This window comes from Molothrus aeneus, chromosome 17 (assembly GCF_037042795.1).
Source record: "Molothrus aeneus isolate 106 chromosome 17, BPBGC_Maene_1.0, whole genome shotgun sequence".
NCBI classification, from domain to species: Eukaryota; Metazoa; Chordata; class Aves; order Passeriformes; family Icteridae; genus Molothrus; species Molothrus aeneus.
Window position 1 is genome coordinate 1,667,087 of NC_089662.1, and position 121,841 is coordinate 1,788,927.

At 46.7% G+C, this 121,841-nt stretch overlaps 3 protein-coding genes across 3 annotated transcripts; 2 read left to right on the forward strand and 1 right to left on the reverse strand.

Moving 5' to 3' along the window:
• Positions 1 to 12,886: 12,886 nt before the first annotated feature.
• LOC136563965 (centrosome-associated protein CEP250-like) lies at positions 12,887 to 43,291 on the reverse strand. The gene is made up of 31 exons (XM_066561678.1): positions 43,175 to 43,291; positions 42,527 to 42,583; positions 41,764 to 41,846; positions 41,031 to 41,196; positions 39,615 to 39,721; positions 37,586 to 37,813; positions 36,907 to 37,003; positions 36,326 to 36,424; positions 35,406 to 35,567; positions 34,922 to 35,100; positions 34,296 to 34,478; positions 34,023 to 34,167; positions 33,597 to 33,743; positions 33,188 to 33,418; positions 31,680 to 31,873; positions 31,194 to 31,321; positions 30,846 to 31,015; positions 29,908 to 30,087; positions 29,164 to 29,298; positions 28,744 to 28,887; positions 28,001 to 28,281; positions 24,780 to 24,939; positions 23,900 to 24,212; positions 23,347 to 23,474; positions 22,963 to 23,083; positions 22,191 to 22,345; positions 18,721 to 21,237; positions 16,933 to 17,088; positions 15,823 to 15,936; positions 15,611 to 15,661; positions 12,887 to 14,588 (listed from the first exon to the last, which is right to left on the reverse strand). Exons 1-31 carry the CDS (start codon positions 43,289 to 43,291, stop codon positions 14,298 to 14,300), a joined length of 7,239 nt encoding a protein of 2,412 aa, XP_066417775.1. The 3' UTR covers positions 12,887 to 14,297.
• A 4,179-nt stretch (positions 43,292 to 47,470) lies between these two features.
• GDF5 (growth differentiation factor 5) lies at positions 47,471 to 50,526 on the forward strand. The gene is made up of 2 exons (XM_066561677.1): positions 47,471 to 48,104; positions 49,658 to 50,526. Exons 1-2 carry the CDS (start codon positions 47,471 to 47,473, stop codon positions 50,524 to 50,526), a joined length of 1,503 nt encoding a protein of 500 aa, XP_066417774.1.
• A 17,476-nt stretch (positions 50,527 to 68,002) lies between these two features.
• UQCC1 (ubiquinol-cytochrome c reductase complex assembly factor 1) lies at positions 68,003 to 114,234 on the forward strand. Its single transcript, XM_066561415.1, has 10 exons — positions 68,003 to 68,066; positions 72,125 to 72,229; positions 73,549 to 73,653; positions 78,355 to 78,462; positions 80,763 to 80,835; positions 86,254 to 86,311; positions 92,140 to 92,248; positions 108,528 to 108,605; positions 109,979 to 110,092; positions 113,072 to 114,234. Exons 1-10 carry the CDS (start codon positions 68,043 to 68,045, stop codon positions 113,204 to 113,206), a joined length of 909 nt encoding a protein of 302 aa, XP_066417512.1. The 5' UTR covers positions 68,003 to 68,042; the 3' UTR covers positions 113,207 to 114,234.
• The last annotated feature ends 7,607 nt before the right edge of the window (positions 114,235 to 121,841 follow it).

Here is a 121,841-nt window from a genome sequence, read left to right on the forward strand (position 1 = left end):
ATCAGAGTTTTTAGATAATAAGGGATTGACACTCATGTCAGTTGTGAGTCCACCATCAGTTGGTGCCCCAAGGATGTGAGGCAGGAACTGAGCAGACCAAAATAATTGGCGTTAAAAGGGAAGGATTCCTTTTCCCTGTGGTGAACTAATTAAAAATTCTGGGAATATCTGGAAAGAGCATGGATTAATTTTCTCTAGAGGGAAGGAATTATTACATGAGCAGGTAGTCTTAGAAGTTCTGGAAGCTCTTGATTTGCCAGAGGAGATTGTTGTAGTTCATGTAATGGGGCATCAGAAAGAAGAGACTCTGGAAATAAGGGGAAATCAGTTGGCTAATGAACTAGCTAAGGAAGCCACCATGGAAAAAAACCAAAATGCTTGCTTTAATACCTAGCAGCAAAGTAAAAAAAAAAAAAAGGATCTAAAATTCCCATTGTTTACTAAGGTGGAAGAGGAATTCTTACAGAAGATGGGAGTTAAAGACTCAGGAAGTAACGTGGCTATTACCAGATGGGAGGCAAATATTGAATAAAACCATTACTAGAGAAATTAATTAAGCTATACCAAGGAACACACTGGAAAACTCAAGCAGTATGTGATCAGTTTTTAAGAACTTACTGCAGTGTGTGAGTTTACACGGTAGCCAAACATGTGACTGAAGAATACTTGATTTGTCAAAAGAAAGTGATGTGAAAAATGCATAGTGGGGGAAGGACCTTGGCTCTTAGACCTTTCAGAATATACAGGTAAATTGTACTGAACTCCCCAAGGAACAGCAATGGAGATACCTACTGCTAATGGTCAGTCATCTTACTGGGTAGAGGCTTTTCCCATTGCAACTGCTACCACCTATAAGGTGGCTAAAATTCTGTTAGAACTGATCATTCCTGGATATGGAGTAATCAGGAGGATATACCTCCAGTAAGGGCACTTCACCTCAGAAATCTCACAGACTCTGTGTGTGGCTTTAGATATAAATTGGAACTTCCACACTCCTTGGCATCCCCAAAGTTTGGGATGTGTTGAAAGGATGAATGCTGCAACTGAAACCCATATAAGTAAATTAATGATAGAAGCTAAACTACCATGGACCAAATGTTTACCTTTAGCATTACTAAGAATTAGAACCACTCCCAGGAAAGATATGGGAGTATCTCCTTAGGAAATACTATTTGAATTACCTTATCTGGGAAGGGAGGAAGGGTTGCCAACTCCTGAAACAAATGATGCTAGACAAAGAATAGAATCCAGAAGATTATGGTTCTAAGGAGGCAAGATCAAAAAGGAGAGTAACAAGAAGACCTACAGCTTATTCTACACACATTAGAGCAGAGCTATGGGCCTCGGCGTGAAATGCAAACTTAAAACTTTGGAATAAGCATAGCTCAGCACAAATAAGAGTTTGAAAAATACTAGGACTGGAGTGTAACTGTTACATTTGAATTAGATTTCACAAACAGGAACTGGCCTGCAGCGGCCAGACAGATAACCAAACCTAGGGCTTCAGCAAAAAGGTGATAAATAAAAAGGGGGTGGATTGTGAGGGATAAAATAATGTTTTTCTTCAGCCCTAAGAATGTACACTTATTTCACATAGGGAAAGATGTAGCTTATCACTAGGGAGAGAAAGGGGAGAGGAAAGGAGTTGTTTGAGCGCAGTAGGTGGTTGGAAAGAATGTGAGTTATTGAAAACCCAGCCAGTGGGGAAGGGGACAGGGACCCCCACTGGCTGGGGAAGGGTGTAAAAGTGTGTGCGTTTCAGGGGGAGGTGTGCCTCCTCAGCGAGACACACACAGCTCAGAGGACTCATTCATATTGATAAATGGTTTTACTTTGATGTCCTTGTTCAGTTTTATTGGTGACTGTGTATTTTTTATAGAACAAAACACATCAAATTGTCTGAAAGCCGCAAAGTTGCAACAAAACTGTGCAAACTTAGCAAGCGAGTATTTCTTGTACCTAATTTCGTTTGCTTGGCAGCATCTTCCCTGTAACCTACCTTCAGGGCAGGGCAGGCAGCCGCACACTGGCCTGACGGTGCCACAGCTCCGTAGGCTGGGATGAGGGGCTGATGATACCACTGGGCTCCTGCTCCCACAGAATCCCAGGACAGGTCAGGCTGGAAAGGACCACAGTGGCTCATCTGGTCCAACTTCCCTGCTCAACAGGGGTCATCCCAGAGTAGGTGGCACAGGATTGTGTCCAGACAGTTCTGGAATATCTCCGGTGAGGGAGACTCCACACCCTCTCTGGGCAGTCTGTTCCTGTGCTCAGTCTCCAAACAGGAAAGAATTTCTTCCTCATGTTCAGGTAGAACTTTCAGGTTAAGGTATTCTGCCTGTTGCCTCTTGTTCCATTGCTGGGCATTGCCAAGCGGGGCCTGGCTCCAGCCTCTGCCTCTTTAGATATTCGCACACGTTGATGAGGTAAATGCGGGACACGCGTGCCTTGAGGGACCCCGGGCTGCAGCCAGGGACGAGGCGAGGCAGCCTCGGCAGGAGCGGGACCTGTGCGAGGCCCTGCCCGGCCCCGAGCGGAGCAGCGCCCGCAGAGCCACCTCGGCCTCTCCGGTCTGGAGCTGTGGCACGGCCGGGGCTGCTGCGACTCCCCCGGGCCCTGCCCGCAGCCTGAGGCCGGAGATGGAACGAGCCCTGCCGGGCCAGACCGGGGCTGCTGGGCGGGCTCCAAGCCGTTCCTGCGGGGCAGGCCGAGCCCCAGCGGCAGGGGAGGCGGCGGGAGTCGCTGCCTTCCCCAGGTTCCCTGCTGTTCCTTATCTCATCCCCTGCGGAAAGGACAGGCCCTAGATGGCAGCTGTGCCCTGGCATCCCGGCTTCCAGCCCGTTTCACCCCGCTGCAGTGGCACCGTTCCACCAGCGATGCCAGAGCAGCCCTCACTCACAGACCACCACTGCTGAGCAGCTGCATTACACAACCCCACGGGGATGTGGGTTGGCCATTCCAATCCAGGACAGGGTGTGAAAAAAAGGACAAAACTCAGAACTAGCTTCGGGCCACCACCTTTTCCCTGCCTCCCTCCTTGGGGCAGGTGAGACCCGAAGGTGGCAGAGCAATCCCAGATGCAGCTGCTGCTGTTGATCCACAGTACAGCGACAGCAAGTGCTCGTGCAGAGCTTCTGGGGCAGCTTGGTCTTAGCAGAAAGGGCCCTACAAAAAGGATTGCAAGGCAAAGACATCATTGTCCTTCACACAAGGTGAAAGCCAGGCTGCCTCCAATGGGATGCATCCCTCCACGCACCTGACAGCAAAGCTTGCTGTACAAGACAAAAATGCTGGCTACTCCTTGCCTCCCGAGCTCAGTAGAATTGGCTTGCAGTGTGGCTGAGGCTGGAGAAGGGAAGAGGATGGGACAGGTTACAGCAGGGAAGATGAGCAGATGCACTTTGGCCTGGTTTGGAGGAAGCACAAGCAAGGCCTTAGGAGTAAACACTTTATTGACAGAACAAGGGTATCAAGTTTGCTGTCTAGAGGCCCTTCAGCTCTCCTGCCACATGACTCACTCACCTCAGGTGAACTTTATGTGCACTGATCTGCGCCGTGCTCTGGCCTGGGCAGGGGGCTTTGGACCCTCCGGTGGGGTGGGCTGTCGGGAAAACTGTGGATCCACAGAGGGGAGGCTGTCCTCAGCAGCACAGCTCTCCTCTCCGCCTTGGGATGTGGCTGGGCTTGGGACAGGTCCTTGAAAATTCTGTCTGGGGGTTGGTGCAGGCCCATGCTGACCAATCTGGTCCAACAGAGACTGAACAATCCGATTTGCAATGGTCCTTATGTCCAAAGTGTTGCCTGAAGTTGCTGGATTTGCTTCTCTCACCAAGCTCTCGTTCACCATTGCAGAATCCTCAGGCTCCATGGTTTTGGCATAGCTAGTCCCTTCTGCATGAAGCTGTGGTCCTAAGGGAGGCAGCTTTACTCCTGTGCTTTCTTCCTTGCTCTGTTCATCAGATGATCCAGAGATTGCTGGTTCCATCTGTCTGTTGGACACCTTACCCTTGGGAAGCTTCAGGATTTCGGTGTACTCACAGCTAGAGTCTCCTCCAAACTGAGAAACTATCATGGATTTCAAGAGGCAGCGAACATTCTTAACAACTTGTGTGGTGAGTTTGTCAAGGCAAGCGTGTAACCGTGCTCTGTCTGTTTCAGCTTCCTTGGATGTGTCTGCTTGGGCGGCTCCTCCATCAACAGGCTGCTCCTTCTGCCTGGCTGCCCTCCCTGGCTCAGAAGCTTTGGTCTCCAGACAGTCCCCCAAGATCTCCAATGCTGTTGCTATAAGCTCCTTGGCCACCAGTTCTATTTCCTGGTGGTGGTCTAGAGGTGTCTCTGTTCTCACACAGCTGCCAAAAACTATTCCTCTGATCCTCCGGGCAGCCCTCCTTAAAAAGTTGACATAGTGATCCCGAGGAACCCTGAGCCTCCCAAAGACTTCGTGCAAAACAGTCTCAACCAGCTCTTGGAGCTTCTGCACTTCTGCTGTGGTCAGCTGCTCAAAGACAGCTTTAAAGAGGCTGTCAGCAGTGTTGTCTGGCTTCTTGTGGGAGTCAGCAGCTCTGCTGGCATCTTCCTGACCCAGCTTAGCTGTGGAGTTGGTTTAGCCCTCATACAAAGGCATTTTCACTCTTCTGAATCTCCCTGATTTCCGAGCGGTCTCTTTGCTGATCTGTGGAGGTAGGCAGGAAGGTTTCTGAGGCTGCAGCTGCCACTCTGCCCAGCTGGAACTGTCAATGGTTCCCAGCAGTTTGGGGCCATCCTTTAATGTGGCCAAAAGTGGCAGAAACCCTTCTTGAAAGGTGACACCAGCTTGTGGGTCATGGTGTCTGGACAAGCACTCAGCCCCTGCGTGCTGAGGATTCCCGCAGGCCCAGGCCGGAACTCTGCTTCAGCCAGGCCACGAGGGCCATGAGGGCAGGGGAGAAGGGCTTCCCTCAGCACAGTGTGTGCCTGCACGTGGCCCTGCTGCCCGTGCCCAGCTCAGTGCCCTGTGCTGGCTCAGCTCCCAGCCGTGGAGTCCTTTCCCCGCCACAGCGCCCGGCCCAGCAGCACCGCCCTGCACAGTCCCATGCCCCTGAACACAACGCTTTGCCTACCTCTTCCCTCAACATCTGCTCTAACTCCATCTTAATCCTGGTCAGGTACTGCCTGTACTCGTTGAACTCCTTCACAGTGCAAATCACCTATGGAGGGACAAGGGCAGAATGCCCCAAAAACTGTCAAGCCATGCAGTCGGCCTTCCCCACAACAGCCCGAGCCCAGTGGGAGAGGAGCTGCCCCCAAGCCCTCCCTCCATACCCTGGTGTTGGGGCCACTGCTGTGCCCCCAGCCAGGGCTGAACAGGCAGCGTGGGGCAGGCTGAGAAGGGCAGGACTGGGGCTTGCCAGGGGGATGTTGGCGCTGCTTCTGCTCCCAGGGACACCAACGCACAGCCCTGTCCTCTGGCAGCAGCAGCTGCAGCAAGGGCTGTGGGAGCCCTGCTTGAAGAGGGCTGCTCTTGATCAGCCTGATGTCCAAACCTACCTTGTTTTCTCTGGTGACACAGCCCTGTTTCTTCAGCATCCGCAGGATGTCCTTGCGCTTGTGGTAGTCCTGAAGGTGGGGGTCATGCAGGCAGTTGTATTGCAGGTTCAGGTGGTGCATGTAGGGGTCGTCCAGATTGAAAGAAGGAGATAGCCCATGAAGCTGAAAGAGACATTTCCCAGAGTATGAAGGAGGCAGGAGAGCAGCAAAGAGGTGCTATGCGGTACTTGTGAGAAGAGCAAGGTACTTTGAAGACCAACACTCTTCTCTGTCCTTCTGAAGACACAGAGACCCTCACAGAAAGGCTGCAGGGCTGTGCTGGACCAGGCTGGGCTGTGATGGGATAGGCTGAGGGACAGAAGACAAACCCCAGCAGCAAATAGACACCTTAGGCCATCAGGAGGAACTGCTGACCCACCCACAACTGAAAAGGTCAGGCCCAGTGCTTCAAATGCAGCCAGTGGAGAGTGAATGAAACCAGTCTCCTCGGGTTAGGCAGGTTCAAGGGCTGTGTCAGCTGCCTCTGCCTTGGCCCCTGGCAAGTCTCTGCCTTGGGAAGGTGCAGTGCAAGCTGGCGGAGGAAGAGGAGGAGGAGGACAGTGTGTGCATTCTCCAACCAGGAAAACCCAAGCTCTTCAGAATAAGCAGGAGAAGGTGGAAGTGTCCCTCAAAGGGGCACCAGAGCCTGACTCGACATGGCAGGATCAGCTGGAGGGACTCATTGCCCTGGCACCAGGACAAACACAGGTGCCTACTGCAGGCAGGGGCCCAGCCACATACATGCACAGTGCCAGAAACCAGTGAGGAGACTGACAAGTGCTTCTTCTCTGTGTTCCAGGGAACCTGGAGCTTCCCTCTTCTGCCCAGCTCTGCCTGACTGTAGGGCTGCAGCCCTTGCCGTAGAGGAGGTGGCCACAAGAACTCTGTGCATGATGGGGACCCCATGAAAGAGGAGAGCTTTTCTGCACTCTTTTACTTCCTTTACCTTTTCCCCCAGCTTTCCCCTGCAGAAGACAAACTTGGACTTGGGCTTCACATAGATCTTGACTCCGAGTGGGAGGTCCAGCAGGTAATCCATCAGCCTGGTGGCTCAGTCTCCCAGGTCTGGAGTTCTGGAGCCAGTCTGCAAAGATACAGTAGCTCAAAAAGCCTCCTGCACAGCAGGTGCAAGAGAAGGAGCTGAGAGTCTTGAGGGTTCTGAGGCCCCAGAGCAGACCCCCAAGCCCCAGGCTCACCGGCTCTCTCTCTCAGCCCACTGCTCTCCTCCCCGTAATTGCCAGTGCACTCAGCAGTGCCTCTGCCTTTTGGCAGGACACCAGCAGTGAGATGGAGCTCCACAGCTCCTTCCAAGAGCTCTCGTGGTGCTGCAATCCCACGCTGACTCCTTGTGCTCCAGAGGTTTCCCAGCGATGGGGCATTGTTCCATCATGGTGATGTCACATCTCCGCATTGTCACATCACCGTGCTGACATTGTGTCACATGGAAGCTGCCCACCAAGCCTGGGGGGAGGGAGGGCCACCTGGAGGCTCCTTTGGACAGCCCTGTGGGCCACCCCCTTCGTGTGACCCAGCTGTGGGAGCTCCTGTCCACAGGCCCCTTCCCCCCTCCCCTGTTGTGTCATTCTGTCAGGCAGAGCCTCCTCACCAACAGGAAGGAACGGGAGGAATTGCCTCTCCAAAGATGCCCAGTTTGGGGGCTGCTTTCTCCTTTTTAGACCTTCTTCCTTGTCATGGCCAAGCAGCCACAACTGGGGAAATTGCAGCACACGGCATATTTGGCCCATCCCTGGCAACATGAGATTCCTTGGTCATGTTTTGAGAAACAGAAGAGAAGCATGGGCTGAGGGAAAGCCCTCTTCCCCCCCTTTCCTCAGGATCCCCTTCAGCCCAGACATCTCTCTGCCGCCTTCCCGATCTCCCCTGCCCTGGCTTCTGCTGCTCCTGTCTGCTCTTGTTATGAATGTTTTGATCAAATAGTCAGATAATATAAAAGGGTTAGCTAGGATTATAAGTAGACAATTGTGAAATATGAGGTATAGAAATATCAGGAGTCATGCTTACCAGTAACACTGCTTGGAAACCACTATCCTTCCCATCTTGATTTTAATATTAAGGATTCCCGTCAGTAGACCTCAGGAGAGATGACCAATGATTGTTTTAGAATAAGAATATTGAGGAAGTTATTAACTATTAGAACCAATGTAAAGGTTAAATTTAAGAGAGGGCATAGTATGCGTAATATGTAAAAGAACACACGTAATGATGATTCAGCAGAAAAAGTATATAAAATGGATGGGTTTTGTTGCTTCAGTGGAACACATTACCAGAGGAGTTATCCCTGTGTTCCCAGCACCTGAATAAAGAAGTGTCTGCTTATTCACATCAAATTGGTATTGGATAAGTTTCTTTTTTCCTGTTTGGTGACACTCTCACTTCCTACCCCTTCTTGGCTGGATTTGGTGAGATCTCTGGTGCCCGTTCCTCCAGCCTGTCTGGTTCCTTGGGGCAGCTTTTACACTGCAGAGCCCCACCAGCCTCGCTCTTTGCACAGAGGCAAGAGACAGGCAGAGCAATCTGTTGGAGGTGCAGTGATTGATCACCACGGGGCTCTTGGGAAACAGCGAGGGGCTCAGCTCAGGGACGGTGTTCCTGGGCTCCCAAAGCCCTTTCTGGCACACGCTCCAGCTGCAGCTCTTCTCCATCTTGGCCAGGGGAGCAGCAGCATCGGCTGTGCCCCAGCTTCCCTGTGCCCCAGGTCCTGCTCAGCCCCGGGGCCGTGAGCCCCCGGCGCGTTCACAGCACCCGCACCTGGGGCAGGGCTCAGGCAGCTCCGGCAGCTCCAGCGTGCGGTCCTGGAGGCCGAGCAGGAGGCCCTGTGTGCAGTTCAGTGCTGTGTGCAGTGCAGGTGCTGAGGAATACACCTGGTGCAGGTAGCTCAGGGTGCAGCTGCACTGCCAGCTCCAGCCTGAGCTCTGGCTGGCAGGAGCTCGAGGGAAGAGCCCATGACCTGCTGACCCTTGGCAGGACAAAGAGCCCGAGGACCTGTGGCACGGCCAGGTCAGCGGCCACTCAGAGACAGGGCAGATGCCAAGCCCTGGGAGGAAGAGCTGAGACTTTGCTGTGCTCAGACTGTCAAGGCATAACAGCCCAGGGGTTCAAAGTCCCTCCCTGGAGGCACCGGCTCGAGCTGTTTCTGTGTTCTTGAACCGCAAATGAATTGTTTTGTGGAATGAGACACGTGAGACTCTGCTGTGGGAAACCTGGTCTGACTGTGTGAGAGTGGGGCGAGTGCGGGGAGTCAGTGGGGGCCCCCCCTTCAGCTCACCTGAGCCACCCACTGCAAAGGGGATTTGGGTCCCCGCAGGAACAGTCTGGTAGTGGGAGTGTGACTGCCAGAGTGCCTTGGGGATGCTCAGACAGGGAAGTTTCCTTAACAACAGGGCTGCCTGAGAGCTGGAGCAGAGCCCAGGCCGTGCACCTGCTGGGCTCTGCCTGTAAGAAACCGGGCAAGGCGCAGCAGAGTGCCCTGGGCTGGGGAAGGCCGCTAGGCAGAAAAGGAAATGGAAGAAGTTAAACCACACCCCCAGTTTTGTCAGACCGCTCTGTCTGCGTGCTCATCGATGCTCTTGGACTTGACCTCAGCGTTTGAGTGGGTGCAGAGCATTGGGAAAGGGAGGGCAAGGTGTGAAACACAAAGCTGTGTTTCGTGTCAGGTACAAACAAGCGATGTGTGTATTTGTGAATGCGAAATGTGTGGACCCTGACAATGGTAGAGCTGTGAATTCTAATAATAACTGAGGAAAATAAAGCATGGAAAAAGGCCTTTGAACCTATCTTTTCTTTGCAATTAACTCTGGTTGATTTAGGAGCATTGGAATTAAGGTGTTAAGGATGTTGCTTTTTGCTTGCATTTAATCCATAAAGAGCTCTGCAATAATAACCTTTTGAAGTATAATTTTAGAATATTACTTCTATCCTTGAAACTATAGCTTTGGAATATATATAAAGGAAATATGCTTATCTCACACCTTATGGAAGCAGAGAAAAACAGCCTGAGAAAGGAAGATGAACATCACCTCAAGGATTTATGGTTTTGACCAAAGGGAAGCTGGACATCACTGTGTTAGATTTATAGTCTCTGCAATTAAAAGGTGGACCCACATCTGGGGAGCTGGACTCCATCAGGTGAGATTCATCTTTCTTCTTTCGGAAACTGGAGCGCCATCATCTGGGATACTCCTTTTGAGATACATCCTGAGAAACTAAGATCACAATAGTGTATAGAATTGTGATGTAATAATTTGGAATAAAAATTGCTGATGAGAAAAAAAAAATGGAAATAGAAACTGCTGAAAAATCTGATGAGTACCCCTATAAATACCTGTAACCTCAACTAACGGTGTGCAGTTGGAGGGAAAACTTCCCCCACTGTACCCAGCGCTGTATTGCTCATACTTTACCATATTAAATAATAAATTGGTTGCTGCTTGAATATTGGCCTAGTCAAGCTTCTATTCATAACAAAGGTAAGGCAAGGCAAAGGCAAGACCACGCTGGAAGATTGGTCTCATGGCTTGGCTGTCGCAGGAGAGAAGCCTGAGGGTGTAATTATTGGCAGTTCCCACTGGATGGCTCCCGAAGCCCAGCGGGGACGGCAATGCTGAGCAAGCCGGCAGCTTCGATTCAGCTCCAGCCGTCCTCTCGTACCACAGCCCCGTGTTACCAACCACAACAGAGTGATAACCTTAGCCCAGAGCCAGGGAGGATGAACATTCCCACGGGACCACACATACCAGGAAGGATTTTATAAAATGCACCTGTGAGCGCACGGGCAGGAACCACGAGAGCAAACTGTGACTCACAGCTATTAAATAAATATGAGAGATGCTTACAACTGTGTTTTACCACACTCTGCTCAGATCTCAGCTCTTTGTGCCCTAAAGAGAGGACTGTTGTGGTTTAACCCCAGCCAGCAACTCAGTCCCACACAGGCACTCGCTGCTCTGGTGAGATGGAGGAGAGAATCCAGAAAAGGTAAAACCCATTAGTGGAGATAAGTATAGTTAAATAACTGAAACAAGACTAAATAAATTGATATTACTGCTGCTACTACTATTAAGAATAGTAATGGGAAGGAGAGAGAACAGAGTAAAACGCAATAGAAACCAGCAGTGCCCAGTAGTTGCTCATCACCCACTGACCAATGCCCAGCCTCTTCCCCAGTAGCAATCGGTGGCTCCCAACCCCCTCCCAGTTTCTGCACTGGGCAGGAGGTTCTGTGGTCTGGAATATCCCCCTGGCCAGCTGGGGTTGGGTCTCCTGGCCATGCTCCCCCTTGCTGGCAGAGCATGGGACACTGAAAAGTCCTTGCCTTGGAGTGAGCTCGACAGGGCTCCCACTCAACGTGTTACCAGCGCTGTTCTCGCTTTGAATACCAAAAACAGCACTGGAGCAGCTTCTGGGGAGAAAATTCTCTCTCTCCCAGTCAAAACCAAGACATCCAGCAGCGCCTGAAAACCCCTCCCTGTGAGCCCTGACCGCTGCAGTCCCCACCTCCCTCAGTCACCCTTCAGTTCTCCCCAGCACCCCTTGAGCCCCCTGCCCCACCAACAGCCCCCTGTGACCCCCAGAACGCTCCAGCCATGCCCTGTGTCCCCCCACAAACCCCCAGTGATGCCCCCAGACCCACTCACGCCTTTGGCTGCTTGAGGGCCATGGTGGGCACTGCAGGGGACCCCTGCCCACTCCCGGAGCTGCTGCTGCTGCCCAGTGCCTGGCACCCAGTGCTCTGCTCTGCCCCCTGCACTGAAGCCCTGGCACCTCCTCTTGGCCCAACAGTTTCAATTCCCTGCTGCACAGACAGGAATGTGGCTTTTAATCTCAGAAATAGCAGCTGCAGAGGAGCAGGACGACATTCATGGGTGGTGAGAGGACCATGGCTATGGGGCAGGGACAAGGGGAAATGGTTACAGGCCCAGGGGCATCAGGCCATAGCCACAGGGATACAGCTGTGGGGACTACTTGGCAATAGGAGGAGTATGGCCGTAGTGATGCAGGTGAGGCATGGGCTGTTTCCCCCCTTACGGGGTCATGCACCCCAGGGGCACACCAGGATGTACACAGCCACTTGGCTTCCATGTCCACATGATGAGCAGGGTTCTTCCTCCTCTTCCCTGGCTTGGAAAGGTGGGGACCATCTTCACCTCTGCCTGAGCCGTTGGCGGCTTCACAGAGATCCTGGTGCTCCTGGCACCATGTCAAAGCCCTCTGCACCTTCTCATTCCCTCTCCTGTCCCCCCAGAGCTCCGTCTGCCCCGACCCAACCTCTCTGTCCTGCCTGGGCACGAGGTGGCTGCGGGAGCTGAGGTGATGTTCCTCTGCACCACCACACAGCCCAGCACCGGCTGTTACCTGTACCTGGAGGGCCAGATCCGAGCCCAGGTGTTCCCCAGGGAACAAGGGGACCACAACTTCTCCCTCGTGCAGAAAGGTGAGAGCGGCCGCTACAGCTGCCAGTGCTACACCTTGAATGCTTTGAGAGAATGGTCTGCTGTCAGCAACACCCTGGACCTGGTGGTGAGAGGTGAGACATCCCCCCAGCCACATCCTGCTCCACTCTTCCGCCCTGTGCAATCTGTCACATCCTGGGGGAACTAGAAAAGAGGATTTAGGGCAGGAAAGCAGCTGTATGAAGGGACCAAGGAGAGGGTTCCAGCTTCCTTCACCTGTGTTTGAGCCTGGCCAGCTCCTCAGAGACCCTATAGATGACCTAGAGACCCAGTAGATACAGGGTTGCTGGGCTGACAAGTAAGCTAAGAGGATAAGATAAGACTCTGACAGGATAAGAGTCAAGAGGACACCTCTCCCTGCACTGGCCCAGAAAGTACCCATGTCCTGGGCTGCATCCCAGCACTGTGGGCAGCATAGGAAGGAGATTCCGCCACTGTGGAGAGCAGCTCCCCCTGCCCAGTGAATCATGATTTTAAAGGGTTAAGATTTCAGCTGAGGGTTAGAACCAATTCATATTGAAGCTGGTACACCAACAATAGGTTAATGATTATTAGATGCTAAAGCTGATTGTTATATTATTAGCTATGGTAGAAAGGCAATCCCCTGGCAGGGAGCAATGTGCTCTGACTCCATTATTCAGAATGCTGAACAATTGCTTTATTAAGCTATATTATATTACACTAATACTATATTAAATTACATACCAGAAAGATACTATACTATACTATACCATACTATACTATACTATACTATTACTATACTACTAAAGAAAAACCCGTGACTGTCTGAGACAGCCAGGACACAGCTTTGAGTGATTGGCTAATCACTTAAAACAACTTTCACCAGTGTCCAATTAACAAAATCACTTTTGGTAAACAATCTCCATAACACATTCCACATGTGCAAAAACAACAGGAGCAGTGACTAGAGATAAGAATTGTTTTCTCTTCTTCTCTGAGGTTCTCACTGCCTTCCACAGGAAAAATCCTTGGGAAGTTGTGCCTGCTGCTCTCTGTGAAGAGAGCTGCGGCCACAGTGAACTCATTTGTAGAAGGAAGTGGAGCAAGGGAACCATTATAGGAACATATTGAAACCAGGAGGACAATGCCCATCACTTGGACTCTATGTCAATCCATCATGAAGCAGAGGGGCTTGGATCATGTCAGACGGTCCCAGAGACCTGACAAAGACTTTCCTGACTTAATCCCTGGGATCACTGACCCAGTTTGAGATCACCCACCCAATTCAAGGGAAGAATTGTGCAGGCATGAAGGACTAATAAACTCATTTTAATACAGAGCGGGGATTGGAGGTGCTGGGGGTATGCATATGTATTATTTTGGGAAATAATGGAAGGCAAAAATCCTTGTGTGGCACAATCACACATTTGGGGACGATCCCCACGGTGCCACCCGCCGGTGTAATAAACATAACACTTTCTAACTTTGACAAGTTAGAGAGTCTTTGTCCGTGATTTTTGCTTCTAACGATTCACCAGCACACCCTCCCCATGCATCTGTGGCCTCGGGCTGTGGCAGGGCTGAGCTGTCCCTTGTGCTGCTGTTGGGGCAAAGCCATCAGTGCTTTGGAGGGAAAAAGGGAAGAAAAGGGAGAAGGGAAGGGCAGCCCCATTTCTCACTGAACTTAGGTCCCTGCTGTGCACTCTTCACCCCTTTGTTGGATAATACCTCCAATTCTCGTTACTTGTTGCAGGGAACACCTCTGCCCTCAAGAAGGGAAGTTGTGTAAGAGCTTGCAGTAGCCTCACTGTGCCAGTGAAAATGAGTATAATTTTCTTCTGAAAAACATTTTATTAAAAAAAAATTAGAATACCTGTCCCTAGGAGGTGCTTGCAAATGCAAACACCACAAACTGTTGTTACTTTAATTGTTTGTAGTGCACTCTTTGTGTCCTTTTATTTTAAGTAAGCTGCCCTCAGACAGATGTCACCCACAAGTCTTACTGCTCAAGGATTATTTTTTTTGTTTGGGCTTCATTCTCCATACACCAATCCTTCTCCTGACCTATGTTGTTGTTCTCACATATTCACATTTTGATCCCAGAAATCATCTACTTCATGAAATGTTTCATAGATCCTAATCCTCAACATAAGGTGAGGTTTGACACCAGCCAAATGTGAGACCAACGGATGTTTAAGGGAGGGAGTAGCCCTGTCCTGAGGAGCTGATCCCATTTCTCACATCCATGAGCTCTTTGTCTTAGGAGAAATTGTTCCATTCAAATGGAGACCAGAGGTGCTGTTACCTCAGGTCATCATTGCTTCTGGCAGGTGTGGGTCTTGGATGCTCCAGCTGTTTCTCCAGAGACTGATGGCCCAGGGATGTCAGTGCCGAGTTAAGGTTCAGAGACTGATCCAGCTTCCGAGTCTCTTCTTCCAGAACAGCAGCTTTGGGCTCCTTGAGCACAGCTGCAAAGGAGCAGCACAGCTCCTGGTGAAGGTCTGACAGCTCCTGGCTGGTCCTTGCACAGCTCTCAATGTAGTTCTGACAGTGCTGTCGCTCTTGGGCCAGCTGTGACTGCAGCAGGGACACCTGAAAGAGGCACAAGGCCCGGCTCAGACAAGCCCACGCTGGCAGGAGCACCTGCAGCCCCACGGTACCGGCTCTCGGGGCAGACACAGCCTCCAACTCCAGCCCTCACCAACACTCTGCCCTTGGGCAAGGGCAAAGGAACAGGCTCCCAGACACAACAGAGCTCAGAGCATCAACAAGTCCACTTCAAGGCTGCCAAACCCTTCCCACGTACATCCCTCAGCCACCACAGGTCTATTACAGACACTTCCAATGGGATTTAGGAACCCAGCTCTGATTTCCAGAGCACACATTTGGGCCACCGACCCCTTTCTCCACAGGCTGTGCCTCAGCACGAGGGCTGCTGCTCCCCTGAGCTCCTGGAGGACTCTTCTACTTGAGCTGCTGGACAGGCAGCTGAGGGACAGGGAGCAAACTCTCCCTCTCCCAGCCTTCAGAGCATTCCACACAGGAGCAGAGCAGAATGTGGACAACTAAGCCCAGTGGAATAATAAACCTCTGGCATGGCCTCAGGTCCCTGGATTTCTGCTAAAATGCAAGCTCCACTGTTACAGAGTCAAGGGAAAATGGAAACAGGCAACAAAGGAGAACATCCTGGTCCAGACTGCCCAGGGAAGTAGTGGAATCACTGTCCCTAGAAGTGTTCACAAAACGTGCCTGTGGCACTTTGGGCCATGGTTTAGTGTTGGGACTGACAATCTGGTTTAATAGTTGGATTAGATTATCTGAGAGGGCTTTTCCAACCTTAACCATTTTATGATTCTATGATTCTGATATTTTCAGGTGACTTCCAATGTTCTGAATTTCATCCCATCTCTCTCCCCCACCGCCTGATCTTAGACAAGTCAGAAACAAGACCAAGGTAAAGGATGTTTGGTTGTTGCCAACAGGTGCACAATTGACAACACCTGCTGTACTCACTTCCTGAGAGCCAGACACAACTCAGGCTGTAGCAGCAGCCACAGCTGTGCCCATGAGTAGAGCCACAGCAGCCTTTGGAGGAAAGTTTTCCTACTCCTCACCTGGTTCTGTAACTCAGCTAAGCGCTGACTGCAGTGAGCATGAGACTCCTCCTGTTGAGAAAAGGAAAGGATGTTCTTTCAGTCTGTTTGGTCACAACCACAGGCAATATTTCACTTCTGTTAGATCTCTGGAGGGCTGCTGCCACTGGGATTTCTCATCATTCCTCTGTGTGACCAAAGTCTCCTTGTACCAAGGAAAATGTTGTTCTCACCTGTCTGGAAGCAGCCAACTTGCACTGGTCAGACTCAGAGAGAGAAAATCCAGAGGCATCTGGGAGTAACCGACCCCTAAAACATCTCTTCAGTCTCCTCCGTTCGTGTTCCACCTGCACATTGGATGGGAGAGAGGGTCACAGAAACCTGCCAGCAAACATGGAGCAAAAGGACCTCTGGACATCAAGGCAAGGAGATCCCTGCTCTGAGACCCTGAAGTGCACCAGACAACACTGGGGGCAAAAAGCTCTCGCTGGAGGCTGTGCAAGAGAGGCCAGTGTGTGTGTGCAGGGACACGGGGCCAGGGAGGGAGGCAGCGCAGTGAAGGTGCCCTTGTGAAAGCCATGGGCTGCCACAAGAGAGTGTTGCAGTGTGATGCAATATCCTGTTTTAGCTATCCCAGTCCTTTCCCAGGTGTGCCAATACCTTCTCCCTTCCCCTCCCCTTGCCTCCTGCTAAGTGCTGTCCATCAATCTTAACTTTCCAGCAAGGGCATCGTCTGATTGGCAAAAGTTCAAAAGATGCTTCTCAGCCCTGGGGTCATTGGGCTACCTAGGTGGCACTTCTCTCCTGAGCCTTCCCCCCTACTACCTGGCTGGTGGCATACCTACCCCTTCCCTCTCCCTGTCCCCGGGGCTTAAAAGGACACTGGGACCATGTGGTCGCTATTCTGTTGGAGTTGTTACAAGATTCAGAGACCTGTAACCCTGGAATAAAGCTCTGGATTAAACCCTCCGGCAGAATCCGTCTCCTTTTCTCCTTCACCATCGCCTAAAGCCTTTCCACCAGAGGTAAAACTGAGTTCCTGCTTGCCTGGACTTGTTCTAAGTGCCAGCTGCCACATCCAGCCAGCCAAAAGTGTCTCTGAGGTGAAATACCTCAGTTGCCACCTCTGGTCCAGCAGCAAGGATCAGACGAGCCCAGGCACGTTCCACCCGGTAATATTGGGATCTTATTCCAATAAGAGAGAACAAACAAAGGGGTGTGCCCACAGCAGGGACAGGGAGAGGCAAGGGAACAAGCAGAGGTCTCCAAAGCACTGCCAGGGCTAAGGTGCCAAGTTCCAGAGGAGCCTGAGGCTCTGCAGAGGCAACCAAAGCCCAATTTACCTGCTCAAGAGTCCTCCTGAGTTCAGTGTTTTGTTGCTTGAGCTCCACCTTTTCATCTTCCAGCTTTGCAACTGCTAGCTGCAGACATTCCAGGCTCTGCAACATGAGTCTCTTCTCTGACAGCAATGACAGCTGCTCCCCTTCAGCAACAGCCTGCTGGGCATTCAGAAAGGAGATGCCATGAGCTGGTGCCACATAAAGGTTAGAAGGGTGTCAGAATTGATACACTGGGGAGAGTGACCACAGCATGAATGGACAGTGCTAAGGGCCTTCTTCTTCCCCTTGTCCACAGGCCAAAACAACACACCCTCTCTCTAGGGACCCTCCTCCAAATCCTCTTGGAGAATTGAGTACTTTGTTCTGGATCTTCCAGATCTGCTTCCTGCTAGTTTTTTTCAGTGTTCCCCATTCTTGTTTTCAGACACTGAAAGCATTAATTTCCTATCCAGCCATTTCATGGTTTTACAAAGTTCTGTAGTGCCTCCACCTCTCTCTTTCTCTCAGCCATTTCTTCTCAGTTGTGAATACTTAAACATTTACTCCCCTTGGGGAAGTTAATTACCATCTCTGGTCATCTTTTTGATCATCACGGTAAATTCTCTTCCCTACAGTTCTGCTCTCTGTCCTTAGACAACCAAATGTGCAAGATGTGGGTGAAGCATGCATTTCTGCAGTGATAAAACAGTGCAGTTTTTTTCTCTATTCTCTTTACCTGTTACATCCTCATACAGAACTGCTCTTTGAAAATACCACGTTATCAATCAGGCCATAAGCATTGCTTGGAACTTAGTCAGGAACCACTTCCTCCTTCTCCTTTGTGCCTTTCTTCACGAACTGCTCCTTGGAGCACCTATAAATGCAGTCTTGGTATCAGCAGTAAACCATTCTGTGTGGATGCCACTGCATTACCTGACTGAATGTTCTTGCATACCTGACCTACATGGATGTAACTGAAATCTCATGCTCTTTTCACATTTCTTGTCCTTGTCACATCTTTACTTCCCATCAACAGATCTCAATACTTGTCAGCATCCTGGATCAGGCTGCAAGTAATATTTCTCAAGTCATAAGTAAATGTATAATGCATAAATAGTGTTTTCTTAGTAGCACTTTTTACATGCCAATATACTAATGGACACCAGAATATAGGCAAATTCTTGGCAAAGCTGCAGCACAGGCTATTGCAACTGTTCCACTAGCAGGAACTGAATAAGTCCACTTTGAAAAATTACACACAAGTTTGCCTCTGTCATTTTTGATTGCAGTACAAACATGTCCTGAACGCACAATTAAGCATTTAATCTGACTAGGCAATAAAATAAATCCCATTCTTTTAACACACAGGAAAAGCTGTCCCTCAGAAATCTCCATCTCAGGAAGCATCCTCAAAGCACCAGCAGTGCAGCTGCTGTTCAGCCCTCTCGGTACAAAACTCAGCTGGGTTTAGTTCATCACTCTGCTCAGCTGCTCCACCAAATCCAAACCCCCACGTGTTGCATCCCTTTGCATGGGCACAGGAGAAGCAGCTCCCCGTGCCCAGCTTTTGGTCTGGAGCTGGTTTGAACAGCAAGCTCCAGAGCTGGATCAGTCATTCCAGCATACCAGGAAACAATCTGGCAGTCAATGGTGTCTGGCTGGAGCCAGGCAGACAGACAAGGCTGCCTGCTGCAGCCCAGGCTGCTTTACCCAACAGGACTGACAGGGATAGAGACCCACCTCTTCATGGGAAACATCTCTGGAATAATTCAGGGACACTGGAGTGGACTGAAGATCAATCCCAGTGCCTACCTGTTGACGAAATCGGTCTGTGTCTCTCTCTGAAATCATTCTCTGCAGGATGCTTATTTCCTTCTTCAGATTCCCATTGGCCATTTCACTCTTGCTCAGTGCAGCACTCAGGACTTGAGCGTTCTCTCTCCATTCACGTTCTCTGCTTTCTCTCTGCTTCAAAGCAGCAGCCACACACCCCAACTCTTCACCTTTGGCTTCCCTCTCAGCTTCTAACTGTTGGGTCATTTCCTCCTGCCTTTGCAAGAGATAGTCTCTCTCCTGGAGAATTTTCCTCTTCTCTACTTCCTCTTCCTCCCATTTTTGGAGTTTTTGGATTTGTTTCTTTAGAGTCTCCCCTTCATCTTTCCATCGCAAAGCCAATGTTAATTCTTTCAGGAGTTCACTCTGCCTCCTAAGCTCTTGCTCTCTCTCTATCAGAGTCTTCTTTAAATACTTGACTTTGTCTGTCTGGTACTTGATCTCTTTATCCTTCTTTGTCAGAGTCTGCTGAACATGCTGGAGATCTTCCCGAAGAGCTCTTATTTCCACTTCTATCTGCTTTTGCTCAGTTTGAGCCTTGATCTCTCCTTCTCTCTCAGGAAAGGTTTCTTTCAGGAACTCTTGCTCTCCATCATGTCTAACCTCTTCATTCTTTTCAGTTAGCCTAAGCTGGAGATTCTGCAAAGTCTTCAGTTCTTCTTCTACATGCTGGAGTTTTTGCCTAAGAGTGTCATTGTCCTCATCTTTCTTCCTCACCACTTCCTCAAGTAGAGTCACTTGTTTCTGGCATGATGTCAGTGCTACTTTCATGCTTTCTTCACGAAGCTGGAATGTGTTCATTTGCTCTGTCTGCTTGAGGAACTCCAAATGGTTCTTCTTCAACATCTCGCTTGCTTTGTCTAGATCCTGCTCTAGACTTTTGGCCTGCTTGCCTGCCACCTCCTTCTGCTCTCGAAGGTCCTGGACATGCTCTTGCAAAGACACTATCTCTTGATGTCTAGCTTCAAGAGAAGATTCAGCATATTCTAGTTTTTGCAGTATGGCTTTAGCCTGCACCGCTGTCTCTTCCTTCTGCTGTTGAAGCTTTGTGATGGTGTCCTCCAGAACACAAATCTTGTCTTCTTTTTCTTTCAGAGTCAGTGTTGTTGCATGGAAATTTCTTTGCTCAGCTTCATGCTTTTCCTCCTTTTCCTTGCATGCCTCACATTGCTTTCTAAGGGACAAAATTTCCTGCTCTTTTTCCTTTAGTTCCACTTGAAGACAATGCAGAATTTGCTTCTGCTGTTCAGAGTCTTGCTTTTGTTTTTGGAAGGTCTCAATCAGTTCCTTCTGAGATTCAATCATTAAATCCTTTTCTTTCAATATTGTTCTAGAGTATTCTAAGTCTCTGTGCAAGACATTAATCTGTTCCTCTTTTTTTTCCTCATAACTCCTTGTTTGTTGCTTTTGGATGTCCATAAGTCTGTCTTTTTCTTTTAAGGTTGCTAAGGTCTGCTCCAGTTGGTCACGGACAGTTTTTAACTGCATTTCCATGACTTCTTCAACTCCCTGCATTTGCTTTTGCTGTGACTCAAGCTCTTGCTCTTTTTTAGATAAAGAAAGTGTCATGATTTCTACTTTATCAAGAAGCTCTTGCAGATGCCTGTCTTGCTGTTCCTTGTGCTGCTGCAAAAGCCTTAACTCTTCCCTTTGAGCATCACACTCATTCTCTCTGTCCTTAAGAACAGTTCTCAGGTGTTCAAGGCTAGCATTTAGAGATTTCACATCTTCTCTCTCCTTTTCCAGTTCTTGAATCTGCTGAGTCAGAGAAAGAAGCTCCAACCTTTTCTCCTTCAGGTTTCCTTTCATATCATCAAGATCCACAAGCAGATTTCTGACTTGTACTGCTCCATGCTGTTCTAGAATCATTATTTTCTCCTCCTGGAATTTGATCTCCAGGTGTCTCTCCTCCAGCTCTTTGCTCACCCTGCTGACAGCAGAGTTCTGCAATTCTAACTGCTTCTCCAGCTCCCTTATCATTTCTTGCTGGGATCTGATCTCTTGGTCCTTCTCTTCCAGCTCTTGGCTCATTTTGCTAAAAACAATCCTTTGCTTTTCTTGCTGCTTCTCCAGCTCCTGTATCTGTTCCTGTTGGGATTCTGTCTTCTGTTCTTTCTCTGTTATGTCCTTAATAACCTGATTAAGAGCAGTTTTATGCATTTCTTTCTGCTTTTCCAACATTCTCATCTGCTCTTGGTACAATTTCATTTCTCCCTCCCTCTCTGAGAGGATGGCAGTCACATGAGCGAGATGCTCCTGCAAAGCTTTGGTCTCTGCTGCCTCTTTCTGAAGAATCTCCATTTTCTTCCCCTGGTTTTGCACTTCCTCATTTTTAATTTTTAACATGGACAGGGCAGTTTGAAGTTCTTGTTCAAGGGAGTGATTCTTGTCTATTGCTGTATTTGCTCGGGTTTCAGAGGCTGTGACTGATTCCTCCAGAAGTTTTATCTCACACTCTAGTTTTTCTTTATCTGCCTGCAGCCTGTCCTGTTCATGCTGCCAAAACAGGGAGAAAAAGGGTCACTCATTCCCTCTCTCACTTTGCTTTTCATACCAGATCTGCACTCCTGCTGCAGGGGCAGGCACAGGCTGCCCCTCTCTGTCAGCCTTTCAGGATGCTGCAGAGCTTTGCTGGGCCCCCCTCCCCTTGATGCTGCATCTTTCCCAGCTCACTCAGCCCATCCCAGCTTCCCTTCTGCCCTTGCCTGACCTCCTGCAGCTCCACTCCAGGCCTCCTTTGGGGAGGAGCTGCCAGAACTGCAGCCAGGATTTCAAGTGCCCGCTAAGCAGGATTCAGGCAGTGCCACGAGGATGTGCTCTCCATCAGGGAGGAAGGGAAGAGCAAACAGCCGCAGCCTTTCATTCCCTGGGGCTGGGCTGACAGCAGTGCTTTTCCTCCTCTCCTGTGTAGAGTTCCCATGGCTCCATGCCCCAGAGCCCCACTGCCCTCTCTGGCAGCAGCAATGGCCAGATCAGTCTGTCATTCTCTGCTGCCACTCAGGACCAGTTCTCCCCTTGCAGGCACACGTCCTGCTGGGGATCAGACCTTGGCTTTCCTCTCCTCTCTCCCCACTGGCTGCTCTCCCATGGCCAAGGCCAAACACCTTTCTATTAACAGCAAACTTGGGACTCTCCCCTGTCCTTCCAGATCCAGATACTTAGAAATCTGAACATGGGATTGGACATCAGGAATTCCCCAAACCATGCAATGTCAGTAGGGACACTGAGGACATTGAGAACTAAAGGTTCTAGGGCACAGAAGCCCAGCATGGAGGAAAATCAGCAGCCTCAGCATTAACTGGCTTTGCCATGACTACAACATCTTCTCCTCCTTATTCAGAAGAATGCAATTAGAAAAGTTAAACTGGGAAAAGGTGCTCTTTAGAACTATGAACACAAGGTCCAAACATAGCTAGGAAATGGCCCTTTGTGGCATCTGCCAATCTCACCAGCACATCCTTCCTTTCCTTCTCCAGCTTTTCCAATTTCCTCTTCAGAGATGCCACCTCCTGACGAAGAGCCACAGCCTCTTCCTTCAGGGCAATGGTCTCTTCCTTCAAGGCACTTTCTAGAGAGGTCTTCTGGTGTTCTGCCCTCAACATTGCTGCAGCAGGGAAGGAGAAGAGGAAAAGAAAAGTCAAGTTAAACTGATGTGCATCCTGCAGAGACAAGAGCACTGTCTTCTCTACCTGCCTGTGTTTGCCAGGCCCTAAGCCCACAAAGGCTCCAAAGCTGACAGAAATGAAGGAAACTTCCAGGCACAGAAAAAGGCAGGAATGAAAGGGGCAAGGTTCAGAGGCATAGGAAAGTGTGTTTGCTCTTGGCCTTGTGCAGAGTGAGCAAGCCAAGAGAGACAAAGCACAGGGGATGCCTGTGCAGCCCCGCTCCAGAGAGGCCAATAGCCTCTGGCAGAGCCTGGAGGCACTGGCAGGGCCTGGAGTTTGGGGGAATGGAGCTGAGGCATCCAGCTACAGCTCCTCAGCACAGAGCCTGAGAGGCACCAGCTGTGCACGGGATCAGCCCTAGCACAGCCAGATGGCAATGCCAGCCACAGCACCTTTCTCAAGAGAAAGCTTTCACTGGTACTCGGATGGAGAAATCTCCTGCTGGTTGTTTTTCCTCTCTGCCATGTCTGGGCACTGCGTTTTTTCTCTGTGTGGCATCAAAGAACCCCACTGGAGAGACAGGATGGGGCAGTGGCTGGGAGAGTAGAAGCTGTACCTGCCCGACTTTCATCCAACTGTATCTGCAGATCCTGATTGCTGGCTCTGAGATTGTCCATCTGATCCTGCCCTGTGCCCAGCTCCAGCTCCAAGGCCTGTATCTTCTTCCTTGCATCATTCTGGAAAAGACAAAAGGAGCAGAATCACCTCTCATTGCCACTGCTGGCAGGAGACAAAGGACTACAAACACTAAAGAAGAAATAGCCATTGTGGGAGAGGGCAGCCAGACAGTACTGGTGGATGTGATTGTGATCCTCCTTCCTCCCCATGCCAGTGAGCCAACCCCCCTACAAGGACTGACACCCATCCTGGCCTTGGCACAGTGCTTGTCCAGCAGCCCAGCAGCAAGACAGGATTTCTGGGTGCACTGGGCACACATTACCAGATCTTTCTGGGAATGCTCCAGGTGCTGCTTCAGGTCTTGCAGAGTTGCTGCCACTCTGTCCACTGTGAGCTCTGTGGGGACATCCCCAGCCTGAGAAGCAGTTAGGCCCATGACATGACCCTCTTCTGAAAAGAGAAGATATCCTGTTTCAAGATTTAATCCAGTGGTCTCCAACAAACAAGGCCTCTCTACCTAGGAGGAGGGCCCTTTGTCATTGTCCTAAAGCTCACTTTGCAGCAGGATGTGTGTTCACAGGCTGACATTATTCTGATGACCACTAATGTCAACACTGCCCCAGAGACAACTGCATGGGCCCTGGGCTTGACATGGACTTGGGCCTTGCATGGGCTTGACAGGCCCAAGTCTCCCTTCTGGCTCTGATCATTTCTCTACATACAAACATGGACTTGTGTCTCTGCAGGGAAGTCAAGCTGTCAAGACTTCCCAAGGCCTGAGTCAGCCTAAACTGCCAGGGTGAGTGTGTGATAGATACCAGGGTGACCAAGAACACCCCCTCACTCCACCTGCTCACCCAGGCTCCCACACTTGCCTGAGCTCCAAGTGACCAAGTCTCTGCTGTCCCTGATCATGTGGCGGAGAGCTAAGAGCAGTTTGTCCAGCTGGGATTGAGTTTCCTGGTGGGCACCACTGGCCTGTTGACACTGTGTGGCCAAGGCCTCTGCTCTGTCATCAGAGCTCTGGAGCTTCACACGCAGCTCAGACACCTCAGCCTGCAGCACGTGCACAGAGTCCCTCAAAGAGCGTTCTCCTGCTCGAGACTCCTCCAGCTCCTTCAGCAGCTGCTTCTGTTGAGTTGCCTGGGAAGCCTCCATCTGCAGCACTGCATCCTGCAGGGCCTGGATCTGGAAGATGGATGCACAGAGCCTCAGGGACAGGGCTGCTCCTGAGGCAGCAGAGTGGGCGCAGGGAGCGCAACGAAGGAGAAATGACTTCAAGCCAAAACCAGAAGGCACAGAGGCAAAGATTGCAATGGAGGCAAATGGAGAGAAAACAGGGAAAGGGAGGCAATGGGCATCCTTGGGCTGCAGCTCTGAACAGCGGCTGAACTGGCTGTGCTGGAAGTGCCCTGCCCAGCCTGCCACAGCCACCTCTGTGTCCCCACATTGCTCCGTGCCTGGCACAGGCACCAACTCTGTCTGGGACAACACTGCCAACAGAGGGACAGAGAAGCTCCAGAGGAGTCTGCTGCTGCTTCTCCTCCCACATTTCCTGCTGGGACCCGGGAGAAAATGGGGGGGGAAGACTTCTGCAGCAGACACCAGATCCAGGCTCAGCCTCAGGGTGCAGCAGCAGCCCTGGGCAGAACACGGCAGCTGTGGATGCTGCTGGCAGGGGAAAGAGGCTGGGGCCTCCAAGGCAAAGGTGCTGTTGTGTGTCCCTGGAGAAGAGGATGCCACTGCACAGCTTACCTGTGTGTTGAGCTCCTGCACTTCTCTTCTGTGCTCTGAGTGGAGCTCCTCGGCCTGGGTAAGGGCAGAACGAAGCTGAGTCACCTGATTGATCTGGGCCAGGTTGTTTTCTTCCAGGGTTCTGAGGCTCAGATCCTTTTCTTCCAGAGACAGAGTCAGCCTGTAGAACAAGGTAACAGATGGCCATGAGAGACATTCATATCCTTGGGTGCCTCAGAGGGGGTGGTGGAGTTGACCACTATGTGAGGCAATACTTGGAATGTGTCAAGCTTTGTCTGGGGTAGATGATGAGTGTGTCCAGAGCTTATGGGTCAGAATAAAAGGACAGATAAGTAAGGGTGACATTGCTGTGGGTGTTTGCTAGAGGCCACCTGAACAGGAGAAGTAGATGAGGCTTTCTACAGGCAACATAAAGCAATCTCAAAGTCACAGCCCTGGTTCTTGTGGGAGACTTTAGCTTCCCTGCCATCAGCTGGAGAAGCCACATAGTGCAGATGTTCCTGGAAAGCACTGATGACAACTTGCTGTCACAGGCAGTGGAGGATCCCACAAAGAACAGCATGGTGCTCAACCTTACCCTAACCATCAGGGCAGGCCTTGTTGGAGATGTGAAGCCTGAGGTCAGCCTTGGCTGCACTGCCTATGAATGAGACTGTGAAGTTCAGCTGGGGGTGAGGAAAAAGCAGGGCAGCAAGCAAGATTACAACCACAGATCTCATGAGAGCTAACTTTAGCCTCTTCAGGGACCTTCTTGAAAGAAGCAGATGGGAACAGGTCCTGCAGGGTAAAGGGGTCCAACTGATATTCAAGGATCACTTCCTCCAGGCTCAACACAATGCATCCTAGTGAGCAAGAAACTAGGCAAAGGGGGCAAGAGACCTGAGTGGATAAGCAAAGAACTTCTGTTATTCCTCAAGTGCAAGCAGGAAATACACAGGAGATGGAAGCAGGCTCAGGCCACTTAGAATGAATATAGAGACAGTGTTGGACTAAGTAGAAATGAAACAAGGAAGACCAAGGACCACCTTGGAATTAAATCTGGGCAAGGACATCAAAAAGGACTTTTTAAAATACATCAGCAACAAAAGGAAAACCAAGGATGATGTGTCTCTGTCTGTTCCTAAATGGAGGGGAGACCCTGGTAACAGAGGATACAGAGAAGGCAGAGTTCCTGAGTGCCTTTATTTGCATTGGTCTGTATTGGACAAGACCAGCCCTCAGGGATCTCTGGCCCAGGAGACCAGGCTGAAGGAATGTTGGAAGGAAGACTATCCCTTAGCAAGATTTTCCTTTCAAGGAGAACTGGGTTACTGAATGCCTGGGCAAACTCAACATCCACAAGTCCTCAGGCCCTGACAGGATGTGACTATGAGTGCTGAGGGAGCTCGTGGACACCAGAGTGTTATCTTGGAAAGGTCATGGAGATCAGGAGAGGTGTCTGGGGGCTGGAAGAAAGCAAATATCATTCTGGTCTTCAGAAAGGGCATGGAGGAGGACCCAGGGAACTATGGGCCTGTCAGAATCATCTCAATCCCTGGAAAGGTGATGGAGTACCTCATGCTGGAGGTGCCCTCTTCCCCACATGGAAGGACAAGAAGATGATCAGGAATGGTCAGCATTGGATTCACTAAAGATAAATCATGCCTGACCAACCTGATTGCCTTCTACAATGAAACATCTACCTGGGTGGACAAAGGGAGAGCAGTGGATATTGTTTACCTTGATGTCAGCAAGGCTTTTGACACAGTCATTCTCAACATCCTCCTTGGGAAACTCAGGCAGCAGGGGCTGGAGGAGTGGACGATGGGCTGATCTGAGTACTGGCTGAACAGCAGAAGCCAGAGGGTTGTAATTAGTGGCACAGGGTCTGGCTGGAGGCCTGTCATTAGTGGTGTCCCCCAGGGCTCACTCCTGGGCCCACTATTGTTGAACTTGCTCTTCAATGGCTTGGATGAGGCAAGCAATGCCTCCCCATGAGGGCTGGCATCCCCTCCGAGGGATCTCAGCAGGCTGGGGATGGGCAGAGAGGAACCCTCTGAAATCCAGCAAGGTCCTGCACCTGGGGAGGAACAGCCCCAGGCACCTGCACAGGCTGGGGCCAACCTGCTGGGAAGCAGCTTTGTGGAGAAGGACCTGGGGGTCCTTCTCTCTTCTTTGTGGAGAAGGACCTGGGAAAAGGAACTCTCCACGAGCCAGCAGTGGGTCCTTGTGGCCAAGGGGGCCACTGGGATCCTGGAAAGCACCGGGAACAGCATTGCCAGCAGGTCAGGGAGGGGATCCAGCCCCTCTGCTCAGCCCTGGGAGGCACATCTGCAGTGCTGGGTCCAGCTCTGGCTCCTCAGCACAGCAGGGACAGGAGCTCCTGGAGCGGGGCCAGCGGAGGCTGCAGAGCTGAGCAAGGGCCTGGAGCATCTGGGTGCCCAGGAAAGGCTGAGGGAGCTGGGGCTGCTCAGCCTGGAGAGGAGCCCCAGCTGAGAGGGGCCCTCAGGCCTGGCTGTCCCTGTGTGCAGGAGGGGCAGAGCAGGGCCCAGGCTCTGCTCCCTGGGGCCCAGCAATGGCACCAGAGCCACGGGCAGGGACTGATGCCCAGGAAGTTCCACCTGGACAGGAGGAAGAAATTCTTTCCTGTGCAGAGACCGTGAACACGCTGCCCAGGGAGGGTGTGGAGTCTCCCTCACTGGAGACATTCCAGAACCGTCTGGATGCAATCCTGTTCCATGTGCTCTGGGACGGCCCTGTGTGAGCAGGGAGGTGGGACCAGATGAGCCACTGTGGTGCCTCCAACCTTACCCTTTCTTTGATTGTCTTCATCTGGCTAAGATAAAAAATCATGGACTTAACATGTCTTATGTCAACAAAAAGCATCAGATGCCAGGCTGATCCAGACCCCAAAGGCTTCAAGTTACAGGCCCCAAGGTGGAGCTGATGGATGTATGCAGCTCCTTACAGTGCACCTCGGGCAGTGTCAACACACCCACCTAACAACACAATAACCCCTAGAGGGAAAGGGCTACCCCCAAAGCCTTTATCTTCAGAAAAATTTTATCTGAAGGCTTGAAAGAAAAGAAAATTAAACTCAACATCCAGACAATGAGAAGTGTCTGCACAGAGAGTTCAGAATCTGCCACTTAGGAAATGCTGCCAGAGCCCCTGGCAGGTGCAAAGATGGCAAAGAGGGAATCCATTCACCACAATGCAGAGTCCCCCAGGCTTTCATTTACCTGGCTTTTTCCTTCTCTAGGGCATTGACGGAAGCCTGCAATTCTGAATTTTGCTGAGCCATTTCTTCCAATCGACTCCTTTCCCTCTCCAGGTACTCCAGATGCACTTGCAGCTCCTTGTTCTGATATTGTGCCTCCTCCAACATCTTCTGGATCTGCTCAATCTCCAATAGCTTCTGCCTGGACTCTTCCTGGGCCTCCCTCACATCTTGCTGGGCTCTCTGCGCAGTCCTTTCCTGGCACTCTCGGGAGGCTGCCAGCTGAGATGTCAACTCGGCCACCTCCAGTCAAACAGAACAAAGCAGTCAGAGGCTACAGCCACAGCTTCTCACACTCAGCCACAGCACAGGCTGCGAGCAAAGGTAAAGGACAACTTTCCACTCCTCCCTGTCCTGAGAGCACCAGATGCACAAAGGACATGGACAACTTGTTTCAGTCTCTAAGTGGCCCACCAGCAAGGGCACCTGAGAAAGCACCTGCCAAAGCAAGGCTAGCAAGAAGAGGCCAGGAGGAATCCATGCTGCTGCTTGCTGGCCAGCAGCACAGAGGACTAGCCCAGCTGTCCAGAGCAGCAGCTGACATTCAGCAGAGCACTGAGTGGCCTTCAGAGCAGCTGCCATGGGGCCCCCAGAGCACGAGACAGCCCCAGGGCTCACCCCAGCAGCTGCTGCTCTGCCATGGAAAAGCAAGAAGGCCACAGACCCCTCGCTGCATGACTGCAGTGCCACTGCTCTTTCACTCACCTGCTTTTGTAGAGCCTCCCTCTGCTCAAGGAGGAGATTCCTTTCCTCTTTGAGGCCTTGTAGCTCTTCCTCGTGCCTCCTCTGCGCTGCCTGGGCTTCACTGTGAGCTTCCTGCAGCTCCCCTTGCAGATTTGCCTTGATGGTCTGGCAACAAAATGCAGAGCAACTTCCTGGGACCTGCCCTCAGGCTCAGCTTTTTCCACTTGCTACCTCAAAATCCCATTCCCTCAGCTGCTTCTTTTGGCTGATCTACCCAGCTCTGCTTCCACTGCAAGCCTTCCTTCCTGGGGCTGAGCTCTGGGCCTTACCAGGCTCTGTGCTCCCAGGGCCTGAAGCAGCCCTTGCTTCCTCAGTCCCAGGAGCTGCCTTTTGTGCCCTTGTCACTGCCCTGCCCTCTGTTGCCTGCCTACTCACACTTACCTGCCCCTTCTCCTGCTGCTCTGTCACCTCCTGCCTGAGCTGCTGCACCTGCTGGCGGGCTCGGCTGAGCTCTCCCTGAGTTTGGAGCAGTGCCTCTGATAAAGCACTCTTCTCCTTCTGCTCTTCCAGCAGGACCTGCACAGGAGGAAAGAGCAGAGGGCTTCACGCTCCTCCTGCAGCATCCGTGTGGCAAGGGGCAAAGACTGATGGGCTCACGTGCTCTCAGAGCACTTGGCTGCTGCTCCCCTGGGCCACTGCCTGCCCTGGGGGAGACACAGCTTCCCAGGAAGTGACTTAAAACACAGCCCAGAAGACATCTCTGCCTTACTGTTCAGAAATACTCCAGGCAAGCCTTTTAAAAGATTTTTCTCTTGTCAGCATTCCTGCTGCACCCTTCCCATGCCCACAAAAGAAAAGTCCTACAAACTCACCTTGGCCATGAACATCTACCAGTACACACCAAAAGGGGAGCAGAAGGAGAACAGTGAAGATACCCTGAGGTGCATCTTGGAACAACAGAGCACAAGAGCAGCACAAAAATCTCAGCTGACAGCTGATGTTTCTGCCTGGCTTCCTATGAGAGGGCTCATTCCTGGGGCCAAAGACAGCCCCGTTCAGCTTTCACCTCCCCTAATTCAATGCAGGAGACACGGAGGGCATGCTCCACACAGCCCCATATCCTGCCATCTCCCACAGCTCCAGCCTTGCAAAAAATCACACCAGCTCTCCTCTCACAATCATTACCTCTTGCTTGGCATTTTCAAATCTAGTTCGTTCCTCTTCTTGTTGGGCCAGCAGGGTGGCAACTTTCTGCCTCATCTCAAACAGCACCTTCTTGTGCTCCTGCTCTCTCTCTGCCTTCTCTTTTTCCCATTGCTCCAGCGTCTCCTCCATCTCTGCACGGTGCCTTTCACGCTCACTTGCCTGAGGAGGGGAGGAAAAATTTGCAAGATGAAGCCCCAGGCAAGCTCCTGGCTGAAAGATGTGAAGCTCCATCCCTCCCACAACCCCCAACTGGAAAAGACAACAGCACTGGCTTTCTGCACTCGAGAAGCTGTGTCCTGTCAGGGAATTCAAAAGGAGGCTCAGCAGGTGCAAGAATCACAGACTTGTGGAATCTCTTCTGCTGGCAAAGACCTTCCCAAGCACTGAGTCCAAGCACTCAGAGGAGGAGGTGTCACCTTCCCCTCTCTGATGCCCCAGTCACAAGGACTGAAGGACCAGTGACAAGGGGCCTGTTCCATTTGCTTCCAGCCCAAAGCTAATCCCTCTGTCCACCATGGAAGCACAGCGAGAAAGGAAACGAGTTCCCACGCCTGCAGCCAGCAGCACTGTTGGCATCTGCTCCACGCTGGCATCTGCTCCACGCTGGCATCTGCTCTGTGGCAGGTGGCACTCGGGGATGATCCTGCCCTGGGCTGCCACGCTTTGGGTGGGCACTGCCCAACCTGCTCTGGAACTCCTCTTACACCCTCACTGAAGCCATGGCTGCATTCACTGTCCCAGCACCATCCTGGGGGCCTTCACACTCCTCCAAGTCTCAGCTGCTGGCTCTGCTGCCCGGCCCAGCAGCGGGAGGCCTCTGGCAGAGGATTGCTGCCCTTTCACACCCTCAGCCTCTGCTTGTGCTGCACCAACCCACAGGGCTGGCTTGGACAATTCAGAAGCATATTGTCCCCTACCAGGTCTTGCAGGAGCTTCTTTATTTCCAGTTGCTGAGCAGTTCCCTGAAGCCTGAGGCTTTCCTGATGCTGCTGCTCTGCCTGCAAGAGCTGTTGAGCTGTGTCTTCCTGTTCCTGCCTCCTGAGAGCTCTCTCTGCTTCCAGCTCACCTTGCAGGCACTTCACTTCTCCTGCAAACACGACCAACAGCAACAGTGAGGGTCCTGACTGACTTTACTCACCTCAGGCCCTTTCAGTGCCTCCAGCCCCACCACTCCTCAGAAGTTCTGTGGACAGAGACACCTTTACAGGGTGCTCAGCTTCTCTAGTCAGGGGCAGCACCACAAACAAAGCACACGAGGTTCTCACCTTCTATCACCTCCTTGGCCTGTGTGACTATGAGCACTTGAGCCTCCAGATGGTTCCTGGTGATCTCCAGCTGTGATATCTGCTGCTGAGCAGCAAACAGCCTGGATTGCAGGCTCTCCTTTGCTGACCTACAAGTTGCAAATATGGACAGACATGAGTTGCTTGCTCCAGACACCCACAGCCGGTTATTCCAGGACGATGTGGTCAAGATCCCCACGCCTGAGGATGGAAAATGGGCCAGCTGGAAACTCGTCCTGAGAAGGCACATCTGGGCCATTTCCAGAGCAGAGCAGGGCCTCTGAGGGACTGCCCAGGCCTTCCTTATGGCCTGCCATAGCACAGACAGCCCAGCCCAACTTGGCCTCAACAGCCAAATCTACATCTGAAAAGCACAGAGGATACAATAAGCCTCTGTGTAGTGTTTATCACTTTTATCATTACAGCTCTTCAGCCCTGTCTTGCCCAGGGCCTGCTCCCTGCCTTTACCTGGTCTCTGCCAGCTGCTTGGAAAGGTCATGTTGGTGGCGCTCCATGGCTGCCAGTCGGCCCTCAAGGGCTGCCTTCTCCCGGCCCAGCAGCTCCTTCTCTCTGCCCACCTGGGCCAGTTCATGCCCTTGGTCAGAGGATTCCTGGCTCAGCTGCTCCAGAGCCCTGCTCAATGATTCTTGCTCCTGGGAGACCTGCAAGTGGGACAAGGTACAGCTGGAGCCCTTCCTCAGGAGCCCTGTGCAGAGCCAGCCAGTGCCACCTCACAGGCAGCCAGAGGACAAGGAGCACCTGTGCTCTGGCCTCAAAGTTTCACAGCATCTGCCCCATGCAGCTCTGATAGCCTGGCCTGCCAAAAGCCTCTGGCACTGTTCTCTTGGAAGTGCTGTGGCAGGCCCTGCTGCCTTGCCTGGGCCCAGACAGCTCCTTCCCAACAAACATCCCTACTCCAAACTCTGTGTTGTCACCCAAAACCACTGCACCTTCCACAACTGCCACTTGGCTAACAAAATTTCTGTCTGTATCTATTTCAATGCTGAACATTTTCAGGAAGGTTGGGGAAAACAATTTTGCTTGCTGAATCAAGGGAAAATATACAGGATTTCTCCTTTCAGGAACAAAACCCACATCAAAGTGTCACCTCCTCACATATTCCAAGTAACGCTCTGCAAGGAGAGGATGCTTGGCAGGGAAATGGCTCTTGTGCTGAGCAGACATTTAGTGACTGATGGATGTCTGGCTGATGTGGCCAAAGCAAAACCTCTGCTGTGCATTTGCCAAACCTACCACATTGCCCAGACCTGAGAGTGTCTGACAGAGACCCTCTGAAACACAGCCTTCTCTTGCAGCTATCCTGTAACACCCAATCCAAACCTCCCCTGCCACAGCTTGGGGCTGTTTCCTCTTCTCCTGTCCCTTGTGCCCTGGGAGCAGAGCCTGACCCTCACCTGGCTGCAGCTTCCTGTCACAGGGACTTGGAGAGAGCAAGAAGGTGCCCCCTGAGCCTTCTTTTCTCCAGGCTGAGCCCCTCCAGCTCCCTCAGCCGCTCCCGGTCACACCTGTGCTCCAGACCCTTCCCAAGCTCCGTTCCCTTCTATGGACATGCTCCAACTTCATGACAAAAAGCATCAACAGAAACGTGCAGACCTGGGTTTTTTCAGAAAAAGGATTCAGAGCTACAGAATTTGATCCTTTTGCCACAGTTTCTTTTGCCACCCACTCAGATTCATGGACAACACAATTATCTCTTCGCAACTTATCAAGAGCCAAAAAAGAGGCCAACAAAGACAGGTGGACCGAAAGACTCTGTAGAAGCAGAGGACAACTCCAAGAACTGTGGAACAGCTCTGCAAGCCACCCACACATTTCCAAAAAGGAGCAAGCAAAGCCTTGTGACCTCGAGCACTACTACATGTCCCCTTGACAAAACCACCGCAGAATCCACCAGGTAAAGCTTCTCTCATCCAAGCAGCCCAGTGCCCACATGGATGCACCATACTTTTGGTCACCTGATGGAATTTCTCCTGGGTTTCTGCTTTCTCCTCTCCCAGTGTCTTAAGCTCCAGCCACAGCTCCTCCCGTTGCTCCTCTGCTTCCTTCAGTAGCTGCTCTAGCCGGGCTTTCTCTGCACAGAGCTCTTTGTTTGCTCTTTCACAGAAGTTCAACTTCTCCTGCTCACAGATCTTTGCTCTCTCCATCTCATCCACTTTAGCAGACAAAACTTCCTTCTCTTGCTCCAGCTAGAATCACAGAAACATAGAAGAAATAAAGTACAGGAAGAATTACTATGAAAGATTGTCTCAGACACAAAAGGAACGCTGCCACAGTCACTTGGGCAGACTGTGCCAAGATAAGAAGGCTGAGAAGCAGCAGCAGCTGGAGACAAATATCTGGCACATCTCTGGCAACTCTGCTCACCTGCCACACATATTTGTTCAGCTGCACTTTGTCCAATGCAAGAGCTTCATTGATGCTGCTCATCTTCGCTGCTGCAGCCTGTAGATCAGCTCTTTCAGCATTCAGCTTGTTCTGAGCCCCTGTCAGCTCTGCCACTGACCGCTCTGCCTGGAGAGGCAAAGAACAATAGGACAACAAGGGCAGCAAAATCCCAGACTGCAGGCAGCCACTCCACCTCTCCTGGGTGTCTTTGACTTATTCCTAGGGCAGAGCTCTCAGTAAGATCATGGGGACCAATGATCCCAAAGAGCCTGTCTGGTTGGATCACCATTTTCCAAGAAGAACAACAGTGTCCCTCTCTTCTACTGCCAGAAACAGCATCTCAGGTGATCTTGGTAGCACAGCTCCCACTCCCACAAGTGCTGCCTAGGAATAAGGTGTCCATACCTTCTCCAGAGCCATTGCAAACTCATCCTTCTCTTGCTCCAGCAGATCCTTTTGAAGCTGCAATTTCTCCAGTGTCTGTCTCTTGATTACCAACTCGCTCTGCAGTAATGAGTGTTTTTCCTCAAGTGCAGCCAGGTCCTTCACTCTATGAGGAGGGGAAAGAGGTTTGTATAGAAAAACAGTCTATGCTACAAGAGAGGACCAGGCACCATTCGTTCCTTCACACTGGGCCTCCTCAAGCCCAGCACTGCCAGAGAAAGCTTTAACACTCACAGGAGCTCCTGCTCACGGCGTGCTCTCTCCATCCTGTCCTGCTGCTCTGCCTTTTCTGCCTGGGCTGACTCCTCCCTCATCTGCAGCTCAGTGTTACTCTGACGCAGACATGAAGCTTCTCGCTCCCTTAATCCAAGCTGTTCCTGTAGCTCTTCCCTGGTTTTCTCGAGGTTTGCACAGTCACTGCAGAGACAAGGCTCAGTCAGAAGAAGCAAGAGGCCTGTAGAGTCAGCAATGCCATTTTCTGCACTCCAGGATGGAGCTGGGGGCAGTGGGCTAAGGAAGACCTTGCTCTTTCCCTCCCAAGGAAATCCTCCAGAGGCAAAGGGAAAGGAAGGCAGGATTTTGCCTTCTTTCAGTGACAAGCAGTGGCTGGGCAGGGGCACGCAAAGAACAGAATTCAGGGAAGCAGCGCAACGAGAAGAAGGAATGTTCTATTCCAACGTGGCTCTGCATCTCCCAGACAGCCTTGGGAGTCCCAGTAGAGCATGAAAAACCCAGACAGGACAATGCTCGAGAGCCACACTGAGGCCTACACATGGTAGGCAGGTGATTTCTTCACCCAGGACACCTCTGACCTGGAAGCAGATTGCCTCTGGAATGCAGGAGGAGGAGGAGAGACTCACCTTCTGAGTGTTTCTACTAAAGACTGAAGGTGCTGTTGGTGGCTGCTGGACTTCTTGCATTTCTCCTCCAGTTGCTCAAGCCTTTGCTGCACCTCCCTGCACTTCTCTTCCTGATGCCTCTGCTGCTGCAGCAGGAATTTGTTTGAGTCCTGCCTAGCAGAAAGTTCTTCTCTCAGGGCCTGCAGGAACAGGCAGGGAAGGAGCACAAATGAGCAATAAGGAGCAAGGAAGGTGGCTCCAGAGAGCTGGAAAAAGAGCTAGCAGAGACAGCTTCCCTGAAGGCAAAAGCTGTGCTGAGAGGGTGGGCATCAAGGAGAGAAAAGCAGCAGAACACAGAGCTGGGAAGACCAGCAAAGCAGTGCAGGAGCAAGAGTATGAAGGAGCAAAGAAGTGCCTCAAGTGGCTGAGCAAATGGAAAGGTGTTGAGCTGAGCAAGGCCTCAGCACTGAGCCTGTGGCCACTGGGGAAGACACAAAGCTCTCACCCGTGTTGCCCCTCGCATCCTTGCCAGTGCTTCCAGAACCAGTCCAAAGGCACGCCCTGTATCAACAGATCTCGGAGCTGAGAAGATGTGCCCAGAGTCTGCATGCTGGGAACTGCCAGTGCAGATAATGCTGACCATGCTGTCACTGTCATCTAGCACCATCTGAAAGCCCACATCCAGCTGTTAGTCTTTGCTCATTCTACTTGGTTTTCTTTATCTTGTTCTCGTTTTCCTCCCACTTTACCCTGGAGTCATAAAAAACTCAATTTTCTTGTTTCTTCAGTCCACAAAGGTTTGTCCCTGTGGCTACACGTACTCCTGGGATTTCTGAATACAGCTACTCTTCACAAATGTGAAGTGGCTGGAGGCTGCCTGAACACTCACTTTCATGCAGCTGTGCAGAAGAGCTGACAACTAAACCTTTCACTATTACAAGAACTTTGGGACTAAGTTAAGGTTACCCCTGAAAGGTGTGATTCTCAGGAGATTATAATGGTCAGTGAACACTGAGGGAAGGAGCAGAGCAGGCAAGTGCATCAACTGAGACAGTGACCTTTCATAAAGATCTGAAGAACAGCAGACCCATTGCTCAAAGAGGGTGAGGGAATTGCCCAAGAAACATAGGAACACAAATGTCAAGTAGCACACTCCAAAAACACAGTCCAAGAGAGACCTCTGGGGTGGTGAAGGCAAAGGTACTGGAACTTCTAATGGCTCACTGAATTGTCACAGCATAGCAACTCACAAGCTAGAACAGGTTCTGTGTCAGAAAAGTGGTCTAAAAATTAAACAGGCAATGGCAGTTAACACAGATAGTACACAACATGTATCTCTAGTCCCTAGGCCAGTCTGTTGCCTTCCTCAAATACTTCAAAATCAAATTTACAGGGATGTGGTCCCTGTACCAGGTCTGTACTCACCTCAGTGATATTTTTAATGAGCTTTTGAAGGAAAAGATTCTCTTCTTTGGCACTGTTAGTCAATGAAGCTGCAAATTCTTTCTCTATCCAACTTGATTCCTGAGAACAGAATAAAGAAAGGGTGGGCACGGAAGAGCTGCTCCCATCTGCAGCATTCCCATCCTCAGTAGCAGTCACACTGCTAAGTCTCAGCTCTAGTGATTCCAGTATATTCCTGTCCATATCTATTCCATTTCTTCTCTACTAAAACTACAAGGAAGACCAAAAGCTAGTTTTTATAGACTGCTATTAAATGGTCAGTTCCAAGGAACTCTGATCCCCAGAGACCTAAAGTCACAGGTGGAAGAGCACTGGTGCAACCCCTCAGAGGAAGACACCTGAACTGTCTGCAGTTCCTCTGGAACTGCCTGCATCTGGACTGACTCCACATCTGCTGAACACACAAGGAATATTTTGGTAAGGTGCCTGATGTTCCCATACACTGGGCATCTTTACCACTGTTTCTCCTGAGGAAGCCACACCTCTGTGTTCAGGCTGGAGAGCAAACACTGGGCTATCTCCCAGGTAAAGGTAAAACATACTAGAATCTCCACTGTGTCGTTAAGTGTTTTCATGGTCTTCTCCTTCTCCTCGTTCTGCTTCTGAGACTGTACAAGCAAGGCTGAGAGCTCCATCACCCTGAGAAGAGAAGGTCTACGTGCCATTCCAAAAGCTTTGCACACCAGCACCTGTTAAAGAGCCAAGCAGCTCCCCAAAGCATAGCATAGCAAAGTTCAACCCAGGAAACACAGCAAAGGCAGCATTCATCTCTACAGGTTAATAGGCTTGATGTTGCACAATGGAACTTCTTGCCCCAAAGGCCTCTGCACTCAGTCTTGCAAGGAACTGTCAGCAGAGAGGTGCTGCAGTGCTTATGGTGGCCCTGGGCAAATTCGTCTCAATTCCTTCACACAGCCCTGGGAAGTAAAAGGGCTGTACAAGAAACACAACTCTCTTTATGCTGAATTCAGTTTTTCACCAAGAATCGGTTAACAGCAAAAGCACTATCAGAGGCTATCTCTTTTTCAGTCTTGTCTTACTTGGAAGAATTTCTGTCAGGCAGGTACTTTTTCCCATCCTTTCTGTTGAAGGCAAGAGTTTGACTGGGGACAGACACAGGGCTGTGCAGGGCAGTTCTAAATGTGAGCACAGCCCATCTGTGAACCCAAGAAGTTGCTACAAAAGATAATGCTGGTAATAGCAAAGTTAAAACACCTTTACCTGTCCTGAAGCTCTTTCTTCTCCATGTCACACCTGACTTGTAAGGCTATCACTTCCTGAGCTGTCTGGTTTATTTTTGGTTCCACTTGCTGCTCTGCCTGATCCGTCAGGACAGGTTTACCCAGAGGGATGGACTCCCTGAGCTGCACACAGGAGTTCAGGCGAGAGCAGCTCACAAGAATAGATCCAGAAAGCCTCATCTGTTCTGCCTTCAGCTCTGACAAATCTCTGAAGAGGAACCAAGAAAAAGCCAATGTTCACTCCACCATCTCTATCAGCTGATTCACTTCTGAAGCATGCAATCATGCATAAGGAAGAGCTGGCAGGCAAGGTGATGTCTTTGCTGGGGACAAGTCATTCATCTGACACCTGGGGACCAGGACACATCTTGACAGCTGAACAATGACTTTACCAGGTAGCCAAGTGTGGAGTCTGTTTTCTTCTCAGATATAAGAAGTAAGATATGGCACAGGCCAGAAGGCCTGAAGCACCTCTAATTACTCTTATTAACATACTGTAATTATCATTACTAGATATTAGGAATTTTACCAAGATCCCCAGTTTTATATACTCTGCTTTTGAGTACTCTGTTATCCCCACTTGGACTACTAAGAAGCTCAAGACTATACCTATATAATAAAACATTTCAGAAAGGTGGTGTAAGAATCAGCCTGAAATGCTGTAACATAAAAGCACAAACAACACAAGTACTAAATAGCAGGTCAGGCAGACTCTACACAATAGGGAAGACTTATAATAATCAATTAAGACAAATGGTTTACAGTAACCCAGAGTTTGAAAGTGCATGTTGACACCAGAAGGTACTATTATGGCTACACTATTTTTCTTGGGAGAAAAAAACTTCAGAGAGCCCAAGAACAAGGAATCAACCATAAAAAGAGGTATCAAACTAAACAAAACAAATTGAACAAATGCAGTAACGGGGCAGAGAAGCTATTCTTTCTCTCAGTAATGCTGGAAGAGGAGTAAGTAGATACAAACTGACCAGAATAAATGTATCCTGGAAATGAAAAGGGAAAAAATATGCATTAATTATCTTTCTCTTAGGGAAAGATGATTAATGTGGGAAATCCAGTAAGATTTTTTTTCCCATTACCAGTGGGAAATCTGGTAAGATTTTTTAAAGGCAGGTTTTTATAATTTCATAAAAGAGACCACTCTATATGCTGCATGCACAGCTTCACTGAGTCTCTTCCCAGGTGTCCATGCATTTTTGTGCCTGTGTTCACATGCCCACACATCACCACAGTCATTGCCTGCTCACAGCCTCTGCTGTCCTTATGGCCCAAACCCTTCAGCTTTATCTGAAGAATGTGGTTTTGTTCACAGGGGTCCCAGGACAAGGGAAGAGATGAGAATCTTGACTCCATGTATCAGAAGGCTGATTTATTATTTTATTATATATATATATAATAAAATAATAAAATTATATAAATAAAGAATATATTTTATATATTCTTTATATATAAAGAAAAAATAAAGAATATTATATAGTTTTCTTTTAATATAATATATATATATAATATATATTATATAAGAAAATTATATATTAAAACTATACTAAAAGAACAGAAGAAAGGATTTCATCAGTAGGCTAGCAAGGAATAGAAAGGAAGGGATGATAATAAAATCTTGTGACTGACCAGAGTCTGAGCCAGCTGGACTGTGATTGGCAATTAATTAAAAACAACCACATGAGACCAATCAAAGATGCACCTGTTGCATTCCACAGCAGCAGATAATTATTGTTTACATTTTGTTTCTGAGGCCTCTCAGCTTCTAAAGATCATAACAAAAAGATTTTTCATAAAATATGTCCGTGACAGAAGACCAGCAGCCAGCAACTCCTGGGAGACCAGCTCAAAGCTGAATGGCATTGCTTCTGACTGCCAAAGGAGAAATCCTACCTCTGCTGTAACTAATGCAACATGGAGGTTCAAAAGGCAGGACCCAAAAGGAAGCAAGGCTCTCGTTTGCTGCAGGAGATGTCGCCCCAGTCCCCACTCACCGGTCTGTGGCAGTTTTCATCTCCAGGAAGAGGCGGCGCAAGGTCAGCACCTGCCGCCACAGCCCCAGCAGGCGGGCGTGTTCCCCCCTTAAGTAGCTGTCATAAAGCTAAACGTGCAAAGACAAAAAGAAATGCCAATTCAGCCTTCACTGTCACTGTAACATCTCTCAGACAGGAGGGAGTAAATCACCATCACCAGGTGCCTTTTAATAACTACTGCACCAGCGGCATCAGGGACTGAAGAGGCACCACAGAGGCTCACAGAAGGGAACCACCTGCCCAGAGGGGAACACCCACACTTCTCCCATGGCAGTGGGTGGCAGCAAAGCAAGCTGATGGTGATTCACCACCTCAAAGTCCCAGCAGAGGAACACAAACTCCTTCAAGGCCAGTGCCAGGATGGCTTACAACAAGCAGTCAGTACAAGAGAGCCTGTCTTGTTCCTGTGTTGGCCACTTTGAGTCTGAATGCACATAGACCTCTCTGGTCTCAATTGCTCAAAACAAGGATTAAGGAACTGTTATAGAGACAGGTGTTCCTGTGACTGCCCTACAGTGCCCCCAGCTCTATCTTCTTGACCAAGTAGTGCAGTGACAGAAGGTGGGCATCTCCCCCCAGCACGCTCTGCTGACACTCCTCCCTCCCACACCCCTGTCCAGCACCAGTACATCCTCAGCAGAGCCACAGCCTCCACACAGCAAGTTCTCCATGCCAGGAACTGTGGAAACCCAGGGCACCAGGAATATTTCCCTGTCTGCTCTGGGGTGCCCTGATCCCCAGGGGAACACTGACTTTGACCCTCATTCATGGAGAAAGTTTCCTAAACTCCAGAATAGACTAGAATCCACTAGGGTGTGAAGTAGATTGTAGAGAGTAGTGTAGGTGCATCACTTGATGAGAAATTTAGGTTTTAGGATTTTTAGTATGTAGTGGATGGAAGCGAGATGGAGGGCACAGGGTGTCATCCTGGGCTTCTTCTTCATGGGTTTGGGTGGCATTCTGTAATTGGGTGGAGAAGTCTGCATTGTGGGCTCTTTGGGATCAGTTATTGGGTTAAAAGGGAAAATAATCCAGGTGTCAGTTCTTAATTGGATAGTTTAGCTTTAAAAGACCTTGTAACAAAATACTGTTGGTCATTTTTGCGGTGCTTTTCCAGTGCACTGAGCCTGGTGTGGACAGAGTGCAAAACTCTGCATAAGATAACAATAAACAAGAACCTGAAGACCTAAAAGATCAAGTGTGTCTCTCTTTCCTGACACAAGACTGCTCCAGGAGGGTCTCCCCCAACAGGGGAGCCCCCTGGGAGGGCCCAGCCAGAGTCCCAGAAGTCAGGGAATCAGCAGCAGGTACCCCAACAAGGAACAAAAGGCATTCCCATTCCCATTCCACTCTGGCACTCCCTTGGCCCATCCTCACCTCCCGTTCACTTCGCCATTCAGTCTCCTTCAGCTCCAGCTCCTCCCGGGCCCTCATCCAATCCACTGTCAGTTTCCCAACATCTTCCCTGAGGGCAGAATTAACCTCGCTGGCTTTATCAAGGTGCTCCCGCAGGAGAGTGTTCACTTCTGCCAGATTCTCACACCTTGGAAAGAGAGAGAAACAACAAGAAGGTCACTGAACAACAGCTCTCCAGCATCCCTGTGATTTTCCAGCTCCTTTAACAATGACTTTGTTGTCTGAGAGGCAGTAAAAGCACTTTAAGGGGTTAACTAAGATCTCTCTGTGATGAAAACCTCATTTGCTTCTCTGTGCTTTGAGCCTTCAATTTCCATCCATGATTTTGGTTTCCCCTTCAACCTTGACGATGGCCACAAGTAACAATTTGCCCCCTCTTCATGCTGATGGTCACTGGATGCATCACTTTTCTATAGCACTGTCCAGAGTCGTTCACCTACTGAACCACAGAATAATTTTGGCTGGAAAGGGACCTTTCACCCAGAATACACACCCCACTTCCCCATTCAAAGCAGAGCCACTCAGCACACAGCACTATTACTGCACCACAGAAAGCAGATTGTGGACCTTTGTCCTGTCAAAGCAGCTTGCCCAACCGCTTCCCCTTGAGGAGACCAGGTAGCACCGACAGGTTTTCCCTCACTTCCATGAGCATCCAGGATACCAAGTATGAAGAAATGCTTCTTCCTTGTACCTTTGCTGCTCCTCTTCCACCTGAAGCAGTGCTTTCTCCAGGCTGTGGTCTGCTGTGGCTTCCCATCTGCCTGGAAGAGATCCCTTTAAGAAGAAAGGAAATGTTTAGTCAAATGATAGTGTTTCCCCCACAACTGTCAGCATTCACCTTTTCCCATCCATTTGTTGGGTATCTCAGGAGCTCATGGCTTCTTCCAGGTGTAACAATGTTGTGACTACAGGGAGGAAGGGAAGGGAGGGGTGTTAGTGTGAGTAGCTCTCCTCACTCTCCCACTGCTATGTGTCCTCACCTCAAGTGCTGATTTGGACTTGAAGCCTGGGAATGCTCTCCTATTCTTCCACCCTTTGGCTTCTAGCTTTACTTTAGCTATGAAGCAGAAAGAAATGCACTAATCCAGTTCTGTATGTTGACCACCAGCCTTCCTGACTTCCAAAAAGCTGTTTCAACTGGTTCTTTCTCCAGGACAGCTGTAACACACAGCACAGTCCTCTCCTGAGACCCAGCAAAAATGTAATTCCAATGAAGCACTCTTTCACAAAATTAAAATCCTTAACTGGGTTTTCTGGACGTGCATTTCTGGGACTATTGACTGCTCTAAGAACGGCAAATGGACAAAACACTGATGGGAAAATTCACAATGTTTCTCTAAAACCTCAGACAGTAAAAATCTGCTTTCTTGTAATTGGATTGTAGAGGTTTTATTGGTCTACATTTGGGAACATTAGATACACCCTTTTTAGTTCACAACCTGCAGCACACTCACCCCTCCAGCTTTCACTTGCTGCTCCAACTCTCGACACCAGGTCTGGTACTGCAGTACCTGAATGGAATGAACATGAGAGAAGCAGCTTGTTATAGACTCCACTCACCCCACATTAACTTTTCTCTGACTCTGTCCAAGAGTGATTCTGATACGCTCCACAAGAAGTCACTGCAATATAGGGAAGTTTCACTGTAATACGACGGAGATTGGGGCGGGGTTTCTTTCAGGCGTAGCGCTGTCTGCTCACCTGAGACAGCGGCAGCAAGCAGAACGATGGGACGGCCGCGGGCAGCTCTACGTGACCTACGGCCCCCGCGTACCCCGAGCCAACATCTAGCTGTTCAAGGGGGTCCTTGAAGCGACCGAAATGAGTTTTCAAACTTGCTCTGCAAGCAAACCAGCGCGACTCCTGCCTGGGACAAACCCCGCTAACGGGGCCGAACAGCGGCGATGCTGCAGGCACGGAGATCAGGAGGGGCTCGGCAGCGAGACCGCGGCGGGACGGGCGCTCCCGGGGCCTCCCCGCCCCGAGCTCCGCGCTCGGCGCCGCCCGCCCGGGGAGGCCCCGCAGGTTCCCGCCGAGTCCCCGTGGGGAGCGCGGGCGGCCCCGCTCCCCCTCCCCGCCGCCAGGCACCGCCCGCTGCTCACCTCGTCCTGCAGCTGCCGCACCAGCCCCGCCTGGCGCTGCTGCGCCTCCTCCGCGCTCCGCAGCCGCCGCCGCAGCGAGTCCGGGCTGAGCTCCCCATGGCCCGCGCTGCCCGCCATGGCAGGCCCAGCCCAGCCCGGGGCCCGGCCCAGCCCGCCCCGAGGGTCCCGCCCCGCCGGCGGCGGGAGGAGCGGCTCCCCGGGCCCGGCCGGAGGCAGCGCAGGCTCCGTGAGGGGTGGCGCGGCCTGCCCGTGGCGGGCCCAGCGCGGGCCGCTGCGGGCGCTTCCGCTCCGGCAGGGAATGTAATCAGAAAATACAGTGATAGTGAACCCTCTGCATTTCATCGGGAATTGTTCTGGGAGTTCGTGAAGTTAACCCCATTGCTAAAAATATGTTTCATTTTGTATTTGGCTGCTGAATAACGCTGGCTTGTTTTCAGTCCCTGCTTTTTCCCGTGTCTGTGAATTCTTCATCACTGACATTCTGGTTTTTTAAAAAGAGGTGGAATAAATGAATTGCCACCAAAATTCTCTTTGGTCAGCAAAGTAATTTGGCATCTCGGGATCTCTCTCTCAAGTCTTGAATCATTTAAACATGCTTCTATTGCAAAGATGAACAATACCTATCAAAGGCAACTCAGGCTAATTAACATTGTATACCAAATGCAGGGACTCTTGTTAGTGAATAGGCTTGAAGAAGCTTGAAACAAACCCTTTATTTCTCTAACTGGTAACAGGCAGAGGTACCAAAAATAAGAAAAAAAAATCCACTTAGTTCAGAGTTGGGGAAATTAGGTACATCTGTGGAATCAAGAAACAAAAATAACACTCCTGCTCCGGATATTCCATGTTTCTATGATTCTGTGCTTTGTAGTTCACTACTGTTTGCACATGTAGCCAAGTTTATTGATAACCAATGACACAATTATTTCTTTGGACTTCCAACTTTTTATTTAACAGCACCACATTGTTTTAAATTATGCCACCTTCACATGGAAGTGGAAGCATCATTACATTTGTTTTGCTCTGACCCAAGACAAGCAAGTTTTAATTTTAACATCTGTAGGGTTTTGTGCAATTCTTTCCTTCTGAAAAGTACAGAGCTGTTAAGTTCCTTCCTAAATTATAACTTCACACTTTTAAAAAGCAGTTGCCCAAGAGCTATGGTGCAGAGGTCTAAATCCTCACAGAAACAGAACGATAATTAGTTTCAATAAGCAAAACAATGTGACAGCAAATGGCCTAATATATGGAGTTAACTCAATCTTGTAAGTCCTTTCTGGAAATTAGTGCACCTGGGAAAGGACAATGAATTTCCTGATAGATCACTCTAAAGGCTTCCATGTGCAGCTTCAACTGCAAGTTTGCAGCAGAGAGCAAATTCTAACTCTTGGCATCACATATCCAATGGAGCTGTTCATCCTCAGGGAATGGCAGTGTTTTCAACACTGTGAAATCTTCCTCTGGCTTCTCAGAGTGATCCCTTCCTCTAGACCATGCTGGACAGCCAGAAGGGCTGAGATTGTCTGAGAAGGCGTCACAGCTCATGTAGGCATAATGTCAGGATCTGGAGAACAGGAGGAAAGGCACTTCAGGGAGCAGGGACACAGGTGGCCCTCCCTTTTCAAATCCCACCCAAACCGTGTGAGGGAGGAGCTGCTGTCACAGAACAGGCTCAGGAGGACACCTGGGCTACATGAACCTGACCACTCGAGGGGAGTGGCACAGAAATGTGGCTGGTGGTGAGCAGTGGGAGGCTTGGAGCACCACTGCCGCTGTGCCCTGTATCCAGAGCCTCCCCAGCAGGAGGGTTTCCAGCTACACACTGAACTCCTGCAGTGGAGTTTGAGTTTAGCCAGCTGGAATGACTCCATTTTGGTGTAGGGATGATAGGAACCCCCCAGTCTGTGGGTCTTGTTCAGGGTCAGCATTCCACTCTGGGGTCTGTGGGGCTCAGTGCTCTCCACAGCATCTGTGCTCCCGTGGTTCCAAGCACTAAGATGGTGTTTGCTTCAAGAGAGCCTCTTTTAAAGAGAGAGATTAGTTTGCACACCTTGTTTTGCTTGCTTTTCCTTTTTCTTTCTGTCTAGCTCTGTCCAGCCCACTAAGATTTTTAAATCTCAAATATTTAAATATTCTTTGAACATATCAATGATCATGCTTTAATTTGATTTACTAAGACAAGGCCCATGTAATCACATTGTCCAGCCTCCTGCTCTTTCACATCCCATCTCTTATGTCATTTGTAAATCTGTTTGCAAATCTCAGCCAAGTTTGATAGAGCAAACAACCTTTTAAAGATATTAAATTTTTACAAGCAATGTGAAAACTGGAAGCTGGATAGATTAAAAGTGGAAATTCAACATTTAGCTACTTTTGTGGCTTACTGGCAAGCTGATCAATACCCCCACGGTGCAGAACCAGACACAGCACACCACCCAGCAGAAAGGTGGGCAATATGGGAAGGATAAAGTGATGGTATGGCTGGGAGGGCCATGGGATGGTGTGGAGTGACTGCTGGGGAATGGTTTCACCAGAGATAACTCCCAGGAGAAGCTGCTTTATTTTGTAGGGAAATATCAAAAGTACAACTGACTTTAGAGGAAGGGCCATTAGATCAAAATCAGGAGGACTGTGATTTGAATCTACCTTATTTGTGACATCTGAAAAATCACTGAACTCTTCTATTCTTCAGTTCCTCCATCAAAACAAGTGAAGCATCCAGAGCTCCTCATGGCATGCAGGTTGTTATTTATGAAAGCAGTTCACTGCTTCTGATACTGGTCAGGGTGGGTGGGGAGGGAATGCTACAGCACACACAGAACAAGCTAAAAGGTGGTGTACCTTTTTCCTTTCATCTTAACTCAAAAAGAAAGGCAATTGCAGAAGGACTGGGTTTAGCATCTGTGCAAGATGAGAGATGGGTCCCAGTAATCCCTGCTGAGTCCAGCCCAGTGCCTTCTTTCCCGAAGGCTCATTTAGAACAACAGTTCATTTTGTGCAGGTTATCAAAGACACACCTGGCTGAAAGCTGCAGGGCAGCCCTGACAGCGAGGAGCGCTGGTTTTGACCCGCAGCCTTCTTGGGGCCCCGGGGTCAGCAGCTCTTGGACATTTTGCATCTAAAATTAAAACAAAGGCTGATGTTCAGCAGTCTCGGGAGGAAAGACTGGGTTCGCCTGCCTCCAGCTGCCGAGTGGCTCTGAAGAAGGAGGAGGAGGAGGAGGAGGAGGAGGATGGCTGCCTGCAGGGTGCACTGCTGCCCCGCTGCACCGAGCCCGCCCCGCGGGGCATCCCCTCCGGCAGGAGCTGCTTCTCCAGCTGCGCTGACACGGGGTTTTTTAAGCGCAGCAATAAATAAGCCAAAATACACTGACTGCGGGCACGGCCCTGTTGAGTTTGTGTAAAATTAAATGTTACCCTCGTTAAGCGCCTGCGTTACAGCACAGCCCTTCAGTCACAGGGGGACGGAGTGAAGGCACTGTTAGAAGTTCTCTGGAAAAAGAGCTACATGAGTTATTTCTAAATTAGTTTATGTATGTGTCCAGTGGACTGTGTGACAGCTCTCAATTGTTGATCTTGCAGTTTGTCCTGTCTGAACGTGAAGTTCATCGAGGGCTGAGGCAGAGGTCATACTGCCACTTGAAAAGGCATCCTCTGGAGTTTTGAGCCTGTGGAGCTGTTTCACATGAGGCAGAGTATGACTCATGCTAATGAAAAGGGTAAAGAAGATTTTTTTAAAGAAATATATCGCAGTTAAATTAGTTTAGACAGCATGACATCAGAGAGTAATTAAATAGGTTTGTTGGAATTCCGTTTCCAATTCCAGAGTTCAGGTTTGTAAAAGATTTCTGAGCACCTGCAGGCCTCTGTGTGTGAAATATTTTCACTGGAAAGGATTCAAAACTCAAAACTTTAAAAAAACCTTTTAACACAGAGGCAGCATTACGCCATTCTTCCTTCTTGGAAAAAAAAAAAAAAAACCCTTGGATTTAAACAAGACTCCTTCAAGTTTTCAGTCAGTTTTACAGAAGAAAACGAGGTGGTAAACTTTCTCTTTTCAAGAACAAGTTCTTTATAGCTGCTAACTGAAGTCAGGGGAGATCATATCTGAGTACATGAGCATTTCCACTATGGGACTGGATACAAGTATTGAACAACGATATCTGAAATGTTTTAATCTCAAACGAAAACCATTTTTGCTAACTTTGGTTTTTAATTTCTTTCATGTTTTCTTCTGCCAAACTGGAGGAACCTTTTCTGAGTTTTTCTTTAGTGGCATTCAGAGGAAGACCAGAGGATGAAAATCCTGCATTTTCTCACTTTACTGCTTTGGCATTTGACTTGGCTGTCTCTGGATCTAGTTCCTGGAGCGCTGAGTAATTCTGAAGCAGGCCAGGGTAATCCAGGATCTAAACTAGGTTTTTTGAAAGCAGAAGGAAAGGAGAGGAATCCCTCTGCACGGACAGGTACATTGAGGACTGCAAGCCATGGATACAGTGCTGGGACCTCAAAGGCCAGGACTAAAAGCAGTGCTGTTCAGGCTGGAGCTCTGCTGGCCAAGAACGATGACTCAAAGAAGGTTCCCTCAAGAACAGCAGCCACGGAGGGCAAGGTAGGACATCTCCCCAGCAGACCTTCTGGAGTAAGGACAGTGACTCCAAAGGTTCAAAATCTTAGCAGCAAGGTGGCTTTGAAAAAAACTGGCACAAGCAGTACTGACAGTGATTCTTTCAAAACCAAAAAGACTAAAGAGCCTGTAACCCAGAGGGAAGCTAAGGAAACTTTCCGACATCCCCCGATAACGCCACATGAATACATGCTCTCTTTGTACAGGACTCTCTCAGATGCAGAAAGAAAGGGTGTTAATGGAAGTGTAAAACTGGAGGCTGGACTTGCCAATACAATAACCAGCTTTATAGACAAAGGACAAGGTAAGAAAGGAGCTTGTGTGTGAGTGAGTGTGGACAGAGAGAGATGTCTGAGTGTGCTTATAAATGCAGAGAGTATTGAAAAATAATAATGTTTTGGAAAAGTCAAAGAGCTCTTTTTAATGTTAATGAAATCACACAACTATGCTGCAGATTTTGTCCTCCTGACTTATCTTGGAAACTCATTTACAGGCAGGACTAGATGGTTGTGTGGCAGCCAAAGAAAACATTTAGGAAGTATTTTAGATGCATATTGTTGAAAATCAATGAGTCTTTGCATGCTTAGGTGTTTAGAAACCTTTTGGATTTTTGTCTTATTTTCTTCCTAGTTAGCTGGAAACTAGCTCATGGAAACAGCTAATGTTAGATTGTAGTGTGCCTAAAAACAAACAATATGCTAAGAACAGAGCTATTCTGTGAAAAAAAACAAAAAACAAAAAGCAAAAAACAACAGTCTGGTTTGTTCAAGGTAGAATTGTGAGGAACTACTCTGCAGACCCAGGGGTCATTATCCTGTGGGGGGGTGTATCTGTACTACCTTAAAACTTTCAGGTAGCACCAAGGAGCCCATAGCTCAACACAGGCTACCAAGGGTAGTAACATCCAGGACTCCGAATTTGGAACATTCCTGTTCCAAACACTTCTGGAAATTTGGGCTAGTGTCTGCTTTCACAGGAGAAATAACCAGCCTCCCAATGAATGATGTTCACCTCCCCACCCTGCTTTGGGAGCCCCATCTTGCTTCCAGTGACATTTGTAAGAGTTTTGTCACATTCTCAAGGAAGCAACACAGCTGGTGAAGGAATTGTGATGAAAGACTCACCAGGACTGGATTTGTTTGCCATCTCTTCATTAATAGCTTGGCTGCTGGGAAGGGAGGATGCACTGCTCACAAGTGCTGCCTTCAGGTTCCCAGCTTGCCACTGGAAGGCTCTGTTAATGTCACCTCACTGGAATGAATATGGCTCAGCCATATTCTTCACCACCTGAAGCAAGCAAATGTAAAGTCAGGATAAAGAGAGGAATTTTTTTCTGCCCAGTTTGAAAAATTGTGAATTACGTGGGGTTTAGTTAATTAGGCAATTATCCTTATGTCTGGCAGTTCCTGAGGATGCTAGTTTTAAAGGACTAATTTACTATTGCATCATCTAAGGGTAAATTTGCTCATGTTTGGAGCCAGCATAAGGCCTGGCCACTACTGAAGCTCTCTTTCAGTAATTTAAGTAGGATATTAGTGTAAATAAGTCCTGTGAATGCTCGGCCCTGAAAAAGTGTTATTTTTTAACTGGCTACTCACAACTCTGAAGGTAGAAAATGCCCACTGGTAATAGAAAGAAGATTTCCACAAGGCAGACTCAGAAACTCATTTCTCCGGTGAGTCCCTGAGTTCTTCTGAGTCCCTGCATGGGGCTGATCCCTTAGACAAAAATTGTTTTTTCTGTTCAGTGGGCTAACTTCAAGGCTTATAAGCAAATTTGAGGAAAACCATTGAGAACTGAATACGTGATATTGCTTTGTGCTTGATATACATTTAAAAATCTGTGTGCTTTTTTTAGATGAGCGAGCACCAACTATAAGAAAACAAAAATATATTTTTGACATCAGTGCATTAGAAAAAGATGGTTTGCTGGGAGCAGAGCTTCGAATATTGAGAAAAAAACCTTCTGATACCTGGAAGTCTCATTCTTCTGGAAAAACTTCCCAAGTAAAATTATTTAGTTGCTCTACAAACAGACAGGCCTCAACACTCTTGGACTCTCGGACTGTCAGCATCACCGATACACCCAAGTGGGAAGTGTTTGACATCTGGAAACTTTTCAGAAACTTTAAAAACTTGGTTAACTTGTGTTTTGAACTGGAAACTTTTGACAGGGGGAGAGCTGTTGATCTCAGGAGTGTGGGATTTAATAGAACAGGAAGACAGGTCAATGAAAAGGCTCTGTTCTTGGTGTTTGGGAGGACAAAAAAAAGAGACTTATTCTTCAATGAAATCAAAGCTAGATCCGGCCAAGATGACAAAACTGTTTATGAATACTTATTCAACCAGAGGCGGAAGAGAAGAGCTCCTCTAGCAACACGGCAAGGCAAGAGGCCCACCAAGAATCTGAAGGCGAGGTGTAGCAGAAAAGCCCTCCATGTGAATTTTAAGGATATGGGCTGGGATGACTGGATAATAGCCCCCCTGGAGTATGAGGCGTATCACTGCGAAGGGCTCTGTGAATTCCCCCTCCGGTCCCACCTGGAGCCCACCAACCATGCAGTTATCCAGACTTTAATGAACTCCATGGACCCCGAGTCCACGCCCCCGACTTGCTGCGTCCCAACCCGGCTGAGCCCCATCAGCATCCTTTTCATTGACTCTGCAAACAACGTGGTCTACAAGCAGTACGAGGACATGGTGGTGGAGTCCTGTGGCTGTAGGTAGCAGAACAGCTGCTCATGTGAATATGTTACGAAAGGTAATTTGACACATTGGACATAACTTCTCCTCAAACAAGGTTAACTAGATTTCTTACCCCTAGGGTAAGTGTGTTTACAAGGATGTAGCAATAAATCCAGCGTTTCTGTGTCTCTCCATGGACATATTGCAGTAGCATTTGAATGCTGTCACACAGCTGGATTTAAGGCCCTGTGCCGCTGGCAACACAGGACTGACTCTAAGTGAAGTCCATGACAGAGAAGATGATATCTGTACACCTGGAGATCTCCTGCTTTCAGCCTCGAGGCAGTGGATAGAGATGATATCAGTGAGCTGTGGATATGACCTGTTTGTTCCTTGAACATTGTTCTTGAGAATGAATTTCTGTCTGATTCCCATGTGCTTTGTCCATTCATAAATGTGAGAAAAGAGTCCCAATGTTGACAAGAGTTGTTGTGTTCTGGTGTGCCCCCATCTTGGTGTAAATAGTTGCACTGTAATACGATTTCCTTCTGATTAGCTCTTGAAATTATGCATATATAAAAAGGGGTCATTAAATATAATATGTTGGCTTAGTTTTAAGTTTTACATAAAGATAGGTGATGCAGGAGGTATTTGCTTCCATGTATGTTTTCCTCCAAGCTACACATCTTTCTTAAGTATCCACCTTTCCATTATTAAGTAGCAAAATATATTATTCTGTATAAGGTCCAAGTTGTTCTCAAGTGCTCATAGTAAAAGTGTTCAATTATGGCATAAGATGTAATAAATTATTGACACAGTGCTGCATTGTGCCTAGCTGTCCAACTCTGCATAATTATAACACAATTAAGAAATTGTTTTATGTTTTTGTACAATAAATAGAAGTGAAAGGGACTTTTCCATGCAGCAGAATACCAGGGGTATGCAAAACATGTCTGTGTATTTTGCTGCCACAGAGAGAAACTGTGGAAACATTGAAAGAAAGACCTGAAAGGAAGGCCTGGTTTGATCTGGTGGGGAATGACACTGTGACTTGATGTGTTTGGGGCAAAAATGAGTTATGCAGATGGTTGCAAAAGAGCTTTGGTATCCATTTATTCCAGCCTCCATGGGCTGTGTGCTTGTATATCCCCTTTATCTATTACAGACATGGATTATAAATGGGATTGCCCCTGTATGTTTCCAAAACAAAACTATGTACCAAATGTTCAACTACAGATGGATCAGAAAAGTCCTATGAACCAACCAAAATTACTGAAGGAGTTTATCCATAGTACAAAATATAAATGCTAAGGTTGGATATTTCTTAGACCATCAAGTCATAAAATTTCCTGGCTCTGCAGAGCATCACTGGTGTGGTAGAGGCAGGGAGCTGAGTACAGTCCCCAAGGTCCTTCTGCTCAGTGCCCCTGTCTGGACATGTTCCAGCTCACACCGGCAGCAAACCATCCTAAATTCCCAATCAATGGCCATAAACAGTAACATAAAGCTCTGCCCTTCCTCCTGCACTCTCTGGGTAGCTCAGCCTTTAACCAGCTTAATGCACCTGGATAAGCATCCTTACTGCCAGACACCTGGGGAACCCCTGTGCAGGGGACCTGCCCTGTGCCCTCACCTGCAGCTCAGGGATGCAGAACAGCCCTGCAGGGACATTTGGTCTGTGGGATTTGCTCAGTGCCATCATTCCTGCCTGCAGAGACTGACACTGCCTGGCTTGGAGGGGCTGACACTGTTTTTCCTGCCTGCAGGCACTGCTCACCTGCTGCACACCCGGGACCAGAAAGCTGCCCCTGCCCCGATGGTGAATGCCCAGCAGGGCAGCAGGCACATAGAAATTCGGGTGTTTTATGGGTCTTTTCAGTGGGTCAGGGCTGCCTGCAGGGATTCCCCATCTCCCTTCTGGACTCCCAGTGTCCCTTTCCAGGTCCTGCTCTTCCTCATCCTCATGGAGCCTTAGGCCAGGCACAGCAGTTACTGGCCCCAGCACTACCTGCCTTTCATCAGCCAGTCTTTCAAAACTACAAGTCTAAGCTTTACTAAAACCTGATTTAAATACTGCTGATTTTTATTGTTGCTACAGTAGGAGGGAAAACATTCCCCTGCCAATTCCAAAGCCAGGAGGGCAGCTCAGGCTTTTTTTTTCCCCCTGATCTGTTCAAACAGTTCTTTTCCAGCTCCTGGCTGTTCTCAGGTGTGTTTGCAGCTTTTTCTAGCACTGGCTCCACCTATCTCCTGGAGAGGTTTGCTCAATGACCATGACAAAGGGTTGTCTCCTTTTTTCCTTAGGCATGTGCAGCTCCCACTCTGGGAATGCTGTTTGCACGTTCCCAAGGAAATCTCTGCTCTGACCTTTGAGACACAGCTGTGCCATGCCAGTTACTAACCACACAGGTTTCTCAATGGCTAAGGGTGATCAGTTTAAATAGCAAATACTGCCTATTTAAATACACTTGAAGCAAATCTAAACTAAGACAAGTTAACTCCTGGGATTAGGACTGCCTGCACGGGGCAGTTTGCTTCAGTACACCTGGATTCATCAAGTGCTGTAACAACTGTGGTGGACAGGAGCACTGGTGAGTCATGAGGCATGATAGTTTGGAAATCTGGGGAGGAAAATTCCTTTTCAGTTCACACTGCAGAGCTGGTGATCAGCCTGAGAGTCCTGGTGAGGCTGGTCACAATAGAAAGTTTCTAAAACCTAATAGGTATAAACCTCTCTGAGGTTCTTTCTTGCTGTCCTTGTATGAGTTTTTCAATGCATGAATAAAGCAAAATAAAAGCTCAGGTAAATGGTATTTAAATTGAGTGTGTATCAGCATCTAAATGGAAAAAAAATGCCATGGTTTTGCAATTATCCCAAAGTAAACAGTATGATCTGAGGAAAAATGAAAAGAAATACTGTCAAACTGAAGTCTTAACAAATATCCTTTGGTAATCATTCAAAAGCCTACATTCTGCTTGGTGGGAGTTATACCTAGAAAGGAAAATAAGAAACCAAACCATCAGTAGGTCTGTAATATCAGTTTAAACAAATTTGAAGGTACAGACAGTAAAATGCTGGAATCATAATGGATTATTACTGCTTCAAAAACGGCTTTGGCCAAAACAGAAGCAGTTTAAGCCCAAGTGTCTGGGTTAGGAGGTAACATGACATTCAGTTTGCTTGGCTGGTCTCTCAAATGTGGTGACACCCAGAAGGGACAGCCCTGGCACTGCTCAAGTTTGGTTCAGCTCAAAGTGATGAGTTTATAATCATGGGCATAGGAATAAGGTAGGGTTTTTTCACTTTTAGGTCTAAATTTGAGCATTCTTGTTTGATACCATTAGCTATAAACCAATATTGTGATGACCAGTGTGCCCTTTTGCATTTACATTGTAAAATTGTCTGAAAAGTCTGGAAATTGCAGTTCTACACTATTTTGTTCTGGAATGCTCTACTGACTTTGTCCATGGTGTAAATGTGTACTAGCCTATAGGTGCTTTATTGGTACATTGCTGGAGGCATTGGAATCCCCAGGCACAACAAACTTCTGTCTTCTCACAAATTGTTGCCAATCTTGTCAAGACCTTACCTGGCAGTCTCAGTTTCAGTTACCTGGCACGTGGACAGAAACAGGCATTGAAACTTCTCCAGGTACATGAATGGCATGGATGAGCACAAAAGAAATACCCAGGCAGGGTTCACTCAATCTTCATTCCCCTCCAAACCCAGGGGTTTAGGAATAAGGCACACCCTGGAGTTGACACTCAGCACAGAAACTGGAGAGAAACAGAGAAATCAGAGAACCTGACATTGGCCAAGGAAGTGGTGGAGTCACCCATCCCTGGAAGTTCAGCAAACAAGCAGATGTGACATTTGCTGATGTGGTTCAGTGGAAGTCTTTTCCACCCTGAGTGATTCTGTGATTCTATGACTCCAGGAGTTTGGCACTACTTTCTTCAGCCAGGTCATTATATAATGTGCAAAGATAGACACCCTAAATTATTGTTACGGCTTTCTTCCCATGGGTGAGTTGATGTGAGCAACTGGATGGCAGAAACCTGAGCTGTAAAGCAATACAGGTTAAAAGTTTAGCTTTCCACCTTTATGATGGCAGGTTTCACTCTCACTGAGAATGCCTCATTTGTATTTACTTTTTAGGGTCATTATCTGTCCCACGAGAGTCTTTGTGAAGGTCCAAATTTCAAATAAACAGTACACTATAAGACAGGTATGTGTGGATAATTTTTGTTGTATTTGGCTAAAATATGGGTACTAAGCTCAATAGGTAAACATAAAAGTATGCCATTGAAAACAATGCATTCCCATTAGTGTTTGAATATGTGCCTAAACTCCGTGTACACTTTTACATGGTTATGTCATTTCCTGTGTAAAATGGGCTTGTTTATACAGCAGCCATATGAAAGATGCAGGAACCCGCTATGTGGGCTATTTGAAGCTTTCTTTAAGAAACATAAAAACCCCTTGACCCTTGTATAATAAAAGGTGTTAAAAGATACTGCTTTTATAACATCTTAGCCAAGAGTAATAAGAATGTACAAAGCAAACAATATTTTTTTTACTCCATAGTCCTGGTCAATCGTGTTATTTTATGGATTTTACTATTGCTATTGGGTAGTAAAATGATATTTCAAAATAAAATTGCAGGAGATTTCATTGCTTCTCAACAAATCCAATAAACAATATTCTTAACATTTTTTGAAAAACAGTAAATACAGAGCAGTAAATGCACTTTGCTGAGTACTCAGAATAGCCCATTTATTCTGTCATTCCAAGTTCACTGATGTCCCTGTTTGCCTGGTTGTTTTTTTTCAGAACTAGTTTCAACTTTCTGCAGTGATTTGGCCAGCTGAAGTAATGCAAATGGATTCAGTTTCCCCTGATGTCATTTTGAAGGGCACAGCTGTCAAGAAAAAATGACTTAGTCAACAATAACAGTGATTAATTGGCTGACCCTCTGCTAGGGGACAGAAAATGTTCTTTTCACTGTTTTTTTCTCTTAGAATCTATTTGATATAATAATTTGCCATCCAGGAATCCAGGCTGAGCAGCCTCTGCCCATCATACTGCCAGAGAAATGTTATTAAACTAATTAAATGGAACTAAAATGAAGGAATTGCTTCTGCACATCCAGTTTCCATCTGCCTGTTTTTACACAATGCCATTGATTGTGGCATAAAGTCAGAAATAAGGCTTTAACTGATAAAACCAGAGGCATTTCAGTTTGTTCATGCAAATGCCTTGAAAACATTAATCTTTCTCCAGAAATTTTAGAAGAGAAGCACAACTTGGGTTCTCCCCATGCTGAGAGAAGGGGATGGATACCTTCCCCACAGCTCTCTTTTCTGCAAAGGTGAAACAAGGCTCATAAACTTCAGATGGCAAAGAAGTCATTAACTCTAGGGTTGGTGATCAGGTTACAGGAACCCAGCTAGGGAGGATTTAAGGGCTAAAGGCAATGAGGGGAGAAGCAGGAGGAGGGAACGTGGCTGGGGGAGAGGACCTGGGGACAAGTGGCTCTTGGGGGGACAGAGACAGGCAGCCCCCACAGCAGGGGCTGAGTCTAGATGAAAGACTGAATATTAAGGTGGGGCAAACACAGGAGGAGCTGCAGAGTGGATGCACCTCCAAGTGTACAGGAGCTGGGTGGGTGGCAGGGCTGCTGGGGGAGCTGACACATCCAGGTGACAAACACCAGGACAAGAGGACGCAGACTCAAGGTGTGCCGGGGGGGTTCAGCTTGGCCACCAGGAAGAATTTCTTCACAGAAAGAGTTGTCAAGCATTGGCAGGGGCTGCCCAGGGAGGTGGTGGAGTCACCATCCCTGGAGCTGTTGAAGAAACAACTGGATGTGACACTCAGTGCCATGGTTTAGTTGACAAGGTAGGGATCTGTCAAAGGTTGGACTCAATGATCTCAGAGGTCTTTTCCAACCTAAATGATTCTATAATTCTCTCTATGTGCCTACCAGGTAAAAAACCCTTATTCTGAGGGCTTGGTGAAAGTAATTCTTTCTTAGCACTTTCCTGTCCTCCCTGCTAGTGGCTTCCAGGGCTTTCCTGAGGGCTCCAGGCCAGAAGCTGCTGCAGGCTTAGAGCAAGAGGGGGCTGGATCATGGAATCACACAGTCATTAAGGTTGGGGAATGACCTCCAAGGTCACGGAGTCCAACCCTTAACCTAACATTGCCCGGTTTACCACTAACCCATGTCCCAGGTGCCACATCCACACATTGTTGAGCACCTCCAGGCATGGTGACTCCACCACTGCCATGGGCAGCCTGTTCAATGACTGACCACCCCTTCTATGAAAAATTGACCGCAGTATCCAACCTAAACTTCCCCTGGCAAAACCCGAGGATGTTTTTCTCTTGTCCTGTCACTTGTTACATGGGTGAAGAGACCAACCCCCACCTGGCTGCAATTTCCTTCCCTCCTGAGTCTCCTTTTCTCCTGGCTGAACCCACCCAGCTCTCTCAGTTTCTTGTCATCACACCTGTGCTCCAGACCCTTCTCCAGCTCCACTGCCCTTCTCTGGACATGCTCCAGCCCCTCAATGTCTTTCTTGCCATGAGGGATCCAGAACTAGTCCCAGGATTTGGGGTGAAGCCTCACCAGTGCCCAGCACTGGAGGATGATCCCTGCCCTGGTCCTGCTGGCCACACCTTTGCTGGTACAATATTTCAGAAGCTCAGCAGAGGCAAATAACTTCTGACAGTGGCATTGAACAGACAGAAATAGCAGTAACTTTCCCACAACACTACCTGTGGCCATGTGTGCTGTGGTGGGAGTTCAAACTCATAGGGGTTAGAAACCTGAGTCTGCAGAATGAGGGACTTTCATTTATGAGACCTCAGGTGGATCACAGATGTGGGCCCCAGGCCCCTGATCACAGTGCTGGGCCCCAGGCACAAGCAGTCTGTCTTCTCCTAGGAGGTGCAGCCTGGGGTTAAAGGTAGCTCTGGACTTTACAAAGTGCTTAACTTTGGCATTTTTGTGCTTTTCTCAGCAGCCCTTGGCTCCAGCAGCTGATTCAGAGCACTAAAGTGAGCAGCATTCCCAACAGCACGAGGGCAGAGCCAGGCCCTGGGAGAGTGAGCAGAAGCCTCTGTGCCAGGCAGGAGCTGGTGAGTGACACCAGGCACGGTGTCCCAGATGAGCCTCCTGGCTGGGGACAGGGGCTGGTGTTTGGGTCCCTCTGTCCTGCTGGGATTCAGCTGCAGGCACGAGAGGATCATACTGTGCAGGAGAAAAAGGAGTGGAGAGGCTCCTATTAAACACAAGAGTACCTGGTTTTGTTGGGAGGTTTTTTAATTGCCAAGGTGATGAGAGCTTGGGCCCAGTTCCTTTTCCCTGCTGCATTTCTGCCTGCCTGGAGGCACCAGGAAGGGGAGCTCCCCATGTCTCTCACTGCTACTGGGAAAGTCACATTCCTGCCTGTGCCCCACAGGCATGAAGCTGGACAGATTGCAAAGCAGAGCTGAGACAGACACCTACCCCGGTACACCCCTGGAGAATAGCTGATAGGACCTCGAGGAAGGACTTAAAGTACATGCTTCCACATTTGACTGATTCTTTTACTTCCTGTGTTGTTAGGTAAAACAGCTGGTTCAGCAGCCTGGTGGTTCAGGAGCATTGTGAGAACAGCTGTTGGATTAGTCAGAGACAGGCAACAAACACTGAGTGGGAGGAAGGAGAGAGGAGAAAAAGAAAGGACTTGAGAAACTAGCAGGAGCATAATAATATTTGATCAGTAAACTCCAGAAAATATAAGATGGAATCTTCCAGTAGTACAGAAACTTTAAACACAAATTGATTTTTTGGAATTCTAGAAAAATAACCTGCTCTTTATCTCAAAACACAGTGGGGCTGTCTCTCAAAACGTTATATTTTTGGTAAGAGAAAAAGCCATAAGGAATAATTCACTTCTTCCAACAGTAATGAAATATTCCCCATGCCAGTAAGATAAGAAAGTGATGAGGAGCATGTGCTGGCATTGTCAGAGTTTTAAAACATTTCACCTGCACCAGTAAGCCTACTGATTTTTAATAAATCTTGGGATTTTGGGGAAATTCCAGTGGTTTGGGAGTCTCAAGAGAAAAGGAACTTAATTCAGTACTTTAAAGGGTGACTGTTCTGAACTGGCAGTCATAATCAAATCATGGGGTTGTTGATACTGACTGAATCTAAAAATGTTCTTGAAGAATGGCAATTTAATTTGCAGGTAATAAGGGCAAGAAGAACAATGAGGATCATTTGGCCTGATGAACTCTACCTACTCCAGGTAAAACATTTTATTTCTGAGTCCCTGAAGTGTCAGCTCAGTTTTTACAGCAATCAGGAAAGCAAATACAACTTTAGGAATGACTGAGAAGGAAATCGAGAATAAATGAGAAGACAATATGCAGGCACTGCACACAACTCTGAAACACTTTGGGATACAAAAGAGCTGGAGAAGGGCAGTAAGAAGGACAGGAAGGATGGAACAGCTTCTGTGAGAAAAGTAATGAGACTGGAGCCCTTCAGTGAAAGGCGCCTGGGCAAGAAGGAAAAGTGGTGAGGACTAAGAATGTGAACTGGGAGCAAGTTTTCTCCCAAACAAGAACCACAGTACACCAAATGATAGTGGCTCAGGACAGGCTTGAAGCAAGAAGAAAGACACTGATTCCCTGAGGGTTGCCCAGCTGCAGAAGTCCTGAGCACACCCCGGTTGGGATGCTAAATTTTGTATATGTTTGGAAAAAAAAAAGGAAGAAAAATCCATGAAAAGCTGTTGACCACCAGTCCCTGGAACTTTCTGAGCCCCTGACAGCTGGAAGTTCAAAAGCTCTGCCAAGAAAACCTTGCTGCACATTTGTCCTGCCTTTGTTTTCTTTGTAGGGATCTGCTGTTCCCTATAGAAGATGGGATCCATGGTCTAACTTGGCAAAACCATTCTTCCACATGAACCCCAAAACTCAGAGTAAACTGATAAACTGGGACATGGTGGCTCAAACCAGTGGGACTTACAGGGGCTGGCCACTGTCCTTTAGAGGAGCATGGCTGTCTGATTGGTGTCTCTTTTACCATCTATTTTTTTAAATACTCTATATTTAGAGTTCCGTGCAATTAAATGACGCTATGTAATAGCTGGGTATTACATATTTGGAAAGAGAGATCCAGGATTGATTTAAAGACCGAAAGTTTTAAAAAGCTCACCACATTCAGCTCTAAGCTAATTCTGGGAATATTAGCACTTCATTTTTTAATAAGCAGCTATTTCTACTTACTGTCCAGTTTCCACTTTGAATTACTGAATTGGCTTCTTTGTCTACTGTATGAAAAAACTTACTCCCATGGGCATTGTTCTACCTGTGCAGACTGTGATGAATGTTTTTCTCTTATTTTCTATGGAAGAGGTCGAGCGACTTTGTTCTGCTTCTGCTATGCACGTTTGTTACCAGATTTTTTTTCTTCTTGGGTTTTTTCCTTTAGGCTCTCACTTCTCCAAATACTTTTAGTATGTAAACACCAGAACTCATTTAATGTTGCAGTAACAGTCTCATCAACACCACAGAGGCACTACTAACTTTCTACTTTTACTGGATTTTGACCTTTACAGTCTGGGGATCAGCTTTCCCTCTCAGTTCCAGCATCACGTTAGGAGTTCAGAATCAGCTTTCTATTATGACCAACCCTGCTTTTCCATAATCACTGCTTTCTAATGAAAAGCTTTCCATTTTATAAGTTCTTGCCTCAGAGTTGAAAATCCTTGTTTACAGCTGAGTTAAAAACCAGTTCAGTGCCACTAAAAAGTCTCTGCTTGACATGATTTATGCAATTCCTGTTATTCATTATTAAGTAAAAGTTACTTTGCTTTTTAGGGTGAGGTGTTGGGACAAGTGAAGGTGGGACCTCATGAGCCCTGTCAGTGCCAGGCTCCAGAGCAGAGCTCAAGGTCCCAGACTGGAGGGTTTGCCACCATTCCATGCCTCCGGGAGGAGCAAGCTCCTCAAGAAGTCATAGAAGAAGGATGCAGGCAGCAATGTGTACTTCTGGAATTGTGGAGTGCTGGGCTCCAAGAGCTGGGCAGGGGACTGACAAACCCTCTGCTGCTCACACATATTCACTAAAGCCCTTTGTCCCAGGACATTCTCCAGACAACCCAAGGATGTGAAAATCAAGATGTGCTCTCTTTGGCATGGATTTGAAGTTGGCTTGAAAGCTGCTGTGGACCAGCTGCCTGGTTCCTACACATTTTGTTCTGCTGTCAGCCCTGGGAATCACGTACTCTCACATCACTGGGGGAGTTCTGCACCTCTTGCTGTGATTCCATAGGGCACCTCTGTAACCTGCTTGTAACCTGCTTGTAACCTGCTTGTAGCCACTTCTTCCTGGCAGAGGGCGCGTGCCATGCTGGCGTTCTCACCAATGCCATGCTCCCCCAGCACAGTGCCAGCTGTCTTGAGGAGGTTTAAATTCTGGACACTGGGTGGTAGGTTTGTTTTTTGTTTTTTTTCCAGCGGTGCCCAGTGCAGCCAGTACAGACACCCCAGAGCAGCATTTGCTCCCCTGGCCCAGGAGGAGCTGTTCAGGCACCCCAAGGGCTCCTGGGCTGCTCTGGCTCACCAGCCTCCAAGAAGCTGCAGGAGTGCACTGCTGTACACAGCCCCTCTAATGAGTCTGGGCCTTTTCCTTGTTTTTCTGGGATAGAGGCAGCATGCTGGCACTGCACGAGCCATCCTGTAACTCAGTCCCTCAAGATTCTTTGGAGCAGCAGGAGCCTCTCCCTGCCACTGCATGCCCTATTCACAGCATGGGGCTCTTGTTGGGAGCCATGTGAAGGGAGGGAAGAAGGAATGACTGCTGGAAGGTGGTGGGGTGAGGGATGGTGGGGACATTTCTCAGTTAGAATTGCTCGGTCTTTGCTAGGAAGGACTGAGAGTCTCTGGTAGATTATCCCAGATAGCCAGACTTTGCCCCGTATTATATGGTTTTCATCACAAACATAAAAGTACTTGGTAGAAAACAGAAGGTCAGAAAGGTTTAAGACATGGTATATGAGAAAACATTTTCCAGATTTCAGCTTCCTCCAAGGTAATATGCAAGTGTAATTAAAACAGAACCTGGAAATATAGAGTACAGTACCCTATTGAAAGTGTGTTGTATGAGCTGAACTCCCTTCATTGATAGTTTTCCAAAACACACAGCTGCAATAATCTTTATCCAGGAGAAGGGAATAAATTAAGTCTGAACACCTCTGCATATAGTACAGTACAGTGTATAGCCCTGCACCCCATATAACCTCGGAGAGGTAATGGAAAGCTGAAGGAGGCGCAAGTGGAAAACCTCTCTGACCAGCAAACACTTTCTTCTTCTGAAAGCAGACAGATGGGAAGAAAAGCTCATGAAACAGAGGCAGCTTAAGTACTGGGATGTCTCATTTCTGCTCAAGTCGTTGAGGCTCTGCAGTGGCAGGGTGCCAAAGCACACTCCAGATTTGACAGGTGGGGAGGGGAAAGTCCTGGGCTTGCCCGGCAAACAGGGACTATTGATGGCCAGCTAACGTGAACAAACAGGAGTTTATCATATTTAACAGTAGCAGCAGCCATTAGGCTATAAAGGCCTGGAAAAAGTAACCAGGTCCTATTTCTAGTCCTCCTGAATAGTTCAGCCATGGAGTTCAGGTTGTGCTTGCCAGGCTTCACCAAACTCAGCGAGGTGCAGCACTGAGCAGCCTGCTCTGCTTCATGTCTGCTTTTCCTCCTGCAGCACTGGTGCAGAAGAAGGGTAACTCCCTTCTGGAGACCAGAGCAAGGACTGCTGTGCACCTCTAGCCAAGGAATTCCAGATCAGGGAATTGATCTCCATACTTGCCAAACCTTTTAAAGTCCAGAGTGAATTGTAAGCATTGTATTTTTATTGAAAAATACATCTTAATTTCATATTTTGAAATAGCATTTTTCCTGAGAAATGGCAATAGAAAAATGTATGCACACTAACACCCCAAACTGAGTCTTATGGGGAGGACTAATCACCTTTATGTTGCTAAAATATAATTTTCTCCCATTAAAAGTCCTTTTTCAGCTTGTAACATATTCCTAAGGGTGGACTTGGCCTCAAAGTGTTCAGATTTACTCCATATGAAAAGGAGAAAAAATTTGCAAGAGCAAAGTATGACAAATTTGTTTATGAACTACCAGTTCAAGCTTAGAAAAGCCCTTTTCCTTTAGCAACAGCCAGAGACAGGAATCCAGTGAACCTGGGTTTCCCCTGCGGTCAGATGGCCCCTCACCACTCTGCTGGAACTCAGAGTTCTGCTAAGAGCAGAGCAGACACATCCAGGAAAGCTCTGGAAGAAGTCAATCCACATATACCAGTGCTCCAAGGTATATGTTATCACTGATTTGCACTTCCAGTCCTAAAGGAGTGCATGAGACAGAGGCAGTGCCAGGTGGGACGTACAGAACAACCCTTTCACAACCTGGAGCACCAGGAAAGACACTCACGTCGCTGTGGGGCCAGCTGGCACTCCTGCACTATTGGCACAGAATCAGAATTAATAAGACCTGCTGGACTTGAACTGAATTTTTCTATTGGGTTTCTCTTTATCATGATCTCCAGAGTGTCCTGGAATACCCATATGGATTATTTTCCTTCTTGTTAGCAAGAATGTCCCGGCTCTGCTTGTCCCAGGCAACATGGACAGTTCCTCTTTCCTCACATGACCATGAGATTCCTTTGACTTTACTTCTGCAGAAGCAGGAGCAGGTGGTAAAAAAGGAAAATTAATACAATTTAAAATTTTTACTTAGACAGGAATTTCAGAATGAGCTGAGGAAAGATTGAAGTTGAAAGATTTGTACTTCTGCCCTGATCTAAAGCTCTGTTTGTTTTTCAGAGGGAGGGAGCTCCCCACAGTAAATGTTGGGCTAACAATTACTTTGTCCACTTGATTTTGATTCATGTGTCCAAGAAGAGAAAAATACAAGATGCTGTTACAGGACTTTATATCAAGATGGTCATTTAATGTGCATATTTAACATTTTAAAATATAAAATCACAGGCCTGCATAAAAATGATCAGTCTGCTTTTCTGTGTGAAAACAGGAAGAGCATGTGCTATGTTAAAATTCAAAAGAAAATTATGTGCTGATGGGGAATGAGGAGGACAGGAAGATCAAATATTTAAATGTCTTCGCTTAAAAGTTATTTATCGTTCCTTGCTAATTTGGACAAAAAGGAAAGAGAGTTGTAGTAATGACCACTGAACCAGCGTGGGAGAGGTTAAAGAGAAGACAGGACTGAGACCAAATCAGTAGGCCTATTAAACATAATGTATTAATAAATGAGTTATTATTATAAATAGTAAGAAATATCTTTTATAATTCATTATATACATTAAACATCATGATATCCTTTCTGATCCTTCTTTCCTGTTCAGCCACATGAGCACCTGAGGCCATTGTTGATGTTCCCCAACATCTTGCAGAAAACACATAACAAGTTTCTCAGTCTCTTTAGTGGCTTCAGGTGACAATCTCCCAGGAAGAGGGAATCTTCCACATGGAAGATTCATTATCTCAGATGTAAGACCCACACAGCTGTGGAGCTGCCCATTGAGCAGAGCTGAGTGGAGGAGCTTGAGGACAGCAAAAATGTGTGCAAAGGAGAATAAATTGCCAGTGCTCTGACTGAGGGAATCCCTTCAGAACTGAAACTAAAATTGAAACTCAGGTCCATGGCGAAGTCTTCTGGGTTCATGTCCCATCAGAGGCTGTTCTGTTCCCTCAAGGAGCTGTGATCAGACAGACTGACAGGGAAAGGGCTTGGTGCTACATGGAACAGTGACAGGCAGAGGAATCTTAGGTGGGACAGTAACTTTCTCCAACTGAAGTGTGTCAGAATCTTTCTGTGCATCATTAGGTAGGACTAACACAAACCCAGGAAAGGGTCAATATTTATCAGACACAGCTCTGAGTTGGAAAGTGTCCATTGTAGTGGACAGACCATGTCACATCACTGAGACACACTGCTGGTGGCAAGAGCCTTTTCTCTGCATGACTACACACTTTAGGGCCTCTTGAGCATCCTCATTTTTAATGGCTGTAACTCATTAATGGCAAAGAGGGTTCAGAAAAGTGTAACCATTCCTCTCCATCGCCTTCCTACAAAAAATTTGCTGTCAACAATGGTATTTAATATTGGTTTGAGTGTAATGCATGAAGGGCAGCTAAGCAAACATAAAACAACAAAACCAGCTTTAACCTTCCTGCCTGGAATTCACTGCAGGGACAAGAACAAAATGAAATGTAGCATTTCACCAACAGAGATCCCACAGTCCCCTGCATTGTTCAACATCCTGCCTTGTGTCAGAACAACTAAACAGCTTGTCAGACACAGTTAAACCCCTTTCAGCAGATAGCTGTGGGGAGGCAGAACATCTCAGCAAAGACCAGCTGCAAGCTGAGGGATCAGGGATGCCTGTGGATAAGAACTCCAGACAGGTGATTCCATTGGCCCCCTGAGGCCTGATATTTAAGAACATATGAAAGATTTCTAAGGACTACTGTGAAGTTTCAGGGCCATTAAAGCAGCTGCTACTGCCCTCCTGAGAAGCTGACATCCCAGCTAACGTGCTGGGAAAGAGAGGAGGAGAATGTTATAGTTCCCTAAGCCCTCCGAGCCAGCGCTGCCGCCGGCCGCGCAACCTCGCTCCCTGCCCCAGCTGCTGCTGCTCACATCTGCACCAGCACTGGCGTTTGTGAGGTGATGTGGATGTGATCCAGATTCAGCCTAACCTGGCAAAACAAGCCAGCTCGCTTCACCCCGTTGGGTCACTGCTCAGGCTCACTCTGTGGCCTCGTGAAAGCTGGTGCCAGCAGCAGCCAGGAGCGGGGAACACGGGACAGGGACAGGCGGGATGGCTCCTGGCAGGGAACACATGACAGGGACAGGGACAGGGACAGGGACAGGGACAGGCAGGGATGGCTCCTGGCAGGGAACGGGGGACAGGGACAGGCGGGATGGCTCCTGGCAGGGAACACGGGACAGGGACAGGGACAGGGACAGGGACAGGGACAGGGACAGGGACAGGGACAGGCAGGGATGGCTCCTGGCAAGGAACACGGGACAGGGACAGGGACAGGGATGGCTCCTGGCAGGGAACACGGGACAGGGACAGGCGGGATGGCTCCTGGCAGGGAACGGGGGACAGGGACAGGGACAGGGACAGGCGGGATGGCTCCTGGCAGGGAACACGGGACAGGGACAGGGACGGGGACAGGGACGGGGACAGGGACAGGGACAGGGACAGGCGGGATGGCTCCTGGCAGGGAACACATAACAGGGACAGGGACAGGGACAGGGACAGGGACAGGCGGGATGGCTCCTGGCAGGGAACACGGGACAGGGACAGGCAGGGATGGCTCCTGGCAGCAAGCTGCTGGCTCTGGGGGACTCCGGGTGAGGGACTCTGCTATGTTTTCCTGGTGACATGAGTGCAGGCTCACACTGATACAAGGGGCAGCCAGGATGGCCTCACCAACTTCAGCCACGGGAGCTACTGCTGCTTCCATGCTGCTCTCCCTGCTGCCCCGGGGCAGAGCCACTGTCCCCCAGGACACGGCTGACAGCAGTGGGCAGGCACGGATCTGCTACCTCTGCCCCTTCCAAACCAAACCCCAGCACAGACCTGGAGCCTCCCATGCTGTTGCAAAAATGTGGAATATGTCAAGATTTTCTTAAGTCAGGATGTTCTTTGGTGTAAGGTCTTTGTATACTTTCAAGCCTAGTGATCAAGAAAGGAGACCCCATCAGTGGAACAGGGAGCAGGAACATCCCCTACCCATGGACATGGGTAGGGGATGCTCCTGCTCTAACAAGCTTTAGGGACAGTAAATCAGGATGTTGATGTATGTCTATGTGTACATTGGTAACCTAGCAAAATACTCAAGGTCCATGTATCCCATAGGTGAACTATGATCATTGTAATACCTACTTCATGCCTACAGGAAAAAAAGGCTCTTGGGTTATGTAACTGCATAGAAACTACTAACTGATCCTAATAGAGGGGCTGTACTTGGGAGGTTCCTAATTCTGAATTTCTGTGTCTAAAAAATTTGTGGGGCAAATTCTGCTAGGGCATGCTGGATTTGTTGAATATCACCAAGCTCCCAGGCTTGAACAACTCTGAAATAAATAATCTTGTTGACCTTCATTTCCATTGGGCAGATGATCATATGCAGCACCAAAAACAGGACTAGGTGCTTCCTTTCTCAAGGAAAGGTGGCGTCATTTAGATGCAGATCCCAGTTTGGCATCAGGAACTCAGCTCCAAGGCTGAACACACACAGGGATTGCTACAAAACAACAGGCTCCAAGAAAGAAGGGTCTTGCTGGTCTTTACCTCCTGTTGGGCAGCCCATCATCTGCACCTGGAACCCTGGGGCTACTGGCTCTCATTCCCATGGAAAAGCACAGTCATTTCCATTCAGGGGTCCATCATCAAAATTTATGATACCACCTCCACTACTGAATACATCCAAAGATTTTTCACACACAAAAGGTGTCAAGGCAGAAAAGTCTTGCTGGCCTTTACCAGCACTAGGCTGATGATCACCTGCAGCACCAACAGGATGAACAGGTATTTCCCTTCCCCAGGAAAGGTGCTTTGATTCATTCGCTTTCTGGACTGGACCTCTGCAATTTGGGTGCAAAATTAGCTCCAAAACTGAATAGATCCAGGGATTGCTCCTACACAAGATGTGAGAGGTCAGAAAGCTGTTGCTAGGCTTTACTGTTGAGAAATAAATTTGGTCCAGGTAACTCGGCCTGCAAACTGCAGATTGAAATGTGGATTGAGCTATGGGTGGGAGCCATGAGCTGCCAGCCTCTGGTTAACAAAAGGCACAAAGACAGGTCCAGGTGATGACACTGAGAAACATAGCAGGAGCCAGGGAAGTGGATGGACACGGAGAGGGGGACAGGAGCCAGAGACCCACGAGGAAGAGCTGAGACTTTGCTGTGCTCAGACTGTCAAGGCATAACAGCCCAGGGGTTCAAAATCCCTCCCTGGAGGCACCGGCTCGAACTGTTTCTGTGTTCTTGCACCGCAAATGAATTGTTTTGTGGAATGAGACACGTGAGACTCTGCTGTGGGAAACCTGGTCTGACTGTGTGAGAGTGGGGAATGCAGGGACACCCTTCGGCTCATTTGAGCCTCCCATTGTGGAGGGGCTTCGGTTCCAGCAGTGAATGTGTCTGACCTTTGGCAGCGTGACTGCCAGGGCGTTTCAGAATGAGAAGCTTCCTTAACACTTACCTCCCATGGGTAGCTTATAACCTGCACTTTAAATACCAGGGAAAGGTGCTCTCTTTCCCATGGAAACACAACTACATAATTACTCTCTCGAGCGTGCCATTACCGGTTTGATTCACGCCGCTGAAGGCGCCCGATCCCGCGGGGCAGCGCCTCGCTGCCCGCCCGCCTCACGCCGCCGCCCGCCCGGCGCTTCCCACGGAAGGGGCCGGGCCGCGCCGGCGGAAGCGGCGCCGGGGACTCATGGCGGCGCTGGCGCGGGCCTTGGTGAGCGAAGGGAGGAGGGAGGGGAGGAAGGAGGGGAGAGAGCTCTGGTGCTGAGGGGGCGAGCGGTGTGTGGAGCCGGGGTTGTCCCCGCGCCGCCCCTGTGGCAGCCTCCCCCCGCAGCCCGAGGGGTGTCAGCGGGGGCTGCTCCCGCTTCCCGCCCTGTGGCCTCGCACCCGATGTCTGGAGAAGCAGCGGGGCAAGCTTTTCCCGCGGAGTTTGTGTTTGCTGAAGGGTTAGTGAGGGGCTGGAGCGTGTTTAGGGAAGGGAACGGAGCTGGGGAAGGGGCTGGAGCACCAGGAGTGGCTGAGGGAGCTGGGCGGGCTCTGCCTGCAGAAAAGGAGGCTCAGGAGGCACCTTCTGGTTCTGCACAAACTCCGTGACAGGAGGGAATAGACAGGAGGGGTTCGGGAACAAGGATGAGAGGAAACAGCTTCAAGTTGTGCCAAAGGAGGTTCAGCTGGGACATCAGGAGGAATTTCTTCACTGAAAGGGTGGTCAGGCATTGGAAGGGGCTGCCCAGGCAGGTGGTGGAGTCACCATCCCTGAAGGTGGTCAAGGGACTCTGTGCCATGGTCTAGTTGACATGATGGTGTTGCAGTCGTAGGTTGAACTTGATGATCTCAGAGGTCTTTTCCAACTTAATTGATCCTGTGATTCTGTTGTGTAAGGGTTTGGGCTCCTGGTGGGAGCTGGAGACACATGCCTGCCAGTGGGCTCAGTGTGTGCCCTAAGGGGTGGGCATTGCCCTTATGGGACCTTCCCCTCTCACTCTGAAGCTGTTTGATAGCAAGGGTAGTGTAAAGATTCCAATTCTTGTGTACTGCTCAGGCACTGGCACCACCACAGGGCAGTGGTGGAGATACCATCCCTGGAAGTGTTCAGACACCATGTGGATATGGCACTTGGTGACATGGTTTAGTAATAGTTGGACTTGATCACCTTAGGGGGCTTTTCCAGCCCTAGTGGTTCTGTGATTCAGATTGGAAGTGTTTGGGTTCCTGTGAAAGTGTGGGTTTCCGATGCCTCCACTCCTTTCTTCTTTCCCATTCATTTGTGTGCATTTTTTCTTTCTATTAGCCTTTAAAACATCTGTGGCAGAGTTCCTCTCTTTAGCAAGTTGTCTAGAACACGGAATTTTGTACCTGGATATGATCTTACATCACCACCCAGCACTGCTAGGTGGGGACAGATGTCCCAGGAACGGGAAAGGCCTTTAGTACGGGGGCAATATCCACTTGTGAAATCAGTCCCCCAGGTACTCTGAGCCGATGGCTCAGGGTGTGGTTTCCCGAATCGTGCTGAGCCCTGCCCTTTCCAAACTCATGATGAGAGCAGCCACGCACAAACCTGCCAAGAGCAGCTCAAATGCAGCGACCTTGAGTTCCTGCTTTCTCCTCCCACCCCTGTCCTTTCTCTGTGCTTTGTCCTTCTCTGTTGCCTGCCTTTTTCTTGGCCCCCGTGATCCAAGTGCTGGAGCAGCAGAACATTGACAACAGGTTGTGCGGTTTGAAAGCATTAAAGAATCAATGGTCAGCAGGCAGGGAGGGGGGAGCCAGGCAGGGAGGGCAGTAGGGAAGCAGTGAGGCACCAGGAGGGCTCAGCTGTCTGTGGAGCCTCACCCCCAGGGCAGGGTTTGCAATGAAAGCTGCTTCTGAAGGGGAAGAATTTGCCTCCTGGGCTTACCTGTCCCTGGGCAGCTCCTCAGCCAGCTGCTGCTGCAGGCATTCATGTGGCAAAGTAAGCTGATTTGATTTTTCAGCCAGACCAGAAAGGTTTCTCTTTGGAGAGGAGATGATGTAGTTATCTGCCATTTTTGTGAGCTGAAGTATGCTCAGCTTCAGCTCAAGAACTGCTCATCCCTGGCATTTCTCCACACGTGTTTCTGCATTGGAATTCAGTGGTTTCCTAATTATATGAAAATGAGTCTTAAAACTTTCTGTATTTCTTCCTTCTACTGGAAATAAGGAAAATTTGGTTTTTGTCTGACTTTGAGCTCCTGGTGTATGATACAGCCCTGACATTTCAGCTCTGCTCCTTAATACTGGCATTATGATAAATCTGGCTTTTGCCCAAGATACCTTGATAAATAGCTTGCCTGCTACCTTAGACTTTCCAAAAGTTTGCCAAGAGGATTTAGAAGACTAGTGATATTCTTTCATCTCTGCCTTGACAAGGCAGCTGTCTGCAGACTATTCCTGAGTAATCCTGTTCAGTTTAGGCTTGGTACATTTTCTTTCAGCCCAGGGGGGAAGCAAAAGAAGCACTTGTAATTTGAAAGGAAGGCTGTGTTCTGGAGAGTGATGCTGGCTTAGAGAAAATTCCTTAGCTCCTCATATTCCCTGCTATCTCCTGGTGTCTGTTTTCTTTATTACTGGATTGTTTATCACATCTCAGTTTTTAAGTGTGCTTATGCTTTTTTTTTTTGTTTGTTTTCATATGTCTCTGTCCAGTTTTGTTGCATTTGTGCTTTTCAGCAGTTCCAAACCTCAGTATGTTCAAGCTCTAACCTGGGCATGTTAGTGAGAAAAAGCCTCAAAAAAGCTCTGTCAGATCCTTGGAATCCTGTAGTAATTGTTCACAAAAAAAAAGGTTACTTCTTTCTCAATGAAGTGTTTATTAAACTGTTTGGGTCAGAACACTAGATTATCTCAAGAGGTACTTTGTGGGACTCAGCTGAAATGGTTTATGGATAGAAATGTGTCATTTTCATCATTTCACTTGCTGACGATGATGTTAGGTCCAAAGATCATAAGCCTGAGTAGTCTTGCTGCAGTAGAAGTGGGAAGGTGTGGTAGCAGTGGACACTGACCATGTTTGTCATGGGACAGCATCTCTCCCTGGGCAGTGTTTAAAACCCCAAATCAGTTCCCTTGATGGACTCCAAGTGCAGCTCTGGAGTTGAGGGACAGCCTGCGAGGCCCATGGCCACCCCTGAGGGACAGCGGTGACAGTGCAGGTCACAGGAGGGGGACAGCAACTGGGGTGCTTTGTGTTGGTTCCTCTTGTCTCTGGGCAGATCTGCTGCTCTTGTGGTTGTCCTTTCACTGAGCACCCCCAGGGACAGTCTGATTGCCCACCCCACCAGATGTTAATACAAATTGATAAGATTTCCCTCAAGTCTTTGTTTCTCAAAACTAATTCTCTGCTCATACATTGCATGCTTCAGTCTCTTAATCATCTTTGTGGCCAACCAAAATGAAGCTATTTTTATTAGGAAATGGCATCTCCATACATTATTTCCAGTGTTGATGTAGTGTATGTATGAAGGAGGCAAATATTGTACTAACTTAAATATTGCAGAAGGTGAAAGGTGCAAAGAAGGTGCAGGCAAAAAAAGCTCCACCTCTTCTTTGTATTGCTGACATTTTCAGGACAGAAAATAATGATCTTCACTAAAATTTATGGGGACAATATACTTTAGGAATACAAAAATTCTTAGCTGTGCCTGAGTAAAGTAAGAGAAAGATGCATAAAAGCTGAGTTGGATGAGGGCTTTTTAGAGCTTACTCAGTCAATTGAAGAATGTTTCTTAAGCATTAGAATTTATTGTATAGACAGAGAAGTTGTGGTGTGGTTTTATGATGTAGACAGCCCACCATTTCCTTCCATTCATCTGTTTCTGCCATCAGACTTGGGTTGGATACTTGTACTGGAAGGCAAAATATTTTCATAATCAAAATTTATACTCTTGTCAAGTACAAGTTGGGAGTTGAATCTGAGGATTGTTAGAATAATGGAATATCCTGAGCTGGAAGGGACCCACAAGAATCATTGAGTCCCATGCCCAGCCCTGCCCAGACACCCCAACAGCCCCAGCCTGGGCATCCCTGGCAGCTCCTGGAGCTCTGGCAGCCTCGGGGCCGTGCCCATTCCCTGGGCAGCCTGGGCAGTGCCAGCACCCTCTGGGGAAGAGCCTTTCCCTGATACCCAACCTAAACCCTTCCCCCTGCCCCCTGACACAGCTCCATGTTGTTTTTGTCGCATGAATGAATAAAACCTGTGAGAGCAGAGGGGCAGTTACACTATTTCTGCACATCTGTGTCCTCTCCTCGTTGCAGAGCTGCCAGGCTGGAGTGACCCAGTGGACAGCAGGGTGCTGTGGGTTGCTGCAGAGCCCCACAGTCCCGGGCCCCTGGAGGTGGATGCTCTGCAGTGCTTTCCAGGTAAGACATCACTGTGTGCTAAAGTGTCTGAAAAATGGAATGATCTGAAATTACCAAGAAAAAGTAAGAGTTTTTCAATAAAGAGGCTTCCAAAAGTGATGTCTTCACTGTGTATTGTGGAAATACTAAGGCAACTCTGGAGCTCTCTGCTGCTGCAAGAGTGAGCTCCCACTCTTGTTACATGTCCAGGTGTGTCTTTTAATAGATTCAAATGATCTGTCATGAGAAGATTAAATGCAGAAGTCCAAATGGAGGTGTTCCAAACGAGCTATTACGAGCCAGTCATGTTTGCATGCTGTTTCCAGCATTTTATTTTAGAGAACACTTTATTTTATAGAGCATCTCCACTGTACAGTGACCTTGGACTTGCCAGTACTGATGGATGTTTACCTTGCATAGCACATTTAGTGTTGTTGCAGTGGAAGCTTTGCAATTTGGCTCACTGTTGTGGGACAGCCAGAATAGTGCCAGAGTGTCTGTCCAGAGTAAATAACTAGAACATCAAGTAATAGGAGTTAATGATAAAGGAATGAAAAATATGTAGAAAATTGGAATAGACATAGAATGCTAACCCTGCTATTAAATCACCAGTTTGCACCAGTAGCACATGTTGTTGGGACTAGAGGTGGAAATAAGCAGTTGTGAAATTATTAATGAAGTTGGGCTTACTCTACATTCAGTACACATCTGGGGATGACTGCTCTGAACAGCATATTTACTCTGTCTGAGTTAATTGATAAATAAGGTACTGCTAAGCTGGGTGTGCTGGGAGACTGAGAGTGCTCTGTTCAGTGTGCAGCTTCTTTCCTGGGCAGCCCACATCCTTGCTCCTGCTTGAGAGTTTGTTGTGCACTAGATCTGTGATTGAAGTCATAGGGGCTGTAGTGGTAACATTTACACTGCAATTTGTGTTTTCTCAAGTCTTGGCCACAAAAGCAATTGAACCAGCTATAAAGTTGTAGATAAAAATAGCTGTTTGTCTGCTAAGTCAGAAAAAACAATTATTCTTTATTAAGAGACAAACCCCATAATTAGGAGTTATGTGAGAGCCAAAGCAGAGAGGCTGTGGTCTTTGAGTACAGTGTTCTACCAGTCCATTTCATCAGTACATTTATGGAACACTGGAAAATGTGGTCTGGAGCATTAAGGATAGGCAACCATTTTGTTTGTAACAGTTGCTATAATAAATTTGTGCTATTTGTGATGCAGAGCTTTTCAGGATTAGCCAGAATTAATTGATTTGGAAGAAAACTACAGGTGGTTGATGCAAAATCTGTGGTCTCTTAATTCTTTTTCTTTTCTTTTATCATTTCTACTAGAGACACAAGGCTGGCACCTTCCAACTCTCTAAATTCTGTGGTGGATTGATTCAAGCCAATGGAGCCATCACACAGCAAAACAGATCCTTTTACAATACGAGTAAGGTGAGAAGAGTTAGGAAGTTTTATTGTTGGAGGACACATGTGCTAGGGATTCTACAGAGACAGGAGGCAAAACACATAGGAGAGGATTCAGCCTTTCTCTAAGATGTTGTAGTGTAATGTGAACAATGGGTCTGGTAACTGGGGAAGGAATTCTGTTCCTTTCCAGAAAATGAAGGGCTGGCATAGGAAGGGGCAGGTACAGTTGGGTAATCATGGTGAAGGTTCATTGACAAGGCTGAGGGCTTTCTTCCAGTTAGGAAAGAAATTAAGTCAAGGTGTTGGGGGCAGATGTTCCTTCCACACATACTAGAGGTGAAAAAATGTTTCCTTATTCTTTGGTTTGGGAATAATGTGTGGTGACAGTTTTGCTGTCTTCTAAACACTGAAAATTGTCATGCAGTCTACTAATAACAGCTAATTATTGTGTAACAATTTACTGTTCATCTGTACTATTTTGTTAATCTGTGGTCTATGTGTCTTGTACATGCATTGTCTTGGAGTAGAAGTTTTCTGAGGCATGAATCAACTCCATGATATCAGTTCACCACTTAAACTAAGGGTGTTTTCATCTCTCAACTAATAAATATCCTGATATCTTGTTAATCCAGTGTGAAGAAAATGGCAAAATAGAACACATGCATGAAAAGTGAGATGACAGAAGGAAAAAGAGTTAGATGGGTAAAACTTCCATGAAAACAATAATCCCAGTTTGCTATCTAGCTAATAGTGCATTTTGCTGGTGTGGAGTTAGAGGTACATACTAAGAAGGATTTTAAATTGGTTATTTTGACATAGATAGAAAAAATGAAGTAAAACCAGAAGTGTGCAAGGGAAGAGCCCTTGCCTGGTCTTTGCATTTAGTTCTCAGCTAGGGGTTTTTCCTTCTTATAGTCAATTTTTCAGTATTTTTCACCTATTAAGATAGAGCAAACATTTTGCAGACAGAGTTTAAAGCATATACAAAGGGATTGCACAATTTATCATGGCCAGAGCTAAAGTTGTTATCCAGACTCCCAAAGATGGTGCATGCCCCTAATCCCCACTCCTGCCTGCACTGCTCTGAGCCCTGCACAGGCAGCACTTACAGAGCAGCTCTGGGAGAGCACTGGGTAACAGGACAGTACCTCACACAAACCAGGAGTGCCATGAAAATCTTCAAGGCAGGACTCAAGATTTGTTTTGGTGTATTGGAAAGGGCAAGGGGAGGGGTACAAGGGCTGAAAGATGAATGGGGAAACTTCTCAGTTAAAATAGCCATGGTGTAAGAAGCCAGGCAGGATTTATGACCAGAGAGGAAGCAGTTTACAACACTGTAGGTTTGAGGTGGGTTTTTGGACTGCAACTTCATTATTTTGAATAGAGAAGTACTTACTCATCTTTGAAATGTGAACTTGACTATGCAGTCCTGGTGGGAAAGTGGTTTGGAATTAATGGTGAGCTCCAGATGTTTCAGTTTATGTTTGGTGTCAAAATTAAAATGATTGTTTGCTTTAAGCACTGCCTTTCAGGTATTGAGCAGGAAAGGCAGCCTGAGGTAGGCTTATGTCCCTTGCACAGTGTCTTCATGAGCTTGTTTTGAGTGAGTTATAAAATACATTCTTAAAGTTTTCTCTCTCTCTCTCTCTCTGTTGTGGTTTTAGCCCAGCTGGCAACTAAGCACCACACAGTTTACCCTCTCCTCAGCCCAGTGTTTCCTAGATCTGATTTTATAGATACTTACAGGATTGTTTAATTGCATTTGGCTGCAGTCCTGGCATTGACAGGATGAGCTTCAGGCCTCTATCCATAGGTTGAACCAAGCACTCTCTGCTTAAATCCCTTCACCATCTCTTGAGCTAGTCCAGGCTGCCTTGCAGAAGAAACAATCAAGAAACGTGGCATTTCCTAGAGAAAGCTGCTTGTTGGTTAGCCTTTGTTTTAGTGATGAGCTAAGAACAGACAAATTGAGATAATTTTGGTTTTTAACTTTCTCTGCATAATGAAAAACCTGAGAGAGGGAGACTTCATATGCATTTATAGATAAGAGGCATGTAGTGAAGTTTTGCCTGGGTTCATTAGAGGTTCAGTGTGATTTGAATTACTGTGGAGGAGATGAATATTGATTTAGTGAGCGTGGCTATAGTTATTGGACACAAGCTCTGCCTTCAGCAGTTCCTACCATTGCCTGGCTGGAGGGGGATTTTGGAGTTATGGTGGAAGGTTAGGAGCCATTTGTAGAGTAGCAGGGAGTATTGCACTGCATAATCCTGAAGAAGAGGTTTAAATAAAAACTGGTTTAAATTCCCAGGTACGTGTTAGGGGAATCACTGGGTCCATCACGTGTGGCAGAGGGTGGGATGTGCCTCTGCAGACATTGGTAACAGGGCACCAGGTGAGCAGGGTTAATGATCAGCATTCAGAGGAGCTGAGTATCACAGGAGCTCCTGGGCAGTGTTACACTGCCTGGGAGGTTGACAGATATTAAAATGGTGCTGGGTGTGTTTCTCCCCATTTACCTGAACGCTGGGCATGGCAGGATTCAAGGCATTGGCAGCCATCCATGAACAGTGCACAGGTGCAGAGTATTTTATCTCAGGTGCTCAAGCTTGTGTGTGGATATACACAGGGATGGATTCTGTCTCAGAGCTATAATTTTGTCACCTTTACAGTTAGTTTTTAATTAATGATAGCAACTTGTGCAGAGTATGGATCTGTATTTTATTCTGTATCTTAATGTGTATTTACTCACCATTCATGCCATTTCAAACACTACTATATTACTGCTAGGAAGTCTATAGAGAATGATCAGAAAGGGGAAAAGCTTTCAATATGAGAATAGCCTGTTTTAGGACCCTTCTAAACTAAGGAATGTATGTATGATACTGGCCTATAAAAGTGATAAAAGTTACTGAAAAGTGGGATAGGAAATGGTTGTTTGCAGGTTCTTATGGGAAAATTGGGAGGATCCAAGGATCATAGAATACTTTGGGTTGGAAGGGACTTTTAAAGGTCATCTAGTCCAAATTACAAGGTTGGATTTTAAAAAGGCACAGGGGATTTTTTTTTAACATGATTAAACTGTGAAACCCAACATACCACAACTTTGTGTTACTGAGGTTGAATAGTTTCAAATGCCACTGGGATACTGAAGGTGTAGCCAGTTGGAGCTGACATTTTCTTGTGCAGGAATGTCTGTCAGAAGCTGGGCAGGTACATCCCAGAAGGCTGGGGGGTGTGTGTGCTGTATTTCTCTGCTTTTGTGTCATCCCCAAGAGTCTGCTCCTGATCCTTGCTGGAGCTGGCATCCTGGTCTCATTACTCTCACAGGTTATAATGGCTCTCAGGTGTATTTCCTCAAATCATACCTAGGAGGTTCATGTGCAATAGATAGGTTAAAAGTAACTTGTTGATAGCAAAAAGTCTATACTGCATACTTAATTTATGGAAATTATTTGCTGGAGTACCAGTGGAGATTACAGCTGGCTGATGGCTGCTGCTGGGGCAGAATGCCATAAAGTTTTCTTACCAGTTGTGCTGCTTTGGGCTGGGGGAGAGTAAATTTTCTTCCTGGTATCTGGTATGGGCTGTGGTTTGGATTTGTGCTGGACACAGCCCTGATATCCCAGGCATGTTTGAGTTACTGGGCAGGGCTGGCACAAGGCTGAGGCCTTTCCTGCTCCTCTCCCCACCAGTGGAGTGGCTGGGGGTGCACAAGGAATTGTGGGGACACAGCAGGGACACAGTGGGGAGAGCTGATCCCAGCTGACCCCAGGGACAGTCCAGACCATCCAGCATCATTCTCACATATAAAGCTTGGGAAGAAGGAGGAAGTGGGGGACATTGGTGTGATGTTACTCTGATGGAGCCTAGCTGCCCTGGGGATGGTTTAGCACCTGCCTGCCCTGGGGAAGTGGGGGATGAATTCCTCCTTTGGCTTTGCTTGTGTCTCTGGCTTTTGTTTTACTGCCCTTATCTCAACCCTTCAATATTCTCACTTCTACCCTCCCAATTCTCTCCCCTATCCCCACCTGTCCACTGGGCTAAAGCCACAACATCAGCTCAGGGGTGTTTAAGGTGTGTAGTGAGTCTGGAAAGGAACAATTATCTTCATGTTTGCAGATACTGCAAATCATTGCTAAGTACTTTGCTGATCTGGATTTTCTGCAAATACTCTGTAGATTAACTGGAAGGGGAGTAAGAGTCTGGGGGAGCTCTTTGGTAAGAATGGTGGGTTCATGTATCTTCATTGGTTTTAAAACAGAGCTGATTGGTTTGTGTAATGTATAATTACTGTAGAATGCCTGTGAGAGGAAGAGAGGGAATGTGAAAGGTTAGCTTTATTTACTCTGTTTCTGTGATTTGTTTGCTCATTTTATCTGTAAAAGACTTAAGCCCAAGTAAAGACACCTAGAATGAATATGAGAGTCTAGAATAGGAGCCATATTTTGGAAAGCAGGTTTCTGTAAGTATTTGGATGTGAGCTTCCAATTGGATGTTGTTATCACAGTGGTTATGCAATGTTTGTATTCATAAACAGAGGAATGGCACATATGAAAACCAGTGAAATATTTTCAGGGGAGATCTAAACAGTGTTTTGTTTTGTTGAACAAAGAAAGCAGGCAATAAAGCCCTAAAATTCTCTGTTAAATTTGTAACTTTGCTAACTAAAATGTGTCAGATTTAATTGCTGAGACTGAAATATGTGCTATTTCAATTTTACAGCATCTTTCTGCAAAAGATTCCTTGCTGTCATCTGAAGAAAAAGTGGGTGCTTTTACAAGGATAATAGAAGCCTTGGGGTTCACAGGACCACTCAAGTACAGCAGATGGGTAAAGCAGTAATTTAATAATTCTTTTGTTTGTTTCATAGTTCTAAAAAGCAGACCAAAAACACTCCACATTTTTTTCTTATGATAGGAGCAGTACTTAATAGATAAGTTTTAGTGTAAATTTCTGTTTTCCGATATAAGGAATTAATAATCCAGATCTTGAACCTCCATTGTGTATTGCCATCATTGACATATGCAACAATGCTGTATTGGGTAGAGTCTAAATCCTTCTTGAATTTCTTCAGCTATCTGAGAAGATAGAACAGAGGAAGAGCCTTACCAGCAGGGTCTGCTGAGCAGGCAGTGGTGAGATATGGTGTGGTTGCTGCTCAAATCACTGTTCAGTGGTAGCTGACTGGGGCAGAGTCACTAATAGGTCCTGCTCTTTCTCCTTTTCTTTTTAAATGCCCTTTCATAAAGCAGTTGTTAACATTGACTAAGTGAGAGCAGCTCTGTGGGAGATGCTTTTGGTTCCTTATGTGGAAGAAAAAAGATGAAATTCATAGTTGTTTTTCTCTGAACTAAGGAAGAGTACAAAAGAATGAAGAAGAGTACAAAAGAATGAGAGGCAGCTTGAAGGAAGGACTGAGCTCAATTGTGTTGAAATGAAAACCAGTTATTTGAATAAAAAGATTAAAAATAATGGAAATCTTAAGGTGCTTTGAATAGCTGCAAGGCAGAGTGCACCTCTCCAGAGACTGATCTGAAACTGTTGCTGATTGCATGCTGCTCCTCAGAAAGTGTAAAGCAAAGATAAATGACTTGTAACAGGCTTAGTTATTTTGGTTAAAATCAGTTGCTTTAATCAGGTGATGCTAAACCTCTTGAGAGTGTAGTTTCTCTCCCATGTGCTTGTGTACATATTGTTGTAATAAAGATTCTTGTTAGCTCTAAGTGTTGATTTCAGAGTTCTCCTTAATTGCTGCTCTTTACTGCCTGCTTTTGGCTGGGGATCCTGAGTTGGGAGAGAGTTATTTTGTGGTTAGGGCCCAAGAGACCTGAGTTCATTTTTGGCCTTGCCCGTGCTCTCTAGGAGATCTTTGGGAAGTTTCTTAATATTTTTCTTGCTTTTTTCTGTTTTCTTCTCCCTTCCCCCACACTTCTTCTACACCCTAAAACTTCCATGATTAAATTTCATCAGTTTCTCCTTTGTTACCTGCATTATTTAAGGGCTGGATTGTGGGGACTGTTTTTTACAATATGTTTTTAATGTCTTGTAATGCCTGCTCTGGGGCAGTGACTCTCACCAGGGAGATCTCTGTTCACAGGCCAGGCAGTGTTTCCTTTAAAAGGGAAACCTTCAGAACTCCTGTAAGCAATGCAAATCATTTTACTTCAAGAAGTTTAGATGTATGTTTGATTTTTGACAGAAGCCTGAGATTACTGAATAAGAAAAAAAATGAGCTCCTGTGTTTCCTCAGCAATCAGTTGCAACTTCTTTATTTTCCTTTTGGTTGAAGGAGACACAAATGATTACTTTGGTGATTTGAACTGCCATTTAGCAGGCAGGGTGCTCATCCCTACAGTGTGGTGAGCACTGAGATGATCACTGGTATATGTCACTAGAAAAAACAAAAAAACCAGACCAGAGCACTTCAAACCCAATGCCATTTCTCTTTAAGATTTTTGCTATTAGTTATTGTGCTCTTTGAAGCTTCAGCACATGTGTCTGTGTTCTGGATGATGCACTGGAGGTGTTTTGGGTGCAGTGGCAGGCTGGGAACAAAATGAGAAGTGCCAAAGCATGCAGGAATACCTCATGTTGTTCATCATTTGGGATTCCTTTCTCACTCATATAATCAGTCAAGTGTCACTTTTCTAGGAAAAAAAAAAAATTTTTAGGACATGTCTGGTATGCAACTTCTTTAATATTTAAAACTTAAATTACACAAAACACTCCTAGTGGTATACATCACTTAAATTTATTGGAGGAAACCAGGAGTTGTGAATTGGGATCTTCAGAGACTCTGTAAGGAAAACCATTTGATTTATATTTTCTGTAATTATATCAAGTATTTTAACACACTAGATTTGGAAGGATATTCAGGAAGACATTTAATAATTTTTTTTCCTTCAAGGCAAAATTAGTTATCCTCATGCCATTACTGGCAGATCTAATAGTTTAATGTGCTCCTGAAAAATCTTGAGCGATGGTGATTCTCAAAAGAAGTGTTTTCAGAAAATGGCAGTGTGGGACAAAGGGACAGTGTTCACCAGTGTTCACAGTGTTCAGGGACAAAGCCAGCAGCGTTCCCCAGCTGGTGCTGAATGGTTCAAGTGTTGTCTCTTCCCTTTGTTCAGAAGCTGAAGGTGGCGGCGCTGCGCATGTACGCGTGCTGCGTGGAGAAAACCGACTTCGAGGAGTTCTTCAACAGTAAGTGCTGCACTGAGGGCGTGTGCCTGCTGCCCTGGGAAGGGAACACACACTGCAATCTTCTCACTGGATCTATTTGTGATGATAAATGCAACAACAAAAAGATTTGTCCGACCTTACCAGGGCACAGTCAGCTGGAAGGGGACTGTACTGCAGCATTCCCCTGAGCTCTGGAGTGACAGGGGTACAAGGGCAGACCCTGGAGTCTGGCATTGTTACATTTTCCTTGCTGCAGTGGGGAACAGGAACAGGAGTGGGATGGGAACAACTTGGAATAGCCTGGACTTCAAGGGATATTCCCATTTTTTATTACCAGGGGTGGGATAAACTAAGAATCCAAATATCCGTTCCCTTTTTATGGTGGTCAGATGGTTTCTGTGTCCTACCCTGTGCCATCCCCAGTACAACTGGGATGCAGATAAGGGAATCACCCTCATCCACTAATGCACAACTTAGTAATGATACAAGGTCAGTTAGGTCACAGGGATCACCTGTCACTATCATGGCTGGGGGAGGTTTGGGTACAACTTAAGAGACTTTCTACATTTTTTACTGACCCTGACAGCATTAAATCAGGACACATCTCTTGACTGGGTAGAGAGTATGATTAGAACAGTCTATATAGTCTATATAGTGTGTATATATATGTATATAAACTAGAGCATACATAGAACAAGTCCTTCCTATAAGTATATAGGTATATTAGTGGCTTGGATTGGGATGATTTTTTTGATGTTGTACACAGTGGTTTTTAACTATCAGCTAAAAAATCTGTTGCAGCTTTGAATAGTTTCAAACCTGGTTGGTGAAGAGGGAAGATGTACTTTGAGACTTATGTAAGCTGCAATAGTATTTTTTTCTTAGGTGCATTATTTCTTGTGTCAGTGTGATTTAGCTGGTAGTAAACCCATTAGCTGATCTGGCATGGATTCCTGAGCTGCCAGATGCTTCCTTACAGCACAGGCTGGGGCTGCTGTCTCATGCTGAAGGGACACCTTCATCCAGTGCAGAGCATAGTGAGGGTGGTTTGTTACATGGTGTTGCTACTGCAAAATTTTCAAGTGTTTTTCAGAAGATTTTCCAAACCTCTGATGTGGTTTCAGTGGTTGCAGGAGTGAGAGAACTCTATGAGCAGTAGGATTCATTTCTAGTGATCAAAACTTGGGAACCTCATTTTGCCTGTGCACACCCTCTCCCAGCTGAGTGCCCTCCCAGGCTTGCTCAGATAGGGTCTGCTCTGTTTGTGGTATTTACCTCTCAGACAAGGGCTTTGCTGTCTTTAACTGGTGTTTCACTATCCCTGTTAATTTGTACAAAGATCTATAACGTTGCCCTAGCTTAAAATTTAAAGGAATTTCTAAACTTGTCTGTGGAAAAAATTCTGGCACAGATTTTTCAGGTTCAGTACAGAGTAAAATAGCTTCAGTTGTGCTTTTGATGTTGTCTTACTGTTTTAAAAAGAAAACATGTATTTAAAGAGTAGGGTATGTTTGCATGGACTTGAGACAGTTGTTGTCTAAGGAACAAGGTAGTTTTCTGAGATTGATGGAGTGCATGATGCACCTGTTGGTGGTATAGGATCACCTGTGGTGTGGGGGGTCAGTGCTTGTAGTTCCAAAGAAATCATTGTTTTCATATCACAACAGGTAAAAGAAGTTTCTTTTACTTCTGTCACATAGAAGTTAAACTGTTTTGGGGGATTAGCTCAAAAATTTAACAGGCTTGTGATCCATGTTAAAAAGTAGCTCCCCTAAAACAAGCAGTGTGGGATGAGTGGGAAGCTTTTAACAGGATTTTGCCATGGAGAAGCTTTAGGCTGTGGTTCCATGGGCAGCTGTGTTGAAGTAGCAGCCAAAGGGGAAAGTCTCACATCTCCATCTTCCTGTGCCCTGTTCTGGACTGCACAGCTCTGTCCTTGGGGAATGTTCAGGTCACTGAAGGAGAACAGCCCAGTTTACTGACATCCTGGTTTGCTGTGTTGGTGAGCTAAAGTGGCACATGGAAGGGTCTGGTGGAGAGCAGCTGTGGCACAAAGCAGGTGCTAGGGAGTGCATAATTGAGAGGGGAACATGGCATGGAGCAGGATACCCAACTTTCACTTGAGTTTACCATGTCTGCATCAAAATGTGTCAGTCGGGAGCTGGTTTTTTCCTCTAGCAGCTAAAGATGGACATTGCTTAAGCCCATTGCTCACTCCTGAAGGAGCAGCCTGGGGGCCTGGTAGGAGGAGAGGCAAGTACCTGTGACCTGTGCTGTGCTGCAGCAGAGCAGTGCCCCAGCCTGTGCTCCGTGGGTGCCGCTCCTCTCCCAATGCCCACGGGAGCCCCAGGGCACGATGGTGCTGTCTGAGCCATGTGCTCACCTGGGCTGTGTTTGTGCTCTGCTGCCCCTCTGGCTCTAGCTGGAGGGTGTTGATATCAGGTGAAGTGCTCAGAGTCAGCTTTGCTCTCTGGAGAGCTTGTTAGCTCCTTCCTGGCCGTGTGTGAGCCCTGTTAACCTGCTGAGCTGACCTGGGAAACCTGCAGCCATTCATGTGTGAAACCACTCGTGGGCTCGTTAACCTGAGTGAGCAGAACCAGTTCTGCACAGAGCCCTTCTCAGTGTTTTCTGGATGTGCTTTTGTGGTGTGGTTCTGGTGTGGCATAAGGAACAATTGCACTGTGACCTTCTGGAACTTGGATTGCTGTGGGGAGTTAGTAGGGTGGCTCTCTTACAGAGGTGACAGTGTAAAGAGTGGATGGTGAAGTGGAGGGCTAGGACAGTGTCCATTTCATGTCTTATGGGCTCTCTTCTATCTCACTGCATTCCTGCTGATGCCCAGTGGAATTTCTGAGACTTTTTGTGGCACAGTATGAGAGCCCTGTGAACTGCCTATCTCTGTATATGTCTTGGAGCAGCAGTTCCCAAAATACAGACTGTGGCTATGCAAGTTATGAGGCCACTGCAGGATATAAAGAAGGTGTTTTAATTGAGATTCTTGAGTATAAAACTGCAGTTAATTTTACTGTGCTTGCCATGCCTTTGTCTCTCAATATTGGTCACTCATGGACAAAACTTTGGGAACTCTGCTTTAGAGCCCATATCCCAAATGTCTGCACTGTGCTGCTTATGGGGAAAGTGAGCTATTTTAGGATGTCAGCTGTTTCTTGTTTAAAGGAGAAGAGAGAAGCAGCAGAGGGAATAGCAAAGTTGCTGGTGCCAGGTTTGGCACAGAGCTTGGGTAGTTCCCATGCAACAGAGGAGGCAGCCTGTGAGGAGAGAATTTCATGCCTGACCTCAGACTTGAAAGGTCAAAAGAGCTTTGAGCATCAGGCAGGTAATACTCAGAGCTGAACTGGAGTTTGGCTGATGAATATGCACTGTAGGGTTACCTTGAATTGAACTTGAGCTATTAATGCTGTTAATTCTCTAGAGTCAGGCAGCTGCAGCAGTAGAGAGCTTGTCCCACCAAATCAGGCTTTTGGATGGCTCCTAGTGGGGCTCAGTGCAGCTCAAAAAAGGCTGGAGGATACAGGACTCTTAATTCTAATGTCTCCCATAACAGGCACCACTCGGTGCCTTCCAGGCTTCTGCTGCTGCCTGCAACACTCAGGGGAACACTGCCACAGCACACCTGTTCTTTTGTAGGATGTGTGGATGTTATCCCATTGTGTCCTTCCTGAAGTTGTGGTAGTGGCAAAGATGATCCATCATGAAAAAGTTCTTGCTTTTGCTTAAAGGAGCCACCCTTCCTTTAAATTTACCATGCAGACAGTCCAAATATAGAAGTTAAAGATGATTTATAAAAATAGAATTGCAACTCTTGGAAAGTTAAAGAAAAAATTCTTGCCTCCTGGGTACTGAATAGGTCTTTAAAAACTTTCCGTGTTTCCAGGAGTGGAGGTGTGAGCTTTGCTTTCCACTGCAGAGTGATTTCTGTGGTGGGGGACTGATCCATGGGAACTCCTACTGGAGAAACCTCTGTCTGAACTGAGTGTTTGCCTCTTGCCTGTGGAACCTTCCTTTCCTGAGATGGTTTGGTTAATGCAGGCATTGTGTGCTGCTGCCCTAGTTAGAGATGCCTTGGCGTGGCTTTAGGTCAAAGTAGTCATTTCTAGGCACAGGAATTATTTCTAATAGGAATGAGAGAGCCAGAAGGGTAGAAAGGTGAGGGAGACCTGTGTTTAATCTCCAAACATGCACTGTTAGTGTCTTTGTACTGTCTTAAAGGTGATGTATGGGCAGTGGTGCTGAACCTTGGCACCTCCTAGGCCTGGTGGAGTCATCTCTCTGGGGAGGGAGGAATAGTGGTGATCTGTTTGGTTCTTCTGATCAGAGCTGGCATATAAAAAGAAAGAGGCTGTGAAAGCATTGCTTCATGATCTGGGTGAATCTCTTTTGTAATACTTGACAGCAAAGAAGTATAGAAGCCAGGAAGGAATCTATTTAGCACAGAAAAGATGAGGTTGACTTCCCTAGGGCATATCTGACTGTAGAGTCACTTTCTGAAGGCTCTGTGGCCTTCTTCCAGCTAGGTTTGAACAGCTCAGAAGAGAACACCAAGTGCTGGGTAGGCCAAGGTGACTGCCTCAGATCCTTCTCTTTAAGGACTTGCCTTAAAACCTTCTCCAGGAAACAGATGCAGAAGTGTGCCTGGGAGGAAGGTTTGAGATTGACAGGAACTAAAGGATTTGGCATGCACAGAACCCACAGGTTCTTTTTTTTCAAGCATGAGGAAGAGGAATATGGTTTTTGTTCCACGTGGCCTAAATCTCCAGCCTCACATCCTAACAGCACATGAAAATCCATCCTGTGAACACACATATGGACAAGCCATCTCTGGGAAAACAGTGGCTGTGGGAGTAGAGCTGAATCTGGAAACAGATTGTTTCTGTGGTTGGTTGATGGGTTTAATCCTAATGTAGCCTGGCTGGAGCACTCAGAGTGCTGTGGGCTGTGCAGCCATGGAGTGAATCCAAGCAGTGGAGTGGGAGCAGAGACTCAGGTAACACAGAATTCTGTCCCTGGCAGGAGACAGCAGCACATGGGAAGGAAGAGTGTAAGAATGGAGCAAAGCATCCATTGATTCCTCTGTGTTAGTCACTGCTGCTTTGAGACTCTCCAGGCTAGAAGCCACATGTTTGTCTCATTCTCCATTGTGGAATTTTCCTCCTCTGTAAAAGTTATCCAAGTGGGTTCTAAACACCTGAAATCTATCAGAATCCACAGCATCCTGTGGCTGTATGTTCTAGAGTTTAAGCACAAGCATGACAGTAAATGATGTCTGCTTCCAGTATGTATGTACTGTTATTGCTGAAAATAAATTACTAAAGTGCTTTTACATTTTGGTGCAGTGAATTTCTGTTAAGCACAAAATGGGATTAAATTCATTTTAATGTTTTGTTTTGGTTTTGTGTTTTTTTTTTCCCTTCCATCAAGGATGCCAAATGCCTGATACTTTGAATTCATGGTTTCTAGTAGCCCAGCTTCATGTCTGGTAAGTGAAAGACAAAATAGTAATACAATTATTTTCAGAAAATGGAGTTATATACAACTTAATGTGAGAAAAAGTACAGCCTTCTATCCATGGTTGATAATAGAGGTTATGTTCATTTTACTGATGACTGAATTTAAGCTGTTTTCTGCTGAAGAGCAGTAAGACCTATAGAGAAGCTGACATCTCTTACATCTCAAAATCCCTCACTAGTGGAATGATCTTTGCCATGAGTTTTCTAAAAGCCTTGATCAGGCTATGTGGAAAAATCCTACTTGGGTGTTTTAGGAAAGGTTTAAATTTATGTAAAAGTCATTTAAATTGGGAGAATTTGTGGTGATGAGAAGCATTTAACAAATTATAGCACTGGCATTTATTCTTTCACTTCTGAAAGGTACGTGCAGGGTGGTGAATGCCAGCTTGGCTGCATGTGAAAATATTTAACACCTTAAAGGTGAAGTTTTTTCCCTTTTTCGTTTGTGAAAATAGTAGCCAAAAAAAATCAGGTTTTCATCTAGCATTACATGCTTATAAAGGTCAGAGGATGCACAAGGGAGTACAGTAATTTTTTAAGTGCCAGATCTTTCAGGGAACTGAAGTCCACAGACTTGGGTTCGGCTGTCCAAAGGCTGAAAGGAAGTTTGTACTGAAATAGCTGCTCTGAAGGCCCCTTGTTTCCTTGCCTCCTCCTTTTTCCCTTCTCTCCTTTTAATTTCCTGACTCCTCAATATAGTGAAAGATGGGGCAGCTCATTACACTAAAGAGTGAATAAATGAGCAGAACCATTGAAATAATAATCAATTAATAAAATCAGTGGAACAAAGTAAGGATGTCCCTTGAAATCTGCAGTTTTTCCTACTGTTCCCTGTGGGAAAAAAATGAATTGATAAGCTAATAATTCATATAGGTATTTTGAAAACTAGTGCAACAAGTGTTAAAAATCAGACTGCTTGTCAGTATCTGGGAAAACCAAAGAGAGTTAAGATGAATCTGCAGAGAACACACTTTTTTCATCTTGATTTCTCCTTGATGGGACAATGTCTCCTGTGATTAATACACAGCATCAAATTCAAGATTAATTATAAGAATCAGCTAGAGGACTATGACAGTGATGAAACTGGTATAGGATAGGCATAAGTTTCTAAGATCAAAGCTACATTGGCTTCTTTTGAAGGTGGCCAAGAGTTGCTGCACTTTGAGCTGATGTTATGGGGAGATTTGCTGAGAATTGAAATACTCTTACATGTGAGATAGGGTGGACAGTTTGACACCAATATCCTGCAGAAGCAGGAAAGAGCCAAATCCCTCTGCCTCACTGTGGCAGCAGTGAAAATTCAGGTGTGGAGGTTAGCACTAGAAGTTAATTTTTCTAGGGTTTATGAGCCTGGCTCCTCTGTGTTCCTGGCAGCACTGTCATTCTGGACCACAAATCAGAGATCTGGTTTGATATTCCAGGACACAGAGAAGCCTGTGACAGGCCTGCTCACTGCCTGGCTCATTGGGAAATGCTTTACCTGTGATGAGAACAGTGACCAGCATCCTGCCATGCCATACTTTGCTTTCCCAGGCAGGTTTATTGCTGTTCTCTGGGATCTCTTTCTTCAGGCAGTTTGACCTCAGTAAAGTGGGAGCAGAAGTGCTTCTGCTAGCTTTGACAAGGTCAAGGACATCCTACCCCTGTGTGAAGGCTCCAGTTCTCCTCTTTCCTGCTGGACCATTTGCCTCAGGGGCTAGAAATCCTCCTGATCTGGTGGACAGCAGCCTGCCAGGAGATTCTGATCACCATCTGCTCCTGCTGCCCCTAGCAGAGCAGTCTGCGCAACTTTCTTAGATACTTCTTCCTTCTTATTTCAGCAGCCTATTTTCAACTGATTTAGAGTGTCTTCTGGAGCCAGAGAAATTGATAATTTTCCCTATTTTGGTAAACTTTGTCTCATTCTCTTACTGTTGCCATTGCCCAGCATGTTCTGGTCAATTTTTCCATGCTTTTGTATCCCAGCTTTTACAGACTTAAAGTGCTTGTCAGGGCACGTTGTTGTGTTACACATTCTGGTGGGTTCTCTTTGAATCTCGGGCTCCTACTTCTGTGTCTGTGAATAGAATGTTCCTACTGACCCCACTCAAAAAGAGAGGAATTCAGGCTCTCATGTTTAGCCTCTGCTGTTGCAAGCTTCTTTGTAAGATAATGTTCCTTTAGAAACACTCCAGTGCTTTCCAGTGCAGTGCTAAAATCATGCTTTAAAAAGTCAACCCATCAATATTACTTGGAAAACCAACCCATGGTTATTCTTTCCTGAATGTCATGTTTTCATAGGCCCTTTCTGTTACTTTACACCTCTGATGTCAGAGGGACTCTTGGTTTATATTTAGAAGTCCAGACCTTTAGAAAAGCTCTTTATTTCTTCTGCTGGGTTTGCATTTTCCCATGCATCTAAATGGAGCATTGGCTGAATCCAGAGCTGTTACCAAACTGCCAAAGAAATTACTTGGGTGACTGCTGAGGAATGTCTTGGTTCAGTATTTGTCATGTAGATACCTAGAGCTCCCTTCACATTTTCACCACACCAAGATGGTGACATCTCTGCAGTATTTAGGATCAAATTGAGTGGTGCTACAACTCCTGTTTTGAAAGACTCAGAGACCTGTTGCAAAAATTTATCTGAGCATTGTTTTTCTTAAGGAAATCTGCACTTAGGAAAGTTTTGATCAGCCTCAGGAAGACCAGAGGGGAATGAAAACCACAAAGTATATGTAGAAAACAGCTCCTGCCAGAAAAGATTTCTCTGATTTGCACAGAGATGCTTGAGGACACAGTGCCATTTTGAAACGTGGTACTTCAGAAGAAAGGGAATAAACTCTATGTTTTGTGTCTTAATTGCATCAGGATAGTCAGATAGAGAGATTTTAAGAATAAGTTTATTTGGAATGTCTCCAGCATTTAGTTGCTCCTGCCATAACGTGAGGGACTGGGCCACAGCAGCCTAAGCAAAGGCCCCAGGGGAGAGGAGGCTGCAGAGCCAGGCTGGGCTCTGTCTGCTGGATACAGCAGTGGTGGGGAGCTGGCCAGGCTGGAGCACAGGAGAACATGCAAACCTAATTAGGACCTGTTCAGAATTCTGCTGATAATCATCATTCCCTGAAGTGCAATGTCACAACAGAGCTGATGGAAAAGTCAGTTCAGGAGTTTCCTGCTATCCCCCAAGCTGGCAGCTGTTCATGAGTGGGTTAAACAGAGTAAAGCCTTCCAAAAATGCTGTTGATATTTGTAGTGTTAAGCCAGAGTAATTTCTTTGAGCAACTCTAGCATAGCTGCAGAAATAGTTGCTCTGGAGCAACTGAGGAAGCAGGAATGAGTGGCCAGGTACAGGAAAGTTCGAGTGGGCTTTACCCTTAATGGCTCATCACACCTTGGGGCCTGGCCCTGGGCACCTCACAGCAGTGATCAGGGGGTGTCAACCACCACTTCTGGTGTTTAGGCCAGTCTGGCACTATGGGAACACTGCAGAAGCTGGCTGAGGCTGTTGTGAGAAACTACATCTCAGCTGATGTGGGTTGAGTTACAGATGCTCCTGATCCTTTTCCACTATCCTTTCTTCTAAGATTCTAAGATTTTCTTCTAAGATAATCTCTCTGCATAACTTAAATACAGCAAAAATTATCCAACACAACTAATGTGAGGTAGACAGCTTTCTAAAGATAGTTTGGAGTCATTTTCCTTTCAGGGTTTGATGGAGATGAGTCAGTATTTGACTAAATTACAGAACAGATTGTGCAGTGAAATGATGAAATGTTTCAGGCCATGGTGATCTGGTTAGGAGGTTTACAGGTTTTAAAAGTCTGTGTCACCTCAGACAGCAGGTGTAGTAACAAACCACCAAACTTGCAAATAAGCTGCAAAATTCCATGATCTCACTCATGGTGCTGCAGAACAGCTCTGTGTCAGCACTGTGCATCCAAACACAAGAGCTCCCTTTTAGGCTCCATGAGTAGCAGGTTTTCCCCTGCACACCAGTCCAGTCCTGCTCATTATTGACCAGTTGTTGGTCTCTGCACTGCTTTCTCCTCCTGCTTCTCCACCACCCAAGGCACACAGGATAGGAAACATTATTTATGCTCAGGGGGTGCCTTTCTTGCCCCTGAGTTTTTCACCCCTGATTTCAGCCATTCAGCAAGAGAAGTATAAAAATGCTTTTCTTAACACAAAATTAGTCTTTTTAACTGAGGCTTTTTCTCTTTGACTTGCTAAGAGTGAGTAAGAATTTTCAATTCAGTAATTCACTTCTTTGTACAGTTCAATTACGTAAATGCACAAGAGGAACAAAGGTTTTGAAACTGGTAGAAGTAAATTGAAAGTTTTAAGCTCTTTGTGCATTTGTTTTGTAGAAGGTCTCATACCTGGACAGCTGTTCTATGACAGCTGCTCTCTGACCACTGTTTGAACAGAAAGCTTTGCCATCCTTCTGTGAGAAAATGAGGGTTTGGTTTTGGTACCATCTTAATTGCATTTGTGTGGTGGGACAGTGATTCTGACTAGCAAGAAGAATATAGGACTGCTGTGGGTTTTGCTGCCTTCAGCTTTTGTCTTTGCCTGTCCCTGGCAGTAAGTTTTACTTCTTTAACAGGTTAAAAAATGTTTCCTTTAGTAATCCGTACACAAGATAGAACCCATCATAAAGATGGACATCTGTCCCTTTGCAGGTCATCTCAGCACACTTCAGGTGTTTGTGATTTTCCCTGTGGAGCTGGCATTCATGGGTCACCAAGTACTTTTAATGCCTGCAGATCTTATATTCACTAAAGAAATGAATCTATTAACAATAAATAATCATATTTTCCTATTAGCTCTTGTGGCACATTCACCATTGTTAGTGTGCACCAGCTCCACAGTGGCTTCCTGCAGCTCTGCTCTCTTGGTTTTACAGGGAGCAGTTTCCTTCCTAGCATGCCTGTGAAAAGCAGTGGATTCTCTGAGCTCCAGTGTTTGAGCATCACCTCATCTGCAGTCAGTCAGTCCTGGACAGGCACTTCTGTCTTACAGCACAGGAGTTGCTGAATGAGGTAGAGAAGATGGGACAGGTGACAGGACTGGTCCCAGCCCACTGAGGAATCAGCCTGGGCTTCAGTTTGTGCTCTTTACAGATGTTTTATAAGAAGCAAAATAAAATTATTCTTTTATTTTGTAGACAGAACAGCAGCAATGAAGTTTTAAGTGGCTTTAGTGCTTAAAAACAAAGTAAAACAGCTCAACCTGATGTTCTCATTAAGATCTCACAGTGCACTTACAAAGCTCTGAGCTGGTCTTGCACGGGGAGGTTTTGCCAGGTGGCTGGACATGTATCCTAATACCCCTGTAGTTGAAGTAATTTAGGACATTGCTAATGTGGATTGGTTGAAGTCTGTAACTTGCTTAAGCTTTCCCAGCTTGGCTAGTTGGGCTGTTACAGCACTTGAGTGACCAACTGAGCTACAGCTGGCTCAGAGCCTGGGATTAGACAAGCCATGTGTTCCTGCTCCAGAGGGTGAGGTGTTCTTAAGGCTGAGGAATTTAGGTTGCAGTAGTGTTTAACTAGATTACAGTACTGTCAGTAAGAATAGAGTCCACTGTCACTCTTCCATAGCTGGATTGGCCAAAATCCAGCAGATGCAGCTCCTCAGTACAGAACGGAAATGTTTGTAGTGGTTTATTAAAAAAAAAATTAAAACCCGGTAGTATTTTCCTCCTGATCACAAACATACACTGTAAGAAAAATCTTCAATAAGCTGGAATGTATTTAATTTACTCTCTCCCTTTTACAAAAAGCCCAGGAGCTGAGTGGTGTGTGCTCTTGCAGGATGTGCCTGGTGCGGCTGAAGCAGGAGGGCCGCACGGGGAAGTACATGTGCCGCTACATCGTGCACTGCATGTGGGAGGACGTGGAACAGCGTGGGAAGGTGATGGGGGTAAGTCCTCTCTGCTGGTGTTAATCCTCATGATTTCATATTTCAATTCTCTTCTGGATTTAAATATCTTAGAAAAATGCCTGAGAATCCACCTGGTTGATTCCTTTTCTAGCTTAAGCTGGTACCTGCAGCCCTCACTCCTGACCATTCATTCCCTCAGCTGCTGTATTGAGCCACTGTCCTTGTTTCTGAAAGTGCATTGTGGCCTGGATAAAGGTATTGATTTGTCTGAAATTGATTCATTTCCTACATGATTTGCCATGTGATTGCAGGAATGGATGCTGCTACAACAGAAAGGGGATAAGAATAAGCAGCTGTGGTAGGGAGGAATGTGACTGGTGCCAAATCTATAGCAACAACTTCAGTAATTCCAGCAGAGCTCTGAGTGTTCTAAGTATCTAAAGTGGTAAAAGGGAAGTTAATCAACAAGGGGTTTTTGTCAAGTTCCTGCACATGAGTATACCTAGTCCTTAGTGTATCTCTAATTTTGGATTTTCACTATACCTAATCTTTATCACAAAAAAAAGAAAAGTGTTTCTCCAGTCCTGTGTTGGTGTTTGCCTGAAGAGAAGGCATTGCAGAGACAGTGGAAGTAGGTGACAGCAGACCTGATGCAGGTGAGGCTGCCTGTGTTCAGGGCACTTCTGTGGGAGAACAGGGCTGGCAACAACTGTGTTGTCAAAAAGGAAGAGAACTGTTCAGTGATTCAGTGTTAGAGAAGTGACAGTTTTCATATAGCAATAATTAATTCCTTATTTGTTAAGCCTTAGCTGTCAGTTCTATTGGAGAAGCTGCCAGGATGTTCCTGGTGGTGCCAGACAAGGGAATTAACCAGTGAGTTAGGATTTGGGATGCAATTACATTAGAAATTCAAGAAGTTTCTCTCTGATTCTCTATTTTGTATGTGGTTTTAGAAGGTGTTGGTTCTGGTATAACTTCAGTTATTCCTTTAGCAGTAGGGTTTGTTCCTAGTTGTTGGGACTTCTGTAGCTTTACTTTGTTGCACATTGCTCTTAAAGACAAGACATCCTGTTAATCTTCTTTGAATTAAATTTAAATTCGTATATCTGAGGATTTTTTACTATGTTAATGTGCTTAGATAAATTCCAGTGTGGGAGTCTCCTCTTTCTGGTAGGTCAGTGTGAGTGAGCCTAAAAAATCAGATGTACTGGAGAAAAAGACTGAATGAAAGAGCTTCTGCATTTTTTGTCCTTATCCAATGCCTTCCATATCATATCTCTGGTTCATTCTGCTTTCTCTAGGAGCTATACACAGCTCAGATCTTTACTCTGGGTGTAAATTTAAGGTTCTTCTTCTTGAAAAGCAAAAAAATTCCCCCAAACCCAAAACAAACTCCAGTCAAACATGTCGGCTTCCAAAGTGACCCTCCACACAGAGGGTTTGTGACCTGAGGGAAGGATATGTATACCTGAAAGTATCTGTCTGATTCCATGGAGAAAATGACCTTTGGAAAAGAAAATTATTTGTCTGTTTCTTTTGTCCCTAATTTTGTCTTACATGAACAAAGTGCTGGCTTGTAGATTTCTGTGCAGGGTTGGAAGCAGCAGTCAGAAAAGAGGAGCAGAGCTGGCTGTTTGCTGCCCTTCCAAGCCATGCAGGGCTCCAGAGTGAAGAATGCTGCAGGTTAGGCCTGCATTGAGAGCTTTACAGTAAACTTTAGGGGAAAAAATAGTGTTTGCAGTCAGTTATTTTTAAAGGGATGCACAGGGTTTCCATTTATGCAAACTAAACTATCCCATTTCTCCACAAAATTCCTTGAAGTATAAAAAAACCTATCAGTGTCTTTATATTTTTATCCAGTCTGTACCCTGAAGTGTTTATACATGCATTTTGCAGCAGCATGGTTGCTGTGTGATGCGACTGCAAGGAGCTCTGAAGTTGCTGAAATGCCATTTATTCCCTGCCTTGTCAAGTTAGGCATGTGGTCAGTTCACCCTTGAATTTAAATTGTGCAGTCCTTGTAGGAATGACCCTGCAGTGGAATCTCCAGTGTGCTTAGCTTGCCCTACTGTGATTCCTGTAAGTCACCAGACTGTGGCCTGGTGCTAACACAGCCTTTACGTGGCCATAGCAGATGCTCAGAGGAAGAAGCTGCACATTTCAGGGATTAATCTGCAAGGCATTTACACCTGGGTGTATTTAGTACAGCTGAGCTGCACAGGGGCCCCTTGGTTTAATGAGCCTCCTTGGGTGAGAAGTGAACTCCTGAGCAGGCACTGAGGGGGGGTGAGAAAGCAGAGTGGACTCTCCTGGGGGGTAAATTTGGAAATCAGGAATGTTCTCTTCACTGTAGTCTTGGGGAGGGCTTTCATTATCTGCAGTGGTTTGGTTTGGTTTGGTTTTTTAATCTTTTATTTATTCCTGATCTTTCAGTCATTATTCGTAGTCAGTCCCCTATGGAGACGGGCTGGGAAGGTTGGGGCTGTTGAGGCTGGAGGAGGGAAGGTTGTGTGGAGACCTCCAAGCACCTGTCCAGAGTCTGAAGGGGCTACAGGGAATCCAGAGGGGGACCCTTCCTCAGGAACTGCAGTGACAGGACAAGGGGGGATGGCTTCACAATGAAAGGGAGGGAATTTAGGTTAGACATGTGGAAGGAGTTCTTCCCTGTCAGGATGGGCAGGCCCTGGCACAGGGTGCCCAGAGCAGCTGGGGCTGCCCCTGGATCCCTGGAAGTGTCTAAGGCCAGGCTGGATGGAGCTTGGAGCACCCTGGGACAGTGGAAGGTGTCCCTGCCATGGCAGGAGGTGGAATGGGATGACTCAAAAGTTCTGGGATTTTGTTGAGATGAATAAATTTTTTGGTCTCTCCTGGTAATATTTACTGTATGTTAGATGAAAATTATCTCTGCCCTGATGTTTGAAGATGTTACCAGTTCCCTTGCTCCTTGTCACTGCTTCATTTTCCTTTGTCTTTGCCAGTGATTCTGGCTCCATATCCCACTTCACTCATGCCCCTGCACAGGCAGTTCCTGTTTTTGCCATGCTTGTTCACTCTTCTCCACTCACCTTCCTTCCCTTCACAGAGCTGTACCCTGACTGAAATCTTTCTCACTTCTCACCTTTGGCAATTGCAAGGAGTTTTGATTGACCAATAAAAGGCAGTTTCCCAAGTGCTACATGCTTTTTATTCATCTTGACCTCTTTATCCCTAATGATTTTTTTAAACTGAAGCTGAGGTAATGACAGAGGGTTTGTGACCTGATGGAAGGATATGTATACCAGCAATTTATTTTCAAGTAATGTAGTCCTGCAATCAGTAAATATTCTGCCTCCAAAAGAAGGTGGTCAAACACATCAAGAATAGTAGATAAAAAGAAGATGACACTAATGTTCCTGTGTTGATGCTCTTAAATTTCAGAATCTGAGTCTTTCTCAGAAATAAGATAAGTGAAAAGAAACTTTACTGACTACATTCAGAGAACTAAATTTTCATTTACATAGATCCTAGAAGGTTAGGAAATTGCATTCCTTGCCTTTTCTCTCATGCAGTGTATTAAAGGTAAAGATTTAACTCTGATTCCTGTATTGTGGTACAAGTGACAGAGCATCTGGGTGGAATTGCTGCCTGGATGCAATTAGTTTAACTTGCTGACATAGAAAGTTGCAGTTCTTTAGCTTGCTTCCAATCTAGCAACAATGCTGGCACTTGATGCAGAAAATGGACACTGTATTCCTGAGGTGATGCTGATGGTTTATTGAAATGTGCCATCTGCTCTTAACTGGTTCATTGGAGCCAAAAGGGGTAGAATGTAAAGCATTTGAACTGCAAATTTACATCAGCTCCAGCTCCAAATTGAGTTTGTATTATTTCAAAACCTGGTTGTTAAAACTGCTGAGATCTAAATCTCTGCTACAAAGTTTTGGGACCTGTTAGCCTGAGCTCCTTCAGCACTCCTGAATGTCGGCAAGAGTCAGAAACCCAAACTTGACACAGCTGTAAAAACACACAGAGAGTCTGTGGCCTCAGCAAATTCTACTGGTGCAGGCATATTTCAGATATAAATTTTACTCTGCTGTCCCTAGTACTAATGAAGTCAGTCTCTTTTGGTGGGTTTGCAGCCAGGTGTGTCCAGTTCTGTGGCTAACCAGTGCTCTTTACTTAATTTTTCCACTAGTGACATTTCTATCAAACTTTAAAAACAAACAGAAAAATTGGCTTGATGCAATGGCTCCAAGTGTTAATAGTAACATTAGGCTGGGTAAAAGACTTCCTTTGGATCCTGCTTTGCCAGAGATCTCCACCTCGTGGCTTGCAGGGAATAGATTTACACTGTGCAAGCTGGCAGCTGCCTCATCAGTTTGCAAAGGGAATTCTCTCAGGACTGGACATTGCTGCTGTTTTCTCCCTAAGGGAGTTCTGGAGCCACCTGAGAATTAACCTGGTTGATATCAGTATTGTGCTTTAGTAAGAGGGTGGATTTAAAAGTTGTGATAAAAGTTTAGGTGTGTTTTAATACCCTTAGATGAAGCTGCAGAGTTGATAGGAAGGACATGTAGGTATTCCCTGGAACAGGATTTCAGCTGATAACAGGACAGGAGATATGAGGGTTAAATAAATAAATAACAGACTTTCAACCACTCAAAAGATCCCAACCCAAAAAAACCTCCACACCCCTTCTCCCTCCTCCAAGCACCCCCCACTAATACTTTTGGGTGCAAATCCTGTGGTGTCTCAGGAAGATCCACCAGGCTTTATTCCAATACTTGTAACTGGTTGCAGGCTCACTTTACCTGCCTTGGTCATGTTTGTGGTGGTGGCATTCTGCTGCTGAAATGAATTAAAGTTGTTTTCAGTGCAAAATGACAATCCATTTTATAATTAATAAATGTTCTAAAAGCCACCCATTCATTTTATAATAAATAAATGTTCTAAAAGAGATAGGACTAGGAGGGGCTGTCCAGCCCAGTGTGCCAAATCTGTTTTAATTTGTCATAATCTCACTTTCCTGTTTTCCCACCAGACCATTTAGACTCCTACCCCCTTTTTTTCCAGGAACACATCTAGGTGTCTTTTGAATTCGTTTATTGGCTCTGCTGTGTGTAGCACAATACAGCCTTTGTTACACTTTTAGCTGGAGCTGTTTATACCCAGTGACCCATAATTTGCTCTCAATTACACTCATGTACATCTGAAGTAACAGCATCAGAATCAATACATGTAACTGAGAGCTGAAATTGGCTCTGGGAACTTGAGCACTATTTTCTGTCTTGATAGTCTTTTCATAATTAGAAAATTTCAGTTGATTAAAAATGCTTATTTACCTTACAGGAGCTACAGAGTTTCCTAAACTCAGTTTAATTCTGTTTAAGTTATTCTTACTGTGGAGAACAAAACGTTTGAGCCTTGTGACTAAAGACTCAGAAGGCATGGTCAGGGTGAGACCAGCAAGTTGTAGAATGGCTTTAGAGGATGAGAGGACAGGGTGTAAAATGGATACAAATTTGAAATAGAACTTGATCTTTGTATGAATTGAAGTGGGAAGCTGCTGCCCTGGGATGTCCAGGGGTCCTCTCCAGGCCTGCCTCTAAAATCTGATGGGAAGTCATGGAGTCAGTTTTGGATGCACAGGAGTGAAACTACATTTTTGAGAGAGAATGGGGCAGCCGGAAAGTGGGTGCAGTATTTTGGGGCTGGAATGGGGAGTTGGGATGAAGGGAATGTACTGAAGCAAAACATTGCAGAGAAGGTATTGATTTTGTCTGAGGAAATGGACTGGGATAGGAGACAGAGGATAGTGTTCAGTACAGTTGAAAAAGGTTTTTAAATACCTATAAAACTAAAGAAGAGAAGTTTGAGTTTTAAATTATCGATGTATATTTTGAAATGCTTTACTAGGACATTTTAAGGAGAAAAATGTTACGATTTTTGATGACCAGTTGGAATATATAAAATTTCACCAGTTTCTAGTTCCCTTTAAAAACAACAATGAAACTAAATCCTTGCTAAAGTAGTGAGATAGAAAATTGTTCTGTATAGTTTTTGTGGCTTTCTTAAAATAGGATACCAGACCTTGTACGATTAGTTTTACCTGAAGTTACTGTTTCAAGAACATCACCAAAAAAGGTTAATCAACACTTGATCTTTTCTCAAAGAGCTTGAAAGTTCACACTAAGTTTCCAGTACTTTGTCATTTCATGGATGAATAATAGTAGGTACTTTTCCAGAGGAAATTCAGTAAATTTGATTCTGGAAATCTTAATAACTTAAATATCTAGGATAGTGCACGTGCATGGAATGTTACCTTGAATTATCTCAGCTGTGATGCTGTCTGGAACAAACTGTAATGATGCAAATGTAGCTTTACCAGCATGTGGAGCTTTGAAATGTGGATCTCTTTCTCAAGTTGTTTGTTATGTAGTTGTTCTAGAGACAGCATCTGTGGAACCAGCACACCTGGGTGGAATGTTTGGGCCATGCTGAGGATAGCTGGTATTGAAATCAAGGTATAATAAATGCTTGGTTTCTCTTTAGACGGCCTGCCCCAGTTTTCTGGCATAAAAAAATCAATTCTGACACAAAAAAAAATCAATTTAAATTTCCCAGATGTGTTGGATCCTGTTACTGTAAGGTGATGTTGTTGGCATGTTCTGTGCCTTGCTTGAGTGCCTGCAGGAATTACACTGGAAGCTGCCTTGTGGCACCTTTTCTAGAGATACCTTTTCTTCAGAATTATGTATTTTTTCAGTGTTATATTACTCTATGTCTGTTATATAGGGAAAGTTCTTCCCCCAGAATGTGCTTTCAAGCTCCTCCATAAAAACAGAAATAATACCAAGACCAGAGTCTGTTCTAAATCGAGCCAAACAAACCATTGAGAGCTTCTCTGCTGTTCCCATACATTTTAATCACATTGTTGCTTGTGCTTTTCTCTGCAGATAGAAAGTCACTGATATCTTCTTCCACTTCAGGAGTGAGTCTTGTATTGTATTGCTGGGACTTTGTTTATTTTTTGCTTCCATTTTCTGAGTTCTCTGACCCGTTTTATCCATTTACAGAACTGGCAGCTCTTTGAAACTTTTTTTTTTTTTTTTTTTGACTGCCTTTGCTAACTGCTCCCACAGGAGAAGAAAAGATAATGATCAGGAAGTGCAAGTACAATCCCTGCAGCAATCCCAGTGCCTGCTTCCACACTTGCTGACTCCTCTGGTTTCTTTTACAACCCTACTAAAGCAACAGTATAGGAAACTTCTGTACAATCTAGGGATACTGAGGTGCTTTTCTGTTTTCCATTCTGGGAAACTCAATGGATTCTATTCCTTTTTCTGTCCTCAGTCTTCCTCTTCTCTTCCTGGTCTTACACAGCACTTGCTTTGTCTCTATTAATTAGTTAATTCCGATTACACTTCCGTAAGAGCTTGAATGTTTTTATTTCATTCTAAGGTCAGGAAATAATGCCAAAGCTTAAAATACCAGCATATCTAATCGTGGAGATCTCTCTTAGTTGGTAGCAAAGTGTTCATGTTGATTTTCAAGTTAGTCAGGGGGCCTTGAGGCCAGGAGAGTAAATGCACACAAAAGGGACAATTTTATGGCTGGGCTGTCATGGATGGGAGATGGGGTCACTGCTGTCTTGGTCTGTAATGTAAAATGATCAACCCTGGTCTGAGAGGGTTTTCACAGGGTTTGGGCATGCAGAAGGATCTGGCAGGGAGCAGAAGGCAGGCCTGTGGGTGAGCAGGGGTTTTAGGGGGTGTCCCCTGAGCTTTGGAGTCACTTGTCTCCTTGATGCTGAGTACCAGCAATTCTGTTTGGAGGTGCTGTTTGAAGACTTCATTTTTTAAAAGTGGGGAAGTGTCAGAGCCCCTGTAATTGGTAGAAATACAGGACTAAAGCCCCAGAGGACAAAGCCAGGTACCAAGAGCTTAAAAATAATGTGTCTCCTTGAGAGCACCCTAAATTTACCTTTTAGTATTTCCTGTTTTATTATGTCCTTGTAGGAGGGAAGCTAACCCATATATAGGTTTAATCCGTGTTATTCAGGAAACTGTGTAAGGAAAAATCCTTGCCCGTGTTTTTAGGATCTTCTGGAAGTTTATTTATTCACAGCAGCATCGAATCTGAATGAAATGCAGAAGTAAGATGGAAAACTCACAATATCTTACCATGCAGCCTTTTCATGGTTCGCTTTCCTCCTTTGCCTTTTACTTGAGGGCAGAACTAGGGTAGAGAAATAATTTTTGTTCTCTTCTGAAAGGTTACAGTAATAAAGAAACTCTTGTTAACATCAGAGTATATGGCAGGCAGGAGTTTTCACAGTCTGGCATTGTTTATTTTACCAGCAATTTGGAACCTTCTGCACTCTTAAAATATTGGCAAGAAAATATTTAACTGTTAACTGTTCTGTGGCCTGTGTGTGTTTGAAGCCCTGGGGAGGAGGAATGCTTGGGGAAATCAGGTTTTTCTCAGCTTATGATTGAAACCAGAAGGTGCAGAATATTGGTAGAAGGTGAAAGCAATGTGACTTCAAATTAGAATTTTACCCAAATGTGGAACTGATGGGAGAATGTCAAACAGGTCACGTACGAGCAGAGCCCTGCCAGGAGAGAGTGGGGAGGCTGATGGAGCAAACACAAATCAGCCAGTCTGCCAGGCATACAGAAATGAATTTGAAAAGGTGATAGTAATTGTGAGTATTTGCATTTGTCCTGGCCTCTGTCACTGGATGAAGGTTGTAGCAGTAAGAATTAGGCTGGTTAATTGCTGACTAATTGTATGGACTCTAGCAATTGTCACTCCATTTGAAATGAAACAAACATTTTTTGGACAGTTTTTTTAGGAGAGGAGATGGGTGCCTTGCTGTTCCCCTCCAACAGAAGCTTGTCCTGGTCCCAAATTCTGGAGAAAAAATGGTTTTTTGTGTTCTTAACTATTTTTCCCCTGGGGGAGGATGACCTGTTTGGTATGAGCGGGATCATTCTTACTCATATTGCTACATAAAATGTAGCCTCTTCCCATGAGGGTGTTAAAGGCTATGCTAAGGGAGCAGGTTTTTTAACAGCACTAGCACTTTTCAGGTGAAATTCCTGCCAAGTCAGCAAAGTGACCTGATGTCTGGTGTCCAGGATCATCTAATGAGCTGTGCCTGATCTGCTGGAAGTCAGGGCAGGAAAGGACAGAGACCCAGAGAGGAGAGATACCAGCAATATCTGCAAAGGTCAGCAAAAAAGGGACAAAGCTGAGCGTGTTCAGAGCTCCTGCTGCTGTCAGATGAAGATCCAGTGTGTGCTGTGGCTGCCAATGACCAGAGATATTTGGGATAAAGGATAAGAAACAGAACTGTCGGTCAGTTCCTTCTGGTACATTCTCCTGGCATTCACTAATGAGTAACCTGAGAGCTGCACGGGGATCACTGACAGGAATCCTCCAGGAATGTGCAGCCCTTTGTTACCTCTTCCATCATTTTTGCTCTTTAATGCCCTGTGGCAGTGACTCCTGCCACTTAAATGCGTTGCATGAGAAAACACCTATATTTTAAAATACTATTTCATCATTTCATTAGATTCTTTTCTACATCTTTTTTAATGAGAAACAGTGGACAATAATTCCTTGTTTATCTGCTTGATACCAGTTGTGACTTTGCCTCTCCATCATCTCTTCTTCCTCATTTCATCCTGAAAAGTTTCCTGAGTGTTTGCTCCTATGTGTAATCACGTCATCATGGTCTTTTCTGTGTGTTTTCTACTACTTTTAGATTTGTTCAGAGATCAAAAGCTAACAATTATGCACACCATTTTATATGCAGTACATTATGGATTTATGCAGAATAGGGTTCCTGTTTTGGTTTATATTCCTTTCATAATAATTCCTAAAATTTATGTATCTTTTTCTTCACTATTGAATTGTTCAACTTAATTTTTTTCTCTTAAAGATCCATTTCAAAACTGTAGCTGCCAAATGTGTGCATGTTGTTAAATAGGTTTTATGGAGTTTTTTTTTAACACCTACTACAAGTACCTTTATCAGCATTGAATATTACTGGTCATAATTAACTGTGATTTTTATTTTCATCTACTGTATTTTCTACTAACTTGTACTTACCTGTTTCTGCTGAAAGACTTTTCAGAATGGATGCCACCTTTCCTGTCTCTGCAGCCCTGGTAATGTTAGCTAAGATGTTTAATTTAGTTTAGCACTTTATGATGCCTGGAATTTCGTTGTTCTTGACTTTTTTTAAGTTTTCAGAAGCCTTTCTCTATGGGTGGATCACATCTGCAATATGATGGACTGGGAGTGTCCAAGGCCAGGGTGGACAGGGCTTGGAGCAACCTGGTCTGGTGGAAGGTGTCCCTGCCCATGGCAAGGGGTGGAAATGGATGGGCTTGAAGGTCCCTTCTTCCAACCCAAACCACTCTGGGATCGTTCTCTGACCCTCGGAATCCTGAGTGCTCTGAGAAGGTGATGGAGCAATTCACTGCCTGATCCTGTGGAAAGACTGGGCCAGCAGATGCAGCCAGCAGGAGCCAGTTTCAGGGGGCCCACAGGAGGAGATTGATCTCCTTGGGGGTAGCAGACCAGGGTGCTTCTTGCTGAAGCACATGGTGAGTGCAGAAAGTTCCCTGCACAAGCTGCTGGACATGGAGACCTTTTGGAGGTTACTCTCTAAACAAATAGCAAGAGTTGGGAAGTATCCTTAGCTGAAATTAGTTGGGCGAATCCTTGGAGGGAGTATATATCAGCTTTTCTAGGGTTTGGCCTTTTCTCAGGGATTCTGGTTGCTGTTGAAGGCAGGATACCCTGGTAGGTGGCCCCTTGGTCTGGTCAGTGTTCCTGGTGTGTGACACTTCCTGACAGGCCCTGAGGTTTGACTCAGTGAGGAGCTGGAGCTTTACAGGAACTCTGTGAGTGCTCATGGTTAATGAGTGCTTAATGATTTATCTGCCTTTGCTGCTGTCTCTCCAGGTGCTTCTTTCAAACTTGGTTCTGAAATATCCCTTATCAGTTTATCAGGCTGAATTCCTGATTCTGGTGTGTTCAGAAACACACTGGTTAGCTTTTGGCTTTTAGCAACTAGGTTTTTCAAGAGGCATTACAAGAAAATCCCTTGACAGCTGCTCACCTTACAGAGAATCAGCACAACTTGACAGAGCACAGCAATTTGACCTCTTCTCCCTGATCCTTCTCTTGAGAGGTTATCAGTGAGCTCTGCCAGCCACGTTCTGCAGGGAAGCAGAAATTTGGAGTAAGCCATTGAATACAGTTCGGATTGTACTGTGATCTGCTCTGCATCTGTAACTGTTACCATGGCAGAGCTTCCAAATTAATAAACTGCAAGATGGGAACAAACCTCATTTTCTGGGTAGCAGAAAGGTAGGGGTGAGCATCTGCTTTTGCTGAAAGATGTAGGTAATGTTGTATAACTTACTGATGATTGCACAGTTGTTGTGAAGGTAGAGCACGCACAACTTTTTCCATTAACATGTTGTATTTTATGGATTGAAGATTTTGGCAGGAGCTGGTTCTGCTACAACCCAACATTTACCTTTTGTCTAGGTTAAAAGAATATTGTGGAAGGTTATCACTGAATATTGAAGAAGGCTTTAAAGATTGTTCTCTGAAGTTAATGATTATGGAGGTGTATTACGAAATTACTTCTAATTAAAAAATAGAGAATTTATCAGAAGAGTTAATATTTAAAACATACAGGACTCAAGCTGTGGCTAATTACAAGCAGTGATCTGCTTTGCAGACAAAGTAGCAGAGCAGTTAATAAAAGGCTCAAAAATTGAAGATTGGAAAAATAATTTCTTTAATACCTTTGTCATTTCACAAGTATGTGCCTGAAGGAACTGGCTGTTATGGCCCCTTGCTACAGGACTCTTCCTAATCTTTTTTATTAATTTAATCTTTTTGATTCTAGCTACAGTCTCAGTCATGTTGAAATTACTGTCCTGCAAGCAGTAGTGATGTTACAGGATGAAATAAAGGGGCTGTGTTTGCCCAATTAATGTCATGTGTGTTTTAACACAGTGTTTTGAGCAAACACTCAAAAAGCCCATATACAACTGCGAGTGCTTATATATTATTTATAAATAACATAAACCATATTACAAGTAATTCTGTCCTATTCCAACTTGAGAGAGGGGGCATTAAAAAACCTAAATATTTGTGGAGTGGCCTTTTTTACCATGGAAGCTCAGTCCTGTATCTCCTTCAGGAACTTTTGTTGATATTCCTGCTCCAGCAGTCAGAAGTGTCAGTGAGAGTGGCTGATGTTTATGGCAGTGGGGCTGCAGAAGCCCCCAGAGTGGACTCAGCCATGACAAGATGAGTGTACACAGACCTGTGGAACTTGTTTTGCACAAGGGATGGATTAATTTGTACTGGATCAGCATAAACCACTGCTTTGCTGTTGCAACTTTGACCACTCCAGGAGGGTGCTGCTGGTGTGGTGTGACACCTGGAAGAGCCCAGTCCTGGTTTGAAGAGATGACTCTGCTGGCACATGCATCCTGTACAGGTACAGGAGCAAACACATTGTACAGAAGAGGCTATTTATTCTAGCAGGATTGGTATAACGAGAATGAGGGGGTGGAAACCCAAGCCAGAAAATTCAAATATGAAATGAGATACACGTGTTCAACTGTGAGGGTGATATGCTTTAGCCAAACACAACTTAGTGAGCTTAGGGCAGGGGGAACTCGGTGAAATGTAATGGTCTGTGATATGCAGAGGGTCAGGTTCTATGATCTAATCATTTCTTCTGGCTGAAATCTCTTCATAAAAAAGTCTAGTTCAAGCATAACTTACAGCCTAAAGAGAGGAATTGCTGCCTGGAATTCAATGACTAGTGCTTGTACAAGGCAGTTAGAAGTGCCCCTTCTGGCTTTATAGTCTATGGAATGATTAATGTGTTAAAGTAGCTTAAGGGTGCAACACATGCTGGCAAAAGCTGAAGCAGAAAGAAACTCCTGTTGCAGTGCTCAAGGCAGTGCAGCCCATGGCCATCCCAGCTGGGGCAGTGCTGGCAGGACACAGGTGTGCAGTGACACTGCCAGGGATGCCCTGTCCTGCTCTGAGGGGATGGGCTGCACCTCAGCCCCTGGGCTGATGGCTCTGGGCAGGCAGAGCACAGAGCCCACAGAATTGTTAAGATTGGGGAACCATCCAGATCATCCAGTCCCCATCACTCAGTGTAACAGCACCTCCATGTTCACCATCAAACCACGTCCTCAACTGCCACATCCACACGATTTTTGAACCAGGGATGATGACTCCACCACTGCCCTGGGCAGCCTGTGCCAGTGTTTTAAAAGTCCTTCTGTGGTTTCTTTTCCTTCATGTCCAATCTAAACCTCTCCTGGTACAACTTGAGGCTGTTCCTCCTGCCCTGTCATTTGTTACCATCCAGTCTGTGCACACTGATCCTACTCTGCACTGTGAGCCAAAGCAAGTGGGGAGGAGGAGATTCATTTCCAGAGGAAGCTCTTGGTCCTTCAGAGGACACTGACGTGGACTAATTCCAGAGCAGCATTCCCTTTGAACACCATGGCCATGTGTTAGGTCTTTTGCTATGTGCCAGCAGTGCAAGAGAGCACTGTGCTCTTACTTCCCTAGAATTCTTCTTAGAATACAAAACCTTCTGTGAGACTGAGCTGCAGAGTCACCCTCAGCACGTGGCTGTTGGATGATGCACATGAATTCCCTGAGGCTGAAGATGGTTTCTTCACTGTGACATGGAAAATCCAGCAGCTGCTTGCTGCAGTTGTCCCACAGGCAGAACAGAAAGGCTCCCAGAGGAAGGCCCACAGAGAACAGTTGTGACCTGTAGCAGGGAGATAATGTTAGCTGTACATTTCCTTGTTTCAGAGGTCTTGTAAAGGTGAGATGTGTACCAAAAATGGGTTCCTTGTTTTGAACTAACACAGTCCTGTGTCACTCAGCCCATAAATCTGTCCAGTGACAGCTCTGCACTGGGCTGCTCCAAGGAAGGCAAAGGGGCAAAGTCCCAAGAAGAGCTCCAGATGTTACTGATTTTTTCCTTGTTATTAGCAATTACTCACTTGGAATTCTCTAGCAGTTTTTCTTCTTAATAACAAACTGTGGAAGAGTCAGCAGAATCACAACCAACCAGATCCTGAAACTTGCCAGTGGCAAGAACTTGTACAAGCTTTGAAAGAGGAAGCAATTCCAGCAAACTCTGCTTTGGATGTGCTCATTTTTCTTGATTTATAAAGAAGGATTTTTTTTCCCTTCAGTGTTTGTACTTGACTGATGCCAGTTGTATTCTTCAGAAACTGCAATATTTCTTTAACTATAATTTCATTGCATAAGATACAGCTCCATCCCCAAACTCAGATTTTTTATCTGAAACTGTCTTTTAAGATGTATTTATTGCCATGTTTGTTTAACTTGCTTATCTCCTTCATCAGTCTGTTTCTTGCTAACCTAAAGCTGCTGCTCTTTGGTTTTAGTAGGGAAAGCTGCTTCCCCAGGGATGTATAGTCCAGGACTTGTCTCTGTAATGGGACTATTTGTTTTCTTTGCCCCTTGCAGTTGCCTGCTGTAACATTTGTAGTATGTGTTAAGTAATCCTTGAGGTAACATTTTTATTATGTCATAAAAAGTGCGTGGCAAATATATAATAACTCATGGAATTTGTTTGTTTAAAATGGAAGGATAATTTATTGAGTGTGTTACATGAGACCTGCTCCCCCTTATTAGAGCTGTAGAAGTGCAGCTTATTTAGAAGTATGTTCTATTGAGAAAAACCACGATCTCTGACATGCACAGAAGGTTTGAGCATGGTTGGGTAGAAATGACATCATAGTTTATGTACTCAATAAAAATTTAATTAAGTCATTACAGAAGTTGCAGTCATCATTTAACCCTCTGATTTCTTATGTTTAGTTCTTTTTTTAAACATTCAGTAATAACCAGTCTCCAAATCTTGATAGCCTATAAAATATCTGCATGAATTTTAATAGTGTATATTAATGGAAAAATATGAGTAACTGACATAAAAGGAATTTTCCTTGTGTTTGCACTATGTGCATTGCTATAAAAACCAACAGATGAAAAAAGACAGTGGTTTAAGGGAAGAGTATATGAACTGGAAATTTGTTCACTTGACAGAAACTAACTCATATTTTGATAGAAAAGCTGTTGTGTAATTGTCAAGGTGAATACTCACAAAGATACTGAGAGAGAATTCAGGACAAGGGGTTCCCAGTGTGGTGAATGTGCTGGGCTGGTGTCTCTTGTGTGTGAATCCTGTCTCTGCAAAGTGCAGTGTCACACCTGAGTGTCCTGCTGGTGTGCAGGGCTTATTGGCCTTGTCTTCTGTACCTCTGGAGCATGTGAGAGCTGTAGAAGAGAAATGCCTTGTGTCTCTTGGATCCCTCATGGGAGTCAGTACAAAGAAGAAGCTTTACCAAAGTGTAGCTGGGCCCTTGGGAGAGGAACTGCATCACTTTGTTGGCAGAGGTAAAGAGCAGAGGCGAGAGGGACAGGCAGTGTGGGTGAGGGAGATGCACAGGAGGCATTTCAGCCATCCCTCTGCACCCAGCAGTTGGTTCAGTCCCATTTTAAGCTCACATGGGGTCAGTTCTCACATCAATGGGTGGCTTAGGCCAACCCAGCAAACACTGAAGCAATTACTAAATTTAGTTAAAGGTCAGTGTGGAACTTGGACTGAGTCACACAGAGCATGGGGGAAGTTGCTGTGTCATCACAGACTCTGAAAGAAGTTTAATCATAGTCAAAAACTTATGAGTCTGAGCTGCTAGAGATGCTGGGGAGGCAGAATTCATGTTCTTGCTGGCTGAGAGTCAGTCTGAACAGTGCAGGAGGAGCAGTGGCAGGGTGGTGTCTCTGTCTTTAGCATTCCTGTACTTCCATTGTAGTAGCACATCCATCCCTGCAGTCTATGCTTTGGAGACAAAAAAAAACATTGAAAAACCTTTGAGTTTCTATGGATGAATGAATGAAGGTCTGGAATAGCTGCTCAATAGTTGACTACAGAGGGGTCTCCATGCTCTTGGGCTGTGCTTCACACTCCCCCAGCAGCATTTTCTCTCCCCTCCTGCAGCTGGTGGCAGAGCTGTTGGCTGGGATGCTCCTGCCAGTTGTGAGCTGGGTAACACCGAGCTCAGCTCTGTCAGAGGGGTTCCAGAGGGACTGACTCCTGCTTGCAGCCAAATCTCACTCAGGTGGGCTGGGGCACTGCTGGCTCTTTGTCCACTCACAGTGAAACTGGGAATATTTTCTCCTCACCTCTTCCTTAAAGCCTCTACTGATGGTTTTCTGGTTTGTTTTTCAGATTAATTCTACTGTTCTAAAAGAAGACTTGAAAAGGATGGCAGAAAATTTCTATGCAGCTCTGTTTGGATACGATGAGGTGAGAAAGCTGTTTCCAGGGAATGTACAAGTAGACCATCTAATTCCTGAACACAGAATAGTCCAGGTGGGGCAAACATTCACTGCCTGTTTCTTTGGAGAAATATTACATTAGGGAAGCAGCCTTGAATGAAAGTTCTTAGAAGAAAACTGCACAGGGCATATGGATTTAAACCAGGGGTGTGGAAGGTAGGGTGTTCTTTCTGCTGTTTCACCATCCCTTAGTGGCCACCACTAAGTCATTTCCTCTGTCTGAATCCTGCTGTACTCAGCTGTACTTTGAAAGCAAAGAGAGGATTTAAAGAGTATTTATAGGGAGTCTATGCAAGAATATTTACAGGCAGTACCTAATAAGGCAGGGAGGCAAAAGCACCACTCTGCACAAGTGTCTGCAGGACCTTCAAGAGGAAAATACAATTACATTGGGTTTTTTGCTCTTGTGAGTGTTGCTCTTCAGATGCTCTTATTCACATCATGATATTTGTTTTTTTGCACAGTGATTTGCTTATTATTATATTGTAAATGTGACCTCATAGAATTGTGGACAGTGTTACACATGCAAGGTTTAATCTAGTTTTAAGTATAACCAGGATGTGTGTGCTTGTGCTTTGTTGACAGTCTTTTTGGAAACAAAATGTTTGCTTTGATCAAAGACAAATGTTGACTTTTTAAAATTTTTAACTGAATATTTTAAAGTCATTTGCCTTTGGTAAATGTGTCAGCAGAAGACAGGAGTTATGAGCCTGTGGTGACAGCACTACATAATCTAAAAAGACAATAAAAGTGCAAGAGAATTTGGACAAAAAACATTAATGGATGTGGTTCTTGTACAAACCAAAGCTAAAATTTGATTTAACTGGAAAAATCTAGATAGTTCTTGATGAGCAGGGTTTCTCTCTCATTTAGAATGAAAAGTAAAAAAACAAAGAAAAACAGCAAACTCCAGACTACAGTTCTGCAACGTTGGATTAAATATCCTTTAATTTTTCTTTTTAAAGTGTCATAGATTTCACACATTCCCATGAGGTGGTGCTGCCTTCTCTGTAAGATCACCATTTTTATGGTAAATATTTCATAACATAGAAATGCAGTTATCAACTCCGACATTAGGAATACCCTGACCCAGGTTTTTTCCAAATTAACTTGCCAGAAAATTGGTTGGTTACAGGCTGCTCTGTAAATTAATTTAAGGCCAGGGCTGTTTTTCCATTCTGGGAAAGAGTGATGTTGCTGCCTTTCCATGTGCAGAGCCCACGGCAGCTGTGGGCTCTGGGACAGGTGCCGTGGCCAGGGGCCAAGTACACCAGTGGGGGTGTCTCGTGTTCAGACCTTCTTCACATGCAGTTTTTAATCCCCCTCTGTCCTTCCCTTTAGGGAATCCTGTGTGATGATCGTGTTCTGGCATCAGCTCTTTGGAGAAACCTTTTTAACAGGAACTGTGAGGACCCTCGGCACCTGGAGCTGCTCGTGGAGTACGTGCGCAAACAGGTGCGGCCCCGCTCTGCACGGGGAGCTTCCACTGCTTCCCTGAGCTCATTCTCATCAATAAACCTGATTCTAATATCCAGTGCTCATTTTTAAGGAGAAGAAAGGAAAAATCTGAAAACTGGATGATATTTATTACAGAGTCATGGAATGTCCTGAGCTGGGAGGGACCCCCAGGATCACCCATGGCAGCCCCAGCCCTGCCCAGACCCCCCAACAGCCCCACCCTGGGCATCCCTGGCAGCTCCTGGAGCTCTGGCAGCCTCGGGGCCGTGCCCATTCCCTGGGCAGCCTGGGCAGTGCCAGCACCCTCTGGGGAAGAGCCTTTCCCTGGTATCAGCCTGAGCCTCCCTGGCACAGCCCCAGCCATGCCCTGGGTCCTGTCCCTGGGCACCAGAGAGAACAGATCATTACTGCAGTTTGATGACAAATGGCTGCAGAGAAATTAATGGAATATTGAAAGCAGTCCTGCTCAGCTGTTTCTGGACCTGTGCTACAGAGTGGCTTGACAAAATGTGCCAGAAATAGCCTGCAAATTTGTTGTAGAATTGTTACCAGTGTTACAGAGTTGGGGTTCTCCTCATAGTGGAATAGCACATAGAGCTTGAAAGTCTCTTGGTGACCTTTGAGGAAAAGAAGCAAACAGGTTTGTTTTCCAGAATTATTTCTGATTCTTGTAGTTATAACCTGGAGGAGACAGCACTGAGTAGTGTTTGTCCTCTCAGCCCAGAGGAGTTTTGTGAAGCGGATCTCTTGGAAATGTTGGTGGGATAAAATCCATGTGGGCACCAAAGAAAGGGGGTGAGAGAGGTTATGGAGTAAAAGTGGAGGGTGTTGGACAGGAAATTGAAGACCAGACCTTTCACAACATCATTCTCTGTAATGTTTCCAACACCATATTCAGGAACACATAGAGGTATGGAGAGACAGTATGTAAGTTTGTGTCTGAGAAAATGAGAAATAAGGGGCTGAGCTTCCTAAGGGACTGAGGACACTTTGGGAATGCCAGAGAGTTCTTGGGAGGGACTGGCTTAAATACTGAAGGTTGCTGATGCTCAGTGGTGAAGCTGTAGGAAAGTTTGCTGGGGACAAGCACATATAAAAAGTATGTAATTTGGGATAATTTCTTGCCAGATGGGCAATTTGTTGCACTTCTGGATATTCAAGCAAAGGATAGGTCTGAAGCAATCAGCAGATGAATAGGAAAGAGTGATCAGGCAGGAAAATGTGGCACATTGGGGAGGAATGAGCACAGGTTCTGTGCAGACAGATCATTCCTGCAGACAAGTGGTGCACTTGAGGAAAGCATTCCCAGCTTTACATAGGTACCAATGAGCTCTGAACTGTTACCACACAGGAATGAGGCTTTGAGTTCTATTATAAAAATGTCAGTTCAGCACTCCATAGTGTTTAAAAAAATGTAAAACAAATCCTCAGAACTACTAGGGAAGAAATAGAGGATAAAATACTGCTGTGGTGCCAGTTTTACATGTCTGGTAGCATTGTGAGCTGGAACAATGTGTCTGGTTTGGGTGCTGACCACCAGAACAGATCAAACATTACCTGAAGAAGGCTCAGAGAGGAGCACTAAGGGTGACAGTGAAACTGCTCCTTTTGTAGCAATGAGTGGAATCCCCTGCCCAAAAAAAGAATGGGAGAAAAAATGGGAGACATCTCTGGGAAGTCCTGAAGGCATGTGAAAGGTGAGGAAGGAAAGGCATTCAGGGACACAGGAATGTGGGGACAGAGCATTGGCACAGGTGATTGGGATGCTGCAATTGCACATGGGGTTCCAAAGCCACTGGCAAGATTTATGGAAGAAAAGTTTGCCCAGGGCTATTAAATCCACAACACTTCAGACTCAAAATCTGTGAATGAACAGATTCTGAGAGGGAGGGAAAATGAACAAGGAAGAGATCATTGTGTGCTGCGTTTAACTCCTCCTGGGGAAGCTGCTGGTGGTGACTGTCAGGAACAGGACATTGTGCTTAGGTGGCTTCCCAGTGTGACCCTCTGTGACCATGGGTCATTCATTCCCCTGTTGAGAAACTCCTTGTCCAATTATCCTTTGTTTCTATAACATTGTGTACCAGGTTGTCCCCAGTTTCTTGTGGATCCTGTCTTTACCAGTGGCTGTTAGTGGGTGCCAGAGGAGAACATGGTGACAGCACAGCATGTACTGTGCCCCTGGTCAGCTCTCCCAGCCTTCCTGAGCTAATGGTGGCGGGATTGTCTTTGACTCATCCTTGAATGACTTTTTTTTTCCCCCATTTCCCATATCTAGGGTGACCAGTGGCAGCCAGCTGACCCTCTGCTATATGATGAGAGGTTTTTTTTTTTTTAATTTTGCTTATATTACACCCTAAAATTACAATAGATCCTAACTATCTCGCCCAGAGAGGTTGTGGAGGCCCCATCCCTGGAAGTGTTCAAGGCCAGGCTGGACAGGGCTTGGAGCAGCCTGGGACAGTGGAAGGTGTTCCTGACCATGGCAGGGGGTGGCACTGGATGGGTTTTAAGGTCCCTTCCAACCCAAACCATTCAGGGAATTCTTCTGTTGGGAGGATGAGCATTCATTGCATGTTCACCTCTTCCAGCTCATGTGCTTTGATGTGATGAACCCCAGGTGTTCCCTGCTGCTCAGGCCATTTTTCCGTAGCTGAAGCCTCGGCTGTGTGCAGGGTGGGAGCTCTCCATGGGGTTCTGGCCTGGGCAGTGTTCCCTGCAGTAACCACCAGGAGGATGAAGTGACTCATGGCAGCTTTGCTGGCTCCTCTTTGCCCTGTTGCCAAACCTTCAGAGGAGGCATCAGTGACGCAGGTGACTCCAGAGGATCTGCAGATCCTTATCCTGGCCTTCCCATGACGCTTCGCAGTCGGAAGTGACCGTTTTAGGTTGTTTTTTTGGAACGAGGTGTTTGTGTAGCTGCTGAGGGAGCTGCCTGGGCCATGGGGACGTGGCGGTGACTTGCTGTGCTTGCAGGTGCAGCACCTGGACGCGCTGAGCGGGGAGGATCTGCTGCTCACGGGCGAGGTGAGCTGGCGGCCGCTGGTGGAGACCAACGCCCGCAGCATCCTCAAGCCCCTGTCCCCCGTTTACAACGATGAAGGACTCTGAGATCCACGTGCCAGAACAGCTTGGGAAGCATGGCTGCAATGGGACTGGGCTGAGGCTGTGTGGTTGGGAAGAACAGTTTGCTATTGGAAGGAAAACATTTCATTTGCTCTCCCATCCGTGGTGCCTCGGTAGCCTCCTGGACAGCCGTACTCCCGAATCTTCACCTGCAAATAAATGCTCATTGTTTTAAGAACCTCTGTCCTTTTTATGGACCTGAGGGGCCCTTGCTGATGTGGACAGAGCTGCCCTTCTGCCTTTAGGAAACCAGGTATTCACCATGATGTAGAGTTCTCTCAAAAAGACATTTCTGTCCCCTGCCTTGTTTAAAGAGCTGCTACTCAGAGACACAGTGGTGTCCTCTGCTCCCTGAATGGTTGTAATTGTAAATCTGAGCTTTGCATACTTAGATATTAAGTATATATTTTAAATGCCTGATACCAAGATGGAATGGTCCATCTTTGCATTAGTGGAGTTAAGAATTGCTTTAACATTCTGAAGGGTTTTCTGTGAAAATCCCTTTTAGGAACTCTCCGTTTTGTTGCACAAGGGTGAGAGAATGCAAAGAATAATGCACAGTCCCCAGCAATCCTCTGTGACTTTGGCTGTCTGAGGGAGATTAAAACCCCAGTTCTGGCTGGGCTGGCACTAAAAGCTGCCCCAGAACCTGTTGTTCAGTCTGCCTTGCTGATACTTCCATATTCTTTGTAGAATTGTCTTCTAGGAACTCCTTTATGAAAAGAGCATCCCTGTTGTGTCCCTGGGACAGGACTCTGCCATCCTCCATCCCCTACAGCAGCAGTCTGGGGGTTTTAGCAAGATCCTTCAACACCAGTGAAAACTTTCTATGGCTGTGCAGGCAAATACAGTAATTAGGGGAGCAGGAGCTGCACTGATGAGATCAGCAGAGGCTGAGGTGCTCTGTGTGGGTGGATGGTTCACCAGGCTGTTTCCAGGTCAGTGGCAAAAAGAGTTTTTATTTCTCTCCTGTCCAAAATCTGAGTCAATAATAAATGTCAGTCTGAGTTAAATTGCTGTGTGTTTGTTTTCTGTGCCATGTGTCCTTTTGATAAGAATAAGCCCTATAAAATCAGGACTTATTCCTAATAAAAGTATTAAGCAAAAATAGAAGATGATAATCCTTAATTTACAAATTTAATCCTTAATTTGTGACTCCTTAGTCTGGTGAAAGTGAAACTTTGCCTGGTTGTGACTATTCTTCCTTCTCAAGTTGCTTTCTTTGTAAGTGTTTCTGTTGGGGAATATTTGCCATCTCTTCCCTGTGTAGAAAGCAGTGGGATGCAGCATAGAGGCTCCCAAACACTGACTTGTGGGGTTTTTTTTTAATCTTCTTTTAGGGAGCCTTCTGTGTATAAAAAAAGGCTTTTTTTTTTTTTTTCCAGAACGAGCTTCCTCAGTTTAACTTGTTATAAAATGAGGCATGTAAAGAGCCCCTCTCTCTGTGTGAGGTGTATCCCTTCTCTGTGAAAACATTACAGCCCAAACAACTTGCTTGCAGTTTATTTAAGATGCTTTTGTTGAAAGCTGAGCTAAGCAGAGAAACCTCTTATGTGTGAAGTATTATACAGTGTGTGTGAGATAATAACACCTTGTAATTCATTACAGCTGGCTTGTATTTACATAAAAGAAGGCTGAGCTGTGTAGGAATTTGCTGATTAATTTATTTTTAATGAGAGTGAAGTATACCAAGTACCAAAATAAACTTTACTTTGTGTATCTTACTGCTCCTGAAATAGGTGGAAAAATTAATGGTAGATATTTTGGCTCAAAACTACATACATTAATTCATATACAAAACAGTTATTTAAACTTTAACCCCTTTCCTGCTGTGTAATTTAAACCTGAGCTCATGTTCTCCATGCCATGGGAACAGGGGCTGGGAGCACAGCACCATCGAGGCTGGAGAGCTGCTGGAATCCTTGGGCTGGCCTGGAGGGGAGAACACCTTTGTGCTCTGGATGTGGGACAGTGTGTGGTCAAACTGAACCCTTCCCTGTGTTTATGGGCAGGAGACTCCACAAGTGATGGTGCCAGATTGGAGTCATTGGCATCTGCCCCTGCACCTTTTATTAGGGTGAGGATAAAGGGCTGTAATCACAGCTCTGCCTGGGCCATGAAATGCCTTCACCACCCGCTGGAAGGGCTGAGCCAGCAGTGGGCTGTGCTTGGGCGTGTGGGGCCTGGTGAGAAAACAAGGCAGATACTGTCTCTGAGTTAAAAGGGTAATTTGTTACAGAGGCAAAATCCACTGGAGGCTACGCAGGACCAGGGAAGACTTTGCTTCCCAGTCATCAGTTACCCAGACAGGATCCTACAGTATTAGATTGGAGAGCAGGAAGAAATCCTTCCCTGTGAGGGTGGGCAGGCCCTGGCACAGGGTGCCCAGAGCAGCTGGGGCTGCCCCAAGAGATCCCTTGGACCTCTCCAAGGCCAGGCTGGACAGGGCTGGGAGCAGCCTGGGACAGTGGAAGGTGTCCCTGCCATGGCAGGGGGTGGAATGAGATGAACTTCAAAGTTCCTTCCAACCCATTCTGGGATTTTAATGTGACCCCTGTTGCTCTCAAGAGGTGAAGCTGCCATTGCCAGGATCTTACATAAGACAGAAGGAAAGAATATACATTCCCAGTAGCAAAATCTGCCCTCTGCAGTGTTCAGCAGCAGAGATTGGCAGGTGAGTGGTTCCTATGCACAGCTCTGCTTCAAGGGCAGCAGAACAAAGGGGGTTTAACCAAACGTTGTAAAGCCTGTCTTCTCCTATTTTCAATGTTTTCCAGAGGGAATGATTGAAGGTGTTTCACTTATGGACAGTTCTTTGTTTATGCTGTTGGGTTTTTGGAAAGTGGTCTCGGACCATCAGCTTAGAGGCACTTACTGTATTTAAATGAACATATCTATGTGAATTTCTTCTGGAAGGAACCACTTCACCATCCCGCCTGATCTCCTGCCTCATAGACAGCATTTGGACATTTAGGATTCCAAAGAACTTAACTCTTAATTTTTCCAGGTGTCTTAAAATGAAGAGACATGAGCCCCTAGGAAGCATTCATGATTTCAGCTGGATCCTGGATTGCTCTCTGTGGATAGAAGGATCAGCACTCACTGTCTTTCCTCTCTTCTGTTTTGCACCATGGGAGAGCAGGAGCATGTTTTTCCTCTCAGGGTCCAACTTGGGAAGTCTCTTGCTTTAGGCTGGTATTTTTGAGATGTTTTGGAGTAGAGGGGAGTCATCTGATTCTCTTCAATGCCCACTCTCTATTTTAGGTGGTGAAATGTTTTCCTGTGTCATCTTGTCACAGGGCTGCTGTGCTCACACCACCTTTGGGTGTGGAACTGTTTTCTCCTGCATCTTCAAAGTGCTGCAGTGCTGGGAGCACAGGCAACCTCCATGATCTCCACACTCCTGTGCTAGCCAGTGCTTAAGTGCTGTTGCCACTTCCCAGATTTGTGACTCCTATCCTCACCTTGCCCAAGGTGACATTTTCAGTTGTGTCTCTGCCCCACCAAGCCCCAGGTCAGAACTGCTGCTCCTGACCTGGCAGTTGGAATTAACCACTGTCCTCTCTCCCTGCCCGTGCCTCAGCAAATGTGGGAATCAGAAACTGGACACAGAACAAGAACCAGAGCTAAGAACCAGAGCTGTAAATGAGATGAATGTAGAGTAGGTGAAGAGTAGCAAAGCTGGGGGGATGAGCATCAGCTGGGAGGGGACTGGTTGTGCAAGCTTGGTCCCTGTGACATGTGCCACTGCCACTGCCTGGCACCACTCTGAGGAGCACTGGGAGCCATGCCCTACCTTATGACCCACTTGTATTTTCCACATTCTCCTACTTGTTGGAGAATGGTTTAATCCTGGTGGTTGCCTGCATCCCAGGGATGTGCTGAAGTACTGCTTGAGCATTTGGAGAGGTTTGCTGATCTCCTCTCCAGAGGTGCTGCACTGGGTGCTTCCTTCCTTCCAGGAAGAGAAAAGTCCCACTGTAGGGAATTTAAAGTGTTTAAGTTGATCCATACCTAGAACTTCTGTGTCTTCCTAATTCTTCTGCTAAGAGAGCTGTGCCACAAATGGAGTGGTTATTTCAGCCCCAGTGTGGGGTTTGGTCCTGGCCACAGGCTTGTACATGAGCATTTTTCTTGGCTGATGCTGGTGGCAGCTAATTTAGAATCATAGAGTCATGGAACACCCTGACCTGGAAGGGACCCATCAGGATCAGAGTCCAGCTCCTGGCTGTGTACAGGACCCCAGGAATCCCACCCTGTGCCTGAGAGCATTGTCCAGGGTTCCTGGTGGAGACTTCTCTGTATGGGCTCCTTCCCTCCCCATCTGCCTCTTCACATCTGCCCTGCTTTGTCTGATCTCTGTTGTCTCCCTGATTAATGAACTCTAATCAAGGCTTCTTTGCTCTTTTCTCTGCTAGAAGCTGTGATGAACCTGTGTCCTGTCCTTCCCACTGACCTGCACTGTGTCCAGCTCTCCCAGGCTGGAGGGGACGCCTGTCCCAGCTCTCTGGGTGACGATGTCCCTGTGCCACTGGAACAGGATCAGCATCTTTGGGCACGTTGTGTCTGCACAGCCTGGCCCTCAGCACGCTCCACGTTCTCCTGAAGGTCTGAGAAGGCAAGGAAAGGGCAGCAGCTTATGTGAGAGCCTGGGAAAGCTGACAAGGACATAGGAGAGACCCTGAGGCTCAGCAGGGGTGACCAGTGGGCTCTGCTGCTTACACAGTGCCCACCCCTCCTCTGCCTGCAGAGGGACTGTCACCTGTGGGTGCCATGGGCTGCCCGGCCTCCTGCACCCTGATGGGGCAGTTGAGTATTAACAATCCTGTGATCCTTCCCAGACTCATCTGGTGAGGGTTTTGTCAACCACTGCCCCTTCTTCAGGCAGTGGTTAAAAAAGGCCCTGTGCATCCTACATGTGTTCTTCCTGAAGTTGCTGAACATGTTGAGGGAGTGCTTGTTTTGCTTACAGTCATTCAACCTGCTGGGCAGCTTGCTCTGCTCATTTGTGGGACAGAAGTGATGGCTGGGCCTCATCCTTCCACTGGGAATGCAGAGCTCACATGGGAGTGATTCCACCTTCTGCTGTTACATCTCGGTGGCTGCTCCAGATGTGATTTGCTGGGAGCAGCCAGGGAGTTCAGGTCAAGTGGCAATAGAACTATCAGAGGGACCTAGGGCAGGTTAGTGGAAACACTTCCAAACACTGCCTTGAATTTTTTTAATCTTTTAGGGAGCCTTCTGCATATTAAAAAAGGCATTTTGTTATTTTTTTTTCCAAGACAAACTTCGTCAGTTTAACTTGTCATGTAAAGAGCAACATCTGTAACCAGCAGCATCCTCTGTCCTGCTGTTGCTGTCTCGTGCAGGTGTGTTCATCTGGGAGGGCCCTGCACAAGCTGCTGAGCCTGGATCCTGTTGGGAGCTGCTGCAGCTCCTCCAGAGGTGAGAGCTCCCTCGTGCTCATTGTAGAAGTGAGGAGTCAGAGCCTTCATTAATAACTGCATCACAATGAGCTGGGATCCTTCATGCCTCATCCCACCTGCCAGCTCCTGGGCTGCTCCACATCCTGTCAAAACCAGGCATCTTAGGCAGATTTACTCAAGGTCCCACATCCTTCCCTGTGCACCCTCTTCCTGCTGGTAGCCAGACCCAGTGATGTTACAACCCCCAGTTCTGTCTCTGTGGATTCCCTTTGGAAGGAGACACAGAAGGGGTGTCTGGAAGTGCTTTTCCCATGTTCAGTCTGGGGCAGCAGCTGAAGGAAGCAGCTCTGTGTCCCTCTCCTGCCAGCTGAGCATCAGCCCCCTGAGCAGCTCGGGGCTGCACCACAGCAGCTCCATGGACTCACGTTGGCTTCCCTGCATGGCACAGGGGTGTGGAGACCTTGGAGCTGCAACGGGACAGAACCTCTGTGCTGGGCACAGCACTGGGCAGGGGCAGCAGGGCTGGGGGGTCCCTGCTCCCCTGACATCCTTTGTGGTTGGATCATTTGGCCTGTGGCTGGCAACTGGTGTCCAGTGCCCTCCTTCAGCTGTGCAGGTGTGAGGCTGCCTCTCCCCTGATTGAGAGGGTCTTAACAAATGAATGGTAAAGATGAAACATGGAATTCATGTGCTGCCACTGTGCTTGGATTGTGTAACACCATGGCTGGGAATCTTGGACAAAAAATGGGGAGATTTGACTTTGCTCTGTGGGTTCAGTGCTGAAAGAGCTCAGTGCAGGAACTAAAACTGGGACTTCTCTCATCCAGCTGTGCTGGCTGAGTGCATCTGGCCAGTGAATTCTGCAGTGGAGCACTGCTGTGCAGTGCCATCCAGAAATGCTGGTACAGCACTGAGGAGCACCCTGATGTTTTGAGATGGAAGATTGGGTTTCAGTCTGAAATAGAGGAGGGAAAAAAAGCAAATCTGGCTTCTTGTGTTCCCGGGTGAATGCTCTCCAAGATCTATCAGGAAACAGGCTGGCCCGCTGCCTCCATGTGTGCGTGAAGAGGAAGCAGCAGGTACATTCTGTGGAGAGCCCAGGCAAGGTGTTTGTGTTTGCTGAGCTCCAAGAACATCTGTGGGATGGAAGAATGAAGTATTGCCTAATGCTGAGCTCAGTTATCAGCCAGAGCAGAGGTGCCCAGGGACATTGACTTGGCAGTGGCACTTGGGGCGTGCGTTCAGCCAGAGGGAATTTTCCCCTTGTCTTTCTCTGTTGATTGCAGAAGGTGTGTAGACAAGACTTCCAGATAAGATCCCAGCTTTTAGCTGGCAAAAATGGGCTGATGAGATTCCCACATCCTGTGTTGGCCAATCAGCCTCTGGAGTGCCAATTAGAGCTCTTTTGCCAGACAGCAGGGACAGGACACATCTAATTTTAGATGCGTGCATGGCAAACCTCTGTCACTGACTTGGGCAGCCCGAGCTCCTGCTGTCAGTGGGGGGAGATAAGAGCTTCCCAGGCACCTTTCATCCAACCTGTTCCAGGTGTCTGCTGCAGGGTGAGGTAACTGACTCCTGGAAGTCTCTGCCTCTCCCCACCAACCCTGAAGGAGCCCAGCCTGACGAGCTGGGCTGGAGATGTTTACATCGTGTGTGCTTTCATGTGCTGAGGACATGAGAAATTACTGGAGGGATCATTAGCAAACAGTGCAAATCCCTTTACAAATCTCCTTTATTGAATCAGCAGCAGAAACTATGCATTTGATTACTTCTTTTAAAATTCACACTCTTTTCAGCTCTTTAGGAAGGCAAAAAGTAGGGTGATGGTACACTTCTTTTCTGTTATCACCCTGGCAAAGCAGCTCCAGAAAAACACTCACCATGTTACAGCTCCTTCCCTTTGTTACTCTCCCAAACTTCCTTACACTGGGTTGGCTGTTCACTTTACATTTTAAGTTAGTCTTGAAGCTGTTCTAGCGTTTACTTTCACCCCTAGCACTTCTGTGCCAGCAGCTTTGTTATAGTTTTGTCCCATCCCTACTTTGCCCTTGCTCACAGCCAACTGGCAGCCAACTTCTGTTTTCTATTCAATCAATGCAGTGTTCTTGCTGTTTGCAGTCCTGCTGAGGCTTCATCCTGAATTCAGGCATCCAGAGACCAGACAGCTAATCCAAACTAATCATCCCACTCAGCTGTAGTCCATGGAGAGTGATAGTCCCATGGGGACATGATTCATCCCAGCTGTCTTAGAGCCTGGTGTCTGGATGTGCTGGTTCACACTCAGGCACGGCCATCCCTACTCCATTGACTGTTATTCCATGCCCATCATTGTTCCAGGGCACACATTTATCTTTTACATTACTTAATTTAATTTAATCCCAGGGGATTTTGTACATAAAAGGCTAATTGATTACATCAACTCTCCAGCCAGTTTTTCATTCCCTGGTTGCCTGTGTGGAGTTCAGTAGCTCCAAGGTGAGCTGATCTCTGCTCCTCTGCAGTTCTTCACACGTTGTGTTCTCCTGGTGTGTTCCTACACACTGCCTTACTTCACATAGCAATGTCTGCCCATACTGTTCCTCCATAAGTCCATGATGCTTTTGGGAAGCTGGAATTAACTAATCCCCAATAAGCAGCATGTGGGCAGTATCATCATTCACACAGCACCAGACCCCTAAGGCTGAATGTCCTTGAAGGATTTCCAGGGAGATGCTGAATGAGCATGTGAAATATTGCTCTTCTCACCTGCAGCATCTAATGACCAAGATTCCTGCTGGGATTCTTACAAACACCATGACTCTGTGTGTCAAAAAATAGACTGTTCTGGTGTAGCAGAGCCAAGCTCTCAAGAAATGCTAAGGAGGAGCATTATCTGTGGCTCAGGGATGAGTAAGTTTCTCTGCTGAGTCTGATTACCCACTTGGGATATTTGTGTTTCATTATAACTGACACTAAGCAGCATGTTTGATTTGGAACAAATTTCAAGCAGGAACAAGTTCCAGCATCTGCATTTCCACTGCGAGCACAGTGAGGGACAAAACAGGTTAGAGCCTGCTAGGCCAAGGGTGGGGACCTCTCTAGGGACGGGAAGGGAAGGGGAGAACAGCAGATTAATCAGTTACAAGGAAAAGGAAGGAGCAGCTTGAAGAGTTGATATTCTTCCTCTTGCAAAAGGGACACTCTGAGCACCG

Coding starts and splice junctions, on each gene's coding strand:
- GDF5 (XM_066561677.1), top strand. CDS start 47,471: ATGAAAATCCTGCATTTTCTCACTTTACTGCTTTGGCATTTGACTTGG. Junction 48,105..49,657: donor CTTTATAGACAAAGGACAAG/GTAAGAAAGGAG, acceptor TGCTTTTTTTAG/ATGAGCGAGCACCAACTATA.
- LOC136563965 (XM_066561678.1), bottom strand. CDS start 43,291: ATGGCGGGCAGCGCGGGCCATGGGGAGCTCAGCCCGGACTCGCTGCGG. Junction 35,568..36,325: donor TCATTAAAAATATCACTGAG/GTGAGTACAGAC, acceptor GTGGGCTTTCAG/ATGGTGCTAGATGACAGTGA. Junction 33,744..34,022: donor TTGCAATGGCTCTGGAGAAG/GTATGGACACCT, acceptor TTGCCTCTCCAG/GCAGAGCGGTCAGTGGCAGA.
- UQCC1 (XM_066561415.1), top strand. CDS start 68,043: ATGGCGGCGCTGGCGCGGGCCTTG. Junction 68,067..72,124: donor CGGCGCTGGCGCGGGCCTTG/GTGAGCGAAGGG, acceptor TCCTCGTTGCAG/AGCTGCCAGGCTGGAGTGAC. Junction 86,312..92,139: donor GTAGCCCAGCTTCATGTCTG/GTAAGTGAAAGA, acceptor GTGCTCTTGCAG/GATGTGCCTGGTGCGGCTGA.